We start from the raw sequence: 122,784 nt of genomic DNA on the forward strand, positions 1-122,784 counted from the left end.
GATTAAACAGGAAGACAGTGCTGAGACACCAGCATCAGTAGAGGGGTCCGGTGTGTCGCCTGTCATCCTGCAGATTCAACCAATCCAGATTAAGCAAGAGCCAATCCCAGGTGCGATACCAACACCAGTATCACAGCAGACCACCCAGCCCACCTCAGACATCAAAATTGCCCAGCTCCTGGTCAACATCCAGGGCCAGACTTTTGCCCTGGTGCCCCAGCTGATGTCCCCAGCTAATCTCAATGGCACATCTTCCAAATTTGTGCGCATCGCACCCGTACCCATAGCCGCCAAGCCCCTGGGTCCCGGGGAGGGTGGGCTTGCAGGTGGCCAGGCTGCAGGGATCCTGGTGGGAGGACAGAAGTTCCAGAAGAGCTCGGTAGCGGACCTTATAAAAATGCATAAGTGTACTTTCCCTGGATGTGCCAAGATGTACACTAAGAGCAGCCACCTGAAGGCCCACCTGAGGAGGCACACGGGGGAGAAGCCCTTTGCCTGCACCTGGCCTGGCTGTGGATGGAGGTGAGTGGGTTCAAGCACGTTATAGGTTGGGTTAGAGTCAGACTTCACAGGTGGAGCTCATAGGTATACTCAGTGTGGGGTTATTCATGTGACTATATGCACTGTGTGTTCAAAGTGAAGTCCAGGAGTGACAGGGTTGCTGTTCAGCTGTCAATGGGATGGTCCATCCAGGTATGACAGTTTAGGGACACCAGTCATTGTTTTAGTTGCAGAAGCAACAGAGTATGCAACCATCTCTGTTGACTGTGGTTGTATTATCTGAGATGAGTCAATTCTTCACAGAAGTTAACATGGTTATCAACTTCCTTTGCTGGCTGATTACTAGGGAGTGATATGATTCCATTCAAAGTCCATCCCTGCAGCTGTTTTGCAAAACACAGAGCTGAATCTTCCGAGAAAATATCATTAAGATTTACATAATTTTGATTGGATATGATGAAGAACTAAAATGATTAGTTTCCCTCATATAAAATCCATATATAATTTGTTCTCTTCTCATGCTCTCTCGTTGTCTCCATATCGGTTTGTTTTCTTCTATTGCAGAGTTTGAGATTAGATTAAGGCCTTTGAAGTGCAGGCAGACTTTGCTCCCTCTACAGTAGCTGTCTCTCTGTTTGCTCTCTATCTGCACTCTGTTGCACACTTGCAAAATCAAGATATAAAAGTTTTGGTAGCAAGCCGCACTATGACTGACTTTCTGGCGTACTAATTAGATTATAATCCATGACCAAATAGTGGACAAAGGAGTTTTAAGCACATTTCTTTGTTTCTACTCACTCAGCAAGCATAAAGCATGCATTTGTCCCGTATTATTCGCAGTTTAGTGTTTTTCGTCATGAATCTTGTTCTGGAGGCAGCTCTGCAGAGTGGTCACTAGCTGGCATAGCCACAAAGTTATCAAATCTGATTTTAAACCAAACCCTAACCATAACCACCCTGCTAACCCTGATGCCTAACCTTAAATTAAGACCAAAACACACATTTTTGTTTTCATACATTTTTACAATACAGCCAATTTTGACTTTGCAGCTGGCCTATCTAAGAGGAAATCACTCAGGACCACCAGGACAAGACTCATGACAATAAACGTCAACCTGTATATCATTCATTCACCAGCCAGATATGTAATCCCACAAATAGGAAATCCAACATCCAGTTAATTCTTCAACAACCAAAGTCCAACCTATTGTATGGACCATGAACTTGCTGCCCTTTGGTCTTCAATCCATCTCCCTAACCTCTTCACCCGACACAGTTGCACAACTAAATACTAAACATAGAATAGCTGGTTCTCCAGTCTGATAAGATTGGCAGTGCTCAGCAGTCTGCCCTGGGACAGGACTGCCCTGGGCCTGTTGTATCCAGCCACCTCCCCCAGGGCACAGTGTGGCCTTCAGAGGCTGCTCTCTGTCTGAGGGAACCCTCCTCCTTACGTCGTCCTGGTCAGGAAATGGAAGTGAGCTTGGGAAATTTGCACCTCCAGCCATCTGCAATTTGAGTGACTTATGTTGTAATGAAAGAAAGTGTTTTTGACATTCCTCTGATTCTCTTCATGTCCATAAAACCAAATGACACATGTACTATAAAGCTGTGGATCCTTTTGCGTTTTATCACACACACACAATATATACGGTACATGCATGCAGGCAAGCATAGATAGGCACAAACACATTTTAACTTTTGTACTCACACTTTCACGTCAGTACAGAGTTGCAGGGGAACATTGGTATGGGATTACTAGTGGACAGTATGTTTGAACCCAAACTGTTTATTGTGAAAACACCATGGCGCTCTGAAAAAAGGGTTTGTCTTGTTTTTGTACCCGATTCAACTTACAGTAAAAAGTTTAAAAAAAATAAGATATGATTATATTGTTCCTTAGTGTCCATTCTTCAAATTTTGAACTAAAGTGCTTTGGGGTTGCTGATTCTGTAATTGTAGCTTAATGAAGGTCCCAAGAGATGGATAGTTGTGTGCAATTGGAACTTCTTATGTAGTTGGCTGAAGTTGTTATCTTTTAGCAAAATTGAGGAGCCTTCATACTCATGCACTGAGTTACAGTAACACTGTCCCTCCCTGTGGACTTACATGAGTCACTGTAACACTGCCCCTCCCTGTGGACTTACATGAGTTACAGTAGCACTGTCCCTCCCTGTGGACTTACATGAGTTACAGTAACACTGTCCCTCCCTGTGGACTTACATGAGTTACAGTAACACTGCCCCTCCCTGTGGACTTACATGAGTTACAGTAACACTGTCCCTCCCTGTGGACTTACATGAGTTACAGTAACCCTGCCCCTCCATGTGGACTTACATGAGTTACAGTAACACTGTCCCTCCCTGTGGACTTACATGAGTTACAGTAACCCTGTCCCTCCCTGTGGACTTACATGAGTCACTGTAACACTGTCCCTCCCTGTGGACTTACATGAGTTACAGTAGCCCTGTCCCTCCCCGTGGACTTACATGAGTTACAGTAACACTGCCCCTCCCTGTGGACTTACATGAGTTACAGTAACCCTGCCCCTCCATGTGGACTTACATGAGTCACTGTAACACTGTCCCTCCCTGTGGACTTACATGAGTTACAGTAACACTGTCCCTCCCTGTGGACTTACATGAGTTACAGTAACACTGTCCCTCCCTGTGGACTTACATGAGTTACAGTAACACTGTCCCTCCCTGTGGACTTACATGAGTTACAGTAACCCTGTCCCTCCCTGTGGACTTACATGAGTTACAGTAACACTGTCCCTCCCTGTGGACTTACATGAGTTACAGTAACCCTGTCCCTCCCTGTGGACTTACATGAGTTACAGTAACACTGTCCCTCCCTGTGGACTTACATGAGTTACAGTAACACTGTCCCTCCCTGTGGACTTACATGAGTCACTGTAACACTGTCCCTCCCTGTGGACTTACATGAGTTACAGTAACACTGCCCCTCCCTGTGGACTTACATGAGTCACTGTAACACTGTCCCTCCCTGTGGACTTACATGAGTTACAGTAACACTGTCCCTCCCTGTGGACTTACATGAGTTACAGTAACACTGTCCCTCCCTGTGGACTTACATGAGTTACAGTAACCCTGTCCCTCCCTGTGGACTTACATGAGTTACAGTAACCCTGTCCCTCCCTGTGGACTTACATGAGTCACTGTAACACTGTCCCTCCCTGTGGACTTACATGAGTTACAGTAGCCCTGTCCCTCCCCGTGGACTTACATGAGTTACAGTAACACTGCCCCTCCCTGTGGACTTACATGAGTTACAGTAACCCTGCCCCTCCATGTGGACTTACATGAGTCACTGTAACACTGTCCCTCCCTGTGGACTTACATGAGTTACAGTAACACTGTCCCTCCCTGTGGACTTACATGAGTTACAGTAACACTGTCCCTCCCTGTGGACTTACATGAGTTACAGTAACACTGTCCCTCCCTGTGGACTTACATGAGTTACAGTAACCCGGTCCCTCCCTGTGGACTTACATGAGTTACAGTAACACTGTCCCTCCCTGTGGACTTACATGAGTTACAGTAACCCTGTCCCTCCCTGTGGACTTACATGAGTTACAGTAACACTGTCCCTCCCTGTGGACTTACATGAGTTACAGTAACACTGTCCCTCCCTGTGGACTTACATGAGTCACTGTAACACTGTCCCTCCCTGTGGACTTACATGAGTTACAGTAACACTGCCCCTCCCTGTGGACTTACATGAGTCACTGTAACACTGTCCCTCCCTGTGGACTTACATGAGTTACAGTAACACTGTCCCTCCCTGTGGACTTACATGAGTTACAGTAACACTGTCCCTCCCTGTGGACTTACATGAGTTACAGTAACCCTGTCCCTCCCTGTGGACTTACATGAGTTACAGTAGCCCTGTCCCTCCCCGTGGACTTACATGAGTCACTGTAACAAATCAAATCTATTTTTTTTTGTCACTTGCTACAACTACAACAAGTGAATATTACAGTGAATTGCTTACTTACCTTACTTAACCATCAATGCAGTTTTAAGAAAATATCTAAAAAAGTAAGAGATAAAATAACAAATGATTAAAGAGCAGAAGTAAATAACAATAGCGGGGCTATATACAGGGGGTACCTGTACGGAGTCAATGTGCGGGGGCACTGGTGTCGAGGTAATTGAGGTAATATGTACATGTAGTTATTAAAGTGACTATGCATTGATAATAACAGAGTGGGGGGGGGGGGTCAATGCAAATAGTCTGGGTAGCCATTTGATTAGCTGTTCAGGAGTCTTATGGCTTGGGGGTAGAAGTTATTTAGGAGCATCTTTGAGCTAGAGCTCCATTATCGCTTGCCATCCGTGCAGTAGCAGAGAGAACAGTCTATGGACAAGGGTGGCTAGAGTAACACTGTCCCTCACTGTGGACTGGAATCTGTGTTCATTCATGAGTGTGTTTGTACATTATGTTTACAGGAAAAGAGTTTAGGACACATTTACTGGTAGTTATTGTATTTCACCACAGTAAGACCGCTCCTTTTGGCCTTTGCCAGCTCTTATCAGTAATTACTGTATGCTACAGGGCTGAGATCAGGGACAAGCTCGAACAGAGCCAGAGTGTAGCCTAACTGAGCTGTGGAGGTGATGGGAATCATGGCTCCCCTCCCCATGCCTGGGTGTTCCACCCTGCCCCACAGGAGCTCCACAAGCAGCCTTACTGGCATAAGCCCAACCTCCATCACCTCCAAACCACTGCTTATATAACATAGTTTCATATAGCAGTTACAGTACCAGTCAAAAGATTGGACACACCTACTCATTCCAGGGTTTTTCTTTATTTTTTACTATTTTCTACATTGTAGAATAATAGTGAAGACGTCAAAACTAGGAAATAACACATATGGAATCATATAGTAACCAAAAAAGTGTTAAACAAATCAAAATATATTTTATATTGGAGATTCTTCAAAGTAGCCACCCTTTGCCTTGATGACAGCTTTGCACACTCTTAGCGTACTCTTAAACAGTGTCATGAGGTAGTCACCTGGAATGCATTTCAATGAACAGGTGTGCCTTATTAAAAGTTCATTTGTGGAATTTCTTTCCTTCTTATGCATTTGAGCCAATCAGTTGTGTTTTGACAAGGTAGGGTTGGTTTACAAAAGAAAGCCCTATTTGGTAAAAGACCGTCCATCATTACTTTAAGACATGACGGTCAGTAAATCCAGAACTTTGAAAGTTTCTTCAAGTGCTGTCGCAAAAACCATCAAGCGCAATGATGAACCTGGCTCTCATGAGGACCACCACAGGAAAGGAAGACCCAGAGTTGCCTCTGCTGCAGAGGAAAAGTTCATTAGAGTTACCAGCCTCAGAAATTGCAGCCCAAATAAATACTTCACAGAGTTCAAGTAACAGACACATCTCAACATCAACTATTCAGAGGAGACTGGGTGAATCAGGCCTTCGTAGTCGAATTGCTGCAAAGAAACCACTACTAAAGGACACCAATAAGAAGAAAATACTTGTTTGGGCCTAGAAAGATGAGCAATTGACCATAAACCGGTGGAAATCTGTCCTTTGGTCTGATGAGTCCAAATTTTAGATTTTTGGTTCCAACCGCCGTGTCTTTGTGAGACGCAGAATAGGTGAACAGATGATCTCCGCATGTGGTTTTCCCACCATGAAGCATGGAGGAGGAGGAGTGATGGTGTGGGGGTGCTTTGCTGGTGACACTGTCAGTGATGTATTTAGAATTCAAGGCACACTTAACCAGCATGGCTACCACAGCATTCTGCAGCGACCCATCCCATCTGGGTTACGCTTAGTAGGACTATCTTTTGTTTTTCAACAGGACAATGACCCAACACACCTCCAGGCTGTGTAAGGGCTATTTGACCAAGAAGGAGAGTGATGGAGTGCTGCATCAGATGGGCTGGCCTCCACAATCACCTGACCTCAACCCAATTGAGATGAGTTGGACCGCAAAGTGAAGGAGAAGCAGCCAACAAGTGCTCAGCACATGTGGGAACTCCTTCAAGACTGTTGAAACAGTATTCCAGGTGAAGCTGGTTGAGAAAATGCCAAGAGTGTGCAAAGCTGTCATCGAGGCAAAGGATGGCTACTTTGAAGAATCTAAAATCCCAAAAATATTTTGATTTGTTTGACACTTTTTTGGTTACTACATGATTCACTATTATTGTACAATGTAGAACATAGTAAAAATAAAGAAAAACCCTGGAATGAGTCAGTGTGTTCAAACTATTGACTTGTACTGTATATACAATAGCCTTACAGTTTCCTACAGGGAAATACTTCATATCAAAATCCAGGAAGAGATAATAGTTTGTTGGGTCCCTTTGTGACCCCTTCAGTTACAGTTCTAAAGGTAAGGCTTATTAGCTTAGAGGACAAGGTGAAGCTGAGTTTCGGTCAGAGACAACTGAATGAACTGTCTCAAACATGTCTCAACATGAAATAGTTATAGAACAATATCATCTTTGGGGTATAGAGGGTACTGACGCATAGCGTAGAGTACATAAGTAATATAATAGTATTACAATGAGGTTTCCTAACATCAGAGTAAGAAAAATGTACCTCACAGTCTTCCTGCCCAGAACCACTTATCTAGTTTATATACAGTGGCATACAGTATTTGTTTTAAACTTACTTCTGCCCATACAGGCCCATACAGGCGATCCTCTGTTGCTAATGTAGCCTAGTCATTGTAACCATTTTACTACTGTGTTATATACAGTATATGTAGCACCTACTATTCCATGTGTGTATGTAGCCATATTACCACGTATCTTGCAGGGATCCTTTTATTTAATCTCAATAGCACAGTTGCAACATGGTTCATGGTCAATGTCAATGGAATGAATGTCTAGGAATTACTTAATATCTCTTTAATCAGTATGTTACCATTGGGAATTAACACCTTCCTGGGAAAAGGGCATGCTTGCGATGTGTTAGGAAATCAATCCCCTCTTCCTGATTAAACAGCCTCAATACGCACACACACACACACACACACACACACACACACACACACACACACACACACACACACACACACACACACACACACACACACACACACACACACACACACACACACACACACACACACACACAGAGTCTGTCGTGAGTAATGAGTTAACCCTTTACCCAGGGATTAGAGTGAAGACCAAAAACAGATCTGTTTGACTTTTCTGTGAAGATGTGTTAAACCCAAATATGGGTAGAGCTATAATATGGGTAGAACTCTTTTTTTGAAGAGTGTTGGAAAGATCCTTTATCCTGTGTTGTGTAGTCAGACAGAGAAATGTTTGTTTTTTTATCTCAGGGTGGCAAACAGTTAGACTAATATGGCAAACAGTTAGACTGATATAGGACTCATGTCTTTTGTGCTCATGGTCTGTCTGTCTCTCAGGTTCTCAAGGTCAGACGAACTCTCCAGACACCGGCGCTCCCATTCTGGAGTGAAGCCTTACCAGTGTCCTGTCTGCGAGAAGAAGTTTGCCCGCAGCGATCACCTGTCCAAACACATCAAAGTCCACCGCTTTCCACGAAGCAACAGGACTGTGCACTCTGCAAACTGACCCTGTTGACCCCCCACCGGTCCCCCCCCCCCCATCCTGCTAGACTGAGGCCTCGCCAGGGGACACACAGAGAGACAAGGATAGGATATTTGTGTGAGAGAGAGAGAGAGTTGGAGGAATGAATGTGGGAGAGGGCATGTAGCAGAGGGGACAGTGGGACTGAACGTTCAAACAACGGTTAAGAGAGAGAGTGTTTGAATGTTTTGTATGTGTGTGTTTGTGCAAGATTGTGTGACGCACGTTGGTGGTGCTGTGATAATTTATTGGGTGATACAAAACAAAAACTCTTACTTGACATGACATCTTCACAGGTGTATTACGTCTTGTAAATAGCTTTTCTTTCATTTTTGGGGGTTTTGTCGTCATTCAAATTTTAAAGATAAGATTTGAGAATCGAACAAAAGTTTTGTTATGCAATGTATTTTTACACTGAGGTTTGAATGAATTGTTGTTGATGTACCTGCCTATAATTAATGCATCAACATTCCTTCTTCTCATCGCCTACGGGGGTTTTAAACTTTTACGACGTAGTTCTTTAAACCAAAACATTTATATTAATACTCAAGCGTTCATGTTGAACTACTGATCATTATCAGGATCATGCCATTATAAGCTACTGGCAAAATGTGGAGGCTGTCTCCTATTTTCATTACAGGAGCACTATGATGACTCGTGCCAGGTAAAAGGCATGTGGATCAGTTAACAGCTAACAGTGAACAGCCAACTGCCGTACAACGAGGTGCAACAAAAAGGAAATGCGCACATTGTTTTATGGTGCGTTGTTTATATGTGAACCGACTGGCCTTTAGATCAGTACTGAATAATTGTATGTTTTCTTTTTGTATATTTGTATACGTTAGCTGGAGGAGATGTTATTTTTTATTTAGTTGAATGTGTGTTATGTCCGTGACTCTTGAAGCTCATGCTATTTGAATATCATAATGTCATCCACGTGTCTGGCCTTGTAACTATGCAGTGCCTTCGGAAAGTATTCAGACCCCCTGATCTTTTTCCACATTTTGTTACATTACAGCCTTATTCTAAAATGTATTAAATAAAAAGAAATCCTCAGAAATCTACACACACACACAATACCCCATAATGGCGAAGCGAAAACATGTTTTTAGACATTTTTGCAAATGTAGAAATACAGAAATACCTTATTTCACAATTGAACTCAGGTGCATCCTGTTTCCATTGATCATCCTTGAAATTATTCTACAACTTGATTAGAGTCCACCTGTGGTAAATTCAATTGATTGGACATGATTTGGAAAGGCACACACTTGTCTATATAAGGTCCACAGTTGACGGTGAACGTCACAGCAAAAACCAAACCATGAGGTCGAAGGAATTTTCCGTAGAGCTCCGAGACAGGATTGTGTCAAGGCACAGATCTGGGGAAGGATACCCCAACATTTCTGCAGCATTGAAGGTCCCCAAGAACAAAGTGGCCTCCATCATTCTTAAATGGAAGAAGTTTGGAACCACCAAGACTCTTTCTAGAGCTGGCTACCTGGCCAAACTGAGCAATCAGGGGAGAAGGGCCTTGGTCAGGGAGGTGACCAAGAACCTGATAAGGCTCTAGAGTTCCTCTTTGGGGATGGGAGAACCTTCCAGAAGGACAACCATCTCTGCAGCATTCCACCAATCAGGCCTTTATGAGAGCCCAGATGGAAGCCACTCCTCAGTAAAAGGCACATGACAGCCCACTAGGAGTTTGCCAAAAGGCACCTAAAGACTCTCAAACCATGAGAAACCAGGTTCTCTGGTCTGATGAAACCAAGATTGAACTCTTTGGCATGAAAGCCAAGCGTCACGTCTGGAGGAAACCTGGCACCATCACTACGGTGAAGCATGGTGGTGGCAGAATTATGCTGTGGGGATGTTTTTCAGTGGCAGGTACTGGGAGACTAGTCAGGATCGAGGAACGGCGCAAAGTACAGAGATCCTTGGTGAAAAACTGCTCCAGAACGCTCAGGACTTCAGACTGGGGGCTAAGGTTTACTTTGCAACAGGACAACGACCCTAAGCACACAGCCAAAACAACACAGGAGTGGCTTTGGGTCAAGCCTCTGAATGTCCTTGAGTGGCCCAGCCAGAGCCCAGACTTGAAACTGATTGAACATATGCCATTCTTGTAGCGTCATACCCTAGAACACTCAAGGCTGTAATCGCTGCTAAAGGTGCTTTAGCAAAGTACTGAGTAAAGGGTCTGAATACTTATGTAAATGTAATATTTCGTTTTTTTAAATTTTATTAACATGATTTTGCTTTGTCATTATGGGGTATTGTGTGTAGATTGAGGGAATTTTATTTTTAAAACATTTTTCGGATAACGTAACAAAATGTGGAGAAAGGTCTGAATACTTTCCGAAGTCCTTTGGGGCCAATAAATATCTCAACTGAGTACAGAGGATCTATTTGAACATAATTATAGCACTTAGTTGGTGGCTGTATAAAATCTCCACAGCACATGAGCACTGAATGTCTACCCTGCCAATATGAGCATGTCAATCAGAACATGTGTGTATGTCAGTGACAGTCGATCAATGTACAGTTCCATTCAATGCTGGTGTAGGAGCAATGAAGGACCCAATCCATGAAATCAATTTCAGTGTAATCATTGTTTTCAGTAAAACAGTTGAACTATGTTTTTTTTAGGGATTCTAGCTTCACTAGCCTGAGTTCACTGTCTCCTCAATATCAACACAAGGGTCTGCCTCATGTCATCAACACATGGTACTGAAAAAAACCTATAGCCTTCCAACAGTGACTTCTACTTCAAATTGATAGCAGTGCTAAGTAAGCCAAGGCTCCTGAGGGATTGAATTTGGTGGATAAGAACTGGAATTCCATGGTGCTATTTATTAGTTACTCTACTCTTGAACACGTGAAAGTAAATGGTCATAGAAATCTCTCCAATGCACGTGGCCGTAGTTACTCTCCTTACCTACAGCTGACACATGATTGGCTTAGGTAGGGGGAAAAACGAAAACCATTATAAACACAGTATTTGTGTATTTGTATTGTGTTTGAGTATTTTCCCTCTGCAAAAACTGCACTGTCTTTGATGGCATGTCCTTTATGTATTATCAATATCTGAACCTAAGAGGTATAGGGAGAATAGTATGCTTATAGGAATGCATTCCTTTCATTCAATTTGAAAGGCTTTCTTTGTTTTTAAACGGTGTTATTTTAACCCATGAATGTATGTATATACTGTCACTAGATGCATCTAAAAGACACAGAAATATTATTCTTATCATTTCTGGGATTGTGTAAATTTCTAGTGCAAAAATGTAAAGAAGTGTACATAATGACAATGAATGATATATTATATAGATATGATATATTTTTCTTTGTTCTACTTAAGATGCATTTACAAATAAACCAAACCCAAAACATAAAGTAGTTATGCTTGGTGTTCCTTTTTTCCATATTTGGTCTAGTTAGAGCTTTGTTGTCCAAAAATAATCTGTGGTCGTTGATGCAAGGTATGTTGTTGTCATTCCATTTTTGCGTGACTCCCTGCTTTCTATCACTGTAACGCCTACTCTTTATCTTTACCATTCATCATAATCTGCTATTACACTACCAACAGGGGGAAAACAGTCAAACAACACAAGGGTACAGTGATATGCTCTTATTACCCTTTATGGCCATGGGTCTCTCCAGTGGACCATTTGGTTTCTCAAATAAGCTTTTGTTTTCAGGCTTGTTTGATATCCTTGCTTCCGAGTGAGTTGGTTGGAAAAACATTTTTTAAAGCTAGACAAGAAACTTTATTAAGCTGGAAAACTCGAGGAATGCCAGAATAAGATGTACACCATATGGCAAGCATTCATGGAGCACTCACTCGTTTTCTCCCACTCTCTCATGCTCCCTCTCCTTGTCCCTATGTGCATTTAACTACTTCTTTAATGGGAGGCTGGATGGGTCTCACTGCAGGCATGTTTGCCAGCCACACATTTGCTGAGTCATTCTGTATAAACAGAGAGAGCACGCCTGACTATATGATGCTGTTATTTATGTAGCCCACATTGATTTATGAGCCGCTATGGTTTAGAGGCATTCTGGGATGCAGGAGGACTTAATTCAAGACATCTGTTTGGGGGCCATTCTGATTTCAGGCCTAGTATCTTCAGCCCTGTTCCTGTCTTCAGGCTATACAAAGGGAGTGTTGTCATTCTGCTTGATGTTCAGACACCACTGTGTTGATCTGTGGCATAGGAGACCTCTGGGTGCTTTTTGCGTCCTTTGATATTTTATGTAGAAATTATGCACCAATATTGAATTTTAAAAGCATGTTATATTAAACAAAGTGTCGTTTAATATAGACCACATGGAGAATTCAATAAATCTGTCCCTCCGGCAACCGTGTCACTTCTTGGAAGATTTTAACCCACTTAATCCCAACATTTCTCCCAAGTTTCACCATCATTGTAAAGCCCAAATTATTTTGTTGCTTTAACAAAGTCATTTCTGAAGCTTAGTATTTATTCCATGTGATTAGGGATTAATTTACGTCTGCCCTTTATTTTAAGGTAAACCCTGTTATGTGAACTGAAATCAAATTTTAATATGGTGAAACTATTCCTTCTAAAAAAAATTTTTTTATAAAGAATTGTTTTACATCTAATAGTCAAATCATAGAGTAAGCAGGTGAGCTGCTTCTACTCTTTATGGCAATTTTCTGGTGTTTTGTGGTGAAAAACTGAGCAGGTTGAGCAAAACACGTCAACACTGTTACCCATAGATAGACAGGCTCAAAATATTTTTACAATTTCTTATTTTTTTGTGAAGCTTGCATTTGATTGCCAATCCCTGTTGCACACCTCAAGCTTCCATTCCCCCTGTCACAAGGGGATTCATGGCTGTTTAAGAAGAAATCGTCAACTCTGTTACGGTCAACCCTGTTACGGTCAACCCTGTTAATTTATTTGGCAGTTAATGGACACTTAGTAATTTTTTATTGAGATGGGAAAACTTTGTTTTGTTTTTATTAAGTTGAGAGTATGCTCTTTATTACACTTTTCAAAAGGCACCTAATTGGTGGAATGACCCCTCTACATTAGTGGCATGATTTGAATGGCAATATACACAGCTGTTGCTTCTCTCATATAATTAGTACTCAATTTAGTGTATCAGATGCTTCATGCCCAGTCTGAAATGTATCAGTATAATGCTGTTACAGATGGATGCTTCATTGAAACACTGTATGTAGTTGACTAACCACACAATTAAACTGCTGCGAGTGAAATAGAAATGGAGGTCACATAATATATTCCAGTGCTGGGTTTAGATTTGGACTGTGGTAGCGTGCTAATGAGCCACAAGGCAACCTGGGCACGAGAGTGTGATAAATCAGGAAGCATATCACCTTGGCTTTCCAAAGTCAACTGCTGTCTGATTAATGAGTCTTTATTTTAGGAGGATTGGACGGTGTAGGAGCAGATGTCCCATCTGCAGTGGAATTCAGGTAGTCTAGGTCATTTATAAATAACTGTTACCAAGTATAATGGTGCACGTGTGTTTTTTTATAGTGTGTGTGCATTTGTGTTTAAGAGAGAAGGAGACAGACAGAAAGAGAGGGACAGAGATGAGTGCTCTTAGAGGGCATCTTTAGCTGCGGGGCTAAAGCAGAGAGAAATATTGAACCCTTGTCATAAATATAAACCTGAATAGTATGATCTTTAAAAAAAAAAAATAGCTCTTCCACTGGGAACAAATGTCAGTACAATGTCTACTTTTGAGTTACATTTGGTTCAGCTGTTAACTAATGTGAATTCAAAGTGAAATCAACAAAACATTTCACCATGACATTGCCTTTAGGTTAAAAGTTGGGTGAAAAAAAGACAAAATGCCCGTGTGTTAACTTTTTGCAAATTCAATACATTTTCCACGTCAATTCAACGTCATCACATTGTTTTTTTTATAGTTGAAAGGACATGGGAACAACGCTGATTAACCGCAGTTAAGATTCATTACTTTCCGTTTGAATTCAAATTTTTGTTAATGTCAAGACACATTGGTTAAATGTGGGAACGAAAGGTAAAGAGGACATTTAGTCTGGCCTCTGTCCCAACTGACCAGAATACACCATGAATAAATGTTACGATGAATAGGAGGAAAAGAATAATGGTGGTAATGATTGTGTAAAAAAAACTATTACGGGCTAAATTGAGTTCCTTGGTAACTCCAAACCATCTGGGGCTCTGCCCAACCCTCATCAACTAAAGGACTGTACAGGAGCCCCCCCCCCCCCTAATATTCAGTGTGCTTAGGAACATGCTGTTCATGGTGTCAGGTGGATTCCTGGAAAGAGAGAGAGGGCATACAGCTGATAGCACACAACACGCCTCTGATATGGGGAGCTTGCTAATCCGGCCGGTACTGTAGTTATGCTTACTCTTGGAGTGTAGTAATGTCTAGTAGTTATAGAAAGAGATGAGGTATCATCCTCCAGTAGTCATTCATCGAAGACTCGGAAATAGAGAGTTATAGCTCAGCCACAGAGATTGTATTACATCACTCATTGGGCTCCCGAGTGGCGCAGCGGTCTAAGGCACTGCATCTTAGTCACTACAGACCCCAGCCGTGATTGGGAGTCCCTTAGGGCGGTGCACAATTGGCCCAGCGTCTCCCGGGTTAGGCTATGGCCGGGGTAGGCCTTCATTGTAAAGAAGAATTTGTTATTAATTGACTTGCCTAGTTAAATAAAGGTTAAATACATGTTTTTTTAATTACAGCTGAAATATCTCAACTGAGTTGACAAAAGATTAGGAACACCTTCCTAATATTGAGTTTCACCCCCCTGTGCCCTCAGAACAGCCTCAATTTGTCAGGGCATGGACTCTACAAGGTTTGAAAGCATTCCACAGGGATGCTGTCTCATGTTGAGTCCAATGCTTCCCACAGTTGTGTCAAGTTGGCTGGCTGTCCTATGGTGTGCAGGACCATTCTTGATACACACAGGAAACTGTTGCAGTTCTTGACACACTCAAACCAGTGTGCCTGGCACCTACTACCATACCTCGTTCAAAGGCACTTAAATATTTTGTCTTGCCCATTCCTCCTTTGAATGGTGAACACACACAATCCATGTCTCAACTGTCTCAAAGCTTAAACATCCTTCTTTGACCTGTCTTGCCCCCTTCATCTACATTGATTGAAGTGGATTTAACAAGTGACATCAATAAGGGATCAGGTGTTCCTAATGTTTTGTACACTCTGTGTGTATCTGACAGCAACACCTGAAACCATAAGGGAACGCCTGAGAGACAGAAATGTTATCACCATCTTTACAGTATACTTCTTGTCTTATGCCCTAAATCTAATACTACAGTAGGTTCCTGATTGTCCAGAATAAAGTCAAAGCATGAGAGAACAAAGACAACAAACATAGCGAAGTAGACAAAAGGACACAACGTGAAAGCAAGGCATTGTCAACTCCCAAACTCTGCCAGCTAACTGGCAGCCCTTTGGGGAAAGCAGACTTTGAAGGAGACCAAATCACAAAACATTTGTTGTTTGGTATTAGCGGTCCGTTCTCTCCCAGTGGCTTTGAAGACTCTCCATTGATTCTAGATGGGAGCAAGCAACCACAACAAAGCTTAGCACCACACAAAGTATTATACAATGACATCCAACCACTCCAAATCCCTTGCAGCCTATTATTCATTGAAATGGTAAAATATTGCATATCTCTCATGCATTGGTGACACGTCATTCAGGGCAGTGTTTTCAGCCCCACATTTGTTACAAAGGACCAACACTTCAGCGAGCAGGCCTTTCTAATCGACCTGGCCCCGGGTATCCTGGAAGGATATTGACCTCATCCAGTCAGTAGAGGATGCCTGGTTGCTCTTTAAAAGTGCATTCCTCACCATCTTAAATAAGCATGCCCTGTTCAAAAAATGTAGAACTAAGAACCGATACGGCTCTTGGTTCACCCCAGACTTGACTGCCCTTGACCAGCACAAGATCATCCTGTGGCGTTCTGCATCAGCATCGGATAGCCACCTGCATCGGATATGCAACCTTTCAGGGTAGTCAGGAACAAATATACTCAGTCAGTTAGGAAAGCTAAGGCAAGCTTTTTCAAACAGAAATTTGCATCCTGTAGCACTAATTCCAAAAAGTTTTGGGACACTGTAAAGTCCATGGAGAATGAGAGCACCTCTTCCCAGCTGCCCACTGCACTGAGGATAGGAAACATTGTCACCACCAATAAATCTACGATAATCTATCATTTCAATAAGCATTTTTCTACAGCTGGCCATGCTTTCCACCTGGCTACCCCTACCTCGGCCAACATCTCAGCAACCCCTGCAGCAACTTGCCCAAGCCCCCCCAATTCTCCATTCACCCAAATCTAGACAGCTGATGTTCTGAAAGAGCTTCAACATCTGGATCCCTACAAATCAGCTGGGCTAGACAATCTGGGCCCTCTCTTTCTGAAATTGTTCACAGAAATTGTTGCAACACCTATTACTAGCCTATTCAACCTCTCTTTCGTATCGTCTGAGAACCCCAAAGATTGGAAAGCTGCCATGGTCATCCCCCTCTTCAAAGGGGGAGACTCTAGACCCAAACTGCTATAGACCTATATCCATCCTGCCCTGCCTTTCTAAAATCTTCGAAAGCCAAGTTAACAAACAGATCACTGACCATTTCGAATCCCACCGTACCTTCTCCACTATGCAATTTGGTTACCGAACTGGTCATGGGTGCACCTGAGCCACACTCAAGGTTCTATTTATTGCCTTACCTCCCTACTGTTCCACATTTGCACACACTGTAAATAGATTTTTGTATTGTGTTATTGACTGTCAGTTTGTTTATGTGTAACTCTGTGTTGTTGTTTTTGTCTCACTGCTTTGCTTTATCTTGGCCAGGTCGCAGTTGTAAATGAGAACGTGTTCTCAACTGGCCTACCTGGTTAAATAAAGGTGAAATAGAGAATCATTTAAAAAAATACACAATTATATATCTACACTACCAATCAAAAGTGTTATTATAACACCTACTCTTTCAAGGGTTTTTCTACATTGTAGAATAATAGTGAAGATATCAAAACTATGAAATAACAGCCACCCTTTGGCTTGTTGACAGCTTTGCTCACTCTTGGCATTCTCTCAACCAGCTTCATGAGGTAGTCACCTGGAATGCATTTCAATTAACTGGTGTGCCTTGTTAAAAGTGAATTTGTGGAATTTCTTTCCTTCTTGGTGCGTTTAAGCCAATCAGTTGTGCTGTGACAAGGTAGGGGGGGTATAGAGATTATAGTCCTATTTGGTAAAAGACCATGTCCATATTATGGCAAGAACAGCTCAAATAAGCGAAGAGAAAAGACAGTCCATCATTACTTTAAGACATGAAGGTCAGTCAATCTGAAACATTTCAAGAACTTTGAACGTTTCTTCAAGTGCAGTCGCAAAAACCATCAAGTACTATGATGAAACTGGCTCTCATGAGGACCACTTAAAAAAATTCAGGAGAGCCGCTGGAGCTCAGATGCAAAAATATTTATGTCCAACGTTTCGACAGACCGCTGTCTTCATCAGGGTATAATGACAAACTATGCGGGATGACTCATTTATATAGTGTCAAAACACACACACAGGTGTCTGTAATCATGGCCTGGTGTGGATAGCAAAAAATAGCATACAAAAAAACATAAATGGATAGCATACGATCATAGATATAATTTGGCTACGTAAGCCTCCAAACATTTACAATAGCAAAATCACAACAATCACAAGAATGGCTTCAGATCAAGTCTACGTTGAGACCGAAGGGAGCAAGGGTCTGTAAATTAAAGATCCAGGCAGCCTCTCGTTTTAACAATAAATTGTCGAGGTCACCCCCTCTCCTAAAGAGGGTGACATGTTCGATGCCAATATAACGTAGAGATGAAATCGAGTGGTTTTCTTCCAAAAAGTGGGTCGCAACTGTGTAAGTCGAGTTTTTGCAACTAATGGTGCTACGATGCTCCGAGACACGTGCTTTTAATTCACGCTTTGTTTTACCCATATAATTTTTACCACAAGATAAATAACTGCCTTAGTGGAGCATGTGATAACACCTTTTATTTGGATTTGTATCCCTGTTTGGGGGTGTTTGAAGGATCTACATTTAGAAGTGCCATTGCATTGATCACAGCCATTACATTTGTAGTTTCCATCCAGTAGGGGCGCAAATACACAATGTGCAGGGATATCTTTGGGTGGTAAATCAGAGTTTACCAATTGATCTCTAAGGTTTCTGCCCCGCGAGAATACGACCAAGGCAAGGTCCGAAAACACATTACGATATTATCATCGGATCTTAGAATGTGCCAATGTTTATGAACGATAAGGACTCATGAGGACCTCCACATGAATTTCAAGACCCAGAGATACCTCTGCTGCAGAGGAAAAGTTCATTAGAGTTACCAGCCTCAGAAATTGCAGCCCAAATAAATGCTTCCGAGAGTTCAAGTAACAGACACGTCTCAACATCAACTGTTCAGAGGAGACTGTGTCGAATTGCTGCAAAGAAACTGCTAAAGGACAGCAATAAGAAAAAGAGACTTATTTGGGCCAAGAAACATGAGCAATGGACATTAGACCTGTGAAAATGTGTCCTTTGGTCTGACGAGTCCAAATTGGACATTTTTGGTTCCAACCGCCGTGTCTTTGTGTGACGCGGTGTGGGTGAACAGATGATCTCCGCATGTGTATTTCCCACCGTAAAGCATGGAGGAGGAGGTGTGATGGTGTGGGGGTGCTTTGCTGGTGACACTGTCTGTGATGTAATTAGAATTCAAGGCACACTTAACCAGCATGGCTACCACAGCATTCTGCAGATATACGCCATCCCATCTGGTTTGGGCTTAGTGGGACTATCATTTGTTTTTCAACAGGACAATGACCCAACACACCTCCAGGCTGTGTAATGGCTATTTTACCAATAAGGAGAGTGATGGTCCACACAAAATATTAAACATAATACAGAATTAGATCATATCCTGCCTGTTTGGCCCTGTCCGGGGGTATCGTCGGACAGGGCCACAGTGTCTCCCGACCCCTCCTGTCTCAGCCTCCAGTATTTATGCTGCAATAGTTTGTGTGTCGGGGGGCTAGGGCCAGTCTGTTATAACTGTAGTATTTCTCCTGTCTTATCCGGTGTCCTGTGTGAATTTCTCTTTCTTTTTCTCTCTTTCTCCTTCTCTTTCTCCTTTTCTCTCTCTCTCTAATTCTCGGAGGACGTAAGCCCTAAGACCATGCCTTAGGACTATCTAGAGGCGAAAGAAACGCACACCTATTTAGGTGAGGTGCTGGCTAGCGGAGTGGAAAACGTGAAAAATAAAGGAGAGCCACACACTAGGAGCTCAGATGCAAACATATCCATGTCCAACGTTTCGACGTTTCGAGCTGTCTTCATCAGGGTATAATGACAAACACTGCGGGATGACTAATTTATATAGTGTCAAAAGACACACACAGGTGTCTGTAATCAATATCATTGGTTAATTTTCATATTTTAAAATAGCATACAAAAAACAAATCTATAGTGTACGATCATAGATACAATTTGGCTACGTAAGCCTACAAACATTTACAATAGCAAAATCAAAACAATCACAAGAATGGCTTCAGATCAAAGTCTACGTTGAGACCAAGGGTCTTTAAATTAAAGATCCAGGCAGCCTCTCATTTTAACAATAAATTGTCGAGGTCACCCCCTCTCCTAAAGAGGGTGACATGTTCAATGCCAATATAAAGTAAAGACGAAATCAAGTGGTTTTCTTCCAAAAAGTGGGCCGCAACTGGGTAATGCCTCTGGACTACCTGGCCTGATGACTCCTTGCTGTCCCCAGTCCAGCTGGTCATGCTGCTGCTCCAGTTTCAACTGTTCTGCCTGCGGCTATGGAACCCTGACCTGTTCACCAGATGTGCTACTACTACCGCACCTGCTGTTGGCTATGAAAAGCCAACTGACAATTAGTCCTGAGATGCTGACCTGTTGCAACCACTGTGATTATTATTATCTGACCCTATGGTCATCTATGAACATTTGAAAATCTTGGCCAAGTACTGTTATAATCTCCACCCAGCACAGCCAGAAGAGGACTGGCCACCCCTTAGAGCCTGGTTCCTCTCTAAGTTTCTTCCTAGATTCTAGCCTTTCTGTGGAGTTTTTCCTAGCCACCGTGCTTCTACATCTGCATTGCTTGCTGTTTGGGGTTTGGGTTTCTGTACAGCACTTTGTGACATGATGATGAAATAAATCATTCTCATACTATTACTATAGTATTCTCATAGTATGCTCATACTATACTAGTATTCTTATACTATACTATTATTCTGACATTTCACATTCTTAAAATAAAGTGGGGATCCTAACTGACCTATGACAGGGAATTTTTACTAGGATTAAATGTCAGGAATTGTGAAAAACTGAGTTTAAAGGTATTTGGCTAAGGTGTATGTAAACTTCCGACTTCAACTATATATGTAAAACCAAAAATTGGTGGGGCTTGCCTGTTTTGCATATTTATTTATTTGATTTGATTTTGATATTAAATGCAGGTGTTTCAGCCTAGCTCAGTGCTATCTGTGGTGGTGGGGAGAGCCAGCAAAAAATAGGAGCATTGCACCGTAATTGGCTCAGTGTTATGTCACTCATGGGGACACTACGCCATCGCAAAGTTTATGTCCTTCATATGGGTAGACATTCAACATTTCAGCCCTTTGGGTCCTGCCATAGAGTAATATTACGGGTGCCCTTCCAAGAAGCCCCAAGGTCATTGGCCACAGATGAAATGATGTTAAATCACATTATATGTACAGTAGCTTTGATTCGACTGATCATGTCAACATCTTACATTCAAAGTCTTAGCTAGCAGTCATCCTCATGAATCAAGTCGATAATCTACTGGCAAATCCTTTTTAATCCTTGTCATATGAAGAGAAATAATGAAGCGAAATTATCGATAAAACGTATCGGTGCTCATCGGCCATTGGACATAAAGACTACACAACAAGTTGGAAATTGCAAATTCAATGAGTCTTTTGAAAGGAATCAGTGGCTAACTGCAAGCAGTGCAAAGCAACCAGTAGCCTGCTATTCAATGGAGTGGCTGTGTGTTTTTTTAGCATTCCCACCATAAATCCAGAGAATACCAGACTTTGATGACAAAGTTTGATGACAAAACCGCCGCACCAGCTTTATGATTAAGTGAGCACATCACAAGCCAAGATGAGTCCAAAAATGTGTTGTATGCTGCTGCATAAATGATGCAATATGTAAGGGAGATATGTATACTATAGCTAAGAAAGTAATACTAAGTGTATGTTGCGTAGTAAGCTGTTAGTAGCCCATGTGCCTCACCGTAATAATTTGGTCTATTTTCACCTCTTAATTTCACCTAACGTTACTGTTTTGACTCGGTGGTACTGTACCTATAACCTATAACCTGTTTTTGAGAAATGTCATAATCTAATATTGTAAGAGGTTTCATTGTCTGCTTATGTGCCCCCTTTATTTATCCTACGGTTATGACAGGGAAAATTCTGTAAGAGCAGCCTATGTTCTGCATTCTGTCGCTGTACATTTCAAAGGTGCTGAACACATAATTATATTGACTACGTTCGTCGTCGCTCGCTCAGTAATGTCTTAATCAAAATGACTGAATGCCTCTTATCCGCTCATTGTTCCTTTATGCCATAGTTTGTACATCTCAATTGTCAATAGAAACCACATTTGTTGAAGCAAGTCAGCCATATGAGCTATGTTTTTTTTAAAGGCAGTAAACGAGGCTGAAGGCCAGACAAGGTTCCGCTGATAGCCAGGTGTAGCGGTGGTAAAGATGAACTTCATTGTGCTGGATAGAAAGCTCTGCTGTTGGGACAGCTTTATGTAGGCCCTAACAGTTTGTGGGCATCGCTTGTCGCCATTACAGTGCAATTAATGCATTGTTTAGTGTTGTGTTGTGTAGTGTCTTTGCTGGCATGCATCAAAATTTTTGGGTTGTTGAGTTTGCCCCACCAAGATTTACATGCTAAAATCGCCACTGCTCTCATGGATCTTTGCTACAGTAGTGCCAAGTACCTTCTCGTTATTCCCAGAATATTGTTTCTCTAAACTGGTCTATTTTGCATCTGAGACAACACAGAATCAGATTCTAGAGTGGAAGTAAGTAGCACCAGACTCTGTGTAAGGAGAGTGGCATTGATGGTTGCTGTCTTGATTTGGCGCAGTGATGATGTGATGGGAGGGGGAGTTGGGGGGTCCTGTTCATTCTACTGAAGGTCACAATGAGCTAACCTCTATTCTATCACTTCAACTATGGTGAGGTTCCGCATGCCGAATCAGAGGGGGAGATCAAATGAACCCCGTCATGCAATGGATCGGTCCGGCCAAGTGTGACGAGGAGCGTATAAAATTGCACAATCGCCATGTCACCACAGCGCACTGTCATGGTACAATTTACCGTGCAGTGGAATCTCCATTTCAGACTGCAGTGTCAGCTGTCTGTGAAAGAGGCTCTGTGAGTGAGTGAGTGAGTGAGTGAGTGAGTGAGTGAGTGAGTGAGTGAGTGAGTGAGTGAGTGAGTGAGTGAGTGAGTGAGTGAGTGAGTGAGTGAGTGAGTGAGTGAGTGTGTGTGTGTGTGTGTTCATAGCTGTGTGCATGGGATGACATGCGTTTGCGACTGCTTGTGTGGTGGAAAGGGTGTATGTGTTTGTGCACACATTCTAACATTTAAAAAAGTGCTTATGCAACATTATTTGTTAACTGTGCTTTTCATCAGTAATTGTGCTAGTAGCTATAAAGCACTTCTATAAACCTTAGGTTGATTAGTATTTGATCACCAGAGGGGTGGAGCCTGCTGTGAATACTGTAAAACAAATGGAAGTTAGAGGTAGCAAGTTAGAGGAAGCTGTGATCAGGTTGAAAAACATCATACAAATTTAATCATACAACATATGTTTCCTATAGGCATACCTGATTGTTTTATCTAGTCTAGCCTAAACCTTCCAGAGTATGCCCAATAAATGTATTTCATTACACCCTAAAGAATAGGTGCATGCATGCTAAAATGTGAAAGTTTTTCCATATGATAGCAGTACAATGCATCCTAGCTAGGCACAGAACGTTCTCCTGCTCAGCTGGACAGCTTAATAATAACAGCCAAACTGTTCTGGAACTGCTCTGCTCTCAGGGCCCAGGAGAATACCAGCCATGCTCTGGCATTTCTAACAGACCTCAACAATAAGTTGATGACATTATAGAAAGACTGAATGAATGGACATTATAGAACAATATAGCATTTATCCATTCACAATGGGATAATCCACATGGTTTCCATAATTCCTTAAAACGAAACAATAGTAACCATTGTTTAGGTTTTAATATTCCCCGATTTATAATCTGCAGGAATGCCCTTGATGGTGAATACTGTATAATCTCTCAAAATGCATGTCATGTCCACATTCATCAACTGTCCACTATTTAATAATGTTGTGTTTTTGTTGATGGAATTCCCACATAACATTCCTTATAGACCCCATGTGTTGGCTGCCCTGTCAGCCTAGCCAATATCAACCATTACTGAAGTCCTTCCAACAGACTTCTATGCAAAGCAGAGAGCTGTTTGTAAATTCTCCCTCAGGCTCCTTGCAGGCCCATCTCTGAGCAGGTAGGTTTCCTTTCGACAAATCACTCCACTCTCCACACAGTGTGTTATTTATGACTCATGGTATTTTCTGGGTCATTAAATGCATCTTTAAATGGCTAAGGGCTACTGGGGCCAGGGCCCAGCAGTCATGCGGATTGTATCCAGGCGGAAATGCAGTCAATCTCCGCAGAAGAACAGGGTCTGAGAGTGTTTTGGAGTTGTGGGGTTGTGTGACCACATTTTAATTTTTGTACCTTTATTAAGGAGAACAGGAGAACCAGTCTGGCCGCCAACTTAGTCATTTTCAGTCATTCATTCATAGATGGTGTTAAGTGAAACAAGCCCAAGATTATTAACCTCTCAGTCGATTAACTTGGCGTAGTCACTGTTGCATTGTTTAATGCATAACATGCATGGGTTATAGGCCAATGATGAAGAGGGATATGGGGAATAGGGGGGAAGCCTTTCATAATACAGTTTCAATAGGGAGTCTCATTTAAGGAGTACTCTTATTTTAGAAGCCCTCCTTGACATGTGCATGCTTTGTGTGAGAGTTCAGTGACCAGTCGGAGGAAGACGACACAACAGCACCCTCCTCGGGGGATAGGTACTCAGTGTAAAGCCAATTAGTACACACCTGGGCCCACTAATTGCTTTAGGTCTTCCTCTGTATAGGGGTGCCAGGAGAGCAGCTGGGGGAGAATGGGGGTGAATAGAGACGGGGACCTGGGAGGACGTCGGATTTTCCTATCTCAGAGAAAGCTTCGTTTACTGGGGCACCTTGACTCTCTGTTAACCAAGGCAGGCTTTCGGTAGAGAGAAGCATTCCTCCTGTAACTATTATGTCTAGACGATAGTCTAAAGACAGGAGTAGACGTTTGTTGTATTGCTTTTCCTTTTTGGCCACCGCCTTTTGGTCAAAGGCTTAGTTCATGTTTATTTGTATTGTTACGCTGTTGTTTCAGTGTTGGATGTTACCCTGTACTGGAGTTATTTTGTGGGGTGAAAGAAAACCCGTTTAGTAAACATTCACAAGAAAAGGAATCACAACCACTGCCTCTGATCTGTTCATTTTTTTTTTACCTCCTGCCTGTGTTAAAACTTCTTATGGCTGGGGGCAGTATTGAGTAGCTTGGATGAATAAGGTGCCCAGAGTAAATTGCCTGCTACTCAGTCCCAGAAGCTAAGATATGCATATTATTAGTATATTTGGATAGAAAACACTCTGAAGTTTCTAAAACTGTTTGAATGTTGTCTGTGAGTATAACAGAACTCATATGGCAGGCAAAAACCAGAGAAAAAATCCAACCAGGAAGTGGGAAATCTGAGGTTTGTAGGTTTTCCTATCCAATATACAGTGTCTATGGGGTCTTATTGCACTTCATAAGGCTTCCACTAGATGTGAACAGTCTTTAGAACCTTGTTTGATGCTTCTACTGTGAAGGAGGGGGGAATGGGAGCTGTTTGAGTCAGGGCTCTGGCAGAGTGCAACGAGCTTACTCAGGCACGCCCCCGTGAGAGTTAGCTGGGTTCCATTGCATTTCTACAGACAAAGGAAATCTCCGGTTGAAACATTATTGAAGATTTATGTTAAAAACATCCTAAAGATTGATAATATACATCGTTTGACATGTTTCTACAAACTGTAACGGAACTGTTTGACTTTTCGTCTGGCCTGCGCATCATCAATTTGGATTTTGGAACTAAACGCGCGAACAAAAAGGAGGTATTTGGACATGAATTATGGACGTTATCGAACAAAACAAACATTTATTGTGGAACTGGGATTCCTGGGAGTGCATTCTGATGAAGATCATCAAAGGTAAGTGAATATTTATAATGCTATTTCTGACTTCTGTTGACTCCACAACATGACGGATATCTGTATGGCTTGTTTGGGCTCTGAGCGCTGTACTCAGTTTATAGCTGGTGTGCTTTTTCCGTAAAGTTTTTTAAAAATCTGACACAGCGGTTGCATTAAGGAGAAGTTTATCTAAAGTTCCATGTATAATACTTACATCTTTTATCAATGTTTATTCTGAGTATTTCTGTAAATTGATGTGGGTCTCTGCAAAATCACCGGATGTTTTGGAGGCAAAACATTACTGAACATAACGTGCCAATGTAAACTAAGATTTTTGGATATAAATATGAACTTTATCGAACAAAACAAACATGTATTGTGTAACATGAAGTCCTATGAGTGTCATCTGATGAACATCAAAGGTTAGTGATTAATTATATCTCTATTTCTGCTTTTTATGACTCCTATGGAGTGAGACACTGTGGCTCGATTTACAACAAGTGTATCTTTAAAATGGTGTAAAATACATTTTAAAATGAGGAATTTTAATTATGAGATTTTTGTTGTTTGAATTTGGCACCCTGCACTTTCACTGGCTGTTGTCAAGTCGATCCCGTTAACGAGATCTCAGCCATAAGAATGAAGGTGTTTCCGATGAGCTGATCCGTTCACATTTGCTTCGAAACAACTGTTTCAAGGTGTGCATTGCCAGAGAATTAGAAATCCACTGGATTTCTAAATGATCCACTATTTTCAATAAAAAGCATTTGGAATCTCCATAAACATCATATATGGCCAGTCAGAAGGTAGTAAAAACGCTTTCTTCTCCATAATCTACCTTCTTTTACAAGTTCATAAACACATGCAGAGCTTACCTTTTCTTGAGGAAAAATATGATCTAAATATTGGCCCCCTTTATCCTGGCGTAATAGCCTGCATCGCCTGAGGGAAGCTCTGATCATTTAATCTAGGTTTGAATATCCAACACAAAGACACTGAGCCAGGTGGACCGCAGCCAGTGTGCCAGCACACCTGTAGAGAATTACCCACTGTTTTGTAACATTACACAAAGACATTACACATAATTTTAACAAGCAAAGGAGAGGAGAAATATACATGCCTTACCTTAAACCTGAACTGTATGGATAACCATTTCATACACATTAGCACTAATTGGGTTTCCATTTACACTTTTAAAGTGTTTCTTGATTCAGCCAAGTAAGTGTTTACTTGCAAGTTTTTAGTGTTGCGTTTCTGTTATTTATCTTCCCGTCATGTCAATAATTTTTTCGCTTGAAATGGCACGAGGAAGTTATTTTTCAAGGTGGTTTAATGACCTCAAACCTTTTCATGCAGAAACATTGAAGGGAAAGTAATTTACACACAGCCAGACCTGTTGGCTGAGTACAGTAGTAATGGAGTATTTAAAGACTGAGATGTCAGGTAACACCCATCTGCTCGCCGAAGCCTATGGACATTAGATGAGATTGGAAAAAATGACTGGTCTGGGTACATTTACTACATAGTTACTGTATTTGACCAACAGATGGGTGAAGGAATGATCTCATAACCCAATTAACACAAGCTCATCAGACATCTAATCAGACTTGGCAGATGAGATTGGCTGTTAGCTGCCAGCACCCAGGCTGGTGGAACTGGAGCATGGGATCATGGGATGGACAGGGAAACACAAGCATGGCTGGGGCTAAGAGTGTGGGGCAATGACTGACTGTCTCAATCATCGTCCGGGACAGGAGTGTACTTTCTGTGGATGCTATTGTTTTTAGAGCTTTAGTGGGGGGTTTTAAATTCAGGTTTAGTTTTTTTTCACAGAAAAGGCAGATGAAGCTACTGTTGTTGCCTCTCATTTGCGGGTCTATGCTTGGCCACCTAGCCCCCACCCAATCACTCCTCACATTTCAAATGTCTCCCTCCCTTCACCAGAACCACATTCAGGGTTAGGATAAACACTCTAAATCAATCCCTGGCTCCCCTTCCCCCCTCAGGAGAAGTCCTAAAGACTCAGAGTGGCAAAGTCATGTTTTGTATCAATCTTTGGAATATGCTTAGGCATTGATGATGATGACAGTGTGGATTCACAAAAAATACTGAATGTACTCTCATTCAAATGTGCTGCTCTTTAGGAAGTGCGTGTCAAATATTTGGAATTGTGTAGTATCTACGTAGCTACTGTCCTAACATGTTGATGTAAATAAGTCATTAGGATAATGAAGACTGCAATGCTCCATTTCTCCAACAAGAGAATGGTCATTCTGGAAAACATGTACCCATCCTCCACAACGGGAAGGACCGGAGGGTTACTGGCATATTTCCAAATGGGCCCCATAAGCTTCTTTTTACGGTCATGACTCTGCACCTTTATCCTGCCCCCCATGTATCCCACTGTGAATGACTGCACACACACACACACCACCACATCCAGTGGGGCCCCATTGCTGACTGACTGACTGACTGATAGAGGCCCATTCACAAGTGTAAACATGTCAGAATGTCAGTCAGAGCATGGCTATTCCCTGTCCTCAAAATACATTCTGTATTGTTTTGAGCTAGCACCTCAAAAGATTAGCATTCCAAAGACCACTCTTTCAATGAATGTCACATACAGTGCCTTCAGGAAGTATTCATTGATATTCCACATGTTGTTGTGTTACAGCCTAAATTCAAAATGGATTTAAATAAATAAAAAAGCTCACCAATTTACACACAATGCCCCATAAAGACAAAATTAAAGCATGTTTCCATACATTTTTGCAGATGTAATTGAAAATTCAATACAGAATTATCTCATTATTCACACCCCTGAGGCAATACATGTTAGAATCACCTTTGGAGTATTTTCTGGGTAACTCTCTAAGAGAGAGTTCTGTCAAGTTTTTTGGGGGATCATTGCTAGACACACAATTTGTCATGAGGCTGAGAGAAAAAGTTGATGTAATAAAGCAAATTCCGTGCAATTCTACGCATTTTGCCATGGGGCAGAGTGAGAATTGTGCAGTTTTATAGTTAATATAGTGCTATTATACACATTTTGTCATGAGGCTGAGAGAAAATATTGCAGTTTTACAGCAAATTTCCTGTAATTCCATTCTTTTGGCATGGCTTATGACGTATTCATGTGCTAGGGGGGCCCCAGAGCCCGTGGGGGATGTGGTATGCCAGTCATGACGGTATGTACTTAGTAGTTCAGAGTACAATTTAACAGGTTCAAACATGACACATCTTCAAAACAAGACAGAGAGACAGCATTTTTTTTTTTTACAATTTGACAGCTCAAGATATTAGGAAGACACTGACGCAGAAACTGAAGGCAAAACATAGAGACAGGGTCAATTTGAGAAGGAGTAACCTAAGTGAATGAGTGAGTGAGAGAAATAAGTAGAGGGAAAAAAAGAAAACTGGAGATCCCAAATGGTGATGGAAAGTGGGTTGTCAGGGGGGAGGAGGGGCCAGCTGTGATTTAAGAACTCCACTACATTTTTTACACTAGTTATTTATGGCCTCCGAGAGCCAGCAGCTACATTATTGTAAGAAACACACTTAGAGAACTTTTTGGAGAGAAAAAATGACTGTCAATTACCAGCACACTTTTGAAAGGGAACATTAGACTGCCATAAAACATGGAAACGCAACACCCTTACAGGAAGAATTTCTCATTCAAAGCGGCCCTACGGGCTTATGAATGCATGGAAATCACAAGGTAGAGTTGAACATATTCACCACAGGCACTCCTACACTGCATACGCTTTTAGGGGCCGATTCAGACTTAGGAACTGTAAGCCTTTCCTATGCAATTCTTAGTAGCTGGTTCCATTGCGCGTGCTGAATAAATTTAACTCAACCATTGAAAACCATCCCACTTGCTGGCCAACAGATTCTCTTGTGGAGTTTTCATTCAATGGGGTTTTTAGTACATGTATCTAAAGCCATCCCTTTAAATTTGGTATACCTTTAATTTGAATATATGGCGAGAACGGTTCAAATTATTAGAGACCAATTATTTTAAAATGTAGGCCTAAAAACGTGCATATAGCGGCTGAATAGCATGCAATTCTCATGCTTAAATTCAAGGTCAGAATACGCGTAGAGAGAAAAGTGCATAAAAAGGGAATTACGTCTATTTACATGTGCTTAACTTGGGTCGGAATCCCCCCCATTGTACACACACCTTAGAACATCAGGAGACCTTTAAAAATACCCACAACTTTCACAGCTGGGTTGTTTTGGCCTGTTCTACCACATAGTGTTGACTGTAGTGGTCTAATAGTTCACATACCTGTAGGATATTCTATCTAAACATATTTATGGACTATCAAAGTGTCTTCACATCTATCTTAAGCATTTATGTATTCTATGAAAAATATTCCTCTTAGCCATTTAATTTTTATGCACTTTTCTCTTGTGGCCCAAGGAACCATAGTTCTAAAAGGCTTATTCTCTTTCCATACTTTCAAGAATTAAGGCAAGTAGCTTCCTGTGGAGCTTCCTGTTTGCACAGTACAGAGTTTAATATTTAACATATACTGGTAACAATGGCTTTTTTCATAGAACCTAGAATGTTTACAGTGGGGAGAGTGAGGTAAGATGAGCCAACGTGTTAGTTGAGCCATCCCTTATATCTAGGAAACCATACACAAAATGAGTAATGTGACAATTTAGGAAGAGGTAATCATTTCATGGAGTCTGTGAAGGAACAAGCCACATGGAAAAAGTTAGATCCAAAAAAACGGATTTTCATCAAGTCAAATCAATGTATTGTGTTATACTGTAGGTTTCGTGAAGCTTGTATCTAAACCAAAGTAGATTGTTTTAAGATTATTTTATACATCAGTTGGGGTCTCTATAAGCTACAATATGAGGTCCTTAGCCTGAAAGTGCATCATTGTAGCAGTGTGGACATATAAAGTCAAAATGTTTGCCTTGGGTTATGTTGAGCTAATGGCCACCATACACGTGATGATTACATTTTCATCCATACTATGCATAGTATTTTTTCAATGTGTCATGCATATGAAGGGAATTTGTTATTGTAACAGAGCAGACATCCTCATGAGCAGTGTGTACAAACCGAAAACAAGCACGGGTCTAGCAGCCAAGGAAGTGAGAGCCGGGAAGAAGTCCATTAGAGCAGGAGCAAGAAAGGAAAAAATAGTCTGAATGATACTGAAGACGTACATTGACAAAACATATTATGAACATGTACCTATGTGAAAGAGAGGTTATGATAGAGTAGCAGAGGCACACAAGGTCTCATCTGATGACATGGAGTCTTAACTTACTAAACATATCAAGATGGACCAGTTTGGACCAGTTTCATGGTCTTAGTCGCCTCAAATGCAGAGAACTTACCTACGAATTTGCACATCAAAACAACATCCCTGTACCAGGGCACTGTTCAAGAAATGGAAAGGTACATGATATTGAACAGAGATATCTGTTCAGTATATCTGTATATCTGAATGTGGGCATACATTTAAGATATACAACATACCAACCCCGCATTCCATGAACTCAACTTTGACCTATGTACCGTACCAGCACCATCCCGCACTGTCACAGGATACCATCACCCACTTACCCCAAGGTGGCTCACCATGTCCCTATGCACAATTTACCCCAAAACTGTAATGTTGACATGAATTCTGATTGTTTCCAGGGATACACGACATCCTGAAATATATGTAGCTATCTTTGTTAGAAAGAATACTATATTTCCCTTGGCGTAGAGATGCAGAATGTAAAAATAAAGTCTCAACTTACCCCACTCTCCCCAATGTGTGTTGGTGTGCGTTGATGTGTGTGTGTCTATGTTGAGGTAGTGTGTATTTGTGGAGTGGGGGGGAAGTGTTCTAACCAAAGGAGTTCATCAGGTCCACCCAACACTCATATAACAACACACAGCACAGCCAATTCGTTTTGTCATTTTCACTTCATTGATGCGTAAATTATTTGTAAAAACTAACATACTTCAGTTGTCAACCCTCTTATCTTGAACCTGGCGAACACATCACTTTGTGTTAATAATCACAGTAACACATGCCCTCTCTCGTTCATTATTGCTTTAGTAAGGTGTTCTCAGCACTCCCAGGCAACTTGAGGTTTAATCAAACAGTCAGCAATCAGATGTGGTCCAGATCCGTGCCTCCCATCACTAGTGTGAGCTTATTACTGTAAGCATGCTTGACAGCAGATCAAAGAGGTTATATACCTATACTTTATAAGACTGAAAATCTGCAGTATCTGCAAATGCCCTTTACCTTCTACACAGCTGCACCTTGAATTGATTGATTGATTGATTCATTTTATTTGCCAGTTATAAAAACATATACACACAATGCATACATTTTCAAAAAGTGACGAGGATATCACAAAAAGTCAGACCCTTACAAAAACAAACACATGAAAACGGGAGAAAATATTTTCAACACGCGTGAACATACTTATGAACAAATCACCTAAAAAATGCCATGTGAATAATATACATATATACAGTACCATCAAAAGTTCGGACACCCCTACTCATTCAAGGGTTTTTCTTTATTTGTACTATTTTCCACATTGTGAAATAATAGTGAAGACATTAAAGCTATGAAGTAACACATATGGAATCATGTAGTTGCCAAAAAAGTGTTAAACAAATCCAAATATATTTTAGATTTTAGATTCTTCAAAGTAGGCACCCTTTGCCTTGATGACAGCTTTACACTCTTGCCATTCTGTCAACCAGCTTCACCTGGAATGCTTTTCCAACAGTCTTGGAGTTTCCCCATATGCTCAGTGCTTGTATCGCTGGTTTTCCTTCACTCTGCGGTCCAACTCATCCCAAACCATCTCAATTAGGTTGAGGTCGAGAGGAGGCCAGAATCATCTGTTGCAGCACTCCATCACTCTCCTTCTTGGTCAAATAGCCCTTACACAGCCTGGAGGTTTGTTTTGGGTCATTGTCCTGTTGAAAAAGAAATGATAGCCCCACTAAGCTCAAACCAGATGGGATGGCATATCGCTGCAGAATGCTGTGGTAGCCATGCTGGTTAAGTGTGCCTTGTATTCTAAATAAATCACAGACAGTGTCACCAGCATAGCACCCCCACACCATCACACCTCCTCCATGCTTCACAATGGGAACAACACATGCAGAGATCATCCGTTCACCTACTCTGAGTCTCACAAAGACACGGTGGTTGGAACCAAAAATCTAAAATGTGAACTCATCAGACCAAAGGACAGATTTCCACAAGTCTCTTCTTCTTATTGGTGTCCTCCAGTAGTGGTTTCTATGCAGCAATTCGACCATGAAGGCCTGATTCACACAGTCTCCTCTGAACAATTGATGTTGAGATGTTACATGTCTGTTTACTTGAACTCCGTGAAGTATTTATTTGGGATGCAATCTGAGGAGCAGTTAACGCTAATGAACTTGTCCTCTGCAGCAGAGTTAACTTTGTGGATCTGTTGGGGCGGTATGCAAATTGGAGTGGTTCTAGGTTTCTTGGATAATGATATTGATGTGAGCCATGACCAGCGTTTCAAAGCATTTCATGGCTACAGAGGTTAGTGCTACTTGTCAGTAGCTAGGTTACCCTAGTGTTCTTAGGCACAGGGACTATGGTGGTCTGCTTGAAACATGTTGGTATTATAGACTCAGACAGGGAGAAGTTGAAAATGTCAGTGATGACACTTCCTAGTTGGTCAGCGCATGCTCGGAGTACATGTCCTGGTAATCTGTCTGACCCTGTGGTCTTGTGAATGTTGACCTGTTGAAAGGTCTTAATCACATTGGTTGCGGAGAGCGTGATCACACAGTCGTCCAGAACAGCTGATGCTCTCATGCATGTTTTAGTGTTACTTGCCTCAAAGCGAGCATCGAAGTTATTTAGCTCGTCTGGTAGGCTCATGTCACTAGGCAGCTCTCGGCTGTGCTTCCCTTTGTAGTCTGTAATAGTTTGCAAATAGTGCCACATCCGATGAGCGTCGGAGCCGGTGTAGTATGATTCGATCTTAGTCCTGTATTGACGCATTGCCTGTTTGACGGTTCATCGGAGGGCATAGCAGGATTTCTTATAAGCTTCCGGGTTAGAGTCCCGCTCCTTGAAAGTGGCAGCTCTATCCTTCAGCTCAGTGTGAATGTTGCCTGTAATCCATGGCTTCTGGTTGGGCTATGCACTCATCGATGCACTTATTGATGTGGTGTACTCCTCAATGCCATCCGAGGAATCCCGCAACACATTCCAGTCTGTGCTAGCAAAACAGTCCAGTAGTTTAGCATCTGCTTCATCTGACCACTTTTTTATAGACTGAGTCACTGGTGCTTCCTGCTTTCATTTTTTGCTTGTAATCAGGAATCAGGAGGATAGGATTATGGTCAGATTTGCCAAATGGAGGGTGAGGGAGAGCTTTGTATTCGTCTTTGTGTGTGGAGTAAAGGTGGTCTAGAATTTGTTTACCCTCTGGTTGCACATTTACCATGCTGATAGAAATTAGGTAAAACTTATATAAGTTTCCCTGCATTAATGTCCCCGGCCACTAGGAGCGCCGCCTCTGGGTGAGCGTTTTCCTGTTTGCTTATGACGATACAGTTCATTGAGTGCAGTTTTAGTGCCAGCATCGGTCTGTGGTGGTATGTGGACAGCTGCATACCACCACAGGCGAGCAAAACCTTGAGACTTCCTTAGATATTGTGCACCAGCTGTTGTTTACAAATATACATAGGCTGCCGCCCCGTGTCTTACCAGAGGCTGCTGTTCTATCCTGAGTGTATAACCTGCCAGCTGTATTTTAATAATGTCGTCGTTCAGCCACCACTCTGTGAAACATATAACATTACAGATTTTTATGTCCCATTGGTAGGATATACGTGCTTTCAGTTCATCCCATTTATTTTCTAGCGGTTGAACGTTGGCTAACAGTACAGATGGCAAAGGCAGATTAGCCACTCGTCGCCTGATCCTCACAAGGATACCCAATCTCTTTCAGAGAAATCTCAGATTCTTTCTCCAGCGAATGACGTGGATGAGGACCTGTTCAGGTGTTTGGAGTATATGCTTCCAGTCCAACTCATTAACAAAAAATTCTTTGTCCAGTTCAAGGTGAGTAATCGCTGTTCTGTTGTCCAGAAGCTCTTTTTGGGCATAAGAGATGGTAGCAGCAACATTATCTACAAAATAAGTTACAAACGATGTGAAAAAAACGAACAAAATAGCATCAATTAGGGCTATCTTCTGTATACCCCCCATCCACCTTGTCACAACACAACTGATTGGCTCAAAACGCATTAAGAAGAAAATAAATTCCACAAATTCACTTTTAAGAAGGCACACCTGTTAATTGAAATCCATTCCAGGTGACTACATCATGAAGCTGGTTAAGAGAATGCCAGGAGTGTGCAAAGCTATCATGAAGGCAAAGGGTGGCTAGTTTGACAAATATAAAATATTTAAAATATTTTGATTTGTTTAACACTTTTTTGGTTACTACATGAATCCTTATGTGTTATTTCATAGTTTTGATGTCTTCTCTATTATTCTAGAAATTTAGAACATTTACAAGAACAACAAAAATGATTCACATTAACATTATTTCCTTGCAATATTTAGTTTTGCTATCAATACTTTTGGGTTTATGTTTCACTTTGAATATAATTATTTTTGTTTGCAATACTAATAATTGTGTTATCTTTTGTTTTGCTTGATAATAATGGTACAAATGTAACTCACTATTATTAAAAACACTATTATTCCACACCACAGCTTCCGTAAAAAGCTGAGGGATGGTGCTGAAGAAATGCAACCACTCTCAAATCCAAAGACTACACTAGGGATGCAAGCTTTTATTTTGGGTTCTGATGGGGTGCAACAGTTGTACTAAGCTCATAAGGGAATTATACGTTATATTCTTCAAGAATCAATGGGTTCATATCATTCATTTATAAGTCCAAAAATGTGTGGTGCAACTAAGGATTGCCTCTTTAACAGGCAGTGAACTTCATTACAGCCATTTGAATGTGATTCATTAACCTGCCACCCGAAAAATTATTCTGTCCACTGTTCCGAATGTCCTGCAAAAATGGTTTCCTTGTCCTGCATTTGGGCTTGTGGTCAACCTAATTCCACGGGAGGAAACATTGCTACTGCAACATGTTAACACCATCTTTGCACGTAAGGAGAATTACATTATTTCAATGTGATCTGAATTAAAAAATCCTTCTTTATTCTGTCTCATCCCCTTCATCTGCACTGATTGAAGTGGATTTAACAAGTGACATCAATAAGGGTCAGTCTATGTCATGGAAAGAGCAGGTGTTTTTCATGTTTTGTACACTCAGCGTATACTTCATTATCTGATTAGGGTTGATCAAACTATGGATTTCATCTGAATGTATGGGGACATACTCATACTGTACAAGTAACATGCACGTGACTATGAAGCATTCTCCAGATGGTGAAATAGCTGAACAAAAAACTACTTTTAGAAATTGAACATTATTAGAATAGAACCACTTGTATAAGTTGCAAATGCATTATTTGACACATTGAACATGCAAATGTTTCCGATATCATTGCAGTACTTAAGAGAGATTGTGGGGTTTGAGAAATGGGGTGGAGTACCATTCATGATGCAGCCCTGCAGCCCTAGAAGTTCTGAAAGACAGACTGTGAGTGCCAGGTTGACTGGTGTCTCTGTCCAGAAGTAGTGTGGGTATTAAGTGGGCGGCCACACCCGTAGGCCACAGGACGTGACTGTAAGGAAATCAGGCTCCAACTGAAATTCAAGTGTTTATTGGAAGCCATTAAACAAAATTATTTAAAATTGCAATAATGAAGGTAATTATTTGAATCTCAGGTCAAATTATCTCTTCTCCTCGTCAGTGGCTAGGCTTTCTGTAAATACAGACCACCATTAGGAAAAGTCAATAATACAAACCTGAGTGTCAGTACGAGTTGATAACTTTTAAAACAGTCTGACAGTAAATGTCTGTCTTAGTGGAGAGAGTTGAGTTGGTGGTGTTGGTAGTGTATTGGCTTCTTCCTAAACTGAACTGTTTTGACTCTGCAGATGGATTTCTGCCATACAAAGTTCTATGACCTCAGGGTTAAAGGGATGTTTCACCATTGAAGCAAATTTTTCATACCGTTTTCCGAAAGTTGATCTACAACCAGCTAATTCTAGCACATTTCTTCCAAAATATTACTTCAAATTATCAAGAAAATAAGTGAGCAAATGGTATGTTGAAAGGTGAACTCCTAAACGAGCTGTACGTCTTAGTCAAACTTTCGTACTGTTTTTGGCCGTATTCCTGCCAGATCAGCTCAAATCACCATGCATGCTTAGTAACTAAGCATGCGCAGAACCACGCAGGTAGCCTAGTGGTTAGAGCATTGGACTAGTAGCCGAAAGGTTGTAAGATCGAATCCCAGAGCTGATAAGGTAATAATCTGACATTCTGCCCCTGAACAAGGCCACCATTGAAAATGAGAATTTGTTCTTAACTGACTTGCCTAGTTAAATGAAGGTTAAAATATATATATATTTTTTTAAATGGATATGTACAACTATTGTAGGGGTTCTCCTAGTAACTCAATCATTTACTAACATTTGAAGTTGATTCTTTTAATAGATGTACTAGAATTACCTGGTGCTTTTTTTTCATTCCTACTGGGAACTAGACCACAAAATAAAAATATATAAACGTGCCCACAATGCCCAGTATAATTGTTTGAAATACCAGGATTGCCCTCAAAGCATCCAAAAATGGACAGGTACGCTTTACAGAACACAAGTTCAAATGTACAGTATGTAATAGCACACGTTCAATCAATGACAACAGTTCAAACCCTGTAGGGAATGTTCTCTTTCAAATACCATGTCACTACACCAAATAAAAACTCAAGTGGTTTGTCACGACAACACTGGTCCATGTCAAGTGAAACTTGAGTCATGTGCACCCAGTCAGGCCTGACAGCTGACAGGCAGCAGTGATGACGTCCTTACGGAGAGCAGGACAGCACAGCGGTGGTGTGACGCTCAGCTAATATGGAAGAGGTGGGGTATCAGCAGCACTGTTCACTGCTGTGCAGGGTGCTGGGGGATGGCAAGCACAGGGCTGTTTCCATCGGGTCACTGACACCAGGCCAGAAACACAAGGGGAGAGGAGCCAGGAAGGTAGGCAGGCAGCACAGCAGGGTGGGTGGGTGAAAGAGACAGGCAGGCAGGCAGGGAGGGAGGGAGGGAGGGAGGCAGGCAGGCAGGCAGGCAGGCAGGCAGGCAGGCAGGCAGGCAGGCAGGCAGGCAGGCAGGCAGGCAGGCAGGCAGGCAGGCAGGCAGGCAGGCAGGCAGGGTGGTTGGGTCAGCAGGTTGGATCAGCAGGGCTAGCTCTCCATGAAGGGTCTTGGCTCTGTGGCTAAGTATAGACACTTATGATGGGGTGATGCACCAGCCAGCTGTAATGGGAAACGTGCTTGCGTTATAGTGTATTTCTTTAGGGTACAAAACAAACAAGACATATTATTTACCATTGGGACTAGAATTAGGCTAATAGCAATGGCACACAAGTCTTACACAAGAGAGTACACAGTCTTTATCAGCCAGACCAAATGAGGCGTATTGATGAATACCCCAGAGTAAAAAGAAAATAGTTTGGACATTATGTTGAGATATGTTTGTGTGCCTCAAGTCAGCTTATAATCGGCTCAGAAATCAAAATATTTCAAAACATTTAAGGGTTTCAGGTCTCTGGGAATGAGAATGCCTGTGATTGTGAAGAATAATTTAGCTATCACAATTGGCCTAGCACCGCCTTAGTAATAGCCCTGTCATTATGGCTATGATTACACAGATCGCAAGTAGGAGTTCGCTGTCAGCTCACAGAGAGGGATAGCTGTTGACATATCTAGATATGGAATTGATATTGAAAAACTGCTGGGTAATTCTGTTTCTCTGGCCTGCTTCCGCTCCTAAGGTGTGTGGACATTGTGTGCTGTACTGTAGCAGTGGAGCACGTGGCAGACACTAGAAGCATGCCCTGTCCTGTGTCAGTTCTGATAAGAGGTGAGGAGGGAGAAATGAAAGGAAGCATGAATTAATTTTTCAACAACAAACTGATCTGACCCACATATGAGATGGAGATGGTCATCCTCAAAGAGGATTGTTTTTGTCCTGTTTTGGTCCTGTTTTGGTCCTGTTTTTATCCTGTTTTTGTCCTGTTTTGGTCCTGTTTTGATCCTGCCATTGTGGCTTTAGCCTTAGTTTAGTCATATTCCCATTGTTGATTCTTAATAATTGTTTTCAGCTCAAGGGGAACTTGGGTTTCCTTTGAAATGAAAACATTTATTCTAATGGAGACATGTAGGTGGGTACAGTAGAGGGACACCTACACTACCATTCAAAAGTTTGGGGTCACTTAGAAATGTCCTTGTTTTCGAAAGAAAAGCAAATGTTTTGTCCATTAAAATAACATAAAATTGATCAGAAATACAGTGTAGACATTGTGAATGTTTTAAATGACTATTGTGGCTGGAAACGGTGGATGTATTATGGAATATCTACACAGGCCTAGAAGGCCAAAATCTGCCTACAACATTAACACTGTATTTCTGATCAATTTGATATTATTTTGATGGACAAAAAAATAGGTTTTCTTTCAAAAACAAGGACATTTCTAAGTGACCCCAAACTTTTGAACGGAAGTGTAGGTCTAAGGTCAGTATGTTTAATATCACACTAATCAGAAACAATTTCTACGTGTCCAATTAACCCTGCTCAGAGGACATGATTAGAATTTAAAACAGATTATAAACAGCAAATTTGCTCCTCCAAACTGCATGTGGCACAAACTGTTCCTTCATGTTAATTGCCTCATCCTCATGCAAAATATAGGCATAATTAAGACATTCGTTACATTTCCAGCCTTAGGTAAGATGCTGATTAGGACTCACTTATCTTCGTCTTAGACTCTAGAGAGGAGGACTCCATGTTCTTTGCATTAGGAGATGTTAATAAATAGTAGTGGGTCCATTACACCAGCCAAATCCTGATCTTGCAGATAAGGGTGTAACCCAGTTCCTTTACTACTACTTCTAATACAACTGTCGCAACTCATGATACCATAACAGTGCTGGGGAAATTATAATGGGAAGAGAGATAAAAATAACTGTTGACCACTGAAATTAGCCAAAACATGACCTTTTTTTGCACTATTGGTTAGAGCCTGTAAGTAAGCATTTCCCTGTAAGGTAATACCTGTTGTATTTGGCGCACGTGACAAATACACTTTGATTTGATTTGAGTTTACCCTGACGATGTGACAAGGTGCTTCAGAGGCCATGGTTTCCTGCTCGGTGTATAGGACTAACAGAATGCACTTCATATAGCTTCTGTTAAATAGCAACATTTAAACAGTGGCGAGTATAAAAGTACAGTCAAATAGTCATAAAAGTGGGACTTGAGAATGACATGATGTGTATGTAAATCTTTTGTGAGGATTTGCACACACAGGCCCCTGGAAGGACTACTGTATTTAGTCACTGCCACTCCGACATTGCTGTGAGGACCAAACAAAAGTGTGTCATGTAACAGCTGAAGATGAATGAGAGAGCCAATCAGCAGTGTCATTGAGGAGGCTTTTATTGACCAGTCTCTGGTTTGGTTGGTTATTATGATGGCTGCTCCCTGATTGGGTGATGGCAACATAAACAGAGAACAGCATACACAGTTAGGGGCAGAAGGGTTTAACAAAGTCCATCTTTATGTGCTGGGGATAGACTCTGTATCTCAGAGTATAGTGCTTATTAAACAGGGTATAGTGTCACTGCTATGTTAGGGAAGCAAATGCTGTGTGGCAATACCGCTGTAGTCTAATCGTCTGAATGAATGTTCAATGAATTCAGTCTGTTGATTCATATTTGAGTTATTCATCGACCAAGGCTCCAGTACTCCGTTGGTTACCACTTCAGACTAATACCTCCAATGTCCTACCAGGCCGTATAATGTTTTCCTGGTTGTGTTTGTTTGCTGTTTCCAAGTACAGCAGTGAGCCTCTACATGCATTGTTCAATAAAGAGGACATTGTTACCCCAACACTTCCTAGTGTAATGCAATGTAAGGCAATAATATTGTCGCCACGAAAAGGGCAATCATTTTCATTACTTGAAATCTATTAACTATGTACTTGCTGTTATTCATTAAAGGCAAGGGATAATATGTGTTCTACATAGAAAAATATTAATAACAGCACTGGCAAAAAGCTATCAATAAATCCAATCCAGAGGGGCAACATCAAAGCGTTTGTGATTGGGGTTGATTACAGAGTCTTCACCTTACCCATGTGCAACACAGAAGGATCTGGGCTCAATGGGATGACTTTTTAAGTACCAGCAAACACTTTGTTTAAAGGAATGAGTGCAGAAAAAAACCCACAGAGTGGGTACCATAGCTATAACATACATTTCCAACAGAAATGAAATCCCGTCACTAAGCTGTTTCTCAGTCAATTTAACGTTTTTACTTTGAGCTGGGTTTCATTGTGTTTTTCTTCTCAGACCGCTTTTGAGTTTTCAGCGTCTTCTGGTTTCTCCACATTCCTGTGCACCGTTCAATGTTTTCATTCATCCTATAAAAACAAAGAGACTCTCTTCCTTGAGTTTAGAAAATCACATTACCATCTGCAGCTCCATATGGCTAGGCTTCTGCTTTCACAAACACAGATTCTCTCTACGAAATCCACACACACAGGGATGCACCCGCACATGCTCACACACGCAAGCATGCACACACACACACACACGCACACACACACACACACACACACACACACACACACACACACACACACACGCAAGCACACACACACACACACACACACGCACGCACGCACGCACGCACACACACACACACACACACACACACACACAGTCAAACACAGGCACGAATGCATGCACACCTGTTACTGTTTTGTATAAATGGACAACTTCTCTCAATGCTTACCTAACCATGATGTGGTCAAACACTGTCTATTTAATATCAGTGTGCAAAGAGGAGCAGAGAATATCACACTGTAAACCAGATCCTTTATACCATCCCCCTTTGCAAGACTATGTGGAAAGTCTGACCCATTTCAACAGTCCATAGTATCTGTTACAATTTAACAGACTGGTCTGGTCTCTCCACAATGCAAACAGATGGGAGATAGGAGAAAACTTGGCAGTATGAGTTTATTACTGTTTGGTTACATATTCCAACATGATAGATTGCTTCATACAGGTCAAGACACAATATTAACACAATATTGTTACACCTCATGTGCAACTGAGTGTACAAAACATTGGGAAGATCTGCTCTTTGTGAATCAGCAGACAAAATGTTGAAGTGCCTTTGAATGGGATATGGTAGTTGGTGCCAGGCGCACCGGTTTGTGTGTGTCAAGAACTGCAAAGCTGCTGGGATTTTCACGCTCAACAGTTTCCCGTTTGTATCAAGAATATTCCACCATCCAAATGACAACAAGCCAACTTGACACAACTGTGGGAAGCATTGGAGTCAACATGGGTCAGCATCCCTGTGGAATGCTTTCGACAACTTATAGAGTCCATGCCCCTACGAATTTAGGCTGTTCTGAGGGCAAAATGGGCTGCAACTCAATAGTAGGAAGGGGTTCCTAATGTTTTGTACGCTCAGTGTATAAGACACTCCATAGTTCTCTAGTTACAGTACATTCACATTTGGGTTGCATTTGCACATCAGTTCTTCCCTTCAAGAATACTGTTGCTGTTGTATCAAGCAGCATACTTTCTTCTCTCTCTCGCTTTGTCTTTGTAATGGAGATATTAAGGGACACAGCAGGGACAGAGGGAAAGAAGAAAGAACATTATATGCAGTCGAAAACAGGAGGAAAGAAACCCAACTGATGACAGTGTATGGACTCTGTGCCAGAATTGACTGCCCCACAAGAGCCTCTGGATGTGAAAGTAAACACAGAAACACACACACACATGGGTTTGCTCACTGGCACCATATAATTTGTGGTGGAATCTCAAAATTGGGCCTCTGAACAACTCGGGCTCTGGCGGGATGGTAAACAGACTTATATTGTTGCAAGAATGGAATGGAGGGAGGGAGTGAGGAGGGAAGAGGGAGGACAGAGGGGGGTTTCAAGTAACAAAGAAAGGAGAAAATAATGTCCTCAGATCTAACGGTTGTAAAAGAAAAAGCACTCTAAATAAAGAGAATGCTGAGGGAACACATTCATAAGACAGGCTTCTGTTTTTATTTTCCTTCTTTTTGTTGCACTCGTTTATTAGAGATTCCTTTGGTTGAAATGCTTGGGGAGGTATGGTATGTTCAGGATGCCGATTCAAGAATGTCTTCTTCCATTGTGGGCACCTGGGTATAAAAGAGATGTGTTGATCAGTTGAGACAGGGCACTGATTCAATGGATCTGTTTCAACATTTCACAGTAAATTCTGTAAATTTTTTGCATTTGTATTCCCTTAACTTTATGCTGACAGAGTGTTTGATCGATTCCACTAGGTGACTTCAGGTGGAAAAAGCACTTAGGGCATGTCTCAGGGTGTCTGAACATATTTGCTTCACCACAAGAGACCCATGCCAAGGCATTGTGCAGTTTGGGATCCTAAATCAGCCACCATATTCCAGTCCCTCCAGCATGTTGGCTCAGTTTTAGAAGTCACAATGCCCCAGTGCTGCAATCTGTCAAATGTATTCTTTAGTAGCTTTAGTATAAACTAGATAGCCTACATCAGGGTTCCCCAACTGGTGGCCCGCGTTCCGTAATTAGGCCCTCCAATTTTTCTGAGCAAAAAATAATAATGTCTTTTTTTTATGGTTGGACATAAAGTACTTTAAAAACACCAGCAACATCAGCTCCAAATGATTTTCATTTTGGAAATCTGTTCCAAAGTATTCCTACGGATAACAGAGAAATATATGTGATTGTATACAAATGTAAGCTAGATTTGAAATGAGGATGCTTCAGTCAATTTGCAGTCTATACATTTTTGTAGTTGTGTTCTGGCCCCCTGACCATCCTCTCAAGAGAAAAAAAATCGGCCACGACTGAATCTAGTTGATGATCCCTGCCCGGTCTTGACGAGAAATGGAAAAAACAGTCGGGGGGAGGTTCCCTTCTGCACTGTTCAACCAATCCAGTAAATATGGAGGAGGAGTTAAGATGTGTTGCCTTGTTAACGTCCAAAAGCGGAAGTCACGTCACAGGCTCTCTTCACATTTCCCCTGAAAACCGGAACAACTGAGCTATATTGAATGCTCCAAAAAATGTGAAAGTTATATTATTTTGTACTAATACAATTGCTCAGAGAAAGAGCTTTTGTTTAACCAACACCTCATTTGGCCTCCTTTCCTTCCAGTTCTCTGCTGCCAGTGAATGGAACTAATTGCAAAAATCGCTGAAATTGGAGACGTTTATTTCCCTCACCAACTTTAAACATCAACTATCTGAGCAGCTAACCAATCACTGCAGCTGTACATAGTCCATCTGTAAATAGCCCAACCAATCTCCCTACCCCATACTGTTTTTATTTTATTTACTTTTCTGCTCTTTTGCACACCAGTATCTCTACTTGCACATCATCATCTGCTCATTTATCACTCCAGTGTTAATCTGCTAAATTATAATTATTCGCTCCTATGGCCTATTTATTGCCTACCTCCTCATGCCTTTTGCACACACTGTATATAGACTTTCTTTTCTCTACTGTGTCATTGACTTGTTTGTGTTATTGGCTTGTTTATTGTTTACTCCATGTGTAACTCTGTGTTGTTGTCTGTGTCACACTGCTTTGCTTTATATTGGCCAGGTCGCAGTTGCAAATGAGAACTTGTTCTCAACCAGCCTACCTGGTTAAATAAAGGTAAAATAAAATAAATAAAATAAAAACAAGTAATAGAACTAAATCTAAAAAATATTGGCACCCCTGTTTTCAGTACTACCTTTGCAAGGATGACACTAAAGCTATTCTAAAATGTTTTATGAGATTGGAGAATACTTTGGGAATACTCCATACAGATCCTTGATATCCATCATCTGCGCTGGACTGCTCTCTTCAATTCAAACCACAGGTTTTCAATGAGGTCCAAGTCCGCAGACTCAATTAACAATTTTGATGTGTGCTTGGAGTTAAGCCCCATGACATCAAAGCTGCACCACCATATTTTACTGTAGGTAAAGTATGAGATACTTTTCTGCATATGCTTCAGTTTTTTAACGCCAAATCCACAACTGGTGTTTCTTGGCCAAGGAGCTCTATTTTCATGTACAGTAATCTGACCATAGCACCGCATGGAGTTTTATCACCAGCGCTTTGGGTTTGGTATGTGGCTTGAGTGTGGCAGGCAGCCTCTGTCCAACTCTGATATAACCTCCCTTTACGACTGAAAATACCTGCATTTAATACATTGTCATCTCAACACTACTAAACCTACCCCCCCCCCCCCCTCTCTCTTTCTCGTTCTCATTCTCTTTCTAAGAGTAAAATACTTGGCATAATGTAGTAGCTTGATCATTTTGTGCATAATACCTGGGTCATCTAATGTGTTTTACATTAACCTTGGTTAACCCTATGACCCATCAGTCACGCGCCCAGCATGTTTCCCTGCTCACTAATGAACTGAACCTTCTCTTCATTACTCAACTCTTTGCCACTTTGGATGTGGAAACAAGCACTTTCCATCTCTGGCTGTTTCACATACAGCAGCATTTACACTATAATTAAGTAAATATAGCTACTGTAGCAGATCATTTTCCTTATGAGGTCTTTGTTCAGCACACTGAATGCTAAGAGGTCTTTGTTCAGCACACTGAATGCTAAGAGGTCTTTGTTCAGCACACTGAATGCTAAGAGGTCTTTGTTCAGCACACTGAATGCTAAGAGGTCTTTGTTCAGCACACTGAATGCTAAGAGGTCTTTGTTCAGCACACTGAATGCTAAGAGGTCTTTGTTCAGCACACTGAATGCTAAGAGGTCTTTGTTCAGCACACTGAATGCTAAGAGGTCTTTGTTCAGCACACTGAATGCTAAGAGGTCTTTGTTCAGCACACTGAATGCTAAGAGGTCTTTGTTCAGCACACTGAATGCTAAGAGGTCTTTGTTCAGCACACTGAATGCTAAGAGGTCTTTGTTCAGCACACTGAATGCTAAGAGGTCTTTGTTCAGCACACTGAATGCTAAGAGGTCTTTGTTCAGCACACTGAATGCTAAGAGGTCTTTGTTCAGCACACTGAATGCTAAGAGGTCTTTGTTCAGCACACTGAATGCTAAGAGGTCTTTGAAACAGCACACTCTGAATGCTACAGTAAGAGGTCGTTGTTCAGAACATTCTGAATGCTAAGAGGTCTTTGATCAGCACATTCTGAATGCTATAAGAGGTCTTTGTTCAGCACATTCTGAATGCTAAGAGATCTTTGATCAGCACATTCTGAATGCTAAGAGGTCTTTGTTCAGCACATTCTGAATGTTAGAGATCTTTGTTCAGCACATTCTGAATGCTAAGAGGTGTGATGGTGAAGCAATTATTTTATTTATTTCCAACACACCTCACACGATTGAGCTTTTGCATGCATATGATGCATGAATGAAGCACAGGTGAAATTATTGGATTGTTTGGACAGCTGAGCTCACTGTGACATATATGATATGCACATTAATAAACACACACACACCCTTGCTGATTGACACCGATGCTGATCGGGTATCAGCTTTATGTCACTGTTAAACCTATGTGTCCTGAATATTTGGCTGTAAGTAGATTTTCTGCAAGTCTGTATCAATCTGGGTTTATAGGCCTTTTGCTTTTTATTTCAGACTGTGTACTCTCTGAAGTAATCAGAAATACCGGATATACGGTACATGGATGAAAGACGCAAACAAGTAAACAACAGACAAATGCATATGTGAAAACAATCTCTCTCTTCAACTTCTCTCATTCATTATCTATCTATCTAGCACATGCACACAGATGCATGGACACACTCACCCTAGTCACAAGATAGAATTTGAGCTCTTTATGTAATTGTGCTGTGTTCTGCCAAATATGTAATTACAAGGGCCTTCGGTGCATTCACTTTACTGATACTGCATCACACATGTTCTCTCCCTGCCCCCTCAAACTGTGAACTCAGAGTGCCGGACAGTGAAATATCTGTTTCCCCCGGTACGGTAGGTTCCGGCAAGCAGCTTGATTTAAGACTGGAGCTAGAGCTGGGATGAATGCCTCCCCCTGTCATCAATGGAGGCCAATGCAGCCAGTTAATCTGGGTCCTTGGATCAGAACAGGTGAATGGAGCGGACAGATCTTAAAGGGATACTTCGAGATTTTGTCAATGAGGCCCTTTATATACTTCCCCAGAGTCAGATGAACTGGTGGATACCATTTTTATATCTCTGCATGCAGTTTGAAGGAAGTTGCTAGCTAGCATTAGCGCAATGACTGGAAGTCTATGGGTATCTGCTAGCATTTAGCATTGGCTTGCTAAACTACCTCTAACTTCCTTCATACTGGACACAGAGACATACAAATTGTATTCACAAGTTCATCTGACTCTGGGGAAGTAGATCAAATACATTATTGGCAAAATCCCGAAGTATCTTTTTCTTTTTTTTTTTGAGGTGGCCAAGCACAGATGACATGACTCACAACTCACACTTTTACTATGTGTACATTAATAATGTGCTATGGCTCCTAGGAAGTCTGCTTTTCCTGTAAAGGGGGACTTTACAAAGACAGACCTTGCCACTCCACTGCTGCAGGTCGGCACAAGCAGAGATAGACCACCTTTGATAAATGGCTGGCAGTGGAAAGTGAGAAAGACCTTGCTGCCTCTGCTCACTGCGTCAAGAGTTATTTTAAACACTACCACATGCAAGGAAGCACATGGTGATGGATCCCAGATGTGTGCGAGAGAAGGAGCTAGCTCCATTTGGACTGTGGCCACAACAGTCCAGACCAGATTGCAATTGTATTGTCCAGTGTTGTGTTGATGGTTTAGACTAATTATAAGACTGATTAGAGTAAGCTTGGCGATGGACTGAAAGGCCTTGAGTGCTTTGAGTCAACAAGTACCAATGCCAAAGACTGATAGTGGTTGATAAACATACAAACCCACACGTATGCACGCAAAGGGAAATGTACATGAATGCACACCATCGGTGCATAATACAATGCACAATGTCTTTCAAACCAATTTATGCAATGTGTTAAAGATGATGCCAGAAATGTGTTTTATAGAGACTGTCATCATCCACTAGATCCAGGATAACGTTCCCCGTCCATGCTCTGAATATTTTCTCTGTTTTTTCTTTCCATTTTATGATTGTCAGCACAGCCCTGTATATTTCCAAGAGAGCCAGTAACCAACACGACATCATGCTTAAATGCCTTAATGAGCTGATAAAATCAGATTCAGGAGATTTCTCGGGGAGATTTTCCTTGACTGATCAGAGGCTTGTAGGCCTAGAGAGGGATATCTTTGTGTTTGTGTTTGTGCGATGGGGAGGGGGGGGGGGGGATTTTAGAGTCATATGTAAGATATTAAGATATTCCTTTGAAGAGCAGCATAAAATGTGGAGGATTCCAGAAGTACCGACAGAAAGGGCCAAACCCAGAAGATTATGTCATGCACACACAGACACACACACACACACACACATACGTGCATATGCACACACACGGACACACACACACACACACACACATCATAGTGATAGTAGATGCAGGACTTGCCAACAATTTGACTCAGGGTGTCATGCATTTGGTGTGTGTCCGAGTAAAACTTGTGGGCCAATGGGTCACACGATTAATGAAATGCTAGTGTGGGAAACATTCAATTGTGATTGTGATGTTGACTTTGTTTCCCTTTTTAATCTCCTCCTAATCTTGTTTTAATCTTTGACTCATCAGCATTGATTATATTGAATAACATAGCCCAAGGTCCTGGCGCTCAGTGTTGTTTTGCCTGTAAATGAGGACCAGGTCCCCGTTTCCTCGGCTCTCTCACTTTGAACGTTGTCTAATATGTAACTAAGAATGGCCAGATCATTTAGACATGCTGTGGTGTCATTGTGATCTAATTCACTAAGTTGTGATCAAACAAATGTCCAAAGCACAAATACAGATCTAAAAACAAACTGCTTACCAGAGGAGGCTGGTGGGAGGAGCTATAGGAGGTCGGGCTCATTTTAATGGCTGGGATTGAATAAATGGAACATGTGGTTTCCATTTGGTTCATGTGTTTAATACCATTCCATTTAGCCACTACAATGAGGCAATCCTCCTATAGCTACTCCTACCAGCCTCCTCTGCTACTTTCTATTGGAAGATTTGGGAGCTGAAAGACACAAGACAAAAGTAAAATTGACAAACATGCACGTACACGCACATGCCCACACACACACACACACACACACACACACACACACACACACACACACACACACACACACACACACACACACACACACACACACACACACACACACACACACACCACTGGTTTCTCTCAATACCCAGGCTATCCAGACGTCCACCCACATCTTTCCACAGTACTTGTCTACAGTAGCCCAGTCAAAGCCAACACACGTAGGTGTGTTGGGCCCGTTTTTTCCACCAAAACATCATGTTTCCTGGTGTGTAGCCTGCCAGGTGCACGGTAGACTGGACAAAAACATTTTGTTCAGGGTAAATGGTTCTCCACCACAGCCCTGCAACCATTCTAACCACTGAGAATAAGTAAAGTAGGGGCCTATCTTTTTCCTGTGCACTATCTGAAATTCCCTTGGGTGTGAATAATTGAATTAATTTATATTTATAGTGCATAGCCTGTACTCATAATCATGCTAATGTATATGTTTTAGTGTAATCAACTGCAAAGCTCTAATGGCTAGTTCTCTTCACAATACGGAAAAGGCCAATGGTATTATCTTTTCACCCAATACTTTAAGGGTAAGGAAATCAGAGTCAAGATTGTAAGGCAGTGTTTAATAGTTTCCTATCTCAGCTTCCCAAACTGATCTTTAATTAGTCAGAGTCATATTTATTGAAAGATTGTCATCATTGAACACATCATTATGCATGTGTGTATGTCTGTGGAGGAACACTAGTCCATTGTGCAGGGAGGAACACCGAGCTAGCTGAATAAATATATTATACATTATTATGTCATTACATGTTTAGATTGTAAATAACTTGTTGTTATGTAACACTCCATTCCCCCAAAATAAATAGAGCTATTTTAGAGATCAGAACATAGTCCTGAGAAATTCTTGAAGTATATCTGCCAATTTGACATGAACATAGTCAAACACTAGTCTACATAGTGCGAGAGGGGAATGAGAGAGCCAGGAATCCAGAGAGATCCAGCCTTGTTATTTGATTTGAACATGTCAGCAATACATGAAGCAATCCCTCAGCTTCCAGGGTCAATCTTGAAAATATATTATGCTTGCCAGCATGCTACTTTCCAGGTTCTTTTGATCTCTTCAGCTCACAGCTTGCCACGGTGCTGTGAGATTAATCAAATAAACCCTGCAGAACAAACACATAGAACAAACTAGCCTAATTTTCATCAAGGACATTTATCAGCAATTAGTAAGGCAGATATTAAATCACCATCAATGAAAATGAATCTGCCTTCAATCACTACAACTTCAATCACCTATTGTAATTCAAGTTTGATCATAGGTATCTATTCCCCTTTCCCGTAAGGGTCAGGGGTGTCAGGGCTCAGGAGTACATGTACATGTGTGTGAAAGTGTGCCTAAGTGAGTGTGTGTGAAAGGGGGAAGGGTTGTTAACACCTGCTGTTATTCTGGGGAGAGCATGTGCAAAAGCAGAGGACGGTGTGAAACTGAGGAGGCTAGAGGAATGCAAATGGACAGTAGGGTTGATTTCCTGCTGGCAGCATCTGTCAGAAAGTCTGCCTCAAACCAACATGCTGACACTGCTCCGCCCAGCATTAGACCCTAACTTGACCACTGCGGACCCACTCTAATCTTATCGAATGTCAATTTGAACAAAAAAAGAAAACAGTTCAGGGTTTCATTTGATACAGCCTGGTTCGATTCCGTTATTGGGAGTCCCATCGGGCAGCACACAATTGGGCCAGCGTCGTCTGGGTTTGGCTGGTGTAGGCCGTCATTGTAAATAAGAATTTGTTCTTAACTGACTGGCCTAGTTAAATAAAGGTAGAAAAAAAAGTAAATATATTTTGCCCTTCCTCTCTAAAATCAACATATCGGGTTCCCTATGTGTTATAATTTGATAAGACTGGGAAGAAAAGGAAGGTTGAGAATACAAGCAGAGAAGAAAGTATTGGCACAGCGCAACTGTAAGCCGAAGCCATCATCAATCAAGTTCAGTACGATTATGTAATATATTTTTTTATGAAAGGGTCAGAAGGCAGCGTAATAACAGATGGTGGATCTGAACACATTCAGTCATGGTGCGGATATGTGTCTGCTCAAACACACACACATGCATTGCACCCACACGTGTTTTCTTCTGATAGGGTCGTGCAAAGGCTGGCTTCAGCAGTAAATGTTCTTGCCATCAGACAAAGGGTAAAATAAGCCATGTACTAAATTATTATTAGGTGTGCAGTTTACTCCCTCTGGACTAAGATCTACTTCATATCTATGACATTTAGGTTGGTCGGGACTTCATCCACAACTCAGCACGGGGAAACAGATGGAGACTTTGTTTGGACCAGGCTGGAGGAGTCATGACCTAATGCACGAGAGGAAGTCCTTCATATCAAACAAGCCCTTTGAATGACTGCCACTGCTTTACATAAACACATAGGAAACTCCTCAACGATTGGAGTGTCCCCATACATGTGAGAGCTTGATGGATACTATACCCACCATCTGCTTAACAAGATCAGCTTCCACATACGGCTCCCAGGTGGCAGCACTGAGGGCCACATCTAAGCACAGGAGGTTGGTGGCACCTTAATTGAGGAGGACAGGCTCGTGGTAATGGCTGGAGCAGAAGAAGTGGAATGGTATCAAATACGTCAAACATATGATTTCCCATGTGTTTGATGCCATTCGATTCCAATCTTTTCAGCCATTAATTATGAGCCGTCCTCCGCTCAGCAGCCTCCACTGCATCTTAGGATATTATTTAATTTGGTTTTATTACTACAGGTATCCCAAGCAGCTGAAGGGCAGACAGTGCTCAAGACAAGCTTCAGTGATAGTGGTGTGAATGAACACTAGTGCCCTTGTGAGATTAGGCTTTGAGGATCTTATCAGGGGAAGTGACAATTTATCTGGGCATATGTAAACGTGATGACAAGTGTTCAAAGTGAATTTGGTTCCTATGACTAGATTTAATAGATACAAATAGATGTAGGATTTTAATTTGAGTCCATTTGCTACAGCAGTCCTGCAGAAACAGGAAATTTGAATTATTATGTGGATTATAACATAATGGCATTTTTTTTGTAGGGGTTGATACATTTTTTATTAGGGCAAATCAAGTCTGACATTTTAAAGTGGAAATTACTAACTTCAGAAGCCTTTTTAAACCTTGAATATCCAACTGTGCAGAAAATTATCAGCAACAAAAGTTTGATCAAGATAAGATCAAGATCCTACATCTTTACATAAAGTAAATTACCATAAATAGACCTGCATTCAATTTTTCAAGCAACATTTTTTGGGGGGCATACAGTTCATTTGGAAAGTATTCAGACCCCTTGACTTTTTCCATATAATGTTAAATTACAGCCTTATTCTAAAATGGATTAGATAGCTGTTTTCCCTAATCAATCTACACACAATACCCCCAATGACAAAGCAAAAACTGGTTTTAAGAACTTTTTGCAAATGTAATACTATATTTACATAAGTATTCAGACCCTTTACTCAGTACATTGTTGAAGCACCTTTGGCAGCAATTACAGGCTTGAGTCTTCTTAGGTATGACTCTACAAGCTTGGCACTCCTGTATTTAGGGAGTGTTTCCCATTTTTCTCTGCAGATCCTCTCAAGCTCTGTCAGGTTGCTGCATAGCTATTTTCAGGTTTCTCCAGATATGTTCCGTTCTTCACCGTAGAGATGGTGCCAGGTTTCCTACAGATGTGACGCTTGGCATTCAGGCGAAAGAGTTCAATCTTGGTTTCATCAGACCAGAGAATCTTGTTTCTCATGGTCTGAGAGTCCTTTAGGTGCCTTTTGACAAACTCCAAGCGGGCTGTCATGTGCCTTTTACTGAGAAGTGACTTCTGTCTGCCGTAAAGGCCTGGTTGGTGGAGTGCTGCCGAGATGGTTGTCCTTCTGAAAGGTTCTCCCATATCCACAGAGGAACTCTGGAGCTCTATCAGAGTGACCATAGGTTTCTTGGTCACCTCCCTGACCAAGGCTCTTCTACCTCGATTGCTCACTTTGGCCGGGAGGCCAGCTCTAGGAAGAGTCTTGGTGGTTCCAAACTTCTTCCATTTAAGAATGATATGATGGAGGCCACTGTGTTCTTGGGGACCTTCAATGCTACAGACATTTTTTGCTACCCTTCCCCAGATCTGTGCCTCGACACAATCCTGTCTCGGAGCTCTAAGGGCAATTCCTTCAACCTCATGGCTTGGTTTTTCCTCGGACATGCACTGTCAACTATGGGACCTTATATAGACAGGTGTGTGCCTTTCCAAATCATGGCCAATCAATTGAATTTAACACAGGTGTAGTTGTAGAAACATCTCAAGGATGATCAATGGAAACAGGATGCACCTGAGCTCAATTTCAAGTCTCATAGCTAAGGGTCTGAATACTTATGTAAATAAGATATGTGTTTTATATTTTTTATTAATTTGCAAAAATGGCAAAAAATCTATTTTGGCTTTGTCATTATGGAGTATTGTGTGTAGATTAATGAGATGTATTTATTTATTTAATACATTTTCGAATAAGGCTGTAACATAAGAAAATGTGGGAAAAGGGAAGGGGTCTGAAGACTTTCCGAATGCACTGTAGATATACTTCCAGAGTATTGTGTTGGGCAATGAATTTTCACCACAAGTCATTGTGTAAATATATAAAATGTACACTTGGCAGAGTAAAAGGAATGCAAGTCATGCTAAAACAGTAGGAGTAAAGCAATACAAGTCATGCTAAAAGTGTAGGATAGAAAGTGTATGAGAATGGTGTGGGAGAATGAACAATAAATAAATGCCTGCAACAATATCATAAATCACACTTCTGTTTCAATGGAAGTCCTTGAGTGACACGACACCCACATGATTTCATTGGCATTACAACCAGTCAGCCCATTTTCTCTTCTCATGGGTTGTGCCTATGGTGACAGTGTCAGAGATCACACACAGAGGTGCTGCAGGAGTGTTGGAGAAGAGAAAAGTGAAAGTAGCATTGAGGCCAACAGCTGTTGGTTGTTGGGCTGGCAACAGGTGTCCAGAGACAGACAGCCCAGGCCCAGGGACATGTATTTTTAACCCTGAGTTTCCACCATGCTGGCCAGAGGGTCTGGAAATACCTATCCTCAGGTTCAGAGAAGCGAGGACAGTCCCCCTCTGTTGAGTTTAGACACTAACTCAAAATACTCAATTCAATGATCCACACCACCATTGATATAACCGTCTCATACTCCAAATGACAAATACCAAACATTTATAAGACAGGAAATTGCAATAAAACTTCACCAGTGAACAGCAGAACTGTTTGATTCTCAAGTCACAGATTTAGCAGCTTTAGCTAGAGGGGACTGTTTCCCCTTAAGACATCAGCATGCTTCGGTTCAGCTGGCGCCTAGTTGAACTCGGCTAGGAGAACAAGTGTGCTCGCATACTCCCTTAAAACCCCTCTTCAAAAACGTGATTAAAGCAGAAATAGTATTGTTTGTCCATCTTGAGATGCCGTAGTCTGAAAATAATTGTCCGAATTAATCCAAGATATCTCAAGAAATCTTTGTCGCACAACTAGAGGAGATCTTTGTCACACAATTTTGCATCTAACTAAGATGTTTGGTGCAGTATTCTCAAGTGAAAAAATTTACATGAAAGCAATTCATCTCTTGTGGAATGACAGCAAACACTTTATTGGCCAATCGCAGATGAAAGGGCATAGACTTCAGCTACCAACTTCGGCTTGTCTTGAGGAAACATTTATTGTGCATGAACAGCTGAAAGAAAACACTTGCCGAAGACCAAAACGAACAAAAACATCCCAAAATGTCCATATAATATATGCACAAACAGTTCCAAACAGTTCCAAACTGCATCCGCATGCCTTTTAGACAGCTCCAGAGTCCACCTTAGGCCCTCCTGTGGAGTGCACGTGTGGAGTCCATATTGAACTGTATGTATGATTTCGGCATGGAGGTGTTAATGAAGTGATGAAAACATCACAGTTCATGCTGACTGCGGATTCACTGCCAAAAATCCTAATGCAAAAAAAAGTTGTAAAAAATGAATAAAGGGAAAACAGACATAAAGGTAGTATTTGCACCTTACTGGTTTCGATTTAATATGACGTTAAAATAAATATCAGTGGACCGTCAACCAGATCCCATTCATCTATCTCCTAGATAGTTTGTGGGTATACATGGATATGTAGGCTACGTGAGCCTTTACATACTTGTCTATTGATGTCTTGTATTATGTCATTATGTTTCGTGTTTTGTGTGGACCCCAGAAAGAGTAACAGCTAATGGGGATCCTAATAAAATACCAAATACATTTCCACTTCTCAGAGGGGAAACACTCAACTCCATAACTACAACAAAGATGATGAGAACAATACGACTGCTACTACTACTTCTACTGCTACAAACAATACAACCATTCATTGTGTCCTTACTACCATGTTGTTTTGACAGGAATGGAAATATGTTTAGAAACCATTCTTTCAAATGGATCCACATGCCATTGTACATTTCAGTATGTAGCTCCTGTAAAACAGCACTGCTGTCTGCTGTTAGACAATAGCAACTCTGTTGCAATCCACAGCCAACTATCAGTGAAGGATTCCGCTATAATGTGGTGAGTGATACAAATACATTTTTACCTGCATGGCTGACTGAGGAATAATAAAGACATTTAGGTTTTCACTTTACAGTATGTTCTGTTTGATTCGTTATTCCATACCACCACCTAGTGGAGGACCACACCACTCTGCAATGGGAAGGTTTGGTGAAAGGTGACAGAGGAAAACATCTCAGAGCCCTGTGGAACGGTTAGGATTGAGCATTAATCTATGGACATGAAGTTAGGGTTAGGGTTGAGGCTAGAGTTAGGGCTGAGCTGGGATGGGAAAATAAAGTAGGGTTTCTGGTTAGGGTAGGGTTGATGCTAGGGTTATGGTTGAGCCAGGATTCGGACAAGAAATCAGATGCAACAGACTGCAGATGTTAATGCGAGTGTAGCGAAATGCTTGTGCTTCTCTAGTTCTGACAATGCAGTAATAACCAACGAGTAATCTAACCTAACAATTTCACAACAGCTACCTTATAGGTGGTATAGAGTACAGTATATACAGTGGGGCAAAAAAGTATTTAGTCAGTCACTTATTTTCCACCATAATTTGCAAATAAATTCATTAAAAATCCTACAATGTGATTTTCTGGATTTTTTTTCTAATTTTGTCTGTCATAGTTGAAGTGTACCTATGATGAAAATTACAGGCCTCTCTCATATTTTTAAGTGGGAGAACTTGCACAATTGCTGGCTGACTAAATACTTTTTTGCCCCACTGTACATATGAGATGAGTAATGTAGGGTATGTAAACATTATATTAAGTGGCATTGTTTAAAGTGGCTAGTGGATACATTTTTACATGTATGGCAGCAGCCACTCAATGGCTGTTTAACAGTCTGATGTCCTTGAGATAGAAGCTGTTTTTCAGTCTCTCTGTGCTTTGAAGCACCTGTAAAGACCTCGCCTTCTGGATGATACAGGCAGTGGCTCGGGTGGTTGTTGTCCTTGATGATCTTTATGGCCTTCCTGTGACATCGGGTGATGTAGGTGTCCTGGAGGGCAGGTAGTTTGCCCCCGGTGATGTGTTGTGCAGACCTCACTACCCTCTGGAGAGCCTTACGGTTGTGTGCAGAGCAGTTGTCGCACGAGGCGGTGATGCTCTCGATTGTGCATCTGTAAAAGTTTGAGTGCTTTTGGTGACAAGCCAAATTTCTTCAGCCTCCTGAGGTTGAAGAGGCGCTGCTGCTCCTTCTTCACCACGCTGTCTGTGTGGGTGGACCAATTCAGTTTCTCCGTGATGTGTACACCGAGGAACTTAAAACTTTCTACCTTCTCCACTACTGTCCCGTCGATGTGGATAGGGGGGTGCCCTCTGCTGTTTCCTGAAGTCCACGATCATCTCCTTTGTTTTGTTATTTTCCTGACACCACACTCCGAGGGCCCTCACCTCCTCCCTGTAGGCCATCTCGTCGTTGTTGGTAATCAACTCTACCACTGTAGTGTCGTCTGCAAACTTGATGATTGAGTTGGAGGCGTGTATGGCCACGCAGTCATGGGTGAACAGGGAGTACAGGAGAGGGCTCAGAACACACCCTTGTGGGGCCCCAGTGTTGAGGATCAGCGGGGTGGAGATGTTGTTACCTACCCTCACCACCTGGGGGCGGCCCGTCAGGAAGTCCAGGACCCAGTTGCACAGAGCGGGGTCGAGACCCAGGGTGGAGGTGATATGGTCCTTGACTAGTCTCTCAAAGCACTTCATGATGACGGGGCGGTAGTCGTTTAGCTCAGTTACCTTAGCTTTCTTGGGAACAGGAACAATGGTGGCCCTCTTGAAGCATTTGGGAAAAGCAAACCGGGATAAGGATTGATTGAATATGTCCGTAAACTCACCAGCCAGCTGGTCTGCGCATGCTCTGAGGACGTGGCTGGGGATGCCGTCTGGGCCTGCAGCCTTGCGAGGGTTAACTCGTTTAAATGTTTTACTCACGTCGACTGCAGTGAAGGTGAGTCCACAGGTTTTAGTAGCGTCAGTGGCACTGTATTGTCCTCAAAGCGAGCAAAGAAATTGTTTAGTCTGTTTGGGAGAAAGACATCCTGGTCCGCGATGGGGCTGGTTTTCTTTTTGTAATCCATGATTGACTGTAGACCCTGCCACATACCTCTCGTGTCTGAGCCATTGAATTGCGACTCTACTTTGTCTCTATACTGACGCTTAGCATATCCCAATCCACGTGATCGAAGCAGTCTTGAAGCGTGGAATCAGATTGGTCGGACCAGCATTGAACAGACCTGAGAGCGGGAGCTTCCTGTTTTAGTTTCTGTCTATAGGCTGGAAGCAACCAAATGGAGTCGTGGTCAGCTTTTCTGAAAGGAGGGTGGGGGAGGGCCTTATGTGCGTTGCGGAAGTTAGAATAACAATGATCCAGGGTTTTATCAGCTCTGGTAGCACAATCGATATGCTGATAGAATTTAGGGAGTCTTGTTTTCAGATTAGCCTTGTTTTAAATCCCCAGCTACAATGAATGCAGCCTCAGGATATGTGGTTTCCAGTTTACATAGAGTCAAATAGAATTTGTTCAGGGCCATCGATGTGTCTGCTTGGGGGGGTATATATGCGGCTGTGATTATAATCGAAGAGAATTCGAAGAGAATCAATGGATGATCAATGGAAACAGGATGAACGTGAGCTCAATTTTGAGTCTCAAAGCAAAAGGTCTGAATACTTATGTAAATAAGGTATTTCTGTTTTTTATTTGTAATACATTTGCAAAAATGACTAAACCTGTTTTGGCTTTGGCATTAAGGGGTGTTGTGTGTAGATTGATGAGAATTTTATTTTATTTAATCCATTTTAGAATAAGGCTGTAGCGTAACAAAATGTGGAAATAATCAAGGGGTCTGAATACTTTCCGAATGCACCGTATGTCTCTTCTGCCTATTTGAAGCAGGATGTGAAATCTGACACCACTTGAAGCTGGGATGTCCCTCCCATAGCCACGGAAAGTATCGGGGCACTGGGCCATTACTATCAGTAGCGGTGCATGGGAAGCCAAGCCCCCCCCTGATTAAAAAAAGCCATATTAGAACCTTGTGTTGTGATAATTGTGTTGTTTGTTCTATAAATCGTGTTAATTCATATACCTTGCGACCGTGATATATAGGCCTAAAGGCAGAGACAATAACAAGGAGACACAATGGCAGAATAAATTCAACCACACCTTTGTTTTATCACAAAACCGGACAGCAACCTTTGTCCAGTGAAGCCTACAAATCATATTGCATGTACAGAAACAGACAGTTACATTACCTACAGCATGATCAAGCAAGTTAATGTTTCCGACTAAACAACTATTGATTTAGAACCACAGAGTTACCTCAAATCGCAAAGAAAACAGGAGCTGCCTCCACTATTCCAGCAACTTCAACATTTCAACATCATCAAATCACCTCTGCTCAGTCTAATACAGTGATAACTAAAAGATACCAAAAACAATTTAGTCCAATCAACGTAAGCTTAATATGATGTGACTGTCCATGGTTCTTATTTCTGTGCGTGCGGGTGTGTGGGTGTGTGCGCGTGCGCATTTATGCAAGTAGAAAAACTCACCCTACTTGTAGAGAAACGCCAATACCATCCTCCCTCTTTTTCATGTTGACGAAACAGTCTATCACTGTTATACAGTACACGCTTTTATTTTTTGTTGTCCTAAGCTACCTGGCTCAAAAGCTTGCTCGCTAGCCTAACTTCCATTCATGGACAACGTTAGCTAGTTAACATTAGCCTTCTACATCTAGCTACATATTGAACTTCCATCCTCTCAGGCCAGCGGCACAACAATGTGTAAATTAATGGTTGGATCAGAATCGTCGTTATAATCATTGGCCAGTACGGAGAATTAAGTAAAACCATAAATCCAAATCCCTATCTCCATACATTGCTAATTTAGGAAAGGGGCAATTTTAGCTAGCTGGCTAGCTGTCGCGCCCTGGTCTTAGTATTTTGTGTTTATATATTTATTTGGTCCGATCCTTGTTCTACCTCTTCGTCAGAGGAGGAGATAGAAGAGAGCCGTTACAGAATCACCCACCATGCCCGGACCAAGTGGCGTGGTAACAGGCAACAGCAGCAGCAGCAGGAGCAGCAGCAGCTGCAGTGGGAGAGGTTGCACCACCTGGAGAAATGGACATGGGAGGAGGAACTGGACGGTAAAGGACCCTGGGCTCAGCCTGGAGAATATCGCCGCCCCAAGGAAGAACTGGAGGTGGCGAAAGCGGAGAGGCACTGGTATGAGGAGGCAGCACGGTGACGCGGATGGAAGCCTGAGAGTCGGACCCAAAAATGTATTGGGGGGGGGGCTCACAGGGAGTATGGCTATGCCAGGTAGGAGACCTGCGCAAACTCCCTGTGCTTACCGGGGGGCTAGAGAGACCGGGCAGGCACCGTGTTATGCTATGGAGCGCACGGTGTTTCCAGTGCGGGTGCATAGCCCGGTGCGGTTCATACCAGCTCTTCGTATTGGCTGGGCTAGAGTGGGCATCGAGCCAGGTAAGGTTGGGCAGGCTTGGTGCTCAAGAGCTCCAGTGCGCCTGCACGGTCCGGTCTATCCAGAGCCACCTCTACACACCAGTCCTCCGGTGGCAGCTCCCCGCACCAGGCTTCCTGTGCGTGTTCTCTATCCAGTTCCACCAGTGCCAGCACCACGCATCAGGCCTACAGTGCGCCTCGCCTCTCCAGCGCTGTCGGAGCCTTTCTCCTCTCCTGCGCTGCCGGAGTCTCCCGCCTGTTTAGCGCAGCCAGAGCCTTCCTTCTCTCCAGCGCTGCCGGAGTCTCCCGCCTGTTTAGCGCAGCCAGAGCCTTCCTCCTCTACAGCGCTGCTGGAGTCTTCCGCCTGTTTAGCGCAGCCAGAGCCTTCCTCCTTTCCTGCGCTGCCGGAGTCTCCCGCATGTTCAGCGCTGCCAGAGCCTTCCTCCTCTACAGCGCTGCTGGAGTCTCCTGCCTGTTCAGCGCAGCCAGAGCTGCCAGCCTGCATGGAGCAGCCTGAGCTGCCAATCTGCATGGAGCAGCCAGAGCTGCCAGTCTGCATGGAGCAGCCAGAGCTGCCAGTCTGCATGGAGCAGCCAGAGCTGCCAGTCTGCATGGAGCAGCCAGAGCTGCCAGTCTGCATGGAGCAGCCAGAGCTGCCAGGTTGCATGGAGCAGCCAGAGCTGCCAGTCTGCATGGAGCTGCCAGTCTGCGTGGAGCTGTCAGTCTGCATAGAGCAGCCAGAGCTGCCAGTCTGCATGGAGCAGCCAGAGCTGCCAGTCTGCATGGAGCAGCCAGAGCTGCCAGTCTGCATGGAGCAGCCAGAGCTGCCAGTCTGCATGGAGCTGCCAGTCTGCATGGAGCTGTCAGTCTGCATAGAGCAGCCAGAGCTGTCAGTCTGCATGGAGCAGCCAGAGCTGCCAATCTGCATGGAGCAGCCAGAGCTGCCAGTCTGCATGGAGCAGCCAGAGCTGCCAGTCTGCATGGAGCAGCCAGAGCTGCCAGTCTGCATGGAGCAGCCAGAGCTGCCAGTCTGCATGGAGCAGCCAGAGCTGCCAGGCTGCATGGAGCAGCTAGATCCGCCAGTCAGCCAGACTCTTCCAGATCCGCCAGTCAGCCAGACTCTTCCAGATCCGCCAGTCAACCAGACTCTTCCAGATCTGCCAGTCAACCAGACTCTTCCAGATCTGCCAGTCAACCAGACTCTTCCAGATCTGCCAGTCAACCAGACTCTTCCAGATCCGCCAGCCAGCCAGGATCTGCCGGACAAACTACCTGCCTGAGCTTCCTCTCAGTGCTGAGCTTCCTCTCAGTGCTGAGCTTTCCCTCAGTGCTGGGCTTCCCCTCAGTCCCGGGCTTCCCCTCAGTCCCGAGCTGCCCCTCAGTCCCGAGCTGCCCCTCAGTCCCGAGCTGCCCCTCAGTCCCGAGCTGCCCCTCAGTCCCGAGCTGCCCCTCAGTCCCGAGCTTCTACCTCAGTCCCGAGCTGTCCCTCAATCCAGTGGGGTCCTTGGTGAGGGTTATTAGGCCTAGGTCGGTGGCGAGGGTCGCCAATCAAAGGACGCGTTACAGGGGGACTAAGACTTGGTTGGAGTGGGGTCCACGTCCCGAGCCGGAGCCGCCACCGTGGACAGATGCCCACCCGGACCCTCCCCTATGGGTTTTAGTGTGCGACCGGGAGTCCGCACCTTGGGGGGGGGTTCTGTCACGCCCTGGTCTTAGTATTTTGTGTTTATATATTTATTTGGTCAGGCCAGGGTGTGACATGGGGTTATTTTGTGTTGTGCTGTGTTATTTGGGGTTTTAGTAGGTATTGGGATTGTGGCTGAGTAGGGGTGTCTAGCATAGTCTATGGCTGCCTGAGGTTCTCAATCAGAGACAGGTGATTCTCGTTGTCTCTGATTGGGAACCATTTTTAGGTAGCCTGGGTTTCACTGTGTGTTTGTGGGTGTTTGTTCATGTCTCAGTGTGTTTGTATTTCACCAGACAGGCTGTATAGGTTTTCACATTTCAGTTTGTTGTTTTTGTATTGTTCGTGTTTTCGTTTTCATTAAACATGTATCGAACTAACCACGCTGCATTTTGGTCCGACTCTCTTTCGACGGAAGAAAGCCGTAACAGGAAAACACTTTTCTAAAATGCGCACTGCACATGAAAGCAGTTTCATGGAAAGAGATGGAAATATCCATTAGAAATTTAGAAAGAGGTGAGATCTAAAGATGCAACAACTATCATGGGTTGCTAATATGACTACGATAATGCGTTTGCCTGCTAGACAATAAAAGTTATTTGCAAACCAATAGAACAGGAGAGCACATATGTTTATAAAATATTTCCATCAACATTTCTATTTGTCGAATTTTGACATGCCTCATAACATGAAGTAAAACATCCAGGTTTAAAACAATTAATTAAGGAAGTGGAAAAATATATGAGGATGCATAGAAGGAAATTATTAAATGTTAGCTAAAAACTAGCCTATACCTACCCGGAAGAATGATTATTTGCATCAATCCAGTTGCCATTTAATTTGCAAACTATCTCGTAAGAAACATGGCTAACCAAAAAAAAGTGCTAGGTGCCTGCTTGCTTGAATTAAAGGGTAACTAAACAACAACAAAAACTAAATTCTCCAGACCTCGAAAGTGATCTCCTGATGTGACATTGTTGTGGATTTAGAATGTCCAATTTGGTTGTTTTTCTATTTAAAAAGTGTGCCTTTGAGAGCGACAACCTGAAAATGTAGAATTTCTGACTTCGTTGACAGCTTGGGTTGGCCTGACTGAGAAAAACCAACATGGCATTTATCATTTTAGTTCATTCAGAGTACTTGTCACTGTTTCTCATAGGGCAGCTTTATTTCGCCAGGCAGGCCGTTTGGGATTTTTTGTTGTTGTTGCTATATTAGAGTATTGTCATGTTCGCTGGAATGAATATCGGACCAAGGCAGCGTATGTTGAAAATAAATAATAAATAATAAATAAACTAACAACGAACCGTGACTACAGAGATGCTACGTGCACTAACTCAAAATAATATCCCATAAAACACAGGTGGAAAAATGCTACTTAAGTATGATCCCCAATTAGAGACAAGGATAGCCAGCTGCCTCTAATTGGGAATCATACTAAAACACCAACATAGAAAAAACTAACTAGAACCCCACATAGAAAATATAAACTAGACTAAACCCCTAGTCACACCCTGACCTACTCTACCATAGAAAATAAAGGCTTTCTGTGGTCAGGACGTGACAAGTATACCCACTTCTCCAGGCACCACTACAGGACTGGTTTCTTACCTTGATCCATTTCTGATTGGGCTGGTTCAGTGTGTGACATTTCAAAGTGTCTTAAATGTGATGTCACTATATGCCTCTGTGTAGTTGAGTTTCAACACTTCTTACACTAAGCATATAGGTACAGTGCAGGCTACAGTGTTTGAAATCCCAAAGCTCAATAAAATATGAAAAGAGGGTTGGATATCACTCAACTTTAAAGGTCCAATGCAGCTGTTTTTATCTCAATATCAATTCTGGGTAACAATTAAGTACCTTACTATGATTGTTTCAATTATAATGGTCAGAAAGAAACAAAAATAGTTTATTGGCAAAGATCAATTTATCAAGCAAGAATTTTGCTAGGACTGTCTGAGAATGGTCTGAGTTGGAAGGGGAAAACTGAAAACTAGCTGTTATTGGCAGAGAGGATTGGAAATCTCTTTCTTATTGGTCTAGCCGGTGTCATGGCTAAATTCTCAATCTGGCCTTCATAACATCATGGCCACCCAATCATCCCTAGCTTCCAATTGTTTCATTCATCTTCCCCCCTCCCTTTTAACTATTCCCCAGGTTGTTGATGTAAATAACAACGTTTTCTCAGTCAACTTATTGGTAAAATAAGGGTAAAATAAATCAATAAAATAAAATGAATTTATCACCAGGCAGGCCATAGCTCCATCCCAACAAAACAGGTTGAAATTTCAGGTGGCCATTTCAAACAGCTCTTAACCTAAAAGGGCATTAATCAGCATTTACACAATTTAACAGTATTATTCCAACCTCATAAGGCAAAAATATATATAAAATACAAGCAAATCTCATTTTGGACTGCACTAGGTCTTTAAAAAAAATAGTTGCCACTGACCATAGGAGCACTTGAGTAAATGACTTGGCACTGATGCTGGGTAAACTCAAACAAATTCCTCTGATGTGGGTGCAACCATTGCAATTTGAATTTCTGTTCAGTCAAGTTGCTTACATACGTACTTGTAGTTTACACACAAACAAATGTAGTGATTTGAGTGTTTGAAAGTGCTTGCTGGCTGCTGCTGTCGCCATCCTCTAAGGCAGATGAGGTCAGGCAGGCGGGTGGTATCCTAATTTGCCAACCGGGCTGAAATTTAAGACGACCCCCTCTTTAAGCCACCAGTTCTGGAGCCCCCACTCCATAGATCAGTTATTCTTGGTGTCCACTGAACTTTGTGACCATATTTTTCTGGAGCACTATCTCGGCCTCATATGCTCTTCTTTAAGAGCTTCTGCAACAACAGGTAAGAACATTGAATATGACCGTTGCATAGGAGTGTTGTGTTTAGAATGACTGCATCAGGATCCACAGCATTGAAACAACAGGTCAGATAATGACAAAATGTATAAACTTGCTAATGTAAAGAACAAATTACAAAGTACATTCATTGGAATGTAATAGATTAATTATAGTTCTGATGTTACAAGTTATTGTCTTGCTTATTATTAAATGAAATTGAAGACTATAATAGAATATAGTATGTTCCTCAATTAATTCATCAGTCATCAATGATATAGCCTATCTTGTTTTTAATGGATGCATATATAATGCCTTAGGTTACTGCTGTCGTCGTTGCTTCCAGAGCTACAATATGGATGGAATTTAATTTCACTTTCCGTCACACCATCACACACCACTGTTCACTTTCTCTAATGGGCGGGGTTATACATTACTCTACTCCACTACTCCAATTCCGATCCAATCAGACTCTTTTGCTGGTGTAACCATTGGTTACCAATGCATAAGCATTATGGGATGTGCACGTCAGCTTCCTGTACAATGGTATTCCCTACAACTACACGTCAACATTTTCGCTAGGCTAAAGCTTCTTACTACTTTATGAATTTATTTTAACAAGCTTTCAGAGGTTTCGTCTTCATAATCGGGACTTGCTTTATCAAAGGGAAAATGAAGGCAAAGAGTCGGGAATACCTGGCAGTAATCGGATTTGATTGCTACATAGCTGTCTGTTGAATCAGGGGTGTAAGTAAACAATACTCCAAAATTTGCAACGAAAACAAGCGTTTCTATTGGACAGCTTTAGTAAACAGGGCGGTACCTACCTAATTATGTCCAATAGAAACGCTAGTTTTCGTAGCAAAACACAATTTTTTGCAACTGTTTAGGGTAATGCTTACACCCCAGGTGGTGACGTTGGTGACAGTATAATGAATTGGTTCAAGGCAGGAGTAGTGAGTCATTGTCATGCATAAATCTATGGTTGTCATCAGCCAACCGTTTTTGTTTATGCATGCTATCAAACATAAATCACGTATCATTCAAGGTCTTGGCATACTTTCTACTAAAGAGCCTCTACTACATTGTCAAAAAGGCAAGGGGTCAGGTTTTATCCCACTAAGTATTTTTTGGTGCAGAGTCCAGACTGGCTTTTATTTTCAACGTCGTTGATGTTTGGTTCAGATTTTGTCCGGTCTGGACGACAATTTCACGGATCCACCAGCACCTGAATACCCGATAATTGCAGCTAATGTCATGGGTCTGGGTCAGATCTGATATGATTGTCTGGGGTATGTGTAATTTGAATTGTGTTGTCCGGTAGGGCCCATACAGATCCGAACACGATTGCTGCAGTGGAGAGAAAATGTATAATTAATGCTGCTGCTCTTGTTTTTTACGAGAGTGGAGCGTGGCACGTGTAGCTTGTTGTTGGCCAATCACGAGTCATCAAAACGGGAGTAGGCTACATTCATAGAGCCTCTGTGTGTGTCAAAAATTAGGAGAGTAACGGATTACATGTAATCGTTGGCAAGGTCTTGGCGTACTTTCTACTAAAGAGCCTCTACTACATTGTCATCCGTTACATGTAAAGGATTACAAAAACGGTAACTGTAGTCCGTTACAGGCAAATATATTTTAATCAGATTAGATACTTTTGAAAAACTAGATAATTACTTCGAGGTTTAGTTTTAAATTCAGAAGGGATGTTTGCGAAAAAAAAGATTTGATACTTATGTTTTCTCAATGACATTCAAATCAGCATTGAAAAACGCAGCAAGTTTAAATGTATTCAACGTAAGCGAGTCTGACCATAAATCAGAGACCACTATGATGACACACCAAGTGAAAAATGCCTCTTGCAACAGCTGCATAGTGTGGATCCCAGCCTATGGAATAAAAGTGAAGCTTTCTTTTGCTCAAATTAATTCATGCTGATTTAAAAAATAAATCCATAAGCCTAATGGACACATGCTCAAACTGGCACACTTTTGATAGACTTAAAGGGTCTGAGTCTGGGGTATGTGTAATTTGAATTGTCTTGTCTGGTAGGGCCCATACAGATCCAAACACGATTGCTGCAGTGGAGAGAAATTGTATAATTAATGCTGCTGCTCTTGTTTTTTTTACGAGAGTGGGGCGTGGCACGTATAGCTTGTTAATTTTTGGATTTATAATAGGCAGCATTGCAAAGAAAAAGCCATATCTCAGACTGGCCGGTAAAAAGAAAAGATTAAGATGGGCAAAAGAACACAGACACTGGACAGAGGAACTCTGCCTAGAAGGCCAGCATCCCTCCCACTCCTCTTTCTATTCTGGTTAGAGGCAGTTTGCGCTGTTCTGTGAAGGGAGTAGTACACAGCGTTGTACCAGATCTTCAGTTTCTTGGCAATTTCTCGCATGGGATAGCCTTAATTTCTCAGAACAAGAATAGACTGACGAGTTTCAGAAGAATGTTATTTGTTTCTGGCCATTTTGAACCTGTAAACGAACCCACAAATGCTGATGCTCCAGATACTCAACTAATCTAAAGAAGGACAGTTTTATTGCTTCTTTAATCAGACCAACAGTTTTCACCCGTGCTAACATAATTGCAAAATGTTTTCTAATGATCAATTAGCCTTTTAAAATGATAAACTTGGATTAGATAACACAAGGTGCCATTGGAACACAGGAGTGATGGTTGCTGGTAATGGGCCTCTGTACACCTATATTCCATTTTTTTTTATCTGCTGTTTCCAGCTACAGTAGACATTTACAACATTAACAATGTCTACATATTTCTGATCAATTTGATGTTATTTTACTGGACAAAAAACAGCATTTCTTTCAAAAACAAGGACATTTCTAAGTGACCCCAAACTTACGGTAGTGTAAGTGCATGGTGGTAGATGGGAGCAATAATAAATATTTTGGTGCATTCTTCAGTTGGCTCGTCTTTCCTATATTAAGAGGCTTGAAAAAATATTCTTGTGATATAATGCTTACTAATTATGTGCAATTGAAATTTGGCCATAAAAATCAATGACCGAAATTACATATTTTCATCTGTAAATTACGTATTTTGAACGTCCTGAAAATACGCTTTTTTCATCATCCAAAATGGACATCTTTTCAATGTTCTAAAAATGCATATTTATTTATAGTCCGGAAAATACATATTTTTGATGTTCAAATAATATATATATTCGACATCCAGAAAAGTCTTTATTTTCACCTTTCTTTCAGCCACTAAAATGCACATGACGTCAATGGCAGGAAAATAGGTATTTTCATCATGAGTTTGAATACTGGGATGTTTCTGCAATGTTGCCATTATGCTGGAGCATGCCAGTGCCAATGCAAGACATATTACAATTTGCCCTATGCCACTGTATCTAGCAAGCAGGTTTGGTGCATGATATGTAAGACTATTGATTACCTTTGTGTGGAACGTGTTATCTCTCTTCAGTGTAAGACATCACATCCACCACCAACATGCCAGAAGGGGAGGTACACCAGAGGAAGGGGAAGTCCAAGAAGTCCAAGTCAAAGGGCAAGGGGAAAGGCCAAGGTGGCAGTGCCAGCCCCAAGGCGGGAACCTTAGATGGGCAAGATGAGCTGCCATTATTGCCCCCCATCCAGCCCATCAAGAAGGCTGTGGAGGAGAAGGTGTCCGTGGCCAAAGTGGAAGAAGAGTCGTCCATTTTCATCGGTCTCCAGGTGCTGTTTCCCTACCTGCTGGCTGGGATGGGGATGGTGATGGCTGGGATGGTGCTGGACAGTGTCCAGGTGAGTGCTCCATGTTGTCTTGAACCCCGATATCCAACCTTCTCATGTTCGAGTGAATGCATCACATGACTATGAAGTATATACAGTAGGCAGTCACTTACGCTTACGCTGTTGGATGATCTATCAAGTAATAATGCCAACATCTTGGTGTGTCTAATCTCATCAGTATTTGAGGACATAATTCATACTTCCAAAGGAATAAAAGTGTATTAACACTTCAATATTGATTCTTAAAACATAAATTACCTTAAAAAAACATGCCACTCAGATTGGTTAAAACATGTCATTTGTTTTGCTATAATGCTTTCATCAGTCCAAAGTAGATCCAGCTCGAAATGTGTTTAACCCTTCAAGACCTTGCTAAATATGCATTAGGTTTTTGACTGTTTTTGACAGTGTTTGGATGACAACCAGCTGGTTACAGCTTTAGTTTCAAATAATTTTTCTAATTCCTTGCTACCTTTGGGGAAATACATTTTCAACTAATTTATTCAAAGGTTCAAGATGTCCACCCCAATTGTGTCATCTAGTTAGACTGGCAAAGCCGTCTGATCTCGCGAGCTTACATATATGTTCGCTAGCGAAACAGACAGTAAGCTTGCGAGATCAGGATGGTTTGTACGAGGCTACCATCTAGTGCCCTAAAGCTCAAAAGCGAATGACAGTCAGTGGCAGTGCAGTGAATCAAGAAGAAATCAACATGGGCTAGGTGTTGTTTAGAAATAAATGGGATTCAGGGACATGTATGTTAGGCATAATGTTAGTATGCAAGAAGTTGGCATACTTTAGGTTTAGGTTATGCATTGTGTCCTTAAAGTTGGGCTGGGCAATATATCTAATATTCAGGGTGCTTGTGAATGTGATGCATATTTTATTAGATTGCAGCATTCCATGATTTCAACATTATTGGATTAGAAGAGTAAAGAGAAGTGTCAACAGGAGAGGGTTGGTATGCTGCTGAAGTATGGCTCATTGCATGTCTCTTTCGCTGAATCACTGCTCTGATGCTGCATGGCGCTGGCTTTGTCCTCTACTCTGCCCGTCGTCCCTGGCATTTGGCAGCCGGTTTACCCACCGGTGAGTAATCAGATGCTGGCTCTCGCTTCCTCTCCCTCTCTGTCTCGCCTTCTCTTTCCGTCCCTCCGCATCGTGCATGTGGTTTAGGGGAAACACAGCGGTGAGATCAGCTCTACGTATACTGCTGACGGCAGAGAGGGAAGTGGTAGGATGCCCTAACATAAAGAGACAGTCACAGCATGCAGAGGGATAGACAGAGGCAGCCTGAGCAGAGGGGCATGAAAATAAGGACTGAGGGAGGATACGAGAGGGGCAGATACCAAGTGGTCACATGAAATGGGGTGACACTACACCCAGAGAGGAGCAAAGCCAGCCCACCAGTTAGAGTAAAGAGCAGGTCCCTGACATATGTTTCTGACAGGACTTGAACCTGTTACTACAACCGAAGAGGAAAGAAACTCTGTGTGCTAGAATAACGAGAGGAAAGTCGGAGGGGGGGATAAACTGTGCGTTTAAGAGGGAGAGGGAGAGGGAGCATGGAGTAAGTGAGTCACGACACTAGAGAGAGAGAGGGAGGAATAGAGAGAGTGTGTCTCAGTCTGTAAGCCGGTCATCCTCCTGAATGACTGTGGCGCAGACAGACAGCCCTCCCCCTGCAGAGGCCTCCCTTGATGGTGAATGAGTCTCCAGGAACCTACTGCGTTGCCGTTTTCTCAGAGGACACAGAGAACACTTCTCCTGTCAGGGAGCCAGCAAAGGACCATCGAAAAGTCAAACAAATGGAACAGGAGCATCTAATGGGGCAGAAGGATCAACTGCACCTGCTGCCTCTTTCTCTTCTCTCTCAAGGACCGGCGATTGAGTGAAAGCCTCTTGGTATAGGTTAATTGTTTGTTTGTGAGGTAGTAAGATGGAGCCTGCAAGCTGTTGGTGTATCATATGATGGAGAGAGTGATCACTCTAGTGACATCTGGACCCCTCACCAGGACTGACGCATCAAAGGACTAGACTGTTGGGGTTTTCTGAGTTTGTTCCATTCACTCTCATTTCTTCTGGGGTAAAGGAGTATTCTAAGGTCAAGGACATGGCGAGGACAGAAGAAGAACAACGTCAAACTTTAAGAGGACTTTAATCAAGTTCACCCACTTTTCAGGGTCCATTGTTACTACTTCATAGTCACCAGCTTTGTTGTAATGACCTTTCATGAATCACAGAAAGCAACATTGCAGTGAAGTCAAGCTCCCACCTGTGAGGTAAGCGGCAGAGACACTAGCTTGTGGTGCTTACTGGCGAAAGAACCAAGTACTTGTCTGTGGATCTCAGGCTGTCACTGTCCACCCCCCGGACCTTTATCCCTACCAGTCAAGGGTTTGAGTAATGGGGTAAGTGTGTACAATCATGGTGGTGACTCGGCTGGAACTGGAGCTGTGCTACCAGGGGAAGAAGTTGCGTGGCTTCACCTGTAAGCTGACCCGCTCTGCCCATGGCTTCCTGCCTGAGAGCTCCTGGCAGATCGCAGCCCAGGTGCTGCTGCCATACCTGGTGGCTGGACTGGGAATGGTCTCCGCTGGCATCATCATGGATATTGTTCAAGTATGGATCTATGTGATGGGCTTCCTATCTCCTCCTACTTCTGTATAACCGTGTGTGTGTGTGTGTGTGTGTGTGTGTGTGTGTGTGTGTGTGTGTATGTGAGCGAGCGTAACCTATTATAGTCCTATTTTTATGTAGTTTGATAGGAATCAAAATGGTCAGATCATTAAAGGCCAGCAGGGACAGGACCTCTTACAGCACTGTCTTTTAGAACATCTGTGAGAATTGTTTTGAAAATGGTTTCCCTCCTGTTGTAACCCCTCTGGGAAATAGCAATGCATTTTAGTCACTGGAAAGATGGACAATGACTTAAAACAGAGGAGTCATCATGCCTATGATTTGCTTATCAGTTTTTCATGATAATCCAAACTGGGTTTCTGTTTATATCCTCTCTCTATTTTGGATATCAGTTTTGAACTCTTTCTCCACCTTCCATTGCCATACAAATCAGATTTGGAGGTGGGAAAGGTTGGTCTGGGGAGAGAGTGTATAGAGAGAGAGAGAGTGGGCGGTTGGCTGACAGAGGGAAGGCTGATGAATCAAAATCAAATCAAATGTATTTATATAGCCCTTCGTACATCAGCTGATATCTCAAAGTGCTGTACAGAAACTAAGCCAAAAACCCCAAACAGCAAGCAATGCAGGTGTAGAAGCACGGTGGCTAGGAAAAACTCCCTAGAAAGGCCAAAACCTAGGAAGAAACCTAGAGAGGAACCAGGCTATGTGGGGTGGCCAGTCCTCTTCTGGCTGTGCCGGGTGGAGATTATAACAGAACATGGCCAAGATGTTCAAATGTTCATAAATGACCAGCATGGTCAAATAATAATAAGGCAGAACAGTTGAAACTGGAGCAGCAGCACGGCCAGGTGGACTGAGGACAGCAAGGAGTCCTCATGTCAGGTAGTCCTGAGGCATGGTCCTAGGGTTCAGGTCCGCCGAGAGAGAGAGAGAGAGAGAGAGAGAGAGAATTAGAGAGAGCACACTTGAATTCACACAGGACACCGAATAGGACAGGAGAAGTACTCCAGATATAACAAACTGACACATAAACTACTGCAGCATAAATACTGGAGGCTGAGACAGGAGGGGTCAGGAGACACTGTGGCCCCATCCGAGGACACCCCAGGACAGGGCCAAACAGGAAGGATATAACCCCACCCACTTTGCCAAAGCACAGCCCCCACACCACTAGAGGGATATCTTCAACCACCAAATTACCATCCTGAGACAAGGCCGAGTATAGCCCACAAAGATCTCCGCCACGGCACAACCCAAGGGGGGGCGCCAACCCAGACAGGAAGATCACATCAGTGACTCAACCCACTCAAGTGACGCACCCCCCCTAGGGACGGTATGAAAGAGCCCCAGTAAGCCAGTGACTCAGCCCCTGTAATAGGGTTAGAGGCAGAGAATCCCAGTGGAAAGAGGGGAACCGGCCAGGCAGAGACAGCAAGGGCGGTTCGTTGCTCCAGAGCCTTTCCGTTCACCTTCCCACTCCTGGGCCAGACTACACTCATTCATATGACCCACTGAAGAGAATCAGACTGGGAGTGAGAGAGACAGAGGTTTCCATCCAAAAATGGCACCCTATTCCCTATGTAGTGCATTATATAAGAGCTAGGGTGCCAATTTGGTCACAGAGTCGGAGCTCTGAGCTGGAGCTAGGGCTCTGGACCGCCGACCAGTGGAGGCAAAATGAACTGGGACGCTTCCCAAGATAGGGCCCGAATGTGACAGCCTTTAGTCGACATTTGAGAAGAACTTGAGAGCGGCGTTTAAAAATAACCTACCCCACCCCCATCCTGGCAAAGCTGACTTATCTGTTTATTTATACATGCCTCTATTTTTAGATCTTCAGTAGGGGGTTTGTAGACACGTTGTCAAGAGGAACTCTTAGACACTCAATGAAGTTATTTAAATTTTCTGTCTGACAAAGTCTATCTGACAAAATAGTTGCCAATATATCACTGAGATATATATAGTATATATATAGATATAGTAGAATTTGAGACTAATATTTAATTTTGAAGATAACAGTTTACAATTGAAAGAAGGGCTGCTGGTGTTGGATTATTTTTTTGTTGTGTTGGGATGATGGTTGTATTTAAGGACAATATAAGTGTTTATCCCTGTCGGGGTCTGGCTGAAAGGATACAGTTGATGATGATGTCTGTGTGTTTCAGCACTGGGAGGTGTTTAAGGTCATCACAGAGATTTTCATCCTGGTTCCAGCTCTGGTGGGACTGAAGGGCAACCTGGAGATGACCCTGGCTGCTCGCCTCTCCACTGCAGTGAGTCCACATTTAAACATTTTTTATTTAGCCAGGTAGGCAAGTTGAGAACAAGTTCACATTTACAACTGCGACCTGGCCAAGAATAAAGCAACGCAGTTCGACACATACAACAACACAGAGTTACACATGGAATAAACAAAACATACAGTCAATAATACAGTTGAAGAAAACCTATATACAGTGTGTGCAAATGAGGTAAGAAAAGGGAGGTAAGGCAATAAATAGGCCATGGTGGCAAAGTAATTACAATATACCAATTAGACACTAGAGTGATTGATGTGCAGAAGATGTATGTGCAAGTAGAAATACAGGGGTGCAAAGGAGCAAAATAAATAAATACAGTATTTATTTTTTTATTTCACCTTTATTTAACCAGGTAGGTTAGTTGAGAACAAGTTCTCATTTGCAACTGCGACCTGGCCAAGATAAAGCATAGCAATTCGACACATACAACAACACAGAGTTACACATGGAATAAACAAAACATACAGTCAATAATACAGTTGAAAAAAGTCTATATACAGTATGTGCAAATGAGGTAAGATAAGGGAGTTAAGGCAATAAATAGGCCATGGTGGCGAAGTAATTACAATATAGCAATTAAATTAAACTGAGATAGAAAGATGGGCTGTTTACAGATGGGCTATGTACAGGTGCAGTGATCTGTGAGCTGCTCTGACAGCTGGTGCTTAAAGCTAGTGAGGGGGATATGAGTCTCCAGCGTCAGTGATTTTTGCAGTTCGTTCCAGTCATTGGCAGCAGAGAACTGGAAGGAGAGGCGGCCAAAGGAAGAATTGGCTTTGGGGGTGACCAGTGACAACTACGTGCTGGAGCGTGTGCTACGAGTGGGTGCTGCTATGGTGACCAGTCAGCTGAGATTTACCTAGCAGAGACTTGTAGATAACCTGTAGCCAGTGGGTTTGGTGACAAGAGAGTACCACGTGAGCGTACAGGTCGCAGTGGTGGGTAGTGTATGGGGCTTTGGTAACAAAATGGATGGCACTGTGATAGACTGCATCCAGTTTGTTGAGTAGAGTGATGGAGGCTATTTTATAGATGGCATCGCCAAAGTCGCGGATTGGTAGGATGGTCAGTTTTACGAGGCTATGTTTGGCAGCATGAGTGAAGGATGCTTTGTTGTGAAATAGGAAGACATTTCTAGATTTAATTTTGGATTGGAGATGCTTAATGTGAGTCAGGAAGGAGAGTTTACAGTCTAACGAGACACCTAGGTATTTGTAGTTGTCCACATATTCTAAGTCAGAACCGTCCAGAGTAGTGATGCTGGGCGGGCGGGCAGGTGTGGGCAGCGATCGGTTGAAGAGCATGCATTTGGTTTTACTTGCATTTAAGAGCAGTTGGAGGCCACGGAAGGAGAGTTGTATGGCATTGAAGCTCGTCTGGAGGTTAGTTAACACAATGTCCAAAGAAGGGTGTATACAGATGTATACAGAATGGTGTCACCTGCGTAGAGGTGGATCAGAGAATCACCAGCAGCAAGAGCGACATCATTGATGTATACAGAGAGAGAGAGTCGGCCCGAGAATTGAACCCTGTGGCACCCCCATAGAGACTGCCAGAGGTCCGGACAACAGGCCCTCCGATTTGACAGACTGAACTCTGTCAGAGAAGTAGTTGGTGAACCAAGCGAGGCAGTCATTTGAGAAACCAAGGCTGTTTAGTCTGCCGATAAGAATGTGGTGATTCACAGAGTCGAAAGCCTTGGCCAGGTTGATGAACACGGCTGCACAGTAATGACTCTTATCGATGGCAGTTATGATATCGTTTAGGACCTTGAGCGTGGCTGAGGTGCACCCATGACCAGCTCTGAAACTAGATTGCATAGCAGAGAAGGTACAGTGGGATTCAAAATGGTCGGTAATCTGTTTGTTAACTTGGCTTTCGAATACCTTAGAAAGGCAGGGTAGGATAGATATAGGTCTGTAGCAGTTTGGGTCTAGAGTGTCTCCCCTTTGAAGAGGGGGATGACCGCGGCAGCTTTCCAATCTTTGGGAATCTCAGACGATACGAAAGAGATGTTGAACAGGCTAGTAATAGGGGTTGCAACAATTTTGGCAGATCATTTTAGAAAGAGAGGGTCCAGATTGTCTAGCCCAGCTGATTTGTAGGGGTCCAGATTTTGCAGCTCTTTCAGAACATCAGCTATCTGGATTTGGGTGAAGGAGAAATGGTGGGGGCTTGGGCGGGTTGCTGTGGAGGATGCCGGGCAGTTGACCGGGGTAGGGGTAGCCAGGTGGAAAGCATGGCCAGCCGTAGAGAAATGCTTGTTGAAATTCTCAATTATAGTGGATTTATCGGTATTGACAGTGTTTCCTAGCCTCAGTGCAGAGGGCAGCTGGGAGGAGGTGCTCTTATTCTCCATGGACTTTACAGTGTCCCAGAACTTTTTTGAGTTTGTACTACAGGATGCAAATTTCTGTTTGAAAAAGCTAGCCTTAGCTTTCCTAACTTCCCTGAAAAGCTGCATATCACGGGGGCTATTCGATGCTAATGCAGAACGCCACAGGATGTTTTTGTGCTGGTCAAGGGCAAACAGGTCTAGAGTGAACCAAGGGCTATATCTATTCCTGGTTGTAATTTTGGGGGGAATGGAGCATGCTTATTTATGATGGTGAGGAAGGCACTTTTAAAGAATAAACAGGCATCCTCTACTGACGGGATGAGGTCAACATCTTCAGCATCCTAATATAAATATAACAATATACTGTATACCATTTAGAATATGCTTTAATCCTAATAGTCATACTTGCATACATTTTATGTACGGAATCGAACCCACTATCCTGGCGTTCAAAGGACCATGCTCTACCAGCTACTGAGCTACATAGGACCGCATACTATTGTATATAGTACGTAGTATTAGCCCAAGTAGGACGGCAAAGTGACCTGGTCTCTCTATGCTCTCTTGCTAACTCCTAGGGGCTAGTGTCAAAGTGTAAATAAACACACATTTCCCCACACATAATCAAATGCAACGCTCTTGTTGAAAAGCCAAAGATTGATGTTGGTGTATGCTGTACTAATGATGAGCTCTCTTGTTTAGGCTAACACTGGACAGATGGATGACCCCAAGCATCAGTGGACGATGGTGTGCAGCAACCTGGCTCTCATTCAGGTAATCTCCAATTGATTTATTGGGAGACAGGCAGACAGGAAGATGAACATAAGTCTTCCACGGCACTACTTGGCCTTTTATATCCAAATCTGAAAGACAACCTTGGGCTACAGTTACAGTGCCTAACTTGACCTCGAGGATCAACAGGATCACCATAAAAACAGCTGTGTTAGACTCGTCCAAGGTTAGGAAGAGGTCAAGATAGCTCTTGGTCACACATTATCCAAGGCATAATAATGAAGGTAGCCTAAGCCCATAAGGTACATTAGATGTGATGGATGGACCCAGGGGATATGAAGATCAATTCTCTCCACAGGTTCAGGCCACGGTGGTGGGCTTCCTGGCTGCCGTGGCAGCCATATTACTGGGGGCCATGTCTAGAGGTGGGGTGGAGCTGGACCAAGCTGCTGTGCTCTGTGCCAGCAGCATCATCACTGCATTCGTGGCAGCACTGTCTCTAGGTGCGTTCACCCTCAGTGTGTCTTTATTAGATTGAGATGCCAAATGTCTTGACCGTAGTATCTGTTAACGGTTGTGCTCACAGTCACCCCCTCTCTCACTTCTCCATCCCTCGCTCTACCTCCCTTCCCTCTCTCCTTCCTTCCCTCCATCCCTCTCTCTCCTTCCCTCCATAGGTCTAGTAATGATTGGGGTGATCATTGGCGCCAGGAAAGTGGGCATCAACCCAGACAATGTGGCCACACCCATCGCTGCCAGTCTGGGAGATCTAATCACACTGTCCCTGCTGGCTGGAGTCAGTACTATACTCTACCAGTACCGAGGTATGGCTTTATAATAATGGATGAAGGGTTTAATTCAACTTTTAATTAGAAATCAGTAATTAGGGCCTCCCAAGTGGTGCAGCGTTCTAAGGTACTGCATCGCAGTGTTGCGGCGTCACTACAGCCTGGGGATCGATCCCAGGTACAATTGGCCCAGCGTCGTCCTGGTTAGGGGAGGGTTTGGCCGGGGGTGCTTTACTTGGCTCGTCACACTCTAGTGACTACTTGTGGTGGGCCGGGTGCCTGCAGGCTGACTTAGGTCGTCAGTTGAACGGTGTTTCCGCCGACACTGGTGCAGCTGGATTCAGGGTTAAGCGAGTGGGTGTTAAGAAGCTCGGTTTGGCGGGTCATGTTTCGGAGGGCGCATGACTCGACCTTCGCCTCTCCCGAGCCGTTGGGTAGTTGCAGCGATGAAAGAAGATTGTAATCACAAAATGGGGGTAAAAATGACAAAAACAATACACTAAAAAAAGATGGCAGTAATTAAACAATTAATAGAGTCAGTAGAGTGCATGTATCTGGGTAAATAACTATTTAAGCAAATTAAGACCTCCACATTGTGGTAGTATTATTCAGAACCGGCAGAGGTCAGAGGTTACACTGAACAAACATATAAATGTAACATGTTAAGTGTTGGTTCCATGTTTCATAAGCTAAAATAAAAGATCCCAGACATTTTTTCATATGCTCAAAAATATTATTTCTCTGAAATGTTATGCATATTTGTTTATATCCCTGTTAGTGAGCATTTCTCCTTTGCCTAGATAATCCATCCCCCTGACAGGTGTGGCATATCAAGAAGCTGATTAAACAGCATGATCATTACACGGGTGCACCTTGTGCTGGGGACAATAGAAGGACAGTTTTGTCACACAACACAATGCCACAGATATCTCAAGTTTTGAGGGAGCGTGCAATTGGCATGCTGAATGTCCACCAGAGCAGTTTGTAGTTGTATTTGTATTTATTATGGATCTGCCAAGGCAGCAGCTACTCTTCCTGGAGTCCTGAAAAAATGAAGGCAGTAATATACATTATATTACAATTTTTTAACATTAAAATACAATTTTACAACAGATTTCACAGTACATTAAGTATGTGCCCTCCGGCCACAAGTTAATACTAGAACTCACAATCCAGATGTACGTGTGTGTATATTGTGCATGTTATGTGTGTTTTTGTATGCGTGTGTTTGTACCTGTGTATGACTCTTCATAGTCCTCGCTGTTCCATTTATCTGTTATTTAAATCAGATTTTACCGCTTGCTTGAGTTACTTGATGTAGAATAGATTTCCATGTATCCATGGCTCTATGTAGTACTATGCGCCTGTTCTGGACTTGGGGACTGTGAAGAGACCTCTGGTGGCATATGTCTTGTGGCGTTATGCATGGGTGTCCGAGCTGTGTGCTAGTAGTTTAAACAGACAGCTCGGTGCATTCAACATGTCAATACTTCTTACAAAAACAAGTAGTGGTGAAGTCAATCTCTCCTCTACTTTGAGCCATGAGAGATTGACATGCATATTATTCATGCTAGCTCTACGTGTACATTTAAAAAAAAAAAGTACCTTTATTTTACTAGGCAAGTCAGTTAAGAACAAATTCTTATTTTCAATGACGGCCTAGGAACAGTGGGTTAACTGCCTGTTCAGGGGCAGAATGACAGATTTTTACCTTGTCAGCTCGGGGATTCGAACTTGCAACCTTTCGGTTACTAGCCCAATGCTCTAACCACTAGGCTACCCTGCCTCCCCCACATTAAAGGGCCAGCCGTGCTGCAGTGTTTTGGGCCAGTCGTAATTTTCCCAAGTCCCTCTTTGTGGCACCTGACAAAAAGACTGGGCAGTAAGCACAGGTGTGACAAAACTAGGGCATGTAGGACTTGCCTTGTTGATATTGTTGTTAAGAAGGCAGAGCAGCACTTTATTATGGACAGACCTCTCCTATTTTTAGCTACTGTTGCATCAATATGTTTTGACCATAACAGTTTACAATCCAGCGTTACTCAAAGCAGTTTAGTCTCCTCAATTTGCTCAATTTCCACATTATTCATTACAATATTTAGTTGAGGTTTAGGGTTTAGTGAATGATTTGTCCCAAATACAATGCTAGGACTAACTGATTTCTTGCCACCCATTCTGAAACTGTCTGTTACTCTTTGTGAAGTGTTGCAGTGATTTCACTCACTGTAGTAGCTGACGTGTATAGTGTTGAGTCATCCGCATACATAGACACACAGGCTTTACTCAGACCCAGTGGCGGGGCACTAGTAAATATTGAAAAAAGTAAGGGGCCTAGACAGCTTCCCTGTGGAATGCCTGATTTTACCGCAGTTATGTTGGAGAGGCTACCATAACAGAACACTGAGGGTGTTCTTTAAGACAGGTAACTCTTTATCCACATTATAGTGAGGGGTGTAAAGCCATAACACATGTTTTTCCACCAGCAGACTATGATCAATAACGTCAAAAGCCGCACTGAACTCTAACAAAACAGCTCCCACAATATTTGTATCATCAATTTCTCTCACCCAATCATCAGTCATTTGTCAAGTGCTGTGCTTGTTGAATGTCCTCCCCTACAAGAGTGCTGAAAGTCTATACTTTGTTTGTTTACAGTGAAATAGCATTGTATCTGGTCAAACAAAATGTTTACCAACAGTTTACTGGGTTGGTAACAGGCTGATTGGTTGGCTATTTGAGCCAGTACTTTACTTTACAGGGTGCTTTACTATTCTTGGGTAGCGGAATTACTTTTGTTTCCTCCAGGCCTGAGGGCACACACTTTTTTGTAAACTTTTTTGTAAACAAATAGGAGTGGAAATATCATCCTCAGTAATTTTCCATCCAAGTTGTCAGACCCAAGTGGCTTGTCATTGTTGGTTGACAACAATATTTTTTTCACCTCTTCCACACTTACTTTATGGAATTTAAAATTACAGTGCTTGTCTTTCATAATTTGGTCAATTATACTTGGATGCGTAGGTTCGGCGTTTGTTGCTGCATGCCTAAGTTTGCTAATCTTGCCAATGTGTTTTCAAAATGTTTTGAAGTTGTTGGCAGTATCAGAGGGTTTTGTGATGAATCTGATTCAGTGAATGAGTTTGCCTTTTTGCCCAACATTTTATTTAATTAAGGTGCTCCAAAGCTTTTTACTATAATCCTTTATATATCTTTGTTTCATAGTATAGTTTCTGCTTCTTTTTTGTTTCTGTTTAGTGACATGATTTCTCAATTGTTGTCTGTAGCTTGTGAGGTGTGGAAACACTTTGTTGCTTTTATTAATTTTGTCTTGCTGCTTTTTGTTTTATGTTGCTCTGTCTGTATGCTATGTCTTGCTTGTCCTATGTTGCTATGTCTTGCTTGTTCTATGTTGCTATTGTCTATATTGTAATTGTTTTTAATAACCTGCCCAGGGACTGCGGTTGAAAATTAGCCGGCTGGCTAAAACCGACACTTTTACTGAAATGTTGATTAATGTGCACTGTCCCTGTAAAAATAAAAATAAACTCAAACTCAAACTCAATTTGCAGTACATTTGCCAATCGGTTATGCAGCCAGACTTATTTGCCACTCCTTTTGCCTCATCCCTCTCAACCATAACATTTTTAAATTCCTCATTAATCCATGGGGATTTAACAGTTTTTACAGTTATTTTCTTAATGGGTGCATGCTTATTAGTAACTGGAGTAAGCAATTTCATAAATGTGTCATGTGAAGGGTCTGAAAGCTCCTCATTACACACCACAGACCAGCAAATGTTCTTTACATCATCAATTTAGGAATCACTACAAAACCTAATTGTAGGAACTCTTATACACAATATTAGGTCCAGAATATGGAACTTTGGATTTCCTAGATATGGCTACCATAATTGTGATAACTCTATCCAATGGATGTGTCTACTGCTTTACAGGAGAGTTCTGTAGCATTAGTAAATATGTGATCAATACATGTGGATTTCATTCCTGTGCTGTTTGTAAATACCCTGTTAGCTTGATTGATAACCTGAACCAGGTTGCAGGTACTGGTTATAGTTTGAAGCTTTTTCTTGAGTGGGCAGCTTGATGAAAGCCAGTCAATATTTAGGTCACCCAGAAAATATACTGTTATATATATCTGTTGACATCACACACATTATCAAGCATTTCACACATATTATCCAGATTCTGACTTTTAGCACTTGGTGGTCTATAGCAGCTTCCTACATTTTAAATGTTTTTTTCCCCCCTCATCAATCTACACCCCATAATGACAAAGCAAAAACTGTTTTTTGTAAATTGTTGTGCATTTTATAATTAACTGAAATATCACATTTACGTAAGTATTTAGACCCCTTTTCTCAGTACTTTGTTGAAGCACCTTTGGCAGTGATTACAGCCTCGAGTCTTCTTGGGTATGATGCTAGAAACTTGGCACACCTGTATTTGGAAATTTCTCACATTCTTCTCTGCAGATCCTCTCAAGCTCTGTCAGGTTTGATGGGGAGCAATGATGCACAGCTATTTTCAGGTCTCTCCAGAGATTTTCGATTGGGTTCAAGTCCAGACTCTGGCTGGGCCACTCAAGGACATTCAGAGACTTGTCCCGAAGCCACACCTGCATTGTCTTGGCAATGTGCTTAGGGTCCTATTGGAAGGTGAATCTTCGTCCCAGTCTGAGGTCCTGAGTGCTCTGGAGCAGATTTTCATCAAGGACCTCTCTGTACTTTGCTCCGATCATCTTTCCCTCGATCCTGACTAGTCTCCCAGTCCCTGCTGCTGAAAAACATCCCAACAGCATGATTCTGCCACCACCATGCTTCACCGTAGGGATGGTGCCAGGTTTTCTCCAGACTTGGCATTCAGGCCAAAGAGTTCAATCTTCGTTTCATCAGACCAGAGAATCTTGTTTCTCATGGTCAGAGTCCTTTAGGTGCCTTTTGGCAAACTCCCAGTGGGCTGTCATGTGCCTTTAACTGAGGAGTGGCTTCCGTCTGGCCACGCTTTTACTGAGGAGTGGCTTCCGTCTGGCCACGCTTTTACTGAGGAGTGGCTTCCGTCTGGCCACGCTTTTACTGAGGAGTGGCTTCCGTCTGGCCACGCTTTTACTGAGGAGTGGCTTCCGTCTGGCCACTCTACCATAGGCCTGATTGGTGGAGTGATCTCTGCAGATCGTTGTCATCTGGAAGGTTCTCCCATCTCCACAGAGGAACTCTGCCAGAGTGGCTAGGGTTCTTGGCCACCTCCCTGACCAAGGCCCTTCTCCCCCGATTACTCAGTATGGCCGGGCAGCTAGCTCTAGGAAGAGTTGCTAATTCCAAACTTCTTCCATTTTAAGAATGATGGAGGCCACTGTGTTCTTGGGGACCTTGAATGCTGCAGACATTTTTGGTACCCTTCCCCAGATCTGTGCGTCGACACAATCCTGTCTCTGAGCTCTATGGACAATTCCTTCAACCTCATGGTTTTGGCTTTGCTCTGACATGCACTGTCAACTATGGGACCTTTACAAATCATGTCCAATCAGCTGAGCTCAATTTTGAGTCTCATAGCAAAGGGTCTGAATTCTTATCTAAATAAGATATTTAAATTTTTAATTTTGAATAATCTTACCAAACTTTCTGAAAACCTGTCTTTTGCTTTGTCATTATCGGGGTATTGTGTGTTGTTTGAGAATTTTTATTTCTTTAATCCATTTTAGAATAAGGCTGTAACGTAATAATGTGGAAAAGGGGAAGGGGTCTGAATATTTTCCGGATACACTGTAAATTAGGTTACTTAATTATGACTTCCAACACTCCTGGGACAATTTACATTTACTGCAGCACTATGACAACTCAGCGACACAATGGTAGGGATTATCTGAGCAGGGCTTGTGTCATTGATAAGTAATTGTCTCAACGCAGCCTTGAAATGCGTGGACAAGATGATTTGGATGGACCACGTCATTCCTGTAGAGCATCTTTTGTTTCCAGAAGGTGTCAAAGTTATCGATAAAAGTTATGCCAACAGAGCTACAGTAATATTTTAGCCAGATATGTAATGCCAGTAGCCTGCTGAATCGCTCACAGCTGCGGCCCAACGATGGTACTGGGCCTGAAATAATTGTCTGCTTTCTGAGCTAGGATCAGTTCTTTAAAATCAATTTTCAGCAGTTCTGAGCTAGCCCTCCTAATGTCGTTTGACCCGCACATGGACTACGACAGTGTCAGCCCCCGACATTTGTTGTAGAACGGTAGGAAGATGTCTGGTAATGTCCAGTACTCGTTAGCACAGGGTTTTCTTCCCTCCGGGGACCAATATGTTTTGCCCCGGGAACCAAGGACCACAGCTGGTGCAAAGGCTGAGGAGGTGCGGCCGATCTTTCATCTCGAGTGGCCTCGCAGACCCCCCAAGGATTGATGGGCGGAGAGGCCCGATGGACCATAGCCAACTGTAGAATCCATAGTGGCTGATGGAGGGGCCTGATGGAGTCTCAGACACCCTCACGCTCTTATGAGGGGGGTGGGGGGTTCTGAAGATCTGAAACCAAGTTAGAAGCCACCGATAAGGGAGCCAGAACAGAGGACGAAGGCCAGAGAATTGAATGTTAAGTTCCCTACCAAAAGCCGCCTTCAACGTAGTTTTAGAGAATTTGGCAGTACGTCCAACCTGCCTCAAAACCGCAGACCACGTGTAACCACGCCAGCCCAGGACCTCCACATCCGGCTTCTGCACCTGCAGGATCATCTGAGACCAGCCACCCAAACAGCTGACGAGGGTGGGTTTGCACAACCAAAGAATTTCTGCACAAACTGTCAGAAACCGTCTCAGGGAAGCTCATCTGCGTGCTCGTCGTACTCACCAGGGTCTTGACCTGATTGCAGTTCGGCATTGTAAATTACTTCAGTGGCCAAATGCTCACCTTCGATGGTCACTGACAGTACAGCTGAATCCCGGTTTCAGCTGTACTGGGCAGATGACAGGGCGAGCGTGGGCGAGCGATTTGCTGATGTCAACGTTGGGAACAGAGTGCCCCATGGTGGGGTTATGGTATGGTTATGGTATAAGCTACGATGGCAATTTGAGTGCACAGAGATAACGTGATGAGGTACTGAGGGCCATTGTCGTGCCATTCATCCACTGCCATCATCTCATGTTTCAGCATTATAATGTCGCAAGGATCTGTACACAATTCCTGGAAGCTGAAAATGTCCCAGTTCTTCCATGGCCTGCATAGTCACCAGTCATGTCACCCATTGAGCATGTTTGGGATGCTCTGAATCGATGTGTACGACTGCATGTTCCAGTTACAGCCAATAAGCAACTTTGCACAACCATTGAAGAAGAGTGGGACAATCAACAGGCTGATCAACTCTATTCAAAGGAGATGTGTGGCGCTGCATGAGGCGAATGGAGGTCACACCAGATACGGACTGGTTTTCTGATCCACGACCCTACTTTTTTCTAAAAAGTATCTGACCAACAGATGCATATCTGTATTCACAGTCATGTGAAATCCATAGATTGGGGTCTAGTGAATTTATTTTAATTCACTGATTTCCTTATATGAACTGTAACTCAGTAAAATCGTTTAAATTGTACCTTGTTGCATTAATTCCTTTGTTCAGTGTAAGTTCCCACTCATCTCTTGCCTGTGGTCTGCACGTACTATACAGTTAGCTACTTTTACAAAGCCCAATTTAAACATGTAAAAGTAAAATGGCTTTAATGTTTAAATATCAGAACATTTCTAACAATTTTGGAGGTGCTCTTATGTCAGATGAATTGTGTTCTATTTGTGTGGGAGAGTGGTAAACAGTGCATTGTGGACACTATTCTAACGTGTTTTCTCTGTTGTGTAGACATCTGGTACCTGTCTCCCCTGTTGTGTGTGTTCTTCCTGGCTCTGATCCCTCTGTGGGTGGTGGTGGCCCGGAAGAGCCCTCAAATCAAGGAGGTCCTCGTCTCTGGCTGGCAGCCTGTCCTCGTAGCCATGTCTATCAGCAGGTAAGACACACATGACACCTTATCATTCTTATCATAACCTTATCATATGGTCCTGTATGACTCCGTTGATAGAGCTTGCAATGCCAAGATAATGGGTTCGAATCCCAGGGCCACCCATACGTAAAACGCATGACTGTATGTCGCTTTGGATAAAAGTGTCTGATAAATGGCATATATTATTATTATTTTTATTATATATTATTAAAAACATGTATCTGATCAGTAGATGTTTGACTGATGTTTTTCATTATGACCTTTTTCAGTTTTGGGGGACTCATATTGGACAAGACTGTTAGCGACCCTAACTTTGAGGGGATGGCCGTCTTTACACCCGTCATAAATGGTGAGTGGACTCATCTTGGTTAAATGAAACTAGAAAGTGGTCTCTGAACACATTATACAAGGATGGAAAGGGGAGAGTTGAGTTATTAACGACCATGGGACATTCATGTGCCTGGCTCAGTCAGTTAACTGTCTATAAATGACACATGCTGGGAAATCCTTTCAAATGAGAGTGTTTAAGAGCACACGGTCAGATGTTCTTACCCACAAATGGCAGTATCCCAGGCTGATATTGGCTGCCTGACGCTGAGCATTAGATAGCCTTTGGACCTCAGTTAAATATTGCTCACAGTGGTTAGAATTTCCCTCTCCTGGTACTATGACTATTACCCGGCACTTTGTGTTTTACCAATGTCCCCTCAAGTCTCGTCAAGTCTGAGATACACATCTGTATTGTTGTTTGATTAGGATATGACAAAAACAGTATTTTGGTAGATGTTACCATAGAATCACGTCACACACCACACACATGCCTGTACGCACACAAACCCACATCTACTGTTTGTTTGCTGTTTCATTTGTGCTGTTTAACAGTAGCCCCTGTCCACACAGGATTGCCAGGCCGTCATTGTAATTAATAATTTGTTCTTAATTGCCTGGTTAAATAAAGGTAATATTTTTTACATCAAAATAAGTAAGACAAATGTATCAATAGCAATTTGTTTCTCCACTTGGTGGCAACAGTGGCAAGACCTCAAGCAGGAAGAGGGCTACACCTTTGGATCCAGACAGACAACTTTGGGATGAAAAGGGTTTTTGTCCTGCAGATTATTTGCAAACCGTCGTTTTTCTGCAGCGTATGCATGTGCCTACCTATTGTAGGCATATTACATGCACTTATGTGTTCTTTCAAGAACCTTCACACTTCACCCGTGCGTTCTGATGGCCTCACAGCCACTATCCCACTTCTGACACCAGTGTAGCAAACTTAGGGGGCAGGAAGCAAACCCTGGTCTCTGGCATGAAAGGCAAACATCCTACACGTCACACCAATAGGGTTAAACCTCTTGGTGGAAATTGTAACGTGGATCATATATTGCTACAATATATATATATTGCTACGATTGCTACAATATGTGTGGTCTCAATAAAGAGAAGACTGCCTATGCATGGGCGGAGAAAAGTGTGGCAGTTACACTGCATGACCAAAGTATGTGGACACCTGCTCGTCGAACATCTCAAAATCATGGGCATTAATATGAAGTTGGTCCACCTTTGCTGCTATAACAGCCTCCACTCTTCTGGGAAGGCTTTCCACTAGATGTTCGATCATTGCTGCGGGGACTTGCTTCCATTCAGCCACGAGCATTAGTGAGGTCGCAGCACTGATGTTGGACGATTAGGCCTGGCTTGCAGTCGGCATTCCAATTCATCCCAAAGGTTGAGGTAAGGCCTCTGTGCAGGCCAGTCAAGTTCTTCCACACTGATCTCGACAAACCATTTCTGTATGGACCTGTACACAGGGACATTGTCTGAGGCAAGGAAGGGCCTTTCCCAAACTGTTGCCACAAAGTTGGAAGCACAGAATGTCATTGTATGCTGTACATTAAGATTTCTCTTCACTGGAACTAAGGGGCCTAGCCCGAACCATGAAAAACAGCCCCAGACCATTATTACTCCTCCACCAAACTTTACAGTTGGCACTATGCATTGGGGCAGGTAGTGTTATCCTGGCATCTGCGAAACCAAGATTTGTCTATCCAGAGAACGTGTTTCCACTGCTCTAGAGTCCAATGGCAGCGAGCTTTACACCACTCCAGCCGACGCTTGGCATTGCGCATGGTGATCTTAGGTTTTTGTGCAGCTGCTCGGCCATGGAAACTCATTTCATGAAGCTCCCGACGAACAGTTCTTGTGCTGATGTTGCTTCCAGAGGCAGTTTGGAACTCTGTAGTGAGTGTTGCAACCGAGGACAGACGATTTCTACGCACTTGGGTACTCTGCAGTCCCGTTCTGTGAGCTTGTGTGGCCTACCACTTATCAAAATAACAGCACTTACAGTTGACCGGGGCAGCTCTAGCAGAGCAGGAATTTGACAACTGACTTGTTGGAAAGGTGGCATCCTTTAAGTCACTGAGATCTTCAGTAAGGCCATTCTACTGCCAATGCCCGGTTTTATACACCTGTCAACAACGGATGTGGCTGAAATAGCCGAATCCACTCATTTCAAGGGGTGTCCACATACTTTTGGTGATGTATTGTATCTTTTCAAGGAAATTAACTTAAATATGATTAGGCTACATAGTTTACAGTGTCGGTAGATAAATATTGATAATGGAAAGAAGTGGAGGGCCCTTCCCTCGGTCTACAAATCTACAAATGAACTGCTCTTAAAAGGTAGGCTATATCCTATATGCAAAACATAGCTCGTGAGAAAGTGCAAGTGTCCGGTCTCATTAATCTTGCAGCTTCAAGATGCAATATCAGGCGTGCTTGTGGTCTCAATTAAATAGAGTATGAGGCTATATCCTATGCAGAAGCACGGGTAGATATCTTTCCAGGGAAATTAACTTCCTAAATAACGTAGTTTGAAGAGAGCAGAGTTGGAGAGAGAGAGAGCGGACACTTGCACTTTCTCTTCAGCTACGTTTAGCCTACCTTTCAGGAGAGGGGCGAATTTCAGACGGACACAATCAATATTTATTTCTAGGCAATGTAGTAAACTATAGCCTAATCATAATAGTTTACTACATCGCCTAGAAATAAATATTGATCACCCGTATTTGTGTCTGTCTGGAATGTGTCCCTCTCCTGAAAGGTAGGCAATTAGGCCTATGCTAAACGTAGCTGAAGAGAAAGTGCAAGTGTCCGCTCTCTCTCCAACTCTGCTCTCTTCAAACTACATCTAGTCTAGCATATTGGCCGATATAGCCCAGTAATACCGATCGCCTAATATAATGGGCTACGTGAAAATCTCTGGTCATTTAACCGAACCTATTTCTTAGGTTATTTTAGAGCATTTTGATATTACCTATAGTATAGGGCGCACACTTGCTGGAACCATGGCTGTCAAGCGAGCTGCCTGAAATAACATTTCAGGACTGCGGTTGGGTTCAAGACCAGGGAGCAGAAGAGAGTCCGACAGAAAGCCAGCGGGAGCGGGCAGGTGCGGTATGAAAAGCTGCAGGATGAAGAAATCAGTCCCGTGCAGACCTCTACAAGCAGGGATCTGTCAATGTGGAATTGATGAATCAAATAAGAAATTAAATAAATCATGAGGATATACTCAGGAATTGTTGAAGTCAAAAGCATGTGGTGGGCAACATGTGTTTCACATATAGAGAGTCATATTTCAATGGAAAAGCAGGTGACTGTATAATAGGAGACTTGCGTGGTTGATATTCTTTCCATGCTCGGTGCTTCCCCTCAGGTGTCGGAGGAAACTTGGTGGCCATCCAGGCCAGTCGGATCTCAACCTACCTTCACTTCTGGAGCATGCCTGGAGTCTTGCCCTATAAGATGAGACAGCACTGGCCCAGCCCCTTTACTACCTTCTTCACCTCAGGAAAGGCTCCTCCACTCTGTCTTTCTATAGAGGCTCCTGGATTGCATGTAGATATGTCTGTAACAAAAAAAAAAAGGAGAATATATGCCAGTTACTTCCTCTCTGTTTGTGATTTAGCAAATATGAACTTTACTATTTGGAACCCCTCTCTTGCCATTCCTGTTATATTTATCCTCTCATTGTCATAGTATTTGTACAGATTTACATTTCAGACAGTGCTGCCACAGTAACTAAACAAGATAAGAAAACTACCTACAGTATTCATTAGTTGCCTTTTCACTCCAGGTGTGAACTCCAAGTCAGCGAGGGTGTTGTTCCTATTGGTGGTTCCGGGCCACCTGGTGTTCCTCTATACCATCTCTCTGCTCCAAGGCGGCCACACTGCCCTCACTGTCACTTTCACCGTCTGCTACCTGTGTGCTGCCCTTCTCCAGGTACGCCCTATCCCCTCACCTGCTACCCCTCAGTCACTGGTACACTGATGGAGTTTGGTAAAGTCTCATACAGACTTGTAAGGACTTTTCATTATACAGTTATTGAAGTATAAGGACTTGTGGATTTCTCATTCAGATCTGCTGTGTGATGGATTGTCTGTCTGTATGGGATGTTCCTCCAGGTGGGTATCCTCCTCTATGTGGCTGACCTGATAGTCCGTCTGATGTGGAGGAGGAGTCTGGACCCAGACAACTTTTCCATCCCCTACCTGACAGCCCTGGGAGACCTGCTGGGGACCGGCTTCCTGGCTTTGGTCTTCCGCTCCGTCTCACTCATGGAGGGGCTGGGACTCTGAAAGGGATGGAGGTCATCGGTCTGCTACAGGCCTCTCTGTGCTGTGCCTTCCCAGACCAGGGGTCTGTATCATCTCCCTGCCCTGCCTCTCCTCTGCCTTCACCACTGGAGGGAGTTACTCTGCTGGGCGTGGGGATGGCAGTGTGACTGACTGACTGCACGCACACTCACTCACTCACTCAGCTTACAGTTCATCAGGAGGTGTGGGTCATTTCAAACCTCAGAAAGTATGGGTTGATGGGACAAACTGCAAACTCATCCAGGTCCTATTTCACACACCCCGCATGTCACTTGTGAATGTGAGACAATGGAAAAATCAACACACTAAATTGAACATTTTCTGAAATTAGGGAACGGTTATTGATCGATAATGGGTGCATTGTATGTTGGTGTATGAAAATGAATTTTAACTTGTTTACAGTATTTCTGGATGTAGAATGCAGAGTGGGGCTTGGCAACATCCCTTTCATTATAGACATAACTCAAAAAACTTTTACTTGACTGGTAACTACAGGAACATTATGTTGTAGATCGAAGTAGAATCATCTGCATACATCACCACCAATGCGTAGCTTGAAACTACTGCACCCATTGAAATTGCAACTAGGGTGTGAATGGAATGGACCTGTGAATGTATCAAGGATCGAACATATTTGAAGGCAATCAGTATTATTTTGTGATTTTTCTATGAGCAGCTTACTGTCACAGTGTTAAGTTAAATATCTGCAAATGAAACTTTTAAGGGAGGCACTTCTTAAACCAGAGTTAAGTTACCGTTGGCATGTCATCAGTAATGTGAGATGGGGTAAGGGCAAAACATTGAAACTGTTCTCAAATCTGGTTCAAGGTGTTAGGCGTCTTATCACATATGACAGGACGGGAAACGGTATCATTGCAAAGTGCCTGATAAAGTGTTACTAATGTTTGTCACATCTTAATGTTCAGCAGCAATCTTAAATGCAAAAACAAAACCTTAAAGTACACAGTATCTGTCAAGTCCGTGTATCATGAATGTTACATGTCGGGTGTGTTTTGTATAATCACAAATGTCTGTTTAAAGAGAAGGTAGCTTTATTTAAAACATTGCAATGTCCCCATTCACATGCCTTCTGTACGTTACAACTGTAGTGCCCTCACACATGGTTAAGGGGCTTGAACATAAAAACGAAACAAAAAAACGAATGTAAATGTATTCTTTATTTTGTTTATCCTACCGTCATCAACATTTCATGAATTTGAATCACTTTAAAATGTCCATGCATCCATAATTTCACCACATTGAATCACACATTTTAAAGCACATTTCATAGAGAATATTACAATCTGGACTATAATGTATCTAGTAACTTACTTTGAAGAGATGGTCGTTGGGTCAAAATAGGCATTTGCAAAATTCAGTGTACTTGTCTTTAACTTCCATTTCCCAAATGTCAGACTGGACAGATTTCCCTGTCCAACTCATTTTTCTCAGCTTCAGAAGCATCTAAATTCACCAAAGTGTGTGTGGTTATACTTAGATATATTCTCCGGAATTACTCAGAGGGAATTGTTGATTTGTCACATATTTATTATAGACTACATTACACATTTTCCAAAAATGCTTTTTATGTACAAGTATCTGCCAAAATATTGGAAACGAGTAAATGAGGGATACAAAGTATATGGAAAGCAGATGCTTCCACACAGGTGTGGGTCCTTATGCTTAGGGTCCTTATTTTGGCTACCATGGCTAGGATGACCATAGGATGACAATGCCCCCATCCACAGGGCACGATTGGTCCCTGAATGGTTTGATGAGCATGAAAACACTGTAAAACCATATGCCATGGCCGAATACAACAGGTGTAGGTAGACCTTACCGTGAAATGCTTACTTACAAGCCCTTAACCAACAATGCATTTTTAAGAAACTAAAGTTAAGACAATATTTATGAATATACTAAAGTAAAAAAATTAAGTAACAATAAAATAACAATAATGAGGCTATATACAGGGTGTACCGGTACTGAGTCAATGTGCGGGGGTAAAGGTTAGTCGAGGTAATTTGTACATGTAGGTTGGGGTAAAGTGACTATGCATAGATAATAAACAGTGAGTAGCAGCAAATAGTCCAGGTTGCCATTGGATTCATTGTTCAGCAGTCTTATGGCTTGTTGAGGAGCCTTTTGGACATAGACTTGGTTACCGCTTAGAACAGTCTATGACTTGGGTGACTGGAGTCATTTTTTGGGCCTTCTTCTGACACCGCCTAGTATATAGGTCCTGGATGGCAGGAAGCTTTGCCTCAGTGATGTACAGGGCAGTACGCACTACCCTCTGTAGCGCCTTATGGTTGGATGCCGAACAGTTGCCACACCAGGCGGTGATGCAACCGGTCAGAATGCTCTCAATAGTGCAGCTGTAGAACATTTTGAGGATCTGGGGACCCATGCCAAATCTTTTCAGTCTCGTGAGGGGGAAAGTCTTTCGTCAAGAAAGTCGTGCCCTCTTCACGACTTTCTTGGTGTGTTTGATAGTTTGTTGGTGATGTGGACACCAAGGAACTAGAAACTCTTGACCCACTCCACTACAGCCACGTCGATGTGAATGGGGGCATGTTCGGCCCTCCTTTTCCTGTAGTCCACGATCATCTCCTTTGTCTTGCTCACGTTGAGGGAGAGGTTGTTGTCCTGGCACCACACTGCCAGGTCTCTGACCTCCTCCCTATAGGCTGTCTCATCGTTGTCGGTGAACAGGCCTACCACCGTTGTGTCGTCAGCAAACTTAATGATGGTGTTGGAGGCGCGCTTGGCCACGCAGTCGTGGGTGAACAGGGAGTACAGGAGGAGACTAAGCATGCACCCCTGTGGGACCCCATGTTGAGGATCAGTGTGGCAGATGTGTTGTTGGCTACCAGGATCCAGTTGCAGAAAGAGGTGTTTAGTCCCAGGGTCCTTAGCTTAGCCCAGGGTCCATACTTACCCTAAATGAAGTGACTGAGCCACGAGTTGAGAACCAACGAAATCAGCTTCCCTCCCTGTTGCAAATATTGCATCATCATCCCCTTCATTTGAGGAAGATGACTGATAATATTTCATAAATCAAATGTTTTAAAAGTTGTAATATTAAAATACCCATCACATTACACATTTAGTAACGACAGGATGCATTTGAAAGTTCATGCACAGTAAAACTTTTGTAGGACTTTATAAAATTATTTTATCGATAGATGGGGGAAAAGGTGCCTTGTGCATTGATAAGCACGTAATAACTTAAAAATGGCACTTGTAATAGCCCATTTCACAGCAGAGCCTGCTGAATTGGCAAGATAACTTTTCTTTCATGATGATTTCGGCAAAAATGTAAATGTGGCCCATGGATTGATGTTTAAGCATTGGCTCAATGAATAGTCACGCATTTGACTAGCCATGCATAGTTACAAGCCTGCTAGAGTTAGCGGCATGCAGATGAGCAATATCCACAGTCATAGTACGGATGAAGCCTGAGCTGGAATGTGAAGCTAACTGAAGCTGGATAGCTTTAAAAATGCCTGAGTAGATCTAGCTTACTTTGTAGTGTATACCACTCTGATCTCAACCCACTTGCACACTTTTGGGCGATTCTGGAGCAGCGCTTGAGACAGCGTTTTCCACATAGAAATGAGAATGAATAGAACGGGCTTGGAACCTCTAACCCTGGCATTTGTGATGTAGTCATTTCAATGGTAATGTATAATGTTAATTCAGATGATGCTCACTGGCTCATGGAATGGAATTCACTTTTGAAATGTCATTTGAATTGAATCAACAAATCACAGCACAGACTGATGGTTGGACTTCCTGCTTTTACTTCATTCTTTGCTCTTATGGGTACACTCGCAATGGCCGCCAGTCCATCCATTATGCCATCATTCACTTGAATGTTCCAGACATTTGTAGAATCAAGGTGCATTGAAGCTGTTCTGGCTCGTAGTGGCCCAACGCCCTATTAAGACATTTTATGTTGATGTTTAATTTATTTTGGCAGTTACCTGTACATGTCTTTAATATTTTACAGACAGAAAGATGAAAACATTATTTATCTTTAATCTGGTCTAAGTAAATCCGGTCCTGGAGTGTCTTAACAAAATGAAACCAAAATATTTGGGCTGACTTCATCCAGAAATTTTTTGATTTTGTGCTTTATGAAAATATGTGCACATTTAATGAGAACACAAAATGTGCATGTTTTAGACAATATTTCAGAAATATTGTAATACAAAAATGTATTATATTTGTGTCTACATGTAACTGGAAAAAGTTGATTGTGATAGGGTGTGGTGCCTGGCCTTAACATGCCTTTTTCTGCACAATTGCAGAACTATCATATTATTTAAATTACCTTTCATAGACATTTGAAATTATGGTATCAAATACTTCATAAATGTACAACAAGCATCAATATGTTTTCTGTGGTCTGTGGCTCTGGTCAGTCGCATTGTAATAAAAAACACTGAATAGTATGTGACCGCATAACCTGTAATCTTTCTCTCTCAGCTCTCCCTGTGCTCCAGTCAGTCAGTCCCATTGGTTTAACACAACTGACCACTGGTCTGTATCAGTTAGTGTACATTGGTATTAAATTCACAGTTTGTTGGTAACACACAATGAGCACATAAAGTTGTTTTTAAAGCCTGTGCAAAATATTATCCAATGAATGAGTCATGCCGAAATTGCAGATTGGGTTTTTGGACTTTTCAAAAGTGGAGAAAACTTTCATTCCTTCACAATAGTTTCATAGCCACAAAATATATTTCTGTCACAGAACAACAGTATTTCATAATGGAAATTAAGGACATGGAAAAGGGTATCCTATGATGGTTGATCCTATGATGGCCCTATGATGGTTGATAACCGGTAATGACAAAACAAGATGTCATCACTTTCTACTACTGTGTGCTTGGATGTTGAGAAATTAGTGTGTGAAAGTACAATTTATATTGAATGGTGGATATTGTTACTATAAAATACAATTTGCCACTTGCAAAGTGAACATAGAGGGCTCTAACATTAGACAACATGTACAGTAAAACAGCAAGACAACTGTGTAATACTGGGATAATAAATAGTGTAACTACCTGCTCGTTTCTCTGTAGGCTAAATTGGTAGCAGAAAATACCAGGTTTTACAGACCACTTGTCAACAACAGTCAAACGCTGTGTCATTTCCCAGCTGAGGAGTTCATGAATGATGCAACTCTACTGAGTGCGACCTCTGTTCTCTCCAGACATTATTCACAGTCTACGGGTGTTTGTCTGAAACAGGCTGTCTGTACATAACTTGATGGTGGCTCCTTAACACTCAGGGAGCTTCGCAAATTCATTCTAAAGTAACCTGCCTCAATGACTGTCGCACTCACATCTGTAATCATGAAGTGCTTTGAAAGGCTGGTCATGGCACACATCAACTCCATCATTCCAGACACCCTGGACCCACTAAAATGTGCATACCACCTCGACAGATCCACGGATGACACAATCTCAATTGCACTCCACACAGCCCTCTCACACCTAGACAAGATGAATACCTATGTGAGAATGCTGTTCATTGACTACAGTTCAGTGTTCAATACCATAGTCCAGTCCAAACTCGTCCCTAAGATTGGGACCCCTTGGACTGAACCCCTTCCTCTGTAATTGGATCCTGGGCTTCTTGACAGGCTGACCCCAGGTGGTTAGGGAGGGCAACAACACCTCCGCCACGCTGACCCTCAACATGGGGGCCCCCCCAGGGGGGTGTGTGTTTAGCCCCCTCCTGTACTCCGTTTACCCACGACTGCATGGCCACGCACGACTCCCACGCCATCATCAGGTTTGCTGACGACACGACAGTGGTGGGCCTGACCCCCGAAGGTGATGAGACAGCCTACAGAGAGGACGTCAGAGACCTGGCAATGTGGTGCCAGCACAACAATCTCTTCCCTCAACGTCAGCAAGACTAAGAAGCTGATCATGGACTACAGGAAAGGGGGTGGGCTGAAGAGATTTGGCATGGCTATTCAGATCCTGAAGACCTTTTACAGGTGCACCATCGGAGCGCATCTTGACTGGTTGCATCACCGCCTGGTATGGCAACTGCACCGCCCTCAACCGCAAGGCCCTACAAAGGGTGGTGCGGACAGCCCAGCACATCACTGGGGGTGAGCTTCCAGCCATTCAGGACATTCTAACCAGGTGGTACTGAGGAAGGCACAAAAAATTGCCAAAGACATCAGTCACACCAGCCATGGACTGATCTCTCTGCCACCGGCAGGCGGTACCGGAGCATCAGGTCTCTGACCAACAGGGTCCAAGAAAGTTTCTTTCCCCAAGCAATAAGACGATTGAATAGCTAAACAACGGCTGTCCTCCCTTTCCCGCGCGCACACAGACAAACATACACACAACTGAGCACCTAAGTACTCTTTCCAGGAACTCCCTTCCACTAGGAATGTTCCCTCATGAGGATTATTGGCTATACCTTGAAGAGATACAACAAAGAGTCTTTCTCCAACCAATCATTTATTTCAGTGTCATTGTCATTTCAGTGTCATAGCACCACCCACAGTGGCAGGTGATACACGACAATGTACCCAGTCTGCTGTATGGGCTCAGGGGTAAGGGTAGCATGGGGCATGGAAGGTTCGGCCAGATGTGTTGCAGCAGCACAGCTCTCAGCAGGCTGTGCTGATGTAGTAGCGGTGTAGTAGGCCATATCTCAGGGCCAGAAAACACTGGAGAGGTGTCCAACACACAGGATATGCATCAGGAAACATTGTGACCTCAGATTTGGAAAACTGCTCTGGTGACTCAGGCTCCGATCCTGATAGGCCAGATTCCTCCAGTGCCACTTCACCAACGGGCAGCTCCTCTGTACCTACGGCAGCAGTAGCGATATCAGTAGCCGGCATCCCCTCAGATGGAACAGGACCACCCAGGGCTCCAGCCCCAGTCTCCAGTAGCTCTGTGATGGGCTCGGCCTGCATCTGGATCAAGGACTCTCTGTCTCAGCCCACATCTGATGGAACACACATGTAGAAAGGTCATGCCTTCGACCAGCTGGCCCAGTTGTAGTCAGTCTGCAGGCAGTAATTTCAGTAGTGATGCACTGTAGATGACAGCTGCAGGGCTCATCAACTGGAAGGTCAAACTTCAACAGCGTCAGCAAAAACCGTTGGGCTCTGAAGAACCCTTCTTCCAGGGTCTTTGCTGGATACAGCTTCGCCCACCTTTGCCAGTCGTCAGGGAAACAGCCTTGTAGTTATACTCTACCAGAAGAGTGGCATCGTCCCAGTAGTGTTGATTGTGTAGCCACCCCCACAGGTAGTTGGCCTCCTTCTTGTCGCACCAGTTTGGTAGCATTGTGGTCAGTTCTTCACTGTCCATGACATGGGATCCCACCGCTGCCACCATATGTGAAGCAGAAACCAGATTGGACAGTGAGGAGACAGACAGGATGTTCTGGTGTTCCCCTCTCTTAGAGGCTTTTATTTACAATAGTAACAGGTGCAGACTAATTGGCCAATAAACTTTGTACAGAAAATAACAAACAGGAGGTTAACAAAGACTTGAATAAATCTAAGATATTCTCAGTGTAAACTATTCTGGCAACAACTTTTTGCTTGTAACCAAACTCAAGTATGGCTCTACTCTAGCCAACCTGTTACCTGCCCAGCCTGCTCTCCCCCAGGCAAAGGCCAACTGAGCACCTAAGTACTCCTTCCAGGAACTCCCTCCTGCTAGGAATGTTCCATCATGATAGCCCCAAAACACATTTCTACCATAAACGCGTAAACAACAGTTTTACATAAACACACACTTCAATAACTTGTTCCATGGCTGCTTATTCCCATCAACCAATAAAAAAAAATGAAGACTCGTAGACTAATTTGAGAAATGTGTAATGCACACCAGCACTTCAACAAGGAAACAAACAAATGAGATAGGTTAAATTATATGATTATTCTCTACCAACACTTCGATCGCTATTCTAAAAATATATTTCACATTGCTAGAGCATGTATGTTTAAATGGGGGGCTTTATACACAGTAGAAACATAGCTAACAAGTTACATTGTTTTAGTAACTGGCGTACACAACAAACACTCGACTTTAGCGCCTTATGTCAAAGTTTTTGTCAAACGGAATGCACAACTCTCTTGCGGAATGCGCAACTCTACCCAACATATTATCTTTTGTTTCAGGGTTCTTGGCTATACCTTGAAGATACAATAGTCTTTCTCCAATAGTCTTTTGTTTCAGTGTCATTGTCTATAAGTCACGGACATGCACTCCATGACGCATACACACGCTCACAGACGCCACACATATCACCACTTACACACCCACTCACCCCTTACGATGCTGCTATATCGATTATTATTTATCCTGCCATCAGTCACTTTTTACCGCTGTTTACATGTACCTCAATTACTCTAGTACTCCTGCACATTGTCATTACGGTACTAGCACTGAACCTCTATATGACTTGCATTCTCATGTTTTTTTTTAATGTAGTTTTTCCATACTTCTCATGAGTTTTCTTACTTTATATTTATACTGTATATTATTCCTTTATATTATTTCCACTCACCTTCATACTGAATACTGTATTGTTGGGAAAGAGCTTACATACAAGTAAGCATTTAACTGTACTGTTTTACACCTGCCTTTTCCTATTGCAAGTGACAAATACACTTTAAAAGTATATTATTCCTTTATATTATTTCCACTCACCTTCATACTGAATACTGCATTGTTGGGAAAGAGCTTACATACAAGTAAGCATTTAACTGTACTGTTTTACACCTGCCTTTTCCTATTGCAAGTGACAAATACACTTTAAAACTTGAAACTCTTAGGAGAGGCTATTTCTATTTCAAGTCAGCAAATAAATGCTGTTTTCAATATAAAGGTAAATACAGTGCAAGTATTCAGACCCCTTGACTTGTTCCAAATGTTATTAAGTTACAGCCCTAAAATGGATTTAAAAAAAGATGTTACCTCATCAAATCTACACACAATACCCGATAAATGACAAAGCAAAAACAGGTATTTAATTTTTTTTGCCACTGTATTAAAAATAGTCTAAGGCACTGCATCGCAGTGATAGAGGCGTCACTACAGACCCGGGTTCAATCCCGGGCTGTATCTCAACCGGCCCGTGATCGGCAGTCCCATATGGTGGCACACAATTGACCCAGCGTCGTCCGGGTTAGGCGAGTGTTTGGCCGGGGGGGGGGGGGGGGGGGGGGCAAACCCTTCCCCACTTGGCTCATCGCTCTCTAGCGACTCCTTGTGGTGGGCCAGGCGCCTACAGGCTGACCTCAGTCTTCAGTTTAACGGTGTTTCCTAATACACATTGATGCAATTGGCTTCAGGGTTTAGCGGGCAGGTGTTAAGAAGCACGATTTGGCGGGTCATGTTTCGGAGGACGCATGACTCGACCTTCGCCTCCCACGCCCATTGGGGAGATTGGGAGAAAAGGGGGAAGGGGGGTACAACAACAAAAAAGATATACCTTATTTACATAAGTATTCAAACCCTTTGATATGAGACTCTAAATTGAGATCAGATGCATCCTGTTTGCATTGTTCATCCTTGAGAAGTTTCTACAACTTGATTGGAGTCCACCTGTGGTAAATTCAATTGATTGGACATGATTTGGAAAGGCACACACCCTGTCTATATAAGGTCCCACAGTTGACAATGCATGTCAGAGCAAAAACCAAGCCATGAGACCAAAGGAATTATCTGTACAGGATTGTGTCGAAGCACAGATCTGGGGATGGGTACCAACACATTTCTGCAGCATTGAAGGTCCCCAAGAACACAGTGACCTCCATCATACTTAAACAGAAGAGGTTTGGAGCAACCAAGACTCTTCCTAGAGTTGGCCTCCCGGCCAAACTGAGCAATCAAGGGAGAAGGGCCTTGGTCAGGGAGGTGACCAAGATCCAAATGGTCACTCTGATAGAACCTTCCAGAAGGACAACCATCTCTGCAGCACTCCACCAATCAGGCCTTTATGGTAGAGTGGCCAGACGGAAGCCATTCCTCAGTAAAAGGCACATGACAGCCCACTGGGAGTTTGACAAAAGGCATCTAAAGACTCTCAGACCATGAGAAACAAGATTCTCTAGTCTGATGAAACCAATATTGAACTCTTTGGCCTGAATGCCAAGCATCATGTCTGGAGGAAACCTGGCACCATCCCTACAGTGAAGCATGGTGGTGGCAGCATCATGCTGTGGGGCTGTTTTTCACTGGCAGGGACTGGGAGACTAGTCAGGATCGAGGGAAAGATGAACGGAGCCAAGTACAGAGAGATCCTTGATGAAAACCTGCTCCAGAGGGCTCAGGACCTCACCTTCCAAAAGGCCAATGCCTCTAAGCACACAATCAAGACAACGCAGGAGAGGCTTCGGACAAGTATCTGAATGTCCTTGAGTGGCCCAGCCAGAGCCCAGACATGAGCCCGATCTAATATCTCTAGAGACTTGAAAATAGCTGTACAGCGATGCTCCCCATCCAACCTGACAGAGCTTAAGAGGATTTGAGAAACTCCCCAAATACAGGTATGCTAAGTTTGTTGGCTTCATACCCAAGAAGACTCAAGACTGCCAAAGGTGCTGAGTAAAAGGGCCTGAATACTTATATAAATGTGATATTTCAGTTATAATTTTTTATGCATTTGCTAAATTTTCTAAAAACCTGTTTTTGCTTTGTCATTATGGGGTATTGTGTGTAGATTGTTGAGGAAAAATTGAATCCATTTTAGAATAAGGCTGTAACGTAACAAAATGTGGGGAAAGTGAAGTGGTCTAAATACTTTTCGAATGCACCATACAGTATACCGTTGTTATGGACAAACTTTGTTCCAAAAGGTTGCAATGAGGCATAACATCAACAGTCATGAAAACTCATTTTATTTACTGCTCTCATAGTCAAGAAAAATACTGCATGCTATAAATGTAATTTAATATTTGCTTTTTACCAGATGGCCTACCTGGTTTTAACATGTAGTGCCCCTGTAGGTAGGTAGTTAGCCCTAGGTGGCTTTCCACAGTTCAACAAGGAGTGCTCTGATGAGGGGCTGCCTTGGCCCAAACCACAGCTATGCACCGTTTGCTCAGTCTGACGTGAGCTAAATAAAGAGGTGACTCTGCAAAGCATCTGCCATTTCTGTAATTAACTCCCTATCTGCAGGCAATCTACCTGCCAGGCTTTATATAACCAGCATACATTGTTGATCAGAACATATTTACTATCAACTGTGGCTTATGTAACATCAATGAACAGGTGGCAATCATTTTATAATGTGGGAAAATTGTGACATGGTACAGTATGAATGAGGACTTCACTGTTTATTTAAAAAAATATTCTACCATGTAAGATATACCATTTAAACTGGTTCAATTCATATTGGGTCTGTGCAAGCCTCATACTTCTGTCAATAGAGAGTAAATTACTTATTTTTATTGGGGTTTTTTCTTTCTTTTTATTTGTGGACTATGCTTTCTTTTGTTAGGTGGTTTATGTAAGTTTTATGACACCCAGAGGAACATTTTTGGCTGCAGAAGATGTCCAAGAGCCAAAGAAACATGCTGTATGTGCAAGCAGAAAGAAATGCATGAATTAGAATGTCCTCACCCAATGCGCTCTGTCCATGACTCAGTCTATATTCACAATAAATACTCTTACAATTGTATAAATAAAGAAGAAGGCATAGTCGAGGGATTCTGTGATACACACAACAAGTTCTTTACAACCCTCGACACATTCAATTGTAAAAGAAGAACCTGCTTCTCTCTTATCTAGGCCACATGACAAGGATTAAAGCAAATATAGCGACTCCAAGGTCAGCCACCTATGCCCATAAACTTCTTACATCTGACAATGTAGTGATTCCCCCTACTGGTAAGGCCTGTATAAATAACATCTGGAACATCAATTACAAGCTCTACGCACCCAGATTAATTACAAATTACAGAGCCAAACAGATTGATTACTAAATCTCTAGCTGACATGGAGAGAGTCGCCCTCATCTAGTCTTCAAGTACTCTGGGTTGGAGTAATTGAAGAGCAGGAAGTCCATGCGGTAAAGGTTGTACAGCTTCTTTTGGTAAAAGGGGCTGATGTTTTGGAAGAACTGAGCTGCCATGTCCCCGTTGGTCCTGGTGCTCTTGCCTGAGGTAGGGAAGCGAACCTCCCCATCAGTGCCAGCCAGCCGCAGCACAGAGCGGGAGTCCTGCTCCAAAGTCTCATACTTCCCCACCACATCGTAGTGGACGAGGCAGGGGTGGCACAGTGAGTGGATCCGCTCCCAGTGCTCATTGAAGGGCTCCTCTCTCTGTGTGCGGGGATCCACCAGGTAGTACACAAACTCCTGGAAGGAGACGTCGTTGCCCCGCTCCAGCGCATCCGGCTGGGGTTGGGGCCGATGCCGGCGGATTATCTTGGTGCCATAGCGCTTGTGGAAGGCCGTGTTGTAGCTGCGGGTGAACTTGTTGCGGTAGGCCGACACTAGCCTCTCGAAGGGCTCCCGCACAAAGATGAATTTCAGGTAGCTGCGCAGACGGCGGTTGATCTCAGAGGTAGAGTACTCTGACAGTGTGCGCAGGTTGCCAGCCACGTGGGCCTCGTTGGCAGGGATGGCTAGGGGCTCGTGGTAGCGTCCGTCCCCCGTCAGGACCATGAAGACGCGTTTCCAGTTGGTACAGGCCACCTTGGGGACGTAGCAGTACAGCAGGCCATGCTTATCGTCCACGATGAGGTGGCGGAGGTCGTCTGGGGTCAACACCCGTCGCTTCTTGGTGTGGGTGAGACACGCCTGCTCCAGCAGCTCCCGCCGACCACGCAGAGACGTCTGCACTGCAGACAAATCCAACTACGGCCACAGAAAGAGGAGGGGACATACAAGGTCAACACTCACATTTAGAATTAAACACTTAAAAGTGATGAAATATTACATCTCTCCAAGTGATAACATCTTCATGTAGTCACATTCTCTGACTAAAACAGAGAAACAACAACAATGTTTTAATCTGTCTTGTCGGATTAGTAAAATTAACTGGAATTGGCATTGCAACATCAAGGCCATCCACTGTGTTTCCCAGTAGACAGCGTGTTTAACGTTATAATAAAGAGAAGCAAACGATGTGGCTTGATTTGAGCAATGAGGAAGCAATAGAAGGATCAAGGATGGGCATGTTGCTTTGTGTTGCTGACCCACTGTGAATAATGAACAGAAGATAGAGGGGTTGCCAGGTGGACGGAGTCCAAGAGAAAAATAACACAACAGATAAGATTAGTTGCATCAGCAGCACCAAACTAACTGCTCTCTGTGTGAGAGAGAGCAAAAAAAAAAGAGTGAGAGAAAGAGAGAGAGAGAGAGAGAGAGAGATAGAGAGTTGCAGTATCACTCAGCATACACTGGATTCCTGAGATTTTGGATATTGAAGCTGAAAAAGAGAGCTTTGTCTCTCGGAGGAAGAGGGGGTACTGTTTTTATAGTAACCACTAAGGACATGAGTCATAACTTCTAAGTCAAATCAAATGAACTCAACTCATTCTTGCAGTAACGCTTGAGCCATTACCTCTGAGGAAAGTTCAAGAAAAAGGTGGTTGGTATGTAGTATGATGTAACAATATTTAATGTATAGCAGCAATAGTTCAGTTCAGAGACCAAAGGCTACCCATTTGTTGGGAAATCAAATGTGTCAAAATTGGCTCTCCAAGATCATTGCTTTGTCAAATTCTGGAAATATGGAAACAATTACACATCAACATCAGGTGAATAAACAGTACATAACCGTGAGTGTTCACACGCATTCAAGGCATGATATAATGGGGCCATTCTAAAGCTAGTCACCTGGTCTCCGTTGTAGAGGGTCTGTAGTGGACTTCTCCTGGTCTTCCCTGGGGCGATGCCCTTCCCCCCAGACTGCTCCACAGCTATAGGCACAAAGACATAGAGGGAGAAAAGGCGAAACAGATGAATCATCTGAAAAGGGCATTATTGTCTGTTTTCTTTAGTGATTAGTGACAGGTACTCGATGTTCAAGGAACTTTGGCGTTACTGAGCATCCTTTTGGAACACAAAAAGACATCATATTCTTTACTGGTTGAGCTGTCCTGAACAGTATCCGACTCTATCACCCTCACCTTGTCAAGCAAATCTGACTGTGGCCAGTGCTGCTATAGCACACTGTAGTACAGTAGCCCATTGAGTTCTAATTTCAATATGTTTTACCTTATGCTGCATGATCTCACATGAGCCCCAGCACCTCAGGGCTGGAGGCATGTCAGTGTTGGGGCCCTCCTCACTAGTGAGAGGAAACGGATTGGATTTGCACATGTGCCAGTTGAATGCAGAGGATTGCTTTACATCTCACAGGGAGGGAGGGAGGGAGGAACAGAGTGAGAAATAGAGAGAAAGAGAGAGAGAGAAAGAAATAATAGAAGGAAATGAGAAAGTGGGTCAAGAGGTCTTATCACATAGATTCAACACAACAAAAACTCGAAAATTATGTGTGAAAGGATCGTATCTTGATGAAATCTCGTCAACCTGGCAAGTGACTGTGTGATCACGCTCTCCGTAGCCAATATGAGTCAGCCCTTTAAACAGGTTAACATTCACAAGGCCGCAGGGCAAGATGGATTACCAGGACGTGTACTCATAACATGTCTTCATTGACATATTCAACCTCTCCCTGACCAAGTCTGTAATATGTACATGTATCAAGCAGACCTCCACAGTCCCCGTGCCCAAGAACGCCAAGGTAACCTGTTTACAGTTGAAGTCGGAAGTTTACATACACTTAGGTTGGAGTCATTAAAACTCGTTTTTCAACCACTCCACAAATGTCTTGGTAACAAACTATAGTTTTGGCAAGTCGGTTAGGACATCTACTTTGTGCATGACACAAGTCATTTTTACAGCAACTGTTTACAGACAGATTATTTAACTTATAATTCACTGTATCACAATTCCAGTGTGTCAGAAGTTTACATACACTAAGTTGATTGTGCCTTTAAACAGCTTGGAAAATTCCAGAAAATTATGTCATGGCTCTAGAAGCTTCTGATAGGCTAATTGACATCATTTGAGTCAATTGGAGGTGTACCTGTGGATGTATTTCAAAGCCTACCTTCAAACTCAGTGCCTTTTTGCTTGACATCATGGGAAAATCAAAAGAAATCAGCCAAGACCTCAGAATTACATTTTTTACAAACAAGTGTAAGCGAGTGTAAACACCATACGACCACGCAACCGACATACCGCTCAAGAAGGAGATGCGTTCTGTCTCCTAGAGATGAACGTACTTTGGTGCGAAAAGTGCAAATCAATCTCAGAACAACAGCAAAGGACCTTGTGAAGATGCTGGAGGAAACAGGTACAAAAGTATCTATATCCACAGTAAAACCAGTCCTATATCGGCATAACCTGGAAGGCCGCTCAGCGAGGAAGAAGCCACTGCTCCAAAACCGCCGTAAAACAGCCAGACGATGGTTTGCAACTGCATATGGGGACAAAGATCGTACTTTTTGGAGAAATGTCCTCGAGTCTGATGAAACAAAAATAGAACTGTTTGGCCATAATGAACATCGCTATATTTGGAGGAAAAAGGGGAAGGCTTGCAAGCCGAAGACCACCATCCCAACCGTGAAGCACGGGGGTGACAGCATCATGTTGTGGGGGTGCTTTGCTGCAGGAGGGACTGGTGCACTTCATAAAATAGATGGCATCATGGGCATCATAAGGAAAATTAGGTGGATATATAGAAGCAACATCTCAAGATATCCGTCAGGAAGTTAAAGCTCGGTCACAAATGGGCCTTCCAAATGCACAATGACCCCAAGCATACTTCCAAAGTTGTGGAAAAATGGCTTAAGGACAACAAAGTCAAGGTAACTGACGACTGGATCCTGGACATCCTGACAGGCCGCCCCAAGGTGGTGAAGGTAGGCAACAACACATCAGCCATGATGAACCTCAACACAGGGGCCCCACAGGGGTGTGTGCTTAGTCCCCTCCTGTACTTCCTGTTCACCCACGACTGCGTGGCCGCGCACGACTTCAACACCATCATTAAGTTTGCCGATGACACGGCGGTGGTAGACCTGACCACCAACAACGAAGAGATAGCCTATAGAGAGAAGGTCAGAGACCTGGCAGTGTGGTGCCAGGACAACAATCTCTCCCTCAACATCAGCAAGACAAAGGAGCTGATCGTAGAAAACAGGAAACGGAGGGCAGAGCATGCCCCTATTCACATCGAAGGGGCTGTAGTGGAGCGGGCCAAGAGCTTCAAGTTCCTTGGTGTTCACATCACTAAGGACCTATCATGGTCCAAACACACCAACACAGTCATGAAGAGGGTATGACAACGTCTCCTGCCTCTCCCCTTCAGGAGGCTGAAAAGATTTGGCATGGGCCCTCAGATCCTCAAAAAGTTCTACAGTTGCACCATTGAGAACATCTTGACTGGCTGCATCACCACCTGGTATGGCAACTGCTTGGCAAATTGCTAACAGAGGGTAGTGCGTATGGCCCAGTACACCACTGAGGCTGAGCTCCCTGCATCCAGGACCTCTATACCAGGTGGTATCAGAGGAAGGCCCTAACGATTTGCAAAGACTCCAGCCACCCAAGTCATTGACGGTTCTCTCTGCTACCGCATGGCAAGCGGTACCGGAGCAAGGTCTAGGACCAAAAAGCTCCTGAACAGCTGCTACCTCCAAGCCATGACTGCTGAACAGTTAATCAAACGGCTAACTGGACTATTTGCATTGACTCCTTTTTTTTTACACGGACTCCCTTGCACTGGCTCTGTGCACACTCACTGGACTCTACCCAAATACTCACACACTCTCACTGACACACACACAATACATATTCTCACACACACAACACACACACATGCACATTGACGCGACACACACGCACTATCACACTCTACACATACGCTGCTGCTACTCTGTTTATTATCTATCCTGATTGCCTAGTCACTTTTACCCCTACCTACATGTACATATTCCCTCTTTGAACTTACAATGGCTAGCCCCAAGCTGTTAAATTTTTTTCTTGTGCTTTGTGCTATTTGCTCCATGACTCCAACATGCTTTGTTGACTATGAACTTGCTTGTTTACCTGATCCTGGGACAGACAATGCTTGATTCCACACTTGCGACCCTGACTCTCTATCGGTTACACGGACCTAACCCCCTCTCGCCGGCTGTGATCTCATGTTAACTGATGAAATTTCTGTACAATATGATCTTGTTGCCATCTGATGTCATAGTAAAATCTAAGTGAGTGGATCTGCAATTCTGATTTCTGCTTCACTGATTTCTGCTCTCATAAAAGCCTGGGTTTTCAGCACATTAACACTAGAAGCTTATTACCTAAAATGTATCAATTGAAGGTGTGGGTTCTCAGCTCCAATCCAGATGTGTTGGTCATTACTGAGACATGGTTAAGAAAGAGTGTTCTGAACACTGATGTTTACCTTTCTGGTTATAACCTTTTTCAACAAGACAGATCTTCCAAAGTATTACATGCTGACCAGACCGGACACATCGCGTGCGCGAGCGTCGCAAAATACATTTAGAAATCCATGTTATTCAATTATTGCGCCCACACGCTCACACGCACCAACAAGTCATTCCTATTTCTGACGCAGATCGCGCTGAAAGTCCTGCCTCTCCCATCTCCTCATTGGTTCATAGAAGCAGGTACCCACGTGCCATCTCCTCATTGGTTATACCCACGTGGGTGACTGAAAGACAAACTGTTTTGCCGGTAGTCATGGTAATACAATGAAAGTTTAGATGCGATCAACATATAAATTAAACGATGAAAAAGCCTGGAAGGAGGAGAGATGACTAGAAACGATTCGGTTGGCCGTTTAATGTGTGGATTAATTGTCGAAGTAGATGTCCTTGTGCATTTCAGGTAAAATAACAACTCAATGTTTATATCCCTGGACAAATTAGCTAGCAACAGCAAGCTAGCTAAATAGGACAAATTAACGTTAGCTAGCAAGTGCAATGCAAGTGTAAATTGCCATACATGTTTAATGATTTTCGACCTGTTCCCAAATGAATGTCATTGGATTGTTTTTGATATTTTAACCTGCGTGTCGTGATCGCGTTTGGTGTGGGGGGGGGCAAAATACATTTATGCATGATAGCGCATGATAGCGCACGATAGCGCACGATGGTGCACGCGCGCAGCCGGTTTGGATTCCGTGTCAGTGTCTCTGAGGGGTATTTGGCCTCGTTTGCTAACTACCTCTCTCAAAGAGTGCAGTGTGTAAAGTCAGAACATCTGCTGTCTCAGCCACTGCCTGTCACCAAGGAAGTACCCCAAGGCTCGATCCTAGGCCCCACGCACTTCAATTTACATCAACAACATAGCTCAGGCAGTAGAATGCTCTGTCATCCATTTATATGTAGATTATACAGTCAGCTGGCCCCTCCCCGGATTTTCTGTTGAATGCTCTACAACAAAGCTTTCTTAGTGTCCAACAAGCTTTCTCTGCCCTTAACCTTATTATATAGTAATGATTCCTTTTTCACCCCAGCTGACAAACTACCCCTGATTCAGATGACCATTCTACCCATGCTAGAATACAGAAACATAATTGATAGGTCAGCTGGTAAGGGCTCTCTCGAACAGCTAGATGTTCTTTACCATTCAGCCATCAGACTTTTCACCAATGCTCCCTATAGGACACATCATTGCACTCTATACTTCTCTGTAAACTGTCAATTTCTTAATACCTGACAATAGACCCACTGTTTGATGCTTATTTATAAAACCTTCTTAGGCCTCACTCCCCCTTATCTTAGTAACCTACTGAATCCCTCATCCTCCACATAAAACACCCGTTCTGCCAGTCACATTCTGTTAAAGGTCCCCAAAGCACACATATACCTGGGTCGCTCCTCTTTTCAGTTCGCAGCTAGTGACTGGAACAATAATTAAAAACACTCAAACTGGACAGTTTTATCTCCATCTCTACATTCAAAGACTCAATCACGGACACTCTTACTGATACTTGTGGCTGCTTCACATTGTCTCTACCTTTTTGCCCTTTGTTCAGTTGTCTGTGCCTAACAATGTTTGGACCATGTTGAGTTGCTACCATGCTCTGTTGTAATGTGTTGCTGCCATACTATGTTGTTGTCTTTAGGTCTCTCTTTATGTACTGTTACGGTGTCTCTATTGTCATGATGTGTTTTTTCCTACTTTTTCCTACTTTTTTCCTACTTCCTACTTTCCTGCTTTTTCCTACTGTTCTTAATTGACTTGCCTAGTTTAAAAAAAGGCTAAATAAAATAAAAAGCTACCTCGTACCCCTGAACATTGACTTGGTACCGGTACTCCTTGTATACAGTGCCTTCAGAAAGTATTCATACCCCTTGACACATTTTGTTGTATTACAGCCTGAATTCAAAATGGATTCAATTGATCATTTACATAAGTATTCACACCCTTGAGTCAATACTTTGTAGAATCACCTTCAGCTGCGTTTACATCTGTGAGTCTTTCTGGGTACATTTTTAAGAGCTTTCCACACCCATTACCCATTATTCTTTAAAAAATTATTCAAGCTCTGTCAACTTGGTTGTTGATCATTGCTAGACAACCATGTGCAGGTATTGCCATAGATTTTCAAGTAGATTTAAGTCAAAACGGTAACTCAGCCACTCAGGAACATTCACTGTCTTCTTCGTAAGCTACTCCAGTGTAGATTTGGCCTTCTGTTTTAGGTTATTGTCCTGCTGAAATGTGAATTCATCTACCAGTGTCTGATGGAAAGAAGACTGAACCAGGTTTTCCTCTAGAATTTTGCCTGTGCTTAACTCCATTCCATTTCTTTTTTATCCTGAAAAACTACCCAGTTCTTAATGATTACAAGCATACCCATACCATGATTGTAACGGATATCGTCCTCTTCGTCTGAAGAGGAGTAGCAAGGATCGGACCAATACGCAGTGTGGTAAGTGTCCATGTTTTAATAGTATAAACTGAACACGACAGAATACAAAATAACAAAGTGAATATAAATGAAACAGTCCCGTGTCGCACAAACACTGACACAGGAAACAAACACCCACCAACCAACAGTGAAACCCAGGATACCTAAGTATGATTCTCAATCAGAGACAACTAACGACACCTGCCTCTGATTGAGAACCATACTAGGCCGAAACATATACCAAACATAGAAACACAAACATAGACTGCCCACCCCAACTCAAGCCCTGACCATACTAAATAAAGACAAAATAAAGGAAATAAAGGTCAGAACGTGACAATGATGCAGCCACCACTATGCTTAAAAATATGGAGAGTGGTACTCAGTAATGTGTTGTATTGGATTTGCCCCAAACATACAGTAACACTTTGTATTCAGCACAAAAAGTGAATTGCTTTGCCACATTTTTTGTAGTATTACGTTAGTGCCTTGTTGCAAACAAGATGCATGTTTTGAAATATCTGTATTCTATACAGGCTTCCTTCTTTTCACTCTGTCAATTAGGTTAGTGAGTAACTACAATGTTGTTGATCCATTCTCAGTTTTCTCCTATCACAGCCATAAAACTCTGTAATTGTTTTAAAGTCACTATTGGCCTCGTGGTGAAATCCCTGAGCAGTTTCCTTCCTCTCCGGCAACTGAGTTAGGAAGAACGCCTGTATCTTTGTAGTGACTACGTGTATCGATACACCATCCAAAGTGTACTTAATAACTTCACCATGTTCAAAGGGATATATGCAATGTGTACATTTTTTTAAATATTTTATCTACCAATAGGTGCCCTTCTTTGCGAGGCATTAGAAAACATCCCTGGTTTTTGTGGTTGAATCTGTGTTTGAAATTTACATCTCGACTGTGAGACCTTACAGCTAATTGTATTTGTGGGGTACAGAGATGAGGTAGTTGTTCAAAAATCATGCTAAACACTATTATTGCACACAGAGTCCATGACACTAATGTGAATTGTTAAACAAATGTTTACTCCTGAACTTACTTATGCTTGCCAGAACAAAGAGGTTGAATACCTATTGACTCAAAACAAAACGTGGAAAGGTGTCACAGACCAAGTATTTTTTGTGACTAGCATGTGACTTTGCATGTGACTCCTGCTCTGATAAAACACACTTTCCCCTCCCCTCTACATCGCTGTCACTTCATCTGCTCTACACTTCAGCCTGCGTCACTGATTATGACTTCAGCTTTTGTGGAAGCCACATGCACCGTGGGAGATTCAGAGAAGTGGGAGATTCAGTGTTGCGAAACAACGTCAAGATAACCAAATTAAACCCTACCCACTGGGTACACGCTGGTTGAATCAACGTTGTTTCCATGTCATTTCAATGAAATTACATTGAACCAACACGGAATAGATGTTGAATTAAACTGTGCCCAGTGGGTTATCACTACTCTATACATTAGTCCAAAAATAAATCAGAAGATTTTTATTTTTGAAAAGATATTCTTTTAGCTTCTCCTATCATTGGATATGTGGAGATCACAGGATGCAAGATACAGTTTCACTATTCCCTGTATGGCTGAAAAGACCATAGCTGTATGGACTAGCTGTATCTAAAAAAAATTATGAACGGTAACATTACATTTACATAAGTATTCAGACCCTTTACACGGTACATTGTTGAAGCACCTTTGGCAGCAATTACAGCCTCGAGTCTTCTTGGGTATGACGCTACAAGCTTGGCACACCTGTATTTGGGGAGTTTCTCCCATTCTTCTCTGTAGATCCTCTCAAGCTCTTTCAGGTTGGATGGGGAGCGTCAATGCACAGCTATTTTCAGGTCTCTCCAGAGATGTTCGATCGGGTTCAAGTCCGGGCTCTGGCTGGGCTACTCAAGGACATTCAGAAAATTGTACCGAAGCCACTCCTGCATTGTCTTGGCTGTGTGCTTAGGGTTGTTGTGCTGTTGGAAGGTGAACCTTCAGCCCAGTCAGAGGTCCTGAGCACTGTGGAGCAGGTTTTCACCAAGGATCTCTCTGTACTTTGCTTCGTTCATCTTTCATCTTGCCCTTCTTTGGACACTGTGCTAACAAACCTCCAAACGAGCTTCAACGCCATACAACACTCCTTCCGTGGCCTCCAACTGCTTTTAAATGCTAGTAAAACTAAGTGCATGCTCTGTAAAAAAAAAAAAAACGATTGCTGCCCGCACCCTCTCGCCCGACTAGCAACACTACTCTGGACGGTTCTGAATTAGAATATGTGGACAACTACAAATACCTAGGTGCCTGGTTAGACTGTAAACTCTCCTTCCAGACTCACATTAAGCATTTCCAATCCAAAATCTAGAATCGGTTTCCTATTTCACTACAAGGCCTCCTGCACTCATGCCGCCCAACATACCCTCGCAAAACTGACTATCCTACCGATCCTTGACTTCGGCGATGTCATTTACAAAATAGCCTACAACACTCTACTCAGCAAACTGGACGTAGTCTATTACAGTGCCATCCGTTTCGTCACCAAAGCCCCATATACTACCCACCACTGTGACCTGTATGCTCTCGTTGGCTGGCCCTCACTACATATCCGTCGCCAAACACACTGGCTCCAGGTCATCTATAAGTCTTTGCTAGGTAAAGCCCCGCCTTATCTCAGCTCACTGGTCACCATAGCAACACCCACCCGTAGTACGCGCTCCAGCAGGTACATTGCATTGGTCATCCCCAAAGCCAACACTTCCTTTGGCCGCCTTTCCTTCCAGTTCTCTGCTGCAAATGACTGGAACGAATTGCAAACATCTCTGAAGCTGGAGTCCTATATCTCCCTTTCTAACTTTAAGCATCAGCTGTCTGAGCAGCTTACCGATCACTGTACCTGTACACAGCCAATCTGTAAATAGCACACCCGACTACCTCATCCCCATATTATTACTTACCCTCTTTCTCTTTTGCACCCCAGTGTCTCTACTTGCACATCTGCACACCTATCACTCCAGTATTAATGCTAAATTGTAATAAATTTTGCCTCTATGGCCTATTTATTGCCTACCTCCCTCCCTATTAATGCTAAATTGTAATTATTTTCGCCTCTAGGCCCGTCATTGAAAATAAGAATGTGTTCTTAACTGACTTGTCTGGTTAAATAAAGGTAAAAAAAATTAAAAAATTATTAAAATGTATTGCCTACCTCCCTAGTCTTCTACATTTGCACACATTGTACATAGATTTTTCTATTTTTATTTTATTTTGTGTTATTGACTGTATGTCTGTTTATGTGTAACTCTGTGTTGTTGTTTTTGTCGCACTGCTTTGCTTTATCTTGGCCAGGTTGCAGTTGTAAATGAGGTGCCTTTTGGCAAACTTCAAGCGGGCTGTCATGTGCCTTTTACTGAGGAGTGGCGCCCATCTGGCCACTTTACCATAAAGGCCTGATTGGTAGAGTGCTGCTGGAAGGTTCTCCCATCTCCACAGAGGAACTCTAGTGCTCTGTCAGAGTGACCATCGGGTTCTTGGTCACCTCCCTGACCAAGGCCCTTCTCTCCCGATTCCTCAGTTTGGCCGGATGGCCAGCTCTAGGAAGAGTCTTAGTGGTCCCTCACAGTGTTCTTGGGACCTTCAATGCTCCAGAAATGTTTTGGTACCCTTCTCCAGATCTGTGCCTCTACAAAAATCATGTCTCGGAGTTCTACTGACAATTCCTTTGATCTCATGGGTTGTTTTTTTTTCCCACAGTTTTTTTTCAACTGTGGGACCTTATATAGATAGACCTTATATGTGCCTTTCCAAATCATGTCCAATCAATTGAATTTACCACAGGTGGACTCCAATCAGGTTGTATAAACATCTCAATGATGATCAATGGAAACAGGATGCACTTGAGCTCAATTTAGAGTCTCATAGCAAAGGGTCTGAACATTATGTAAATAAGTTATGTTTTTCTATTTTAATACTTTTTTATTTTTTATTAAAACCTGTTTTTGGTATTGTGTGTCGATTGTTGATTTTAAATCTTTTTTTTTAAAGGGGTCTGAATACTTTCCGAAGGCACTGTATATAGACCATAGCTACATAGAATAGCTGTATCTATACAGATAGACCATAACTGTATAGACTAGCTGTATAGACCATAGCTGTATAGACCATAGCTGTTTCTATACAGATAGACCACAGCTGCATAGCAAAAGCACCCCAGAAATGGAATAAACAGGCCATACTTGTGTTAAAATAGTGAGCAATTTACTTTTAACGTCTCTCAATTGCTTATTCAGCAAGAACAAACACCCAGCAGGTGTGACTTTCGACTGATTCAGCTTTCTATGGTGCCATGGGCATGTGGCAGGATTGGGACATATGCCAGCCTTGTTTGTTGACTAGACAAGACCCACATAATGCCAACGTAGGAAGATGTTGCTTGTGTGTGATGGTAAAAGAGCATAGTAATGAAAATGTGTGTGGGCCCAACCCAGTGAGCAAAATGTGTTTATTAATTAAAAAATACTTACAGTATTTTCAACATCATTATCTCATAAGGAATACATTGCTGCTTGAAATTACTTTCTGTTGTAACTTCAGTAACTCAGTTACGCTGATGTCAGCTTTTCACAGAAGAAGAAGAATTTAGAATATAAATGATATCTGACAGTGACGTATTTGAGGTTTAGAACAAGACCAGAATAATCTAAATGTCGAAGAGTTGAGAAAGTCTGCTCTAGCAGACCTTGGATCATCATGTGCGTTTAAGTCCGTGGTACAGGGCTCACGACATACTCAACCTAAAAGGATATCAGGAGAGAGTATAGACAAACTAAATATTATCTGAAGGATCAAAGGTCCTGTTTGAAAAGTAGACATTAACTATTTTCACATGCATTTTTTTCACATTTCACATGTCACATTGAGCTGACTTGTAAAGCAGGCTTGGCGCATCTAGCACCTTTCAGTAACTGACAAGTGTGTACACCCACCCACACGTTTAGTCAGCTCTTTCTCAGACTGGACATAGTACTGCTAAGTCCGAGGTGTGAATCCTTCTGCCCACAGAGGAGAGACATTCACTATAGGGAAATACACAGATATGTTTATTCTGAAACAAGTTAGTTTCCACCGTTTTGTGTGCACTATGTCATCAAGCACTGATGTTTATCTTGTTGCAGATAAAAACTGTACTTTTTTCGCTTAAGTTTTCATATACCGAAATAAAAAAGAAAATGGTCTCTAAGTCTTGGGACATTCACTCTAGCCAACAGCTCGCAGATACTGGTAGTCTACATGATGTATTATTATTATTATTATTATTATGATTATTATGGATAAGAGCAAGAATATTTGTATTTGTCAAACGACAGTCAATCATCATGTCACCAGAATCAGACCCTCAATATTTATTTGAAAGGAGCATCAATAATCGATCATCGTGTCCCCAGAATCCGACCCTCAATACTTATTGGAAAGGGGCATCAAGATCCCTGTGCACTTTCACCACCCTGTGAAGTTCATCATAACTTATTTCATGTGTCGCCTAATAAACTGCATTTCCCTAGTCGTAGTGTGAGTTCCAGACAACATATCATCGTGTGACTCCAAGTTTACTTCGATATAATGATTACTATATTAATATTTGCGCATAAAGGACTTACCACCGCCATTTCTCGCATAATACATTTTACCGACACAAATTAATCCCATTATGTTGAACGAAATATTTATCTGTTAGCATTCATAAAATTGTACAGTAACGTCCTTTTTCCATCACAGCTGTTGTGATATTTTTTTATATGGTACATACTGTACCGTACCAGTCAAACTGACTGTACTCGCATAAAAACTGTGGATGGTAACGTGGTTACAGATAAATATACCCAACCCCTGGCCTGCTCACCGAGCTATCATCTAGAAGGTACAGGTGCATCAAAGTTGGGACCGAGAGACTGAAGAACTGCTTCTATAGCCAGGCCATCAGACTGTTAAATAATTACCACTAGCCGGCCTCCGCCTAGTACCCTGACCTGAACTTAGTCACTGTTACTAGCCAGTTACCACCTGGTTCTCTACCCTGCACCTTAGAGACTGCTGCCCTATTTACAGTTGAAGTCGGAAGTTTACATACACCTTAGCCAAATACATTTAAACTCAGCTTTTCACAATTCCTGACATTTTAATCCTAGTAAAAATTCCCTGTCTTAGGTCAGTTAGGATGACCATTTTATTTTAAGAATGTTAAATGTCAGAATAATAGTAGAGAGAATGATATATTTAAGCTTTAATATCTTTCATCACATTCCCAGTGGGTTAGAAGTTTGCATACACTCAATTAGTATTTGGTAGCATTGCCTTTAAATTGTTTATCTTGGGTCAAACGTTTAGGGTAGCCTTCCACAAGCTTCCCGCAATAAGTTGGGTCAATTTTGGCCCATTCCTCCTGACAGAGCTGAGCTAATGTAACTGAGTCAGGTTTGTAGGTCTCCTTGCTCGCACACACTTTTTCAGTTCTGCCCACACATTTTCCATAAGATTGAGGTCAGGGCTTTGTGATGGCCACTCCAATACCTTGACTTTGTTGTCCTTAAGCCATTTTGCCACAACTTTGGAAGTATGATTGAGGTCATTGTCCATTTGGAAGACCCATTTGCGACCAAGCTTTAACTTCCTGACTGACGTCTTGAGATGTTGCTTCAATATATCCACATAATTTTCCTTATGATGCTCATGATGCCATCTATTTTGTGAAGTGCACCAGTCCCTCCTGCAGCAAAGCACCCCCACAACATGATGCTGCCACCCCCGTGCTTCACGGTTGGGATGGTGGTCTTCGGCTTGCAAGCCTCCCCCTTTTTCCTCCAAACATAAAGACGGTCATTATGGCCAAACAGTTCTATTTTTGTTTCATTAGACTAGAGGACATTTCTCCAAAAAGTACGATCTTTGTCCCCATGTGCAGCTGCAAACCATCGTCTGGCTGTTTTATGGCGGTTTTGGAGCAGTGGCTTCTTCCTCGCTGAGCGGCTTTTCAGGTTATGTCGATATAGGACTGGTTTTACTATGGATATAGATACTTTTGTACCTGTTTCCTCCAGCATCTTCACAAGGTCCTTTGCTGTTGTTCTGGGGTTGATTTGCACATTTCACCCCAAAGTACGCTCATCTCTAGGAGATAAAACGCATCTCCTTCCTGAGCAGTATGACGGCTGCGTGGTCCCATGGTGTTTACTTGCGTAGTATAACTTCTACAGATGAACGTGGTACCTTCAGGAGTTTGGAAATTGCTCCCAAGGGATGAACCAGACTTGTGGAGGTCTACAATTGTTTTTCTGATGTCTTGGCTGATTTCTTTTGATTTTCCCATGATGTCAAGCAAAGAGGCACTGAGTTTGAAGGTAGACCTTGAAATACATCCAAAGGTACACCTCCAATTGACTCAAATTATGTATATTAGCCTATCAGAAGTGTCTAAAGCCATGACATCATTTTCTGGAATTTTCCAAGCTGTTTAAAGACACAGTCAACTTAGTGTATGTAAACTTCTGACCCACTGGAATTGTGATACAGTGAATTATAAGTGAAATAATCAGTCTGTAAACAATTGTTGGAAAAATGACTTGTGTCATGCACAAAGTAGATGTCCTAACCGACTTGCCAAAACTATAGTTTGTTAACGAGAAATTTGCGGAGTGGTTGAAAAACAAGTTTTAATGACTCCAAGTGTATGTAAACTTCCGACTTCAACAGTACAACATAGTTATTGAACACTGGTCACTTTAATAATGTTTACATACTGTTTGGCCCACTTCAAATGTATATACTGTATTCTAGTCAAGGCTCATCCTATATAACTATTGCTGTACACAGCTTTTCTATTTATACTGTCTCTACACACCATCATATACAACGCCTTCAGAAAGCATTCACACCCCTTGACTTTTTCAAAATGTTGTTATGTTACATCCTGAATTTACAACCGATTCAATTGAGATTGTTTTGTCACTGGCCGACACACCATGCCTTTGAGCATGGTGAAGTTATTTAGTACACTTTGGATGTTGTATCAATACACACAGTCCCTACAAAGATACAGGTGTCCTTCCTAACTAATATGCTGGGGAGGAAGGAAACCGATCAGGGATTTCACAATCAGGCCAATGGTGACTTTAAAACAGTTACAGAGTTTAATGACTGTGATAGGAGAAAACTGTGGATAGATCAACATTGTAGTTACTCTACAATACTAACCTAATTGACAGAGTGAAAAGAAAGATGCCTGTACAGAATACAAATATTCCAAAACATGCATCATGTTTGCAACAAGGCACTAACGTAATATTGCAAAAAATGTGCTAAACAATTAACTTTTTGTCCTGAATACAAAGTGTTATGTTTGGGGCAAATCTATTTCAACATACTACTGAGTACCACTCTCTATATTTTTAAGCATAATGGTGGCTGAATCATGTTATGGGTACGCTTGTAATCAGCAAAAACTAGGGAGTTTTTCAGGATAAAATATAAATAAATAGAACGCTAAGCACAAGCAAAATCCTAGAGTAAAACCTGTTTCAGGTCCAAGAAAACTGTGAATGTTCCTGAGTGGCTGTAATCGCTGCCAAAGGTGCTTCAACAAAGTATTGACTCAGGGATGTGAATACTCACAGAATGTAGATGAGATATTTCTGTATTTCATTTTCAATAAATTTGCTAAAATGTCTAAAAACATGTTTTACTTTAATAAATGTTGAATGCAGGCTGTAACGCAACAAAATGTGGAATACTGTACATATTTATTTATATTCTGGACTTTGACATTCCTTTTCTTGTTGTAATTGTTTTGTATTGTTAGTAGGTATTACTGCACTGTTGGAGCTAGGAACATAAGTATTTCACTACACCCACGATAAAATCTGTAAAATATGTGTAACATTTGATTTGATTTGATTTGTAGACAATATTCAAAATAAATCAACATATGTTTATGGGGTTTTAATCTGTGATTTCCGACCATCCTCACGCACTGTTGACCAGATACAATGCTATTTTACAGTAAACAAATTGACAACAGAATTTCAGCAAGCTTATAGGGAAGATCATTCAGCATGCATGGCACTTACACAAAGTGTGTAACACATACAACCCCTGCTTGTGGAGAATTTGTCATTTATTTAACTAGGCAAGTCAGTTAATAACAAATTCCTATTTACAATGATGGCCTAGGAGCAGTGGGTTAACTGCCTTGTTCAGGGGCAGAACAACAGATTTTTACCTTGTCAGCTCGGGGATTCAATCTAGCAACCTTTTGGTTACTGGCCCAATGCTCTAACCACTAGGCTACTTGCCACCCCTGTTAGAGTTACCTGTCTAACAGAACACAGAGGGTGTTCTTTAATTGAAGCCTCGCCAACATAATCCAGGTAGAATCAGGCATTCCCCAGGGCAGCCGTCTAGGCAGCTGTCTAGTCTTTGAGTAAAGCCAGTGTGTCTATGTATGCAGGTGACTCAAACAATACATATCAGCTACTACCCTGCAACTCTTAACAAAAAGAGGTGCAGTCAGTTTCAGATTTTGTGGCAAGAAATACGTTAGTCCTAAATATTTAGAAAACTAAAAACATTGTATTTGGGGGCACCCAGCCCCGGGCCCTTAGACTGTAGGAGGATACAATACGCATTTCTTTAGTAAAGACAGGTGCTGCTGATAATACTGCCATCGTTGTCGAGGCAGAGGACATGGATGTGTAGCCCATATATCTGATGGTGTCTGGACAAAAAGAGTATGCCAAGTCATACTCTTTTTTGGCCAGACAGCATCACATACTGTACATGGACTACATACAGTGTTGTCGGACAGAGGGGGGCTATTTCACTCACTCGGATGCTTTTTCTGGTAAGATAGTTTCAGCCACTTGTGAAGTGAAGTGAAGTGAAGGAAAGTTGGAGGGTGGCACAGTGCACTGTCAGGATGCTGGAATTATTTTGGATGAACGTGCAAAGGTAACCTACTTTTTGATCAGATGAAAACATCATGACTAGCTGTTTTAACAGCACATTAAAAGGTAATACATATTTACAATTAAATTACATCTTTACTCTAAACCCCATTAAGAAATGTTGTGCACGCGCTTGGAGCGTGGGGTGGGGGGGGGGGGGGGGGCAAAAAATCTGCCCCTGGGAGATGGTTGGATAGGAAGGATGATTTTTTTTTAAACTTTCATTTTTAAATAGAAATTATCCTATGACATAATGTAATAGCATAGTAAGAGTGTCCCTTCCTTAGTTGCTCACTTACTCTTGGAGGCTCTGTAACAATGAGGAACCTGGACTTATTACATAGTAGTTCTTTCCCCATATATGTGGTATAACAACAGCATACTGTGGAATTGAAATACATGGTTTATTTTTAATTCTCTCCATTGTTAAAACTTCAGACATAACCTAACCTAGCTTCGCTCCCAGGTTATCTTCCCTCCTATCTTTCTCTGTCCCTCAGTATCACTCAATCCCTTAAGGGTATACGTTTCTTCTTCCTCTGCCCTAGCACAGGGGAGCACAGGAGAGCTGAGGAAACGAGTCCAAAAAGGCCCAGGAATGCTTAAGGGTCTCTCAGAGGGGGCTACCAAAACATTCCATGGTTCACACTCATAGTGCTCTTACTCATGCCCCGCCACTTTACCCCTCCATTGTGTCTCAACTCAACACATGCTAATTTAGGGAGAAATTGAGCAACAGTCATGGTAGTTAATTTCAGTTTGACATGATGCTTGTGATAAACGATTTATTGAATATAATATTTAATAAATGAGTGGGACTAGCCTAATGAAAAACAGCCTACAATCAGTGTATGTAATACACCAAAACGTCGCCCTATAAGAACATCATAGGGCACCATCTCATAGCACCCTGATGTGTGGTGATGCTCGAAACTTACCTGGCCTTGTGATGTTCTGAAAGTACAATATGACCATAAAAAGTGACCCAACGCATGTCGCCAGAAACATTCGTCCAACTTTGGGTTTTCTCATCCTGATTCCCCGAGCAGGCAGAGCAGAACACTCGCCCCGAGGTGGCTCATGCGAGGCAGCTCGTCTGATGCAGCTTTGCGAAAGAAGGGAAAGAACGGACCTTCATGCGGAAAAAGTTGGAAGTGGCACCGTTAGGTCAGCCTCTTCAGCAATTAGTCTATTCGCCTATGCCTATGAATATCCAACAATAAATAAACAGTCGCGAAAATATTGTAATGTGCAACAGAATGTCGGTTGTCTTTGTTGGTGTGTTCCGATAAATTATGACATTTTTAAATCAATATTTTCTGCTCCGCTGAAATGTCTCATCGCAAACATGTTCTGACAACACCAGATGATAGAATTGTTTTATCAGAGTTCTCCGATCATTCAACAGTTGTTGTTTCCTCAATTTTGTCAACCTTAAAATTCCCAGAAAAATGGTCGGCGGCACTTGTGCCTTGACGTCACACCCAACCCTAATACTTTGTAACAGTGACTGACACCACAGCTTTGCCTCTGAGACATACGAAACATAGACCGACACCGACATTACGTATATCTAAGCACTTCCAAGATGTATTATACATAGGGATGACCGGGGATCAAAGTAACAGTTTTAGGCTTTTACTTAGTATGTAAATAATATTTGTGTTTACATTCATAATATGTGTATACAAACAACATAGGCTACATATTTTAGCTACCATTAGGCCTACACGTTGTGAAGAAGTTTCTATGACACCGAAAGTGGTGGAAGTGAAATGTCCCTCTGGTATTTCTCACGGGTTAATTGTGACACTGTCTTCATTTCTTTTTAAAATAGGTGTAATTGAAAAATATTCAGATTTTAAATTGATATTTATTTTGTATTATTTCATCTTTTAGGCATGGCATGTTGACACAAAACGGAGTAGCCAAAATTAATATAGCCTATTTTATTTAAGATACTTTTAGCATTAAAAACAACTGTAGCATTTCAGCTAACCCTTCCCCCTAACCCTTATTCTAAAATTAACCGAATTTTCCCAACCTGCTCCATAAATTCATCTAACCTTCGTGATTTTAGTTCTCATAACCTTTTAGGTAAATGATCCTAACCTTTGTCATTAGTTCCACTAACAACCAACTTAAATTCTCCATGTAATTTAAGCAATGTGGTCTCAGAAAAAGACGTGTAATACCAATGTTGTGGAAATTCTTAGACAGGACACTCAAAGTCAATATTAAATGAAGTCAAACTTAGATGCATAAGCACCAGTCTGAAGTGGGCATCTTAAAGGGTGTTCCTTACATAGAGCCTTATATACTGCTATCTAAACCTACATAAACATGATTCATTGGAACGGTTTCCACATGTGACTGGCTCCATCTCTATCTTAACATAAAGAATATTCTGGGCATTCTGCCAGATGTTCCTCCAGAGCCTCTCCTCTCTTGACCAGACACAGGCAGGAACCAAGGATTGTTTATGACACCAAAGATAAGATGCACAAAGTAAATTTCATTCATTACACTAACATAATACGTTACATCATCCAATTGGTATGCTATTGGACAACAGGATAAGATGTATGATACAATACGTCTTGTAAATCGTATGATATTGTATGACGGCTATTCCACTCATAATGTAACCAAATGTGACATAATATAAAGTACTAAATGGAGTGGAGTAGATTTACTCACAGAATAATACCAATTGCCCTAAGTCCACGTTGGTCACCAATCTTCCCTGTGACAAATGTATCCAAAAATATTTTGTGGACTACTTCTTACAATGTTTACAAAGAAAATGTACAAATCTGATGAATTTCTGCCATTGTTGGTATGATGGATTACAGGGAAAACATTTTTATTTTACTATTTGTTTTACTGTACATTACAATTTACTTTAAAGTTAGACTCAGCTAAGATCAACACTGTCCATATTGAGATGGGCTAGATGCGAGACTTCGCTTTCACACAGTATCTGTGCATGTTCACTACAAGC

At 42.5% G+C, this 122,784-nt stretch overlaps 3 protein-coding genes and 1 long non-coding RNA gene across 7 annotated transcripts in view; 2 read left to right on the forward strand and 2 right to left on the reverse strand.

Moving 5' to 3' along the window:
* LOC109869576 (Krueppel-like factor 15) overlaps positions 1 to 9,800 on the forward strand; it is a 12,889-nt gene extending 3,089 nt beyond the window's left edge. The window contains exons 2-3 of the mRNA XM_031804095.1: positions 1 to 522; positions 7,933 to 9,800. The exon at positions 1 to 522 is cut by the window's left edge and continues 754 nt beyond it. Of these exons, the coding sequence (XP_031659955.1) occupies positions 1 to 522; positions 7,933 to 8,101 (691 nt within the window). The 3' untranslated portion in view covers positions 8,102 to 9,800. The remainder of the gene's footprint in view (positions 523 to 7,932) is intronic.
* Positions 9,801 to 40,186: 30,386 nt separating this feature from the next.
* On the reverse strand, positions 40,187 to 41,676 carry LOC116357000 (uncharacterized). The gene is made up of 2 exons (XR_004205292.1): positions 41,569 to 41,676; positions 40,187 to 41,194 (listed from the first exon to the last, which is right to left on the reverse strand). It is a non-coding gene; the product is annotated as an uncharacterized LOC116357000 (long non-coding RNA).
* Positions 41,677 to 64,496: 22,820 nt separating this feature from the next.
* Positions 64,497 to 90,985, forward strand: LOC109869112 (solute carrier family 41 member 1). Of its 4 annotated transcripts, none has more exons than XM_020458974.2 (11): positions 64,497 to 64,611; positions 68,056 to 68,375; positions 73,169 to 73,276; positions 76,344 to 76,415; positions 76,732 to 76,876; positions 77,051 to 77,197; positions 85,023 to 85,167; positions 85,431 to 85,510; positions 88,880 to 89,014; positions 89,300 to 89,448; positions 89,631 to 90,985. In XM_020458974.2, exons 2-11 carry the CDS (start codon positions 68,082 to 68,084, stop codon positions 89,802 to 89,804), a joined length of 1,449 nt encoding a protein of 482 aa, XP_020314563.1. In that variant the 5' UTR covers positions 64,497 to 64,611; positions 68,056 to 68,081; the 3' UTR covers positions 89,805 to 90,985. The 4 variants fall into 4 exon arrangements, with proteins under 4 accessions (XP_020314563.1, XP_020314564.1, XP_020314565.1 ...); XM_020458975.1 differs by lacking the exon at positions 64,497 to 64,611 and adding an exon at positions 64,612 to 64,693; XM_020458976.2 differs by lacking the exon at positions 64,497 to 64,611 and adding an exon at positions 65,110 to 65,351.
* Positions 90,986 to 100,068: 9,083 nt separating this feature from the next.
* Positions 100,069 to 121,290, reverse strand: LOC109869402 (carbohydrate sulfotransferase 11-like). Its single transcript, XM_020459526.2, has 3 exons — positions 120,719 to 121,290; positions 103,671 to 103,753; positions 100,069 to 102,686 (listed from the first exon to the last, which is right to left on the reverse strand). Exons 1-3 carry the CDS (start codon positions 120,810 to 120,812, stop codon positions 101,841 to 101,843), a joined length of 1,023 nt encoding a protein of 340 aa, XP_020315115.1. The 5' UTR covers positions 120,813 to 121,290; the 3' UTR covers positions 100,069 to 101,840.
* Between the last annotated feature and the right edge of the window lie 1,494 nt (positions 121,291 to 122,784).

The sequence above is a fragment of the Oncorhynchus kisutch genome, linkage group LG24, assembly GCF_002021735.2.
Source record: "Oncorhynchus kisutch isolate 150728-3 linkage group LG24, Okis_V2, whole genome shotgun sequence".
In the NCBI taxonomy this organism is placed as follows: Eukaryota; Metazoa; Chordata; class Actinopteri; order Salmoniformes; family Salmonidae; genus Oncorhynchus; species Oncorhynchus kisutch.

What these genes read in the sequence shown, in the direction of transcription:
- LOC109869112 (XM_020458974.2), top strand. Translation starts at nt 68,082, where the DNA reads ATGCCAGAAGGGGAGGTACACCAGAGGAAGGGGAAGTCCAAGAAGTCC. An exon ending in TGGTGCTGGACAGTGTCCAG is followed by an intron (nt 68,376 to 73,168) that starts GTGAGTGCTCCA and finishes TGTGTGTTTCAG; the next exon opens with CACTGGGAGGTGTTTAAGGT. An exon ending in TGTGTGCTGCCCTTCTCCAG is followed by an intron (nt 89,449 to 89,630) that starts GTACGCCCTATC and finishes ATGTTCCTCCAG; the next exon opens with GTGGGTATCCTCCTCTATGT.
- LOC109869402 (XM_020459526.2), bottom strand. Translation starts at nt 120,812, where the DNA reads ATGAGAAAACCCAAAGTTGGACGAATGTTTCTGGCGACATGCGTTGGG. An exon ending in TCAGAACATCACAAGGCCAG is followed by an intron (nt 103,754 to 120,718) that starts GTAAGTTTCGAG and finishes TTGTGCCTATAG; the next exon opens with CTGTGGAGCAGTCTGGGGGG. An exon ending in CCCTCTACAACGGAGACCAG is followed by an intron (nt 102,687 to 103,670) that starts GTGACTAGCTTT and finishes CTGTGGCCGTAG; the next exon opens with TTGGATTTGTCTGCAGTGCA.